The 144,179-nt window shown below is 31.5% G+C and overlaps 6 protein-coding genes and 2 pseudogenes across 12 annotated transcripts; 4 read left to right on the top strand and 4 right to left on the bottom strand.

The window, feature by feature from the left end:
- The first annotated feature begins 10,361 nt into the window (after positions 1 to 10,361).
- LOC132740191 (uncharacterized) lies at positions 10,362 to 16,780 on the top strand. Its single transcript, XM_060728047.1, has 4 exons — positions 10,362 to 10,768; positions 14,838 to 14,999; positions 15,570 to 15,676; positions 16,103 to 16,780. Exons 1-4 carry the CDS (start codon positions 10,486 to 10,488, stop codon positions 16,304 to 16,306), a joined length of 756 nt encoding a protein of 251 aa, XP_060584030.1. The 5' UTR covers positions 10,362 to 10,485; the 3' UTR covers positions 16,307 to 16,780.
- Positions 16,781 to 32,050: 15,270 nt separating this feature from the next.
- LOC132740195 (uncharacterized) lies at positions 32,051 to 32,785 on the bottom strand (annotated as a pseudogene).
- A 6,151-nt stretch (positions 32,786 to 38,936) lies between these two features.
- Positions 38,937 to 40,021, bottom strand: LOC132740190 (probable G-protein coupled receptor 139). The gene has a single exon (XM_060728046.1). The coding sequence runs from the start codon at positions 40,012 to 40,014 to the stop codon at positions 38,968 to 38,970; it is 1,047 nt and encodes a 348-aa protein (XP_060584029.1). The 5' UTR covers positions 40,015 to 40,021; the 3' UTR covers positions 38,937 to 38,967.
- An 11,402-nt stretch (positions 40,022 to 51,423) lies between these two features.
- On the top strand, positions 51,424 to 54,195 carry LOC132740189 (uncharacterized). The gene is made up of 4 exons (XM_060728045.1): positions 51,424 to 51,483; positions 51,814 to 51,957; positions 52,717 to 52,842; positions 53,775 to 54,195. Exons 1-4 carry the CDS (start codon positions 51,435 to 51,437, stop codon positions 53,786 to 53,788), a joined length of 333 nt encoding a protein of 110 aa, XP_060584028.1. The 5' UTR covers positions 51,424 to 51,434; the 3' UTR covers positions 53,789 to 54,195.
- Positions 54,196 to 68,108: 13,913 nt separating this feature from the next.
- LOC132740193 (uncharacterized) lies at positions 68,109 to 71,258 on the top strand. 7 transcript variants are annotated; one of them, XM_060728050.1, is made up of 3 exons: positions 68,110 to 68,251; positions 68,835 to 68,918; positions 70,043 to 71,258. In XM_060728050.1, the coding sequence occupies exon 3, from the start codon at positions 70,043 to 70,045 to the stop codon at positions 70,910 to 70,912; it is 870 nt and encodes a 289-aa protein (XP_060584033.1). In that variant the 5' UTR covers positions 68,110 to 68,251; positions 68,835 to 68,918; the 3' UTR covers positions 70,913 to 71,258. The 7 variants fall into 7 exon arrangements, with proteins under 7 accessions (XP_060584038.1, XP_060584033.1, XP_060584037.1 ...); XM_060728054.1 differs by having other exon boundaries at positions 68,110 to 68,253; positions 68,845 to 68,918; XM_060728052.1 differs by having other exon boundaries at positions 68,110 to 68,331; positions 68,845 to 68,918.
- A 250-nt stretch (positions 71,259 to 71,508) lies between these two features.
- On the top strand, positions 71,509 to 75,060 carry LOC132740192 (uncharacterized; annotated as a pseudogene).
- A 1,634-nt stretch (positions 75,061 to 76,694) lies between these two features.
- On the bottom strand, positions 76,695 to 79,672 carry LOC132740188 (uncharacterized). Its single transcript, XM_060728044.1, has 4 exons — positions 79,094 to 79,672; positions 78,109 to 78,270; positions 77,745 to 77,851; positions 76,695 to 77,247 (listed from the first exon to the last, which is right to left on the bottom strand). The coding sequence occupies exons 1-4, from the start codon at positions 79,308 to 79,310 to the stop codon at positions 77,110 to 77,112; spliced, it is 624 nt and encodes a 207-aa protein (XP_060584027.1). The 5' UTR covers positions 79,311 to 79,672; the 3' UTR covers positions 76,695 to 77,109.
- Positions 79,673 to 86,036: 6,364 nt separating this feature from the next.
- LOC132740187 (uncharacterized) lies at positions 86,037 to 93,197 on the bottom strand. The gene is made up of 4 exons (XM_060728043.1): positions 92,950 to 93,197; positions 88,731 to 88,892; positions 87,003 to 87,109; positions 86,037 to 86,561 (listed from the first exon to the last, which is right to left on the bottom strand). Exons 1-4 carry the CDS (start codon positions 93,044 to 93,046, stop codon positions 86,355 to 86,357), a joined length of 573 nt encoding a protein of 190 aa, XP_060584026.1. The 5' UTR covers positions 93,047 to 93,197; the 3' UTR covers positions 86,037 to 86,354.
- Positions 93,198 to 144,179: the final 50,982 nt, after the last annotated feature.

The following is a 144,179-nucleotide window of genomic DNA, read 5'->3' as shown; positions in this document are numbered from 1 at the left end:
GGTGTTTATGTGTATTTGAGCAGTAAGCGGTGTTAACGCTTGAGGTTTATTAGCTGTGAATGACATTTAATATGACATGGCTCATTATGTCATATCACTGCCCTTGCACGTGAAATTCATGAAAACAAGCATTCAAGCAACTTGTTTTTTTTAAATTGTGTGCTTGTTATAATTATGTTAGAATGTATGTTATATGAAGCAGTATTTTTTGGTTTCATTGCATGGAGGATGTGATGTGATATAAGTACATACTATTACATTAATGTTGATTCTATGCTAATTATTGAGTGAAAATTGTCATGTTTTGAATATATACATACATGCATTCGAATATAGTATTTCCAAAGTATATTCAGTAAGATCTTTCTTAATCTTAGAACGCATTTGTATATACTATATTCAAGGTGAAACCAAAGTAAATGAATTAATAAATATGAGATGAATGATACAAATCATAATATATTGAACTACTTTAAGTGTATGTAGCAACTAGAAAATGTATGACCTGGGCCTTTATTCATATATTGTTTGTTTCATTTATGTCTGCAGGTCTTTCTTCTATTATCATTATTTTCCAATATAATCTTTTTAAAAATATCATGCATGACATAGAGCTTTTAGATTGATTGTCTTCGCCTTCAACTTCAACAAAAGTCCTTAAACATCCATTTTTAAATTTCACTTTTTATAAAGATATGTAACCCTTTGTTTTGCGATTGCAGTGTACGATTTTATTAATGTTCAATGAAACGATATCTTACGTTCAAGCCTTTCCGCCACACACAATGTTTTTAAGATATATGAATTTAACATGAAAAGGTTATGCTCTAGTGGTTGAGATGCGCCAGGTCTTCTTATTCGTTAGTCTATCTGCATAAAATGGTACTCCTAAGCTTGAAAAGGATATATCAAGACAGTCTTGGTAGCTTTCTATGGCATGTTGTTTACGGACTTAACACCATTTATATCAGAACTTGTCAAGAGTTCTGGGCTTACGCAAATATTTTAGTTTCGTTAAGAAACAAAATAAGTAGGTTAAGATTTAAATGTTTTACTTGAATGTATTTATAAAGTATATAGAAATATTACTATTTTAACGGAAAATGAATAAATAAAATATTAATTATTTAATTAAATAAATGAGATCAAAATATGTATACAAAGATGTTTGCAAAAACATCGTAAAGTAAAAGAATTAATCCATTTGCTATTTTAGAGATAAAGTAATAATTCTTTGTCATATTATAAACCAGAAGGAAAATTTTCTATATAATAAATAATTTAACTTTTCTAAACAATTTAGAATTAATGTTGTAAAAGTATTAATTATTAAAATTATTTCATCTTCAAAAATCTAGAGCGCATCTTAAGTTTAAATAGAGCCGAAAACGTCCGTAAGTTCGGAGCAAGAAATTAATGTGTGAAGCCAAGATTACTGGTGAGCAGGTTATATATACTAGCAGAGCTCACAGTGTATGATGTGGGGCTCACAGTTCACATATCTATGATGTGAGACTCACTACCCACTAGTCTGGTATGTGCGGCTAACAACTCACAACTTTGTATTGTGTGCAAAGTGCAAGGTGCGCTTAAAATTAAAAAATGTCAATATCTTGTCAAAAAAAAAATATATTGAAAAAATACACAATTCATACATAAATACTCTTTAACCTCACAAGTGCTCTTTCTAGAGTTAAAAATGTGTTCAAGCTCATCAAGCTTCCTACTCAATCCGTTCAATTTTATTATTTGTCAATTATTATGTAAATAAAATGTTTAGAATAATATATTGTTTAAACTAAACATCTTTTCCTCATACAAATATGCAAATTAAACAATCGTAAATATAATTTTCAAATTGCCCGCCTCAGACGGTTGCTAGTAGCAAACGCTCATAGTCAAAACCAAAATTACGGATCTGTACAATACAGAATGAGGCTAAATGTGAAATATTAAAATGTGTAGGATTTGATAAGTTTCTAGAAAAGTTGTCTTGCAGAAACAATCATAAGCATGGATTAATTTATTATGCAACGTCAATAAACATTTATAAAATCGATTATTCAAGTAACATGGGAAAAGTAAACAAGAAGTAAAAACATATAACACAGCACAGTTTGGGAATGGAAAACATAGAGATTCCAACTTATCTTACAGACCAGCATAAAAATTTGGAACATGATACGTGACATTGATCTGATGTCACGTGAAAATAAACTAAGAACCAGTCAACAAATGTGATATTTCTAGTAAAAGCTTCAAAACAAAAGTAGAATCAATGAATGACAGAAAGTGAAAATGACTGAATGAAGTAAACAGGTACAACTTTCTAGATCATCACAATATTATGTTATTTCAATGCATTGTTGAAAGAACGTCAAAGATAGGTAAAAATTGAAAATGCTGCAGACTCGGTTTGAATAAGCCTGATTATGGCCGGCGACGATAAGCGCAAGCTACCATCCACGCCCCTAAATCCTACTTACGCATGTTTCAATATTTATACATGACAACTGTGAAATATCGAATTAAGAAGCATTCGCAGGATGTGTCCATACGGCTGATAAGATGATAAACTGTACAGAAATTTATAATACAAAATGTGTAAGTCATACGATAAATTTCTATTTTGATTTTAGAAGCATTCTATGCACATCAAGTAAGACTTATTCTGGAAATATGTATTCTATTTGCGAAATTATTCTTTCACAAACGAAAGGTATCAATGAAAGTAGTACCTACTAGTAGCATCTTTTGATTTGATTTTTGTTCGCATGCTGTTTGCTTTCGATAAAAAATAAAGTTAAGAGCTGCTATTAACTATTGGATATTTCACCCCCTTTTGGGTATTTAACCGCATTAAAACTCTTGATCGTTGAATTTATTTACAAATCACTGACTGACGACCTCACTAAAACCGATACATTTACTAAAGTATCCAGATAAGCAACCGATTAAGTTATACCTACCACCAATAGATAAAAGGTGACAATTAAAATGCGGGCTTCGTAGCTGAACACTTATACATAACCGATGATCGCTTACAAAGAAATTCAGAAATAAATCATCAATGACAATCAATCAAAGCTCCGAGTAATTTTAAAATTGAATGACCGTTTTGGAATCGACCGTCTGTATAATGGGGTGTAATTAATTACTTAAAGTATTTATTGTGTATTCTTTTTCAGCCTTTAAACTGATGACAACCGCAATTGTTTCTGTGTATACCAACGCCCGTTTACTCGTTATAGCAGTTATATTTGACTTGTACCAAAATTCATTTTACATGTCTTTGTTGTGCATTTTATTTTGTGTTTTCTATCCCATTGCAGGTAAGTAGACAAATAGATAAATAATAAATACTAAATCATTTTAACGTCAAAATAACCTGCTTGGGGTAAATGAGAAAGAGCTATCTTTTCGTAAATGATGCATAATTATGCTTTTTAGAATATCTGTTGACACTAGGCAAAGAAAAAAAAAATAACAAAAATAATGAAAAATAAAAGTTCTGTGTTTGCTGGCTTAATCACGTACAATATGTACTACATTAAAAGATTGAAGTACTTCCAAACCCTCTAAGGTACAGAATCCAAAACAAGCGTTGGAATTCAGAAGGCTTCAAGTGACTCCTGTACGTGAATTGGGCTTGCGCAGAAAATAATAACTATTTATTATTATTATAGAAATTATCTAATTTTAGATAATGCCTGTTAAATGTTTGTGTGGCGTTCTTTTTCTTGTTGTTAGTTCTAAAAGTAATGTTTTATGTTGGGATAAGCTGTGTTACCTTAATAAGCGAACCATTATTTGATTTATTATTTTCGGTAATACATCATATAACAACATAATTTTGTTGTGTCTGATCAGTTTAGGAACATTATTTTAGCTTTGTATTCATTCAATACATAAAGGATCTGTCAGAAGTTGTCATATAACCTAACATGTTATTAAAAGAGTTAAATAAAGCGTTTTATATTTTAATAATATGAGGTTATTATACATCGTTGAATACAATATCTAATTCGATTTGGAATCTTACACATATGAAATCCTTAATGTTATCACTATTTCAACATGTTTTCTCAGCAACTGGTGCAAAAAGGGTAGGTTTATCAAATAGAGAAAAAACAGAAACCCTAAAGAAAGCCCAACACGGCAAAATTGTAAAATGTTGCAGGCTCGGTTTGATTGAGCCTGTTCATGGACGGCACTTGAAAGTGCAGCTCACCATCCACGCCCCCTAGCACCGGCTGTAAAATGTTGCCCCGTACTTCACACTATTGAGTGTTGAGAATTGAGTACCGCTTTTTAGTACCGCTCAAGCCAGTGGTAGGGAGCGTGAGGGATGTTGCACGTATTCATTATCCCTCATGTACAAACTCAATCAAACCGAGTCTGCAATTCTCTTGTAATTTTAATTTGATTTATGCTTCCGAGGGATAATGAGTATCAAAGACTTTGCTGAAGTACAATAAAAGAAAACTAATTGTCCTTTTTACACCTAAATATTTTAAATCAAAGCACTGAAAGAACTGAAGTATACATTGCTTGATAATATAATCCATTTTTGTCATCAAAGCCATGTTGATTTTAATCACTGACCTCGAAAACAATAGGGGTCATCTTCTGACCAAGGTCAATGTCCCTAACAAGTGACTCACATGCACCAAGGCTTTTTTCTTTCAAAGTTATTAATAAGACAAGGAAGATGTGATGTTCCATATGTGTATTGCTAGGCAAGCTGATAGATGAGCAATAAAGAAATCATTTTTGAAACACCCGTTAAATGGACTGCAGTATAGAATATTGAAACAGTCATATTGTGTTTCCAGTGATGCTATCTAATAAAATACATGATCTGGCTTGAACTCTATACAAAGTCAATTAATTGAATCATCCTACAATACTTAATTACCAAATTATAGTACATCTATGTACTGTACTTTGATGCATTAATACATATATTCTTGTGTGTTGTATTCATCTCTACACATTGATTTTCAAATGCATTACTTTATCGTTTATTAATAAAAATAAAATATATAATCAAAACAATTCAAATGTAAGTTGTAATATTTTCATTATTCAATAATTGTTACATATAGTCTTCATATACAACCTTTCCAAGAAATTCATTTATATTGGACAGCAATTTAAGAAGGGTTTTTTTCCATTATCAGGTAGTGTTACCAACTTCTTAACTTTAGATGAACCATTGAGCTAAACATTTTTTTCTATTTATTGGCTACTGTGACTTACTTCTGATTTTCAACCAAGGTGATCCATGTTCAAACTCGAGCAAAACATGTCACACACATTCCTACGATGTTGTGTGACAATTGGGGCAAAAGTGTGACCAGTAAAGTGTTAACAAACTAAATGACCAGCAGATTATTAACAACTGTAATGTCATCGTCGGATACACATGGTTGATTAACATTTAACATGACATAACTGATAAATGTAAATGGTTCGGCCGTGGGTATCCGACAATGCTAAATGTGGACAGACCACAGTTGACATAAGATTGATGGCCGACATTCAACAATCTAAAACCTCACCCTCAGCCAACCTATAGGTTTCAACACTGAAATAAATAATAAGATACTGCGTAATGATTAAGTAAATTATTGCTTTTCTATATATGTTCTTTACTCTATTGTAACTACGCAAGTTCATATAGCATATAAATATAAAACGACTGCTCGATTAGTTTTACTATAAACAAATAAAAAGTGAAAGTTAATTATTTAAACGATTGAAAAGTCTAATTTTATGGGTGTTTTTATTCATATACCTTTCTTATCGCGAGTCCAATGTGGTTTCCGGCTTTCCCATGTTTTTAATGCTGACTGTTAAATAGCCGAAAAAACACAAGTTTTTCATACTATACTTATTACAAAAAATAACTGACATTTTACAAAGGTATTAAATTTTATGTAATAGTTATTCATTTAAACGGTTGAAAAATGTACTTAGCAGCACTTTTTTTAAATATATCTATTTTATCGCAAGTAAAATGTGTTGTTTGTTTGTTTGTTTTTTTTTGCTTTGAGAACTATGTTTTTGACGCTAGGCAGTAACATAGCCGAAAAACACTTTCATACAATGTTTATTCCAAAAATATTACTGATATTGCTAAGAAATATAATGTTATAATCATTCATTTAAACGGTTGAAAAATTTATTCAATAGTTCCAATTTTAAAAATGTCCATTTCATCGCCAGTAAAATGTGTTTTTTTTTTTTTGGCTTTTCCATGTTTTTGACGCTAGACCGTTACGTAAACGAAACACACTTTCATACTGTATTTATAAAAATAATATCACTGACATTTTCCATTGGTAACAAAAGAAAGTAATAGTTATTCATTTAAATGGTTGAAAAAAATAATACCGGCTCTTGTTTTAATTACGACTATTTTAACGCCCGTAAAAAAATGTGTGTGTTTTTTTTGTTTTGTGTTTTTTGGCTTTTCCATGTTTTTTAAAGCTAGACTGTTACTTTGCCGAAAACACTTTCATATCGCATTAAATACAGAATAGAATCATTCTCTAATTTACACTGGTTGCAAAAAGAAAGTAAATTTTAATCATTTAAAGGATAGAAAAAAGTAGATAATACTAATTTTGTTGGAATTATACCAATTGTATCGCCGTGAAAAGTGTTTTTCGGCTTATCCATATTTTCTAAGATTATCCCTTGAGTTTCCAAAAACATTTTTTATAGTGTGTTCTTTTCGATATAATGCTGACAACTGATAAATTGATTGATCGGAATTGTGAACAACAATTTCTCTGGTGATTAAAATGGAAATTAGCATTTTTTTGCCTGTGACGTGTGTTTTTCGGCTTTTCTATGTGCGACGCAGGATCAGCGAATACATTCATCAGCGTATTTTATGATATTATCGATTTAAAACTGATGTTATTGAACCCATTTCATCAAATAACCATCAAAAATTGTTTATATTGCTGAAGTTAATCACAGCCTAAATATTTTTTTTGTATATTAAGTGTTTTTCGGTATTTTTTGTGTTTTTCATGCACCCATTAATGTAAGAAGATTAAAAAAATTCCTATTTTCTGAACATAATTTAATGTATTTATTTCTTAATGCTTACACTGATTCACAGTTAGTTTCAAATGATTATTTCTTATCGTCGAATCTGGCCACATATGCCTATATTTAGCTCTATACTCTGGCTTAATCGTCAATATCCCAAGTTCGACGAATTGTTATGGGTCGAACGGTCGAGCGGCCGAATCTTTTTTTTTTACCCGTACTGAATCAGGCAATCTTCGCTGAATTTCGAAACACATTTCTTTTAAAAAGTCTAAGGCATACAAAAGTGAAAGGAAAATCATGTGTAAAAAAGGTATTCAAAAGAATAGCTTACGGAATTTCTATTTTTTGAAGCCACGATAATTGCCAGGTTTAAAAAAAAACAACAACAACAAAAACCCCAACATTTTCCGGTATACGCTGGTAAATTTTGTTACGGAGCTCCATACCCATTTTGTAAAACGTTTTAGGGCAATTTTATTGCATAAATGTAAATCGGGAATTTTATTTGATTAAACATCTATCTGAGATGTTTCGTCCCATTTATATAATTCTGACGACCTTACTATATTTACGATGTATTCATTCATGCTAGCAAGCGCATGCGTATATGCGAAGTTTAACGCGTAGGTATAAACTACGATTTTATCAATGAACTGTTATTTTTTGTTTTCTTTAAAGGAATGTAGAGTCTATTATTTCATGAAAATGAACTATTTGGAAATTTCAAAGCATTTAAACAACTTTGCAAACACTATTTTAATGATGTGTAGTCGGAATGTAACGCTACTGCAGAATGAAGAACTAGTTTCTATAGCGGTTTTTATCCGGGAGTGTATGTTGTTCGGTAATGCATTAAACCTGTATCTTTTCTGAGATATAGCTTATAACTCTGTATACATTGAAAGCAATGTATACAAAAATCATACTGTAATCAATGCGTATGCATTTTAAATAAAAAAAAATACAAGTCTATTGTTAAAGATGTTTACCTCTTTCTTTTTTATTCTCATAGATTGATGTAGATACTATTAACGTTGGGGTATCATCCTTTGATTGCACAGTATAATCTTCAATTACATGTTCATAAAATTTCGCTGATTTTTATGCTTCCTATATATCATTTTTTCCTAGATATCTATGAATCACAACAGCAGGTGTTTAGTGCCATGCGGCAGCCGTAAAAAGTTGCCCAGTACTTAATTTCAGTGTTTTTCTGGTCCTTCGGGATCATTGAATCCAGCACTTTAAGTGTCGAAAATTGAGTACCACTAATGCCCAAACACAAATCTAATATCAGAAACTATAATTATTGATACACAGTCCCTTTGTAAATAAAATATGTTTTGACTTCACACAAAGTAGATATGTTTAAAATTCTTCACACGTTTGATGGAAACAATATGAATAATAAGTGCCAAGACCAATTTTACTTGGCCTGTTAGAAAGAACGCAGCTTTATATTCACAGTTAACTTATTGCTTTATTCAAATAGGATATAATCAGTTGAAATTTACAGACTCCAATGAATTTCCATGATTAAAATATTTCACTAAAGGATGAGTATAGTATACATGAATCTGCAACTGTAAAATGTAGCCTATTAAAATATGGATATAAAACTTTCTTTTCTTTACAGTCAATGAAAATCATCATAAATGAATAAAATCATACTTTAAATTAATAACTAAGTTCACTGTATGTATCAACTAGAACATATATGTTTGTTTGTTTGTTTGTTTGTTTCATTTTACGCCTTTCCCTACAGTATTTCAGTCATATATACCATCGTTCCTGGAGAGTTACGACAGTACTAGACTACCTTCCTCAGCGCTAAACTACCAAAGCATCTCCCGGGGATCGAATTCACGCCAGAGAGGTAACTGGATTAGAAGTCATCGACTCTAATCCCTCGACGACGGAGGCGGTTAGAACATATATTTGCTGAGCCCTTATTTATTTGGTTTTGAATTAGACGCATGATTGGAAAGGATATAAAACAAAGGGTAAGACTGACTTTATCACCTATGAAGTTTGTCCAATTTGAAACAAAAAGAATAAATTTAGTTGATACATAAGGGAAAAGCATGGTTTAGTTTGGTTTAAACATATTTATTTAAGCTCGATTGCGGTTCAAGTTTACTCACTTTCAAGTCCGCTTCCTTGAACCTATCAGTACTGGTGTCATATGAAGAAACATGGTCGTGATCCGAGTAGGGCTCGAACCCATGTTCTCTTGGTTGAGAGGCAGGCACCTCAACCATTAGGCCACCGCTCCCTTCAAAAGTATAAGGGAAAAGTATAACGTACAATTTCACATAAACTCTTTTATTTGTTGATAATCTCAGATTATAAGCGTTCGCCTTAAAATACAAATTATTATATAATAACATCTTGACTTTTCTCGGTGATAAAAACATATCATATTAAGAGCTCTATGGTTATGAACGCGTTTACACTCAACAAAACCTCATTAACATTCACTTTTTATAATGATATTTAACTCACTGGTTTGGAATTGCAGCATAAGAGCTTTATAACTAAATGTCCATTTGGATAACATCTGACCATTGCTTTATAATTAAATGACATTGCCATAAAAATATTATGCGTTATGTAAAGCATTTAGATTTTAAATGCTTTCGAAATCAACAAATTCCTTGCAAATCTAATTTAAAAATCCATTCTTGTTTAGAAAAATATTAACCCATTATTTTGGACTGCAGTGTAAGACTTTATTAAATGAAATTATAGCTGACATTCAACCCTATCTGCCGGATACAATTTTTAAGATATATGCAATTTACATAAAAAGTATGTGTTATATTATAACATTAAATGCGTTTCTTTTTACTTTACATAAATATCTCTCACATTTATACGTTACGGGCATACATAGTTATAATACAGATTAAAAAACGGGAAAGTCTCAAGCACAAGAAAGGAAAATTAAAAATGCTGCAGACTCGGTTCGAAAAAGCCTATTTGTGGCCGGTACTTTAACTTTCAATATTTATTTTTTATACGTTAATACATGTATTTATTGCAAACATGTGATGAAAAGTAACGTTTGAAAATCAAACAAAACCAAATTGAAAGCTAACTAAAATAAATCACTTATCCGTCTCATTTTTCAGGTAGTGGTGATAAGAAATAAACATACAAAATAATGTGTATACTAAAGTAATCTAAAATCTTTACAAAATCTGTACTGATAAAAATACTTTGATTATAACTGTGTTATACTTACGTTGAATTTTAATTTTGGATTTAGAAGCATTCTATGCACTGGATGCAAACATGTATTCTATATGAGAAATCAATCTTTTACAAAAGAAGGGTATCAATAAAAGTACTACCTACAAGTTGCATCTTCTCATTTGTTTTTTTTATTTCCATGCTTGAGGGGAAATAAAAATGCTGTCGAAAAGGATAAAGTTCAGAGTTGTGATTGTGTTTGGGATTATATATTTCGTAAGTTTTTGGCTATTAACAATTGGATATTTCACCCCCTATTGGGTACTTATACATCTTGTAGACGGCAAATACGACAATGAATGGTCTCGTACCAATTACCCATTTAATGTTGCGCCTTGGAACAGCTACCTTAACGAAAAATGCTATAGTATTGGAGTAGTGACACGAAGCTGTGATAGTAAAACCTTTGACTGGTTCAAGGAAAATAATATTGACTACACATGTAAGTAAATGTAATGAATGAATGATAACAGCATACAATTTTATATTGTTGCATAAAATTATTCTTTGAATTGAAACTGTGTATTTATTTCATAGTTTGGTGATATAAATAAATTAATAAATAAATAAAAAAGTAAATAAATAATTATTATAAGTAAATAAATAAACCCTTATGCTGTAACAATGTGGAAAAAAACACTAGCCACTTTGTAATGAATACTAAAGCATACAAAATATTTAGAAAATTGTTCAAATATTAATAAAATAAGTATTCCTGTTACAGGAACTTGATCATTCCCTTAAAAAAATCAGGAATGGACATTCGTCATGATTTTTTGTTTTTTTTTGTTTTGGGTTTTACGTCACATCGACACAGTATAGGTCATATCGCGACGTTCCAGCTTTACTGGTGGAGGAAGACCTCAGGTGCCCTTCCGTGCATTATTTCAGGCACGAACGGGCACCTGAGTAGAACCACCGACGTTCCGTAAGCTTCGTCATGATTTGAAATGTGACTATGTACAGAATGAATTCATATATATTTAGAAACTAAACCACGTTTCATCTAGCTCAATGAACGTTATTTGTTCTACACATGTGCCCATTTGTGCCTGGAATAATAAACTGTTGGGGGCGTGAGATTGCCCTGCACCAGTAAAGCTTGAAGGTCGCCATATGGCCTATACTGCAATGGCGCGAAGAAACAAATATAAGTTACCTTTCCGAAGAAATCTTGTTATACTAAGCTAAAACCCAAGGTACACAAATCCATTTGTTATTGATTGGAAGATATTTAGATTTATAATACAGTGAACTGGTTACAAAGTATTTTAAACCGATACCACTTACTGCCAACTTATTTTATTGTCACATCCGTGTTATTTGTGCCGTGTGGCGGCTGTGAAAAGTCTCCCCGTATATTTAATCAATGATGTTATATTTTCGATCCTTGAAGATCGTTCAGCACGACATTATTGTTGTGTATGCATTTTAGATGGTATTTTTAGTTTCTTGTTTTTGGCCTATTTCAACATGGGTGGTTCCAGTATTCCTTCCTGAATACTGTATAATCACCCTTAGGGTATGTTGCCTGCTTTTTAAATTGTTTTTTGACGTCTTGTCTGTGATATGCAGGCTTCATAACCTCAGATCCCCTTTCAAAAGTCCATTTTATTTAGTTCCGCCCATTGTTTTCTCGTTTATGGCACACACATTCTTTTTCTTGGGGACCATACGCCGCTTTTCGTGGAATGACACTACTGTATCGCATTGAAGGTTCCATGATAACCGCCGTATGAACACATCTGCCGATGTTTCTAAATTCAAAATTTCACCATTTATGTGTTTAAATGTTGAATTCTGCTTAAGCCGGTGCTTGGGGGCGTGGACGGTAACTTGCATTTTCCAGTACCGTCCATGAACAGGCTCAATCAATCCGAGCCTGCAACATTTTACAATTTTGCCGTGTTGGGCTTTCTTAGGGATTCCGTTTTCTCTATTTTAGCTGTTTTCTATGTTTCAACGGCTAGTGGGGAAAGATAAGTTGATCGGTGAAAAAATTATCGATTTGGATTTGAAGCACGTTAAAACTTCCGGTCGTTGAATATAATTACAAATCATCGACTGACGATATCGACTGACGATATCGACTGACGATCTCTCTACAATCGATATATTTATTAATGTATCCAGATAAGCAACCGATCAAGTTATACTTACCACAAATAGAAAAATAAAATAACAATTAAAATGCGGGCTTCGTTAGATTTTTAAGTTCTGCGCGTTACGTAGTATAGCCACAGAACGTATGTTGCGACGTTATGTCGCACATAAACTAGTGCACTGATCACTGATGCGTATATCAGTGATCAGTGATTGGTCATGTGGTTTTAAGCGGTAAAAATGCTCGAAAAAAATAAACACAGTTCTACGCTCGGTTTCGGTTGCGAAGGACAATTTTATTCATATTCCAATATTATATTTCAGGCAATTGTTGCATATGGCTTTGCAGTAAGTATTTGGGATAAATCGAAAACATAAGACATAAAACAGATTTTATATAGAAAAATATAAGTTACAGTCATGCAATCATTTATGTTGGTAAAATAATGTAACAAGCTACATGTATATAAGTATATTGTAACTAACCCTGGTATGATAGGAACAGTTTTCCAGAGTCTTTTAACATTCCTTATAATGGGCTGATTGTTTAATCTTTGGTTTTGAACCTGACATCCTCCTTGGTTCATATAGTTTGTAATGATATTCACAATACGATAATATACAAGTGAAATTGTTTATCTTTTTATATGTATACGGTTTGTCATATGCTAATGTATATTTGTATGTATGAAAACGAAGTTTTACAATAGCATGTTCGAGGTATAGTCAAAAAGTTCCCGGACTGGTCTGTTTAAAAAGATTATTGACGTCTGATTGTCTTGAAATTTACCATGAAGGTATTTTTAACTAATTTGAGTATCAACATGTATGAAAAAAATCAATTTAGTAAATATTTGGAAATTATTTTTCACATGAAACACACCCGCAACCCGTGTACGGAGCATTTCAGAATTAATTTGATTTTTCTAGATGGGAATAAAACTCTTTCATGAATGCCTCAAAATACTGGCACCAGAATGTCGTGATTTTTTGTACGTGACGTCAGCTGAAAGTTTCTAGTAAACAACTGCTAAAATCCAGCGTGATCGGATAATGTATCGCCATTTTGTGCACGATTATTCAAGCAACGTGAAAATTTCTATACGAAACAATGTCAACCTCAGAAAAACGTACGGAGCAGCGGGCAGTAATAAAATTCTGTGCGATGTCTGGAATGACTCCGACTCTTACCTGGAAGTTTTTGAATCAGACGGAGGGTGTTCATAATTGTTCTAGGACACTTGTGTTTGACTGGCAAAAGCGTTTTAGGGAGGGTCAGACGGAAATTACTGAAAGTGCACGAAGCGGAAGACCGGGTAACGATCAGCGCTCAATCCAAGATGTGAAGGACGTCATCGCCAAAGATCGGAAACAGATGAAACCAAAGCAACCCGTGTAAACGCTTCCCGAGAATTTTTACGGCGATATGATAGAGACGGCGAACGATTCCTAAGGCGCATTATCACTACGGATGAGACGTGGGTGAACTTTTACGACCCGGAGAGTAAACGAGAGTCGATGGTGTGGAAGCGACCTTCATCACTCCCCCCCCCCCACAGAAGGCGAAAACCTGCAAGTCGGCGGAAAAAAAAATGTATATTTTCTTCATGGATAGCCAGGGTATGCTGTTGCAACATGCGGTGGCAAGATCGGCGACAGTCAACAAAGAGTACTATCAAAAGGTAAGCATTAATTATGTCGCATGAAATGTTTTTTTCTAAATTTCTATGCTTCTTTATATGTAAGGTGAAAAGTAAATAAAATATAACAAATAGTGAAAGAAACTATTATTTTTATAATTTCTTTTTTTTATAATTTGCCGCATTTGTGGTAGTTTCAAATAAAATGAATTTGTTATTAACAGGTTGTGCGGAGGGATCTAACGCACGCTATCAGGAAAAAGCGAACAGGATGCGACATCGAAAATTTTATTTTTCATCAAGATAACGCTCCAGCACACCGCGCAGACGAGATACTCTTTACTATTGACTTCTTAGGATATGAGCGGCTACGTCATATCCCTTATAGCCCCGATCTCGCCCCTTAGATTTTTGTGTTTTCCCTGGACTGAAAGCAGATTTAAGGGGTCGGAGGTTTGATACAGAAGATGAGATCAAATATGCTGTGAGGTCCGCAATAAGAAGTTACACTCCAGAGTGGTATGCAGACATTTACCGGAAGTGGGTACAGCGGCACAAGGTTAAGACAAACACTAATCAATAACCAATCACTATTTAAAAGGAAACAAACAAAATGAAATCACGCATGACAACCAATCAAATCCGCGAGTAAATTTGAAATTGAATGACCAATTTTGGATCGACCGTCTTATTAACTAGGATGTAATGTATTGCTTAGTGTATATTTTAGCGTTTTGTAGCTATGTATTTATTTGTATTCTATTGCAGCCACAGTATTGGGAAACTCCTTTAAACTGATGACAGCCGCAATTGTTGTGGTGTATACCAATGCCAGTTTACTCGTTACAGCAGTTGTATTTGACTTGTTCCAAAATTCATTATACATGTCTTTCTTGTCCATCTCATTTGGGATATTCTATCCCACTGCAGGTAAATAGACAAATAAATATAAATACTAAATCAATTCTAAGTAAGGATAACCTGCCTGGTAAATTTGAAAGAGCATTGTATTCTTAAATGATGTACAATTATTATTTTGAGAATATCTGTTGGCATGAGTAAAAAAAGAAAGATAATTTTATGAAACAATGAAAAATGAATTTGAAGTTCTGTATTTAGGACAGAAGTCGCAATAAAAGTAGATAAGATAAGGATAGAGTTCGTTTACGTTTTGAAAATCAACACAATTCTGACATTTGTCGTTTATATAAAATGTTTGCGAGTTTTAAATGAATGGAATATAATCTTCACTTAAATAAAATATCGTCTGGTTTACTTAGGTTTGACCGTGTTGCCCGCACACACAGAATGTATTAAACCTACTGTTGTTTGCAGTCGTGCCAGCTCAATAATCAAGTTTATTGATACACGAAATGAATTAAGCTTTTCTGATTTGAAAGTAAATGGTCTTTATCAATTTTAATTTTACGAATATTTTTACATTTAAAACAGTAAAACTGTTTTAGATACTTAATCGTTTCAACAATTATTCTGTTTTAGCTATACTTATTCTAGTAGCAACTATCTATGTTGAAAATGCATACAGACAGGATACAGGATATTCTGCAATGTTGTGTACGATAGCCGGATGTCTTATGCTGATATTCGTAAGTTTTGCAAATCATGGTTTTAAATATCAAATCTTAATACATGTATATCAAGTACATGCATGTTCATAGCAAGTGGTATAACAGTAGTACAATTAATTTGAAATAAAATTTGACAACGATTTCATAATGATTTTCAAACAGTTAACAAAATTAGAAAATAATCGTTTTATATTGACTGAGACGCTAGCGAGAACGGCCATATTTGTATGTCATTTTACAAACATATACTCATTAGTATCAACATCTCTTTATACTTAACAGAACACAACTTGATAAAATGTATATATAAACTGTGTATTTTACACAGTTTGTATTTAAAGGAAATATATTTGGTAAAGTGACTTTTAAGATAAACTCGGTTTGAAGTTAAATTGAAAACAATACTTTTCACGTTCTTAATAACTAATTAATATCTCATTCCAGTATGCAGCAATAATTACGTATGATATACACTACATTAAAAGAAGTTATACCAAATCTTCTAAGATCCAGAATCCAAAACAAGCGCTAGAATCAAATGAATTCAGAAGGCATCATGCATCGCAACATGACCAATCTCTTCAGGAAACAAAATTGAAGAATATTGAAGTGAATCCTGTACGCGAATGGGGCCTGCGCAGAGTATAAATACTATAATCATTATTATAGAAATTATCTAATTTAAGATGATGTCTGTGAACTGTTTGTGTAGCGATATCTTTTCTTGATGTTAGTTCTAAAAATAATGTTTTGTGTTAATAAGGCAAGTTTTGGTGTGATATCCCTAAAAGACACGGAATACGTTGATAAGTGATACATTATTTGATGTATTATCTTCCGTGAGACATCGTTTAACAAAATAATGTATTTTTGTGCGTGAAAGGTTAAGTAACATTATTCTAGCTTTATATTCACATTCGTCACATATAGTTTCATCACATAAAATGATATTAAACGAGTTTACAAAATTGTTATATAATGTAATTGATATTGTATTTTTATTGGATAAGTTCACATCAAATAAATCGTAATGACATCTTTATTTAAATGTAGACGTTTCGTTGCGTCTAATTGCGTCAAAAATGTTTTGTTTGAATGGGTTATATGTCACACCGGCACATTATATGGACATACGTCGCGTATGTTCCAGCTTAACTGGTGGAGGAAACCTCAGATGCCCTTCCGTGTATTATTTCAGACACGAACCTTAGTAGGAATCTTAGTAGAATCACCGACATTCCGAAAAGAAAAGCAACAGAAGATTCCGAAAAGAACTTTGACTGCTGAAAACGAAATACGGCACTTTCTGTCTGACCTCAGGAAAAGTTTATACTGCTGCAATTTGTTTCTTTTCGTATTATCTTTCTTTTGAAAGTTTGTTATATTTGCGAATCAGATAGGAATATCCGCCCCTGGACAAAGCTCGTTACTGTCAATGCAGTTTCATTCTAGAATATGTCGAAATGACGTCATTGTAACACATTGTATTTTAATATGACGTAAATATAGAACACGTGACCTATCTAGCACCAAGTCATTCTGACATGGGTAAACCTAACGGAAACAATAACGGTTACCATACAATAACAATAACAGCCGCAATTCAAGCAAATAAAGATGAAGCATGGTGCGTAACGTCATAGCTATATGTATGTAAGATGTATGAGTATCGGAAATGAAAAAAAAATGTAAGAAGTTTTCTGCTTTATGTTACTTGCTTTTATAAATGAAACAAAATAATTAACTGTAATGACGTATACATTCTTATCTTCTTCGGGTAATTATATCTATAAATGAAACAATACAAGTTGTGGACGAGTTTCTTTATTTCAGCCAAACTGGTAATTATTCTCGTAGCTATCTCGAACTACATGTAATAATTGGACTTGGCTAAGCACCAAATGTTTTAGTGTGGATCTTTTAGCTATGATTTGATTTCCATCGTATAAATGATCAATATCATGTTTATCTATTAGATTGAAGGACAAATTTAACATCTGCACGGATATATTCAACTTATTTTACTGTATGCGACAACAATAAAGTAAATGCGGTGACTGAATATTTATAAAACAAATATCGTCTGTTCAATATTTTTTGTTTACAACTTTTAGTTCAAGAAATACTTTTTAAGAATATCAAAATGATACAATTCTATTGTTTTTATCAACATTATGTCATCATTGTAGACCAATCCACTTAAAATGTTAAATAGCCATATATATATATATATATATATATATATATATATATATATATATATATATATATATATATATATATATATATATATATATATATATATATATATATATATATATACAATGATTCACATCTACTTAGTAAATCGTTTTATAATATTAAATCATTTGCGTAAAGAATTGTATTGATATTGTAAAGGAGACTTAACGAGAAAAACTTGCTAAAAAATTTGCTCAAATAAAGAATATGTCTTATTAGTATCCTTGTATTTCCATTTTGTATGCATATTGATCTTTTTCTATGCCACAGCGATTATAGTACGAATAAGTTTATGCTCACATTTTCTTACAAAATTTTTTATTGACACCCATCTTTGTATCGAATTTTTAACTGTCATGAAATAAACATTATTTTATAAGATAGCTACACTTCCGTTATTTACCTCATCGGAATTTATAATCTTTCATAAGAAAAGGATAGTTATGAAAACAAGTTGGTTTCTCAACTTTGAATATAATTATGTTAGATAAATGAAGACTATGGCCCAGTTGTTCAAATATTTTGTTAACTTTAGCAACAAATTAACTTAGCAGTTGTTAATTTTTAGCTTTTTCGCGTTGACTAACAAAATGCAAAAAATTAAGTTGTTCAAAGCCATGTTAAAATTTACGTTAGTTAACGAGGCGTCGCTGTAAAAAAACAATGCTGAAACCTCTATAATATGTTTTATGATTGAGAAAGATATCCCATTTTTGTTAAAATGATAAAAGTAACGGATTGTGAATTAACAGGGGCATAGAAGGGGACAAGCAATTTTCTGTTTCACTAATAGTAAAATTAATTCACCTTTGGAGGTGAATTAATTTTGTTGTTAAATCTTCGTTATAAAGCCGATTTTTTAACTAAAAGATAACTCTATTTTTCTGAACAACTGACTTTTTTAACAAAGATATTTAACACACACAAAAAAAAAAAATAATAACAACACGTTGTTAATTTAACACAACTTTAACGTTAACAATGCTTGAACAACTGGATTGTTTAACAACAAAATTTAACGTAGAATTTAACATATTTTTGTAAATTTAACTATGGTTTCATTATAATTAAATATTAAAGGTTTGAGCAACTGGGCCTATATTTCTTGCCAAATGAACAAGATTTCTTGATTAAAGTTAACATTTTGAATATACGAGCATATAATGATTTAACGTTTAAGGTATTCAACAATATATGCTAAACTTTTCAGGTATTTGAAGTGTGATTCTAGATTGATTCAGCATAGTAATCGCAATTCACATTACACATAATTTCGGGAAAACGTTTTTTTTTATACATTTTATTTGCGCAAATTGTAAGATTTTGTTTATAAGCAAGATGTGGAGTAAAAGTTAATTTCTTTCTATTTTATCATTAAGTTTACACTAAGAAAATCGAAAATGTTCATAATAATGTATTCCTCAATTATAATATGATGGCAAAATCAACAACACGTAAATAGAGATAAATTGTTTGACTTATCACATTTTGTTTTTAATTATGAAAGAAAACCTTAAATACATTGATCTGATGGAATTGTAGGAATTTAATTGAATGTTATTTGACGAGAATAGACACAATCTGTATGACCTTTTACGTTAGTTTTATTCATTATGACTTATAAACAAACAGATGTTGAGACATATTGGGGTAAAATATTGATTCAAGAGGAGAGTGAGAGAGATGCCTCCCACTTCCATTGTTTATTTAGTGATAACGTTAAAAGAACAAAAACAAATTAATGTCAGCCTTCAATCACATTCCTATTTTATATAGATGTAATTTGTTATAATGTTACAACAATATATCAACAATATATCATGTTGTTCAAATGAGAAACAAATAAAGCCCAGACAGCCTTGACTTAATAAAAATAGGAAGTCTATGTAATTTATATATAATGGACACACATTGCGTTGCATTTACGTAAAAATGGCTTGGTATGCACATACATAGCTTATTTGAACAAAGGTAAGAGAAATGTTTGATACCTGATTGTATAAATAAGTGACACTATACATATTAGGATATAAATTGTATATACATACAAAACAAAGAAAAAATTGTTTGAGGGTTTATAAGGTCCCTGATAATTTTTTTAAATATGTGTCTGTATTGTTTATAACTTGTATTTCCTTTTTCTTGTTAATTGTTCTTGTTTAACAAAGAGAAAACTTTTTCAAAAAAAATTTGTTTTACAAATAAAAAACCATGCAATAAAGGGTTTTTCCAAAAATTTGAAAAAAAGGGACAAAAAAATTTTGTTTAAAATTAGGGGGACAATAAAGTTTTTTCAAAATTTCTTTAATATAAATTGCCACAAACTGTGAGCTTCAGCAGTTTTTAGAAAACGTTAGATACGAAACTCTTTGTCTATTTTTGTTAGCAATAAATCATTGTTGGTATTAATATTAGAAATATTATGAAAGTTGCATAGATTTTGCACGAATTCACATTAAAATGAGACTTAGTGTATAACATTTCTTGTAGCAAACATCATTTGATAGTATGATAGACAGTTTTGTTTGTTTTTAAACAATAAATGTTCCTTTCAATAATATTTTAAAATCGCAAATTTGAATAAATATACTTAACTTAATATATTAAAATTGAAACCTTAAATGTTGCACCATGTATTAAAAATCACGAAGCATGATAATTATTAAGGAAATGCAATGATGTATTTAAAGTGCTGGTAGTAGTAATAAAAAAGCTCTTAAGGTTGTTTTCTGACATGAAAATGAATTAATATCATAAGAAAATAAATAAATAAATAAATAAAACATCTGATTGAAACAGTTTTGCTACACAATAAGATACTTGTATGGCTTAACGATTAATCATATGTTTAAAATTTAAGATGTAGTCATGTTACATACATACAAGTTATCGCATATGTCAACAATATCTGTATTTAAAAACATTATTGAAAACTAAAATGTTTCTTAATGATAAACATGTACCATCTTAAAATGGGTACATTGAAATGAACTGGTGCAATTATTTTTGCTGTAAAATATAACTATTTATTGACATAACCTCATATAGTTGGAGTCAGATTTTCTAATACATGTAGTTCATAAATGAATACTTCAAATGTTATACTGTTTATACAGATGAAATTCTAAGCAACATTTAACAAAAAATGCATAACTAGTATATTGAATTCTAGTGCTTATTTATATGTGAATCATAGATAAATACAAAGTTTTCTAGCAATACATTTTAAATATCTATTAATAATCTTTTTGAAGCAACTTTAAAACACTTTGTTTAAAATCATTCTTTTTGTTTTCCTTAGACACTTTTTATAAGATTAAGAGACAAGTCATAAAATATATCATGCAAAATAACAATTACAAACTTAATCTCAGGTTCAAATTTGGTTTAATGACGTTTTGATGATACATTAATTGTGACAAATAACTGTATAGATAAGATATTTTAGTTTTACTGCTTATCTTACTTTGTCACACAATTCTAACATATATATAATAATGTTTCAAACTTCTATATTATTTAGATTATTAATTTTCTAATGGTTCCATTTCTGTACACCTGTGCATCATAACAACCAATCAATAATAAAAATAAGACATTTTCGTGCAGTAAAGATATATAAAAGAGATCTTCTAACATACTAAGATATCATCACACTAAGTTCAGTTTAGTTTGCGCCTGTAATGTGCCAGTATAAGTTAAGTACGCTTGCATGCCCAGTGTAATATATATTTTATTTCATGAAATGTATGCGTCTGCATTTAATGGCATTGTTCATGACATAATGGTTTCACCAAAAATTACAAATGGTAACCTTTAAAGACGTCCAACATTGCAACATGAAACACAAAATTCTTATAATACAGCTTAGTTATGGCAGCGGTAACAACTAACTAGCGTGGACGTCTCTCAAAGCATTCAATTTAGGAACATGAAATATTAAAATAGAAGAAAGTACGATGGAAGAAGTTGGATACGCTGAGTACTTATAAATCGTTGGTGATCACGGAACAATAGATGTGACCTTTACGTGCTATTTACGTGTGGTGCCACATGATTCCAAAATTAATGTGACACATTCCCATAAGAGAAACAACGGCGGAGGTATGCTTCATTGATTTTTGCTAGGGAGTCGACCCTTATGAAATCTTCGTATAATAAACAGATCTCAAAGAGAAAAAGTGCAATATATGCAGATATGGTTTTCATAAGACTGATACGCAAACAAAGAAATAAAATTGTTTCAATTGTTTTCCAATCATGATTCAAATAAAGCATGGTGTATGTACTGGCATACTATCTGTCGGCTTTAGGAAATTTCCAAAATGGCGGTAGGATATTATTAAGAGATATTGTCATCGATTAAATGCGTTGTTTTTCGGCTTCTATGTTATTCTAAATATTCAGTAGCAAAAGTTAAACTAGACAAATACATACATATCAAAATGAGTTAAAAGAATAATCATTGAGGTTTTTAAAAGGTAGCTATATTCGTTTTATTTAGATCACTTCAAACTTACATATGTTACAATTTTTATAACCTTCGTTATCATGAATTTGATCTTGTATCATTGATAGTATTTATAACAGCTGAATGTATGCTAGTTCATAACCTATCGTTTAAAAAATAAAACAAACATTATGTTGATATAAAAATATACCATCTCTATTCTATAACATTTAACGTACATTCTGATTCACTAAAATAATACATGTATATGACATTTAGACATTTATTAATTCGAGCAATTTGATTCTTTCACATTCAAATGTAAAAGTTTATGTGTCTTTAATGATTCTTTACTTGTGTGCCTTCTTGTGTCTTTACGGCATAGCTCAATGCTACCTGTTGCATAGTAAAGAAAGAAGTTTATACTGTGATTTAAGTACATTAACATTTCAGCAATTGAATAAATAAGCATCCTTCTTGTAAGTGTGGTGTCATCAACTACACTGTCAGCAAGCGATGTATGTATCAACACTATAGCCATTGGCAACGTTGTCACAAGAAATACAAAGGATATAACTAACAACATGCACGTAATTTTGTGGCTCATTACACTTCCGGACATTTGTTGTGGATCTTTTGATAAAAGTAAAGAATGTTGCCTTAAATCATTTCGTCTCTTCTTTGCAGTTATAAGATTTTTTATAATTAGGCTATTGAGAATTAATATGATTGCAAATGGTAAGAATGAATAAATAACTGCATCTACACATGGCCAAATAGTATCAACTAGATATACGTAACCACTTTGTGCCTGGCATTTTGAAATTATTGAACTATTATGAGAAAAATGTTGCAGGTTTACAGACCATAGGAAATGGCAATTTACAAGTAAGAAAACGAGAATTAATATAGAAATACATAAACGACAGGTTCGGATATTACATAACCTTGCCTTAAGTGGAAATAGCACAACTACAGTTCTTTCAATAGTCACCGCAACAATAAGCCATACAGACACATCGCTGCAAAAATATCCTAGGAATTTTACAAGTTTGCACAACCCGTTACTAATTTCCTCAATGTTTATCATAAACTGTCCAAGCCATAGTCGAAACAGACCCACATAAAGCACTAGTAAATCCATAACTGCTAAAACTATCAGATAACAGTACGTAGATGTCTTTCGTACATTTTTCTTTATTAAAAAGAAAAACGAAAATATGTTTCCAAAAGTACCAATAATTAAGAGAACTGGTGGCACAACCAAATGTATGTGTTTGTAAATAACATAATCCCGGTACGTCATTAATGTTTCTTCGTATGTTTCCATAGTTATATGCGGTGGTTTCTTTCCGTTCTATTTTTGGCACTATATCAGCTAATTTCTTGTTACTGCATTAACCTATCTTCAATTTTACATAAATCATTTGTTATAACAATTATATCCATCAATCCTTTTATATAACACACAAGAAACTTTCCATTTCAATTTATAAAATATAGATAATTCTAAAACTTTTTTATAAATATCCCGGTTCGAATTCTTTCACATTACTTGTCCATTATTTCACTTTATATACACCATGTTTTCCAAACTAAATAAAAATTAATTCAAAGTAAAGACACTATTACAACATCAAATATTCTGTTGCCGTATACTCCTTTCCAATCCTTGATCGTTTATGTAAAGGTATAAAAACATATGTTAGCTTTATTGGTTTTTGATTTATTGTACCATAATCATGACTGTAAGACGTGCTAACATCTTATCGTCAATACTCACGACAGTGTACAGCTGTAGAAACTAAATATAATAGCTACAACTTGAGTGAGATGGTATTGTCTGCTCTGTACAATAGATATTTTTATTGCTTTAGGTTGACAACAGTTATTTTGACAGGAACACATTGATTACTTATCGAAAAAAAAAACTAATTTAGCTAGATAAGATTAATTCAACCACAATTTACATATACCACTAGTTCCCCCAAAACACTCGAAACAGCTTAAATAAACCTTAATATTATATAGAGGATATTTGTTAAGTTCAGTGTAAGATCGGAATATATTTCACCGAGTGAGCACCAATAGGTATATTTCACGAGTGGCGCAGCCACGAGTGAAATATGAACTTTTGGAGTTCACAAGGTGAAATATATTTCGATCTTACACTAAACTAAACAAATTTTCTTTTTATTATATGCAAAGAAACGTTTTAAAAAGACATTAAACCTAATACTGAATGAAAAGCGCGCCAAATAATAATACAACGTGACGTCATTTTCGACGTCACGTCATTAAGTTGGTACCCAGTTCTGTGCACGCTGGTATTTCACTGAAACAACGTAAGGGGCTTAAATTCAAAACAGTGAAATTATCAAAGTGGTAATTTCACTGTTTCAAACAGTGAAATTACCAGTTTTATATCACTGATATATTTCTATAAACCACCGAAAAGCATGCAATAAATAGTATTACTCGACGTGTGGATTTGACCTATAAAACAGCAAACAATCACAAGAACTCGAAAAGATACAGCATGATGCTGCAAGAATTGTAAGTGGATGCACTAAACTTGTTTCCATATCGGAGCTCTATCACGAAATATGCTGGGAAAGTCTTGCTGAGCGCCGTCGTAAACATAAATTAATTTTATTCTTTAAGATGGTAAATGGGATGTCTCCTGAATATCTGTGTAATCTTGTTCCTAATACAGTAGGTGAAACAAGTCAGTAAAATCTCCGTAACTCAACAAATCTCCAAATTATACCTACAAGAACTTCTCTATACGCTAATTCTTTTGTTCCTTCATCATTAAAAGAATGGAATGAGTTACCACTCAATGTAAGAAATGCAAACTCATTAAACAACTTTAAGTATCTCCTAAATCAGGGAAGTAGCAAAAGCAATTCTTTATTTTATTACGGTGACAGGAAATATCAAATACTTCACACGCGACTCCGGAGAAATTGCAGCTCTCTCAATCAACATTTATTTTTAAAGAATATTGTTTAATCGCCCCTTTGTCAGTGTGGTGAAATTGAGTCAACCTACCACTATTTTTATGAATGTCAAAGATTTGATAACATAAGATGTATTCTGTTTAATACAGTATCAAATATTATAGCTCCTTCATTAGATATCATCTTGTTCGGAACGGAATCCAAATCAATTGTAGCAAGTGAGATTATATTTTCTGCAGTTCATAAATATATCAAACAAAGTAAGAGGTTCGAAACATGATTTATTGAAACATCTTGTACTCATTATCACAGTCGGTTTTTTTTACCATTAAATTTGTATTCTCCAGAACCAGCCAAAGCAAGTCAGTTCTTAATGTGCTAGGATAACGTTATAATTTCAACGAATTCCCCCAATTTATTATATATGTCTGAATATGTATGTATCCTTAAGGTTTTTTTCTCTAACATATGTATATCTAATATATGTATATGAATTCATACACATTGTCTCAGTAGATTGATGCCATCACTTTGTTGTTAATTCAAAATAGAGTCGGAGAAGAACTATGTAAGATTTTATATCTTTCGTTCTAATCCATTTCATCATTGTATATATTGAATGATTGTATATTATGTACTGTGTATAATTCTGAATGAAATATGTTTAAACTAAACAATCACATTCCTCTATATGATATCGTATTGTCATTTTAAAAAATATTCGTAATTTTCCGGTACAAATGTAGTGAGGTATTTGTCTTTATTTTTGGCTACCGGGTAGAATATGGACTGGTTGTTTCAGATGAACATGAATAATATCAATTCTTGTTAAAATTAAAACATACAGCCGGATACACCAGAAACCTTAATGACGCCCAGTATGCCAAAAAAGTAAAGTTCTATGTGTTCTGATGGCATTTAATATGGAACCTGTAAAGTGGCATTTGCTTTCTATCATGTACGTAGTCTGACAATAAATTAACTTAAAAACTTTTTGACTTTACTTTTATATTTTCCCAACTTACATAAACCATTATAAAGGATATACGCAGTAATCAGTTACAAACGATAAGGATGTCTTTTTCATTTCAGATACTTTATGTTTATATGAAAATGTAACACAAAACAGACATAATAACATGTTTTTTTTTCGGAATTTCTGTATTTAACAACTCAGTTAACTGAATGCATCAACTATAAATAGTATATTTATAAATGAATATTTCTTTTCCAAATGTTTCATTTGGAGCTTTTGCAACTTTTAATTCAAGAAATATTTTTAAGAATATTCAAATGAAACATTTCTATTGTTATTTTTTTATCAGCATTTGAGATATTTATGGGAAATGTGCGCATTAATAACCAATTTACTTACATTGCTGAATAGCTTGATATTTACAATGATCCGCATCTTCTTAGCAAAGCTATTTATGATAGTAAATCATTGTCGTTAAGAATTATATTAATATTGTAAAGGACACTTAAAGAGAAGGAAGGGTTGACCTATATTTGATCTGAAAAGTAACAGCTATTCTATTTGCTCATATTACGAATATGTCTTATAATTTAGTATTCTCGAATTTCCATTTTGAAAGGCCATAAAATTTTGCATATTTATCTTTTTCTATGCCACAACGATTATAGTTAGGATAACTTAATGATCACATTTTCTTGCAAATAATGTCATTGACACACATCTAAATTAAATTACTGAGTAGAGTGGCTTTGCAACCCACCTTCGTATTGAGTATTTAACTTTCATGAAATAAACACTGTTTTATTAGATTGCTACATTTTGTTATTTATCTCATCGGAAATTTCTAATATTTCACAAGAACAAGATAATTATGACAACAAGTTGGTTTCCCATCTTTAGATATAATTATGTTAAATGAATGAAGACTATATCTTTTGCTAAATGAAAAAAAAATGATTAAAGGTATCATTTGGAATATACATGTACGAGCTATAATATGATTTTACGTTTAAGGTATTTAACATGATATGCTAAAACGTTTCAGGTATTTGGAATGGGATTCTAAATTGTTTCAGCATATTAATCGCAATTCGCATTACACATAATTTTGAACAAGTTTGATTTTTTGAACTTTTTTTTGAGCAAATGCCGTTGAAAGATTTTGTTTATATAAAATTTAGTTTCTTTTGTCTACGTTTTTTGTCTTTTGTTTATGCTTAGATAATCGTAAATGTCCACTATCTTGTATTCCTTAATAATTATATGACTGCAATATCAACAACACGTAAAACGAGATAAATTGCTTTAGTTATCACATTTTGTAATTTAATTATAAAAGAAAACTTAAAGTACATTTATCTGATGTGGAATTGTAGGTATTTAATTGAATGTTCATTGACGAGAACCGACACAAATCTGTGTGACCTTTTACGTTTTATTGTGTACGCATTCTATTCATTTTAAGACTTAAAAACAAACAATGTTGAGGACATATGGGGCGTAAAAGATTGATTCAAGGAGAAGAGAGAAGAACCCAGAAGAAGGATGGCTCGTCTCCTTCCATAAGTTTATTAAGTGATAAGTTTAAAAAAACAGAACAAAAAACAAATGCTTGTCAGTCTTCAATCAAATTCCTTATCTTCACAAAAAGTAAATTTTTTAAATGTTACAAACAATAAATATCAACACTATATTATGTTGTTAGAATGTCAAACATATTAAAACCAGGACAAGCATTCTCTATGTAAATTTACATATACGTAATTCAACACACACAATTGCATTTCAATTTTGATACGTAAATATGGGTTTCGTAGGGACATTTATCATAGCTTATGTTTTAATTTGGGTAACAAAAAGTTGTTATACATGACATTGTATAAAATTAGTGGCACTATGCATTTTAGGTTTAGAAATTGTATATGCATACTTTACAAAGAAAAAAGATATTTTGAGGGTTATTATGGTCCCCACATATATCATGATTATTTAATGAAATAATATGTCTGCATTGTTTATATAGTTGTATTTCGTATTTTCTTAATTTTACTTGATTCCCAGGAGAAAATTTTGCAGCTATGTTTTTACAAAGTCTAAAAATTTTTCATAAAATGCAATAAACGTTGCAATCGTTTTGATTACGCTTGAGAAAAATATACTTCGAGCGGTTCAAGTGCAATATATGTTTTCCATGTGTTTATAAATTGCCACAAAGTGTAAGCTTTCATCAGGTCTTAGAAATTTTAAGTAACAACTCCTTCTGTCTATTTTTGTTAAAGGCCTCTTGACTACAGTCAAATTTTGCCTTTCTAAACAAAAATAAAAATTGAAATATAATAAAAAATTGCAAAGGTTTCTACACGTATTTTCCCATTTAAATAAAAAGTTTTAACATTTTTTGTATAAACATTTAAATTTTTAATTGATTGAAATTTTATTAATTTTTTTTTTTCCCGCTTTTTTTGAAACCCAAAAAAATTCCTTGTAAATTTCAATAAATAAAAGCAAACCCCAAAAAATTGGATTTAAAAATTTTATGAACTTCCTTGTGTAAATTTTATAATAATTGCAAATTTAAAAATTTGATAAAAATTTTATGAAACCTTTCATGTTGCAAAAATAAAAAAATTTTACGAAGCAAGCGAATTTTTTAAGAAAATGCAATAATTTAAATTTCAAGTGCTGAAAGAAAAGAAGAAAGAAAGAAAGAAATAGTTTTTTCTATTCAACATGATACTTATTTGGCTGCACTCATAATCATATATTTTTAAACTAATGATGTAGTCATGTGACATACAAGTTATCGCATATGTCAACAATATCTGTGATAAACAAAAACATTATTGAAATCTAAAATGTTTTTAAATGATAAACATGTACTATCTTAAAATGTGAACATTGAAATGAACTGATGCAATTATTATTGCTGTAAAATATAACTATTTATTGACATAACCTTATATAGTTGGAGTCAGATTTTCTAATACATATAGTGATATATCCAGAAATTAATACTTCAAATGTTATACTGTTCATGCAGATCAAATTCTAAACAATATTTAACAAAAATTCATAATTAGTATATTAAATTTTGGTGCTTATGTAACCAGAGATTTGAATTGTGAAACATAGATAAATACAAAGTTTTCTAACAATACATTTTAAATATCTATGAATAACCTGTATGAAGCAACTTTAAGACACTTTGTTTTAAGTCGTCCTTTGGCTTTCATTTTACACTTTTTACAACATTAAGACACAGGTAAAATATGTCATGCAAAATAACAATTAAGAAACTTAACCTCAGGTTCAAATTGGGTTTAATGACGTATTGTATTGATAATACATTAATGTTACATTAAGGGTATAGATAAGATATTTTAGTTTTATTGCTTATCTTACTTTGTCACACAATTGTCTCATATATAATAATGTTTTTACCCGGTAAGTACTATTTAGGTATTATATCATACCTAATTATATAATTTAGGTATTATAAAATATATAATAAGTATAATTATTTTGTATTTAAATAATGATTCCATTGTTGTACACCTGTACATCACAACGACCAATCAACAATTACAATAAGGCCTTTGCGCAAAAATAGAAATATAAAAAGATTCTCTAACATACTAAAATATCATCATACTTAGTTTAGTTTAGTTTGATTGCGCATGTAATGTGCTATAACAAGTACGCTTTGCATGTCCAGTGTGAAATATATTTTATTTTATGAAATGTATGTGTCTACATTGAAGTACATTATTCACTACATGAATAGTTTTTACCAGAAATTACAAATGGTAACCCCTAAAGACGCCCGACACTGAAAAATTAAAAAAAAAAGAACCCAACAACATTACAACAAACACATAATTTCTTTGATACAGCTTACTTATGGAAGTGGTAACAGCTAAATACGCTGACGTCCCCTAGCATCCAATTAAAAAGAAACATGACATATATAAGTAGAAGTAAGTACGTCATGTTTTGTGATGACGGAAGATATATGAGGACGGTGAGTTTTATTAATCGTTCATGTCGTTGGGAAATCACGAAACAATAGAAATGACCTTTACGTGCAATCTAATGTGTGGCGTCACATGATTCCAAAATAAAATGTGACAGTGCCCTTAGATAAACAAACAGCGAAATTATGCTCCGTGGAATGTTGTTAGAGGTCCGACCTTATGACACTTGCGTATGATATCATATTTCAAAAACGAAAAAGCAATATATGCTGAGTAAAGTTTTCGTAAGACTGATAGGCAAGCAAAGAAATAAAATTGTTCCAATTGTTTTCCAGTTATTATGCGCTAAAAAGCTTGATATTACATCGTTTGTAATATCTATATTATAATTCAAATAAAGCATGGTGTATGTACTGGCAAATTGTCTGTCGGCTTTTAAAAACATTCCGAAATGGCGGGAGGATATTATTAAGAGATATTGTCATCGACTAAATGTGATTTTTCGGCTTCTATGTGAGTCTAAATATTCTTCAGCAAAAGTTTAAACTGGGCAAAATGCATTCATAAAAGGCAGCTATACTGCCGTTATCTGAATAATTTCAAACTTACGTATGTTATATTTTTATCACCTTCGTTATCATGAATTTGATTCTTGTATTATTGATAGTATTTATAACAGCTGAATGTTTACTAGTCATAACCTATCGTTTGAAATATAAAAAACAAACATTATGTTAATATTAAATTATCTCTTTTACATTTAACTTAAATTATGATTAACTAGAATAATATAATATATTATGACATTTATACTTTAAATTTATTCATTCGAGCAATTTGATTCTTTCCCATTCAAATGTAAAAGTTTTTGTGCCCTTAATGATTCTTTAGATATCTCTTGATTTTTTACTAAAGCGCAGTGGATGGTTAGTAGAAACTAATGTCATCCCCTTACACCAAATTAAAGAACATAAACCATTTAAACAGGGTAAGGTTACTTACATTGAATGTCTATATGTCACTTTAATCAATAACACCACATGATTCCGAAAGAAAAGAGACGTGTTCCCTTAAGGGTAAATAAGGTAGAAGTACGTTAAATGAAATATCTAGATTATCCTAGCCTATAACATCTGGGTATAATTAACAGAAGTCAAAGAAAAAAAAAGCAAAACATGCAAACTTTTCTAAGAATGGTTTTAACAAAAATAGAAAATAATGATTCTTATTGTTATCCTCTCATCATCGTAAAATCGCTTGATATTACAACAGTTGTCATTCATGATTGTTATATTCAAAGGAAGCATGGTGTAATTATGGACAGAACTATTTGTTGGCAACAGTCAACATTACGCGCGGAGAATATCATTGAGAGACACACTTATTGATTAAAACCCTGTTGTTTAGCTTCTTTGCTGTTCTTAATTGTAATTTAACTTAAGAAATGTAAAGAAAACAAGTGCTGAATATTAAGCAATGCAGTTTTACAAGGATATTAAATATTGTTTTTTTTAGTCAAATATACATATGTTACCATTTTTATAACCTTCCTTATCTTGAATCTCATCTTGTGTTATTGATAGTTAATAGCTTAAAGTATACATATTCACATTTATCACACCTTTAATAAAAATGAAAATGAAAATAAATTTTGATACATACAAAATACATAATATTCATTTCATTTAACACATATTTCAATTCATTATGTTATATATGCGAGGAAAGTGACTCTATCGCAGTCAAATGTAAAAATTTCTGTGTCTTTAATGATTCATTTCTTGGTTGTCATCTTGTGTCGTTGCGACAGATCTCAATGCTACCTGTTGCATAGTAAAGAAAGAAGTTTATACTGTGATTTAAGTACATTAACATTTCCGCAATTGAATAAATCAGCAGTCCCTCCTTGTTAAGTGTGGTGTGATCAACTACACTGTCAGCAAGCGATGTATGTATTAACACTATAGCCATTGGCAACGTTGTCACAAGGAATACAAAGGATATAACTAACAACATGCACGTAATTTTGTGGCTCATTTCACTTCAGGACATTTGTTGAAGATCTTTTGATAAAAGTAAAGAATGTTGCCTTAAATCATTTCGTCTCTTCTTTGCAGTTATAAGATTTTTTTATAATTAGGCTATTGAGAATTAATATGATTGCAAATGGTGAAAATAAATAAATAACTGCATCTACCCATGGCCAAATAGTATCAACTAGATATACGTAGCCAATTTGTGCCTGGCATTTTGAAATTATTGAACTATTATGAGAAAAATGTTGCAGATTTACAGACCATAGGAAATGCAAGTTACAAGTAAGAAAACGAGAATTAATATAGAAATACATAAACGAGAGGTTCGGATATTACATAAACTTGCCTTAAGTGGAAATGATAGCACAACTACAGGTCTTTCAATAATCACAGCAACAATAAGCCATACAGACACATCGCTGCAAAAATGTCCTAGGAAATTTACAAGTTTGCACAACCAGTTACTAATTTCCTCAATGTTTATCATAAACTGTTCAAGCCATAGTCATTTGTTGGTTTCATGCTAACATCTTATCGACAATGTAGAAACTAAATATTATAGCTACAATTTAAACGAAAAGGCATTGGCTTCTCTGTACAAAAGGGTTGCTTTATTACTTTAGGTTGACATATGTAATGCTGACAAAAACGAAATTACTATTTATCGAGAAAAACTAATTTAGCTAGATTAGATTAATTCGACCACTATTTACATGTACTACTAGTTCCCCAAAAAACAGCTTTAATAAACCTAACTATGCGGTATTGAACCCCTTGGCTCTATGTATTACGAGACATCAGTGGATTTGACCTATAAAACAGCCAAACATCACATTCCTCTTTATGATATAGTATTGTCATTTTTAAAATTATTCGTAATTTTTCGGTACAAATATAGTGAGGTATTTATCATTTTTTTAGCCATAGGGTAGAATATTGACTGGTTGTTTCAGATGAACATGAATGAAATCAATTCTTGTTATAATTAAAACATACAGCCGGATACACCGGAAACCTTCATGACGCCCAGTATGCCAAAAAAGTAAAGTTCGATGTGTTCTGATGGCATTTAATATGGAACCTGTAAAGTGACACTTGCTTTCTATCATGTACGTAGTCTGACAATAAAGTAACTTAAAAACTTTTTGACTTTACTTTTATATTTTCCCAACTTACATAAATCATTATAAAGGAGATACGCAGTAATCAGTTACAAACGATAAGGATATCTTTTTCATTTCAGATACTTTATGTTTATATGAAAATGTAACACAAAACAGACATAATAACATGTTTCTTTTTCAGAATTTCTGTATTTAACAAGACTCAGTTAACTGAATGCATCAACTATAAATAGTATATTTATAAATGAATATTTCTTTTCCAAATGTTTCACTTGGAGCTTTTGCAACTTTTAATTCAAGAAATATTTTTAAGAATATTCAAATGAAACATTTCTATTGTTAATTTTTTATCAACATTTGAGATATTTATGGGAAATGTGCGCATTAATAACCAATTTACTTACATTGCTGAATAGCTTGATATTTACAATGATCCGCATCTTCTTAGCAAAGCTATTTATGATAGTAAATCATTGTCGTTAAGAATTATATTGATATTGTAAAGGAGACTTAAAGAGAAGGACGAGTTGACCTATATGTGATCTGAAAAGTAACAGCTATTCTATTTGCTCATATTAAGAATATGTCTTATAATTTAGTATTCTCGAATTTCCATTTTGAAAGGCCATAAAATTTTGCATATTTATCTTTTTCTATGCCACAACGATTATAGTTAATGATCACATTTTCTTGCAAATAATATCATTGACACACATCTAAATTAAATTACTGAGTAGAGTGGCTTTGCAATCCCCCTTCGTATTGAGTATTTAATTTTCATGAAATAAACACTGTTTTATTAGATTGCTACATTTTGTTATTTATCTCATCGGAAATTTCTAATATTTCACAAGAACAAGATAATTATGACAACAAGTTGGTTTCCCATCTTTAGATATAATTATGTTAAATGAATGAAGACTATATCTTTTGCTAAATGAAAAAAAATGATTAAAGGTATCATTTGGAATATACATGTACGAGCATAATATAATTTTACGTTTAAGGTATTTAACATGATATGCTAAAACGTTTCAGGTATTTGGAATGGGATTCTAAATTGTTTCAGCATATTAATCGCAATTCGCATTACACATAATTTTGAACAAGTTTGATTTTTTGAACTTTTTTTTTTAGCAAATGCCGTTGAAAGATTTTGTTTAAATAAAATTTAGTTTCTTTTGTCTACGCTTTTTTGTCTTTTGTTTACGCTTAGATAATCGTAAATGTCCACTCTCTTGTATTCCTTAATTATAATATGACTGCAATATCAACAACACGTAAAACGAGATAAATTGCTTTAGTTATCACATTTTGTATTTAATTATAAAAGAAAACTTAAAGTACATTTATCTGATGGAATTGTAGGTATTTAATTGAATGTTCATTGACGAGAACCGACACAATCTGTGTGACCTTTTACGTTTTATTGTGTACGCATTCTATTCATTTAAGACTTATAAACAAACAGATGTTGAGACATATTGGGGATAAAAGATTGATTCAAGGAGAGAGAGAGACAGAGAGAGAGATGGCTCGTCTTCCATAGTTTATTAAGTGATAACGTAAAAAGAACAAAAACAAATGCTTGTCAGTCTTCAATCAAATTCCTATTTTACATAAATGTATTTTATTATAATGTTACAACAATATATCAACAATATATTATGTTGTTATAATGTTAAACATATTAAAACCAGACAGCATTGGCGGATCTATGTAATTTACATATACGTAATTCACACACACAATGCATTGTAATTATACGTAAATAACGGTTTCGTAGGCACATACATAGCTTATGTGAACTTGGTAACAGAAAAGTTTTATACATGACATTGTATAAATTAGTGGCACCATGCATATTAGGTTTAAGAATTGTGTATGCATACACTACAAAGAAAAAATGTTTGAGGGTTGATATGGTCAGCACATATATCATGATTATGTAATGACATAATATCTCTGCATTGTTTATATTAAGTTGTCTTTCTTATTTTCTTAATTTTTCTTGATTCCCAGGAGAAAATTTGCAGCTTTGTTTTTACAAAGTCTAAAAATCATATGCAATAAAAGTTGCAATCGTTTGATTAGGCTGGAAAAAAATATACTTCGAAAGGTTCAGTGCAAGTGTAATAAATTGCCACAAAGTGTAAGTTTCGTCAGGTCTTAGAAATTGTAAGGTAACAAACTCTTACTGTGTCTAGTTTTGTTATGGCCTCTTGACATACAGTCAATTGTTTGCTGCTATTAAAAGTAGAATTAGAAATATAATAAAGATTGCATAGGTTCTGCACGTATATCTATTGAAATAAGAGTATAACATTTCTTGTAGTAAACATCAAGTGATTAAATGATTGAATATATATTGTTTTCTTTTTCAGCTTGTTTTGAAACAATAAATTTTCCTTGTGTAATTTCAATAATAATTGCAACAAAAAATTGGATACAATTATATGAACGTTCCTTGTGTAATTTTGATAATAATTGCAACCAAAAATTGGATAAAATTATATGAACATTACATGTTGCAAAACGTAATATATTCACGAAGCAAGACGATTTTTAAAAAAATGCAATACTTGATTTAAACTGCTGAAAGAAAAAAAGGAAGAAAGAAAGAAATAGTTTTTTCTATACAACATGATACTTATTTGGCTGCACTCATAATAATATATTTATAAATGTATGATGTAGGCATGTGACATACAAGTTATCGCATATGTCAACAATATCTGCGTATAAAAACATAATTGAAATCTAAAATGTTTCTTAATGATAAACTTTTACTATCTTAAAATGGGTACATTTGAATGAACTGATGCAATTATTATTGCTGTAAAAATATAACTATTTATTGACATAACCTTATATAGATGGAGTCAGATTTTCTAATACATATAGTGATATATCCAGAAATGAATACTTCAAATGTTATACTGTTAATGCAGATTAAGTTCTAAACAATATTTAATAAAAATTCATAATTAGTATATTGAATTTTGGTGCTTATGTAACCAGAGATTTGAATTGTGTAACATAGATAAGTACAAAGTTTTCTAACAATAGATTTTAAAAATCTATGAATAACCTTTATGAAGTAACTTTAAGACACTTTGTTTAAATTCGTCCTTTGGCTTTCATTATACATTTTTTGCAACATTAAGACACAGGTCATAAACTGTTTCATGCAAAATAACAATTTACAAACTTAACCTCAGGTTCAAATTGGGTTTAATGACGTATCGTATTGACATTAATACATTAATGTTACATTAATTGTGACAAATAAGGGTATAGATAAGATATTTTAGTTTTATTGCTTATCTTACTTTGTCACACAATTGTTACATATATAATAATGTTTCTAAGTACTATTTAGGTTAATCATTTTGTATTTTAGCTTATGATTCAATACAGTGTTGTGCACCTGTATATCACAACCACCAATCAACAATTACAATAAGGCCTTTGCACAAAAATATAAATATAAAAAGATTCTCTAACATACTAAAATATCATATACTTAGTTAAGGTCAGTTTGATTGCGCCTGTAATGTGTCAGTTCAAGTATGCTTTGCATGTCCAGTGTAAAATATATTTTATTTTTTGAAATGTATGTGTCTACATTGAATTACATTATTCACTACATGATAGTTTTACCAGAAATTACAAATGGTAACCCCTAAAGACGCCCGACACTGAAAAATTAAAAAAAAACACAACATTACAACAACACATAATTTCTTTGATACAGCTTACTTATGGAAGTGGTAACAGCTAAATACGCTGACGTCCCCTAGCATCCAATTAAAGAACATGACATATATAAGTAGAAGTAAGTACGTCATGTTTTGTGATGAAAGAAGATATATGACGGTATAAGGACGGTGAGTATTTATTAATCGTTGGAAATCACGAAACAGTAGAAATGACCGTTACGTGCAATCTAATGTGTGGCGTCACATGATTCCAAAATAAATGTGACAGTGCCCTTAGGATAAACAAACAGCGGAAATATGCTCCTTGGACCGTTGGTAGAGGTCCGACCTTATGGCACTTGCGTATATTAACATATTTCAAAAACGAAAAAGAAATATGCTGAGTATAATTTTCGTAAGACTGGAATAAAATTGTTCTAATTGTTTTCCAGTAATTATCGCTAAAAAGCTTGATATAACATGATTTGTAATATCCAATTATGATTCAAACAAAGCATGGTGTATGTACTGGCATACTGTTTGTCGGCTTTAGACAATTTCCGAAATGGCGGGAGGATCTAAGAGATATTGTCATCGACAAAATGTGTTTTTTCGGCTTCTATGTGAGTCTGAATATTCTTCAGCAAAGTTAAACTAGGCAAATGCATTCATAAAAGACAGCTATATTGCCGATATCTGAATCATTTAAAACTTACATATGTTACATTTTTTATAACCTTCGTTATCATGAATTTGATCTTGTATTATTGATAGTATTTATAACAGCTGAATGTATACTAGTTCTTAACCTATCGTTTGAAATATAAAACAAACATTATGTTGATATTAAACTACATTATCTCTATTACATTTAACATAAATTATGACTCACTTAAATAATATAATATATAAATGACATTAAACTTATTTTATACTTTTACTCATTCGAACAATTCGATTATTTCCCATTCAAATGTAAAAGTTTTTGTGCCTTTAATGATTCTTTAGACATCTCTTGATTACTGACTAAAAGCGGCAGTGGAAGGTTAGTACAAATTAATGTCCTCCCCTGACACCAACTGAAGAAAAATAAACCATTTAAACAGAATAAGGTTACTTACATTGAATGTCTATGTGTCACTTTAATGAATAACACCACATAATTCCATAAGAAAAGAGACGTGTTCCCTCGAGAGAAAATAAGGCGGAAGTACGTTAAATGACATTTTCAGATTATCCTAGCCTATAACATCTGGGTATAATTAACAGAAGTCAAAGAAAAAAAGCAAAACATGCAAACTTTTCTAAGAATGGTTTTAACAAAAATAGAATATAATGATTCTTATTGTAATCCTCTCATCATCGTAAAATCGCTTAATATTACAACAGTTGTCATGCATGATTGTTATGTTCAAAGAAAGCATGGTGTAATAATGGACAGAACTATTTGTTGGCAACAGTCAACATTACGCGCGGAGAATATCATTGAGAGACACACTTATTGATTAAAACCCTGTTGTTTAGCTTCTTTGCTGTTCTTAATTGTAATTTAACTAAAGAAATGTAAAGAAAACAAGTGCTGAATATTAAGCAATGCAGTTTTACAAGGATATTCAATATTGTTTGTTTTGATTAGTCAAATATACATATGTTACCATTTTTATAACCTTCGTTATCTTGAATCTGATCTTGTGTTATTGATAGTTAATAGCTTAAAGTATACATATTAAAATTTATCACATCTTTAATAGAAATAAAAATAAAAATAAAGTTTGATATATACAAAATACATAATATTCATTTCATGTAACACATATTTCAATTCATTACAGTTATGTTTACTGTTACTCATGCGAGGAAAGTGACTCTATCGCATTCAAATGTAAAAGTTTCTGTGTCTTTAATGATTCTTTTCTCGGTTGTCTTCTTGTGTCGTTGCGACAGATCTCAATGCTACCTGTTGCATAGTAAAGAAAGAAGTTTATACTGTGATTTAAGTACATTAACATTTCCGCAATTGAATATATCAAAATCCTCCTTGTAAGTGTGCTGTCATCCACCACACTGTCAGCAAGCGATGTATGTATCAACACTATAGCCATTGGCAACGTTGTCACAAGGAAAACAAAGGATATAACTAACAACATGCACGTAATTTTGTGGCTTGTTTCACTTCCCGCCATTTGTTGTGAATGATTGGATAAAAGTAAAGAATGTTGCCTTAAATCGTTTCGTTTCTTTTTTGCAGTTATAAGATTTCTAATAATAAGGCTATTTAATATAATTATAATTAAAAAAGGTAAAAATGAATAAATTACCGCATCAACCCATGGCCAAATAATGTCAACAATATATATATAGCCAATTTTTGCCTGGCATTTTGAAATAATGGAAGAATTATATGAAAAATGTTGAAGGTTTACAGACCATAAGAAATGGCAATTTACAAGTAAGAAAATGAGCATAAGTATATAAATACATAAACGAGAGGTTCGGGCATTACATAACCTTGCCTTAAGTGGAAATAGCACAACTACAGTTCTTTCAATAGTCACCGCAACAATAAGCCATACAGACACATCGCTGCAAAAATATCCTAGGAATTTCACAAGTTTGCACAACCCGTTACTTATTTCCTCTATGTTTATCATAAATTGTCCAAGCCATAGTCGAAACAGACCCACATAAAGCACTAGTAAATCCATAACTGCTAAAACTATCAGATAACAGTACGTAGATGCCTTTTGTACATTTTTCTTTATTAAAATGAAAAACGAAAATATGTTTCCAAAAGTACCAATAATTAAGAGAACTGGTGGCACAACTGAAAGTATGTGTTTGTAAATAACATAATCCCGGTACATCATTAATGTTTCTTCGTAAGTTTCCATAGTTATATGTGTTGGTTTCTTTCCGTTTTATGTTTGGTACTATATCAGATAATTTCTTGTTACTGCATTAACCTGCCTTCAATTTTACATAATCATTTGTTATAACAATTATATCCATCAGTCCTTTTATATAACACACAAGAAAATTTCCAGTTCAATTTATAAAAAATAGATAATTCTGAAACTTATTAATAATCACCCCGGTTCGAATTCTTTTCCATTATTTCACTTTATATACACCATGTTTTCCAAACTAAATAAAAATTAATTTAAAGTAAAGACACTATCATAACATCAAATATTCTGCTGCTGTATACTCCTTTCTAATCCTTGATCGTTTATGTAAAAGAATTGAAACATATGTTAGCTTTATTGGTTTTTGATTTATTGTACCATAATCATGACTGTAAGACGTGCTAACATCTTATCGTCAATACTCACGACAGGGTTCAGCTGTAGAAACTAAATATAATAGCTACAACTTGAATACGATGGCATTGTCTGCTCCGTACAAAAGAGATGTTTTATTGCTCTAGGTTGACAACAGTTATTTTGACAGCAACACATTGATTACTTATCGACAAAAACTAATTTAGCTAGATTAGATTAATTCGACCAATATTTACATGTACTACTAGTTTCCCAAAACATTTGAAACAGCTTTAATAAACCTTACTGTACTTTATTGAAGTATTGTTTTATATCTTACGGGACATCGGTTTTGGAAGTTACAATATAAAACAGTCATACAGAACATAACTCTATATTATATCGTATTGTCACTATGAACAGTTAATTGTAAATTTTCGTTACAAACTTAATTAGGTACTTTTTTGCTATTTGGCTACCGGGTAGAATGTGGAATGGTTGTTATAGCTGAACAAAAATGAAATAAATTCTTGTGTTGGAAACACTACACTATCAAGTGAGAAAATCGACCGGATATACATTTAAAGAAACCTTAATGACGCCAAATTAAGAAAAATGTAAAGTACGGTGTATTCTGAAGGCAATTCATATGGAACCTTTAAAGTGACATTTGCTTTCCATAATGTACGTAGTCTGATAATAAATTACCTTTAAAAGCTTTTGACTTTACTATTGTACTTCCAAACTTACATTGATCATTATATAGGAGATACCTAGTCATTAGTTACAAGCGATAAAAATGTCAACTTCAGTTCAGGAACTTTAGCTTGTTTTGTATATATGCAAATATTTTACAAAACAAACAAAATAACAAACACTGCTTTTTTAAGACATTATTATATTTTCAATCAATAACATCAATAGACAAGATGCTCTACATAATTTAATAACAATGAATATTGCAACATATGACGAATCAGATAGGAATATCTGCCCCTCGACAAACCTCGTAACTGCCGAAGCAGTTTCATTCTAGAGTGTGCCGAATTGGCGTTATTGTAACACAGTGTGTTTTAATATGACGTAAATATAGAGCACGTGACCTATCTTGCACCAAGTCATTCTGACATGGGTAAGACTAACGGAAACACCAATAATTGTAACCGCCCGCCGCAATTCAACCAAATTAAGATGCAGCATGGTGCGTCACGTCATAGCTATATGTATGTAAGATGTATGTGTGTCGGAAATGAAAAAAAATGTAAGAAGTTTTCCGCTTTATGCTATTTGCTTTTATAAATGAAACAAATAATTAACTGTAATGACGTAGACATTTTTATTTTCTTCGGGTTATTATTTCTATAACTGAAACAATACAAGTTGTTGACAAATTTCTTTATTTCAGCCAAACTGGTAATTATTCTTGTAGCTATCTCGGACTACATGTACTAATTCGTCTTGGCTAATTATAAGCACCAAATGTTTTAGTGTGGATATTTAATCAATATTTGATTTCTGTCGTATAAATGATCAATGTCAATGTCATGTTTAGTCTATTAGATTGAAGGACAAATTTAACCTCTGCAAGGATATATTCAACTTATTTTACTGTATGCGGCAACAATAAAGTATATGCGGTGAACAGATATTGATAAAAAATATCGTCTGTTCAATATTTGTTTTGTTCGCAACTGTTAATTCAAAAATATTTTAAGAATATCAAAATGATACATTTCTATTGTTTTAAAATCATAACAGGAGGTCACTGTTAAAAACTAGGCTTATAACTCTATAATATGTTTTATGTTTGAGAAAGATGTCCCATTTGTGTTAAAATGTTGAAAGTAAATGATTGGAATTAAGTGGGGCATAGCAACGGGACAAGCAATTTTCTGTTCCACTAACAGTAAAATTAATTCACCTTTGGAGGTAAATTAATTTTGTTGTTAAATCTTCGTTAAAGCCGATTTTTTAACGAAAAGACAACGCTTATTTTTTTCTGAACAACAGACTTTAACAAAGATATTTAACAAAAAAATTAACATCACTTTGTTAATTTAACACAACTGTAACGTTAACAATGTTTGATTAACGCAGAATTTAACAATGTTTTGTTAATATGGTTTCGTTGTTATATATTTAACAAAAGTTTTGAGCAATTGGGCCTATATTTCTTGCCAATTGAACAATAATTCTTGGTTAAAAGCATCAATTGAATAAACGAGCATATAATGATTAAACGTTTAAGGTATTCAAAATTATATGCTAAAACGTTTCAGGTATTTGGAGTGTGATTCTAGATTGATTCAGCATATTAATCGCAATTCGCATTACACATAATCTCGAACAAGTTTGATTTTTATACATTTTATTTGCGCAAATTGTAGGACTTTGTTTATAAGCAAGATGTGGTGCAAACGTTAGTTTCTTTTTATTTTATAATTTAGTTTATGCTTACATAATCGAAAATGTTCATTTTTATGTTTTCCTTAATTATAATATGGTTGCAAAATCAACAACACGTAAATAGAGATAAATTGTTTTACTTATCACATTTTGTATTTAATTATAATATAAAACCTAAAATACATTGATCTGATGGAATTATAGGAATTTAATTGAATGTTATTTGTCGAAAATAGACACAATGTGTATGACCTTTTTACGTTTTATCGTCTACGCGTTTACTCGTTATAAACAAACAGACGTTGAAACATATTGGGGGTAAAAGATTGATTCAAGAGGAGAGAGAGAGACGGCTCGTCTTCCCTTGTTTATTTAGTAATAACGTTAAAAGAACATAAACAAATTATTGCCGGTCTTCAATCAAATTCATTTTTGCTATAGGTGTATTTTGTTACCATGTTACAATAATATATCAACAATATATCATGTTGTTCAAGTGAGAAACAAATAAAGATCAGACAGCCTTGACGTAATAAAATAGGAGCTCTATGTAATCTATATATAAGTGACACACATTGCGTTGCATTTACGTAGAAATGACTTCGTATGCACATACATAGCTTATTTGAACATAGGTAAGAGAAATGTTTTATACATAATTGTATAAATAAGTGGTACTATGCATATGAGGTTTATCAATTGTATATACATACACAACAAAGAAAAGATTGTTTGAGGGTTTATAAGGTCCCATGATATTTTTAAGTCTGTATCTGTATTGTTTTTAACTTGTATTGCCTATTTTCTTTACCTTAAGTTAGTGCTTGTTTAACAGGAGAAAAACTTGCAGCTGTTCGTTTATTAAGTCTAAAAACATATGCAATTGTAAACGGGGAACGGTTTATTACTTATTGTAGCGTAATAATATTGCCTAACTTTAAGCAAGAAAAGTGATCGTATAGTGTTTCAAAACTGATTGTAAAGTATCAGTACTAGCATAATGGAAATTAAGATATCAGAATTAAAAAGAAGTATAGTACTTATATAAAGTAAATTTGGTCATCTATTACAATACTATTACGCTGCTAAACAATAAGTATTTGGAATCGTTTGGCACTTTTGCCAACTTAAATTTAGTTAATTGCTATTAACAAGTGTTCTTTAAATGGACACGTTTACGACGTCACTTTATGACGTCAAACTTGAACGAACACTTGGACGTGAAGGTTTGACGTCATAAAAGAGGTGAAGCGCCGTTGTTTTTATTTCTCGGAAGTTTTCCGATTTTCTTTTATTTCCCCTACCTTATTTATTTTATATGTATGCTAATTATGAAATATGATGACTTAAATATTTAATACAATTCATAAAACTTACATTTGCCTTTATTCTCATTTCTTTTGTTTAATTTACACAAACGGTCCTGTGATATGGAACCGAAAGACTGTTCCCCGTTTACACAATAAAGGTTAAAATGTGACGTTAAAATCGTTTGATTAGGCCGGACAAAAATATAGTTCGAAAAATTCGGTACAATATATGTTTTTTCTTTGCCTGTAATTTTAATTGCCACAAAGTGTTAGCTTCATCAGCCCTTAGAAAACTTTAGTTTTATTGCTTATCTTACTTTGTCACACAATTGTAACATATATAATATTTTTTCTAAGTACTGTTTAGGGTAATCATTTTGTATTTTAACTAATTATTCCATTGTTGTACACATATACATCACAACGACCAATCAACAATAATTTACTATAAGGCTTTGCGCAAAAATATAAAATATAAAAAAGATTCTCTAACATACTAAAATATCATCATACTTAGTTGAGTTTAGTTTGATTGCGCATGTAATGTGCTATTACAAGTACGCTTTGCATGTCCAGTGTGAAATATATTTTATTTTATGAAATGTATGTGTCTACATCGAATTACATTATTCACTACATGATAGTTTCACCAAAAATTACAAATGGTATCCCTAAAGACGCCCGACACTGAAAAATTAAAAAGAAACAACACAACAACACATAATTCTTTTGATACAGCTTATTGATGGTAGTTAACAGTAACTACGCTTACGTCCCCTAGCATCCAATTAAAGAACATGACATATATAAGTAGAAGTTAGTACGTCATGTTTTGTGATGAAAGAAGATATATGAGATATATGAGGACGTTGAGTATTTATTAATCGTTGGAAATCACGAAACAATAGAAATGACCGTTACGTGCAATCTAATGTGTGGCGTCACATGATTCCAAAATAAATGTGAGAGTGCCCTTAGAATAAACAAACAGCGGAAATATGCTCCTTGGACTGTTGGTAGAGGTCCGACCTTATGGCACTTGCGTATAATATCATATTTCAAAAACGAAAAAGAAATATGCTGAGCATAGTTTTCGTAAGACTGATACGCAAACAAAGAAATAAAACTGTTCCAATTGTTTTCCAGTTATTATCGCTAAAAAGCTTGATATTACATCATTTGTAATATCCAATTATGATTCAAACAAAGCATGGTGTATGTACTGGCATACTGTCTGTCGGCTTTAAACAATTTCCGAAATGGCGGGAGGATATTATTAAGAGATATTGTCATCGACTAAATGTGATTTTTCGGCTTCTATGTGAGTCTAAATATTCTTCAGCAAAGTTTAACTGGGCAAATGCATTCATAAAAGGCAGCTATACTGCCGTTATCTGAATAATTTCAAACTTACGTATGTTACGTTTTTATAACCTTCGTTATCATGAATTTGATCTTGTATTATTGATAGTATTTATAACAGCTGAATGTATACTAGTTCATAACCTATCGTTTGAAATATAAAACAAACATTATGTTAATATTACATTATCTCTTTTACATTTAACTTAAATTATGATTCACTAGAATAAAATAATATATTATGACATTTATACTTTAAATTTATTCATTCGAGCAATTTGATTCTTTCCCATTTTTTGTGCCCTTAATGATTCTTCAGATATCTCTGGATTATTTACCAAAGCGCAGTGGAAGGTTAGTAGAAACTAATGTCATCCCCTTACACCAAATTAAAGAACATAAACCATTTAAACAGGGTAAGGTTACTTACATTGAATGTCCATGTGTATTTTTAATGAATAACACCACATGGTTCCAAAAGAAAAGAGACACATTTAGAAATGGTTTTATTTTGCAAGCGTTTCAGCGTAAGTATATCGTTTAGCGTATTTCGTTTAGTGTATATCGTTTTGCGTGCGTTTGCGTATTTCGTTTCGTAAAGGGTGCGTATAACGTTCGTTCATAAAGCGTGTAACATGCGTGCGTTTTTTTCCAGAGCGTGCGTATTGCATGTAAACTGAAACGTTCACCCTACACACAACAAAAACCTGAATACAGGTTAAATGTGGTTTCGTACTTGAAGGAAGACATTTTTAATGTGTTTTTTAATTCAAACGTACTTATAAATGATAAATAATGATAAATACAATAATTATTACTTCCGCGGGGTGTATATTTTAAACTATATAATGACGTATATCTAACGATATAATATAGCCCACAGATTTAAAAGTGACATTTTACTAAACTATTTTAGATACTTAAGTACATAGGATGGTTACAGTACAGACGAAAGATCTTAATTTCATGTTATTTTTGTTATTATGAAAATATGAAATATTTAGCTTTGTTATGTTTATTCACTTTCTTATTATATAGAAGATATTTGTTTGTTTATGTGCAAGATGAACTTTTTTTATTTCATCGAATGATTTAATAAAAACAGTATTCTCACGAGTGGCGTAGAAAATTCTTTTTTTTAAAGTCCACGAGATGCAATAAAATTACATCGTACAAAACAAACAAACAAATTTTCTTTTAATTTTATGCTTAAAAACAGGTTTAAATATAATTTCCTCGATATTATCCTTTAATATTAAAATCTGTTTTCTACGGAATGCCGTTACGGCCATCGGATCTGAAACGCGATAGACGACAATACGATGGTGAAAACGCTAAATCACGAAACTACGATGGTGAAAACGCGAAAGTACGATGATGAAAATGCGATAGTACGATGATGAAAACGCGACAGTAGGATACTACGATGATGAAAACGCGATAAACTATCGTGTTTTCACCATCGTACTGTCGCGTTTTCACCATCGTAGTTTCGTGATTTCGCGTTTTCATCATCGTACTGTCGATGAAAACGCGATAGTACGATGATGAAAACGCGATAGTACGATGATGAAAACACGACAGTACAATGGTGAAAACGCGATAGTACGATGATGAAAACACGACAGTACGATGATGAAAACGCGATAGTACGATGGTGAAAACGCGATAGTACGATGATGAAAACACGACAGTACGATGATGAAAACGCGAAATCACGAAACTACGATGGTGAAAACGCGACAGTACGATGGTGAAAACACGACAGTTTATCGCGTTTTCATCATCGTAGTATCGTACTGTCGCGTTTTCATCATCGTACTTTCGCGTTTTCATCATCGTACTTTCGCGTTTTCACCATCGTAGATTCGTGATTTCGCGTTTTCACCATCGTACTATCGACTATCGCGTTTCAGATCAACACATTAATAGGCAATGGCCCTTACGGCATTCCGTAGTTTTCCGCACTGGTAGCCTCAATTTTTTTCCAATTTTGGTTGAATTTCTCATAAATACAAGAAGTTATGAGCTGGAAAATAAGTTCGACAAACAACATTAAATGGCGATGATATTATTGATTATATTCAAACAATATTAATGATCGCTTGTTTTAATAGTAAAAACAAACAATTGTTATAGTAGAAAAAATCTTATGGGGAATTTTTATTAGACCTGGATTTGTGTAAGATAAGCAGCCGCCTTTTCACCGGAGGAATATCATTTCGATATGTTAGTCATATATCTTTATAATTAGAAAGACAATATATTTGAGGATTAATACAGACAATAAATAATTGTCGACAGATGTGTAAAAATTAAAAAAGCGGCTAGGATATTGGAAAACATGAAATTGTTGAAAGGCTGTCTTACAAACGCTGGGGTTTTTACTTATTCTTAAGGTTGACGACTGTCAATGCTTTTCAAGTTTTCAAATTGCATTAGGCAGGTATTGCTCGTAGGATACTTAAATATGCCCAAATGGCATCAAAAGCAGTTTTGCGTGTGGAAGGAATTGTATTTTTTAGGCTGTAAAACGAAACAAAACAATTAAAAATCATATTTGATGATTGGTAATTTGAATGAGTTGAAGTAAGTTAAGTTATTTCTTAATATTACCTTTGAATTCTGAGTTATTTATCAATTTCAACTTTGCTTTTCTCGAAACACCGCTGGCAATGTCAGAATAGTCAGCAAAAATAAAAATGAGGTACCACATGGGGAAAATCTTTGAAATGTGGTTTTGTCACTTAAAACATTGTTAACATTTCACGTGTCAATTCAAACAATAGAAATTACCTTATGTCGTCAAATATACATGACATCGAATTAAGATTTTTAAGAATTATTTTCGCCTATATCTTTTTCAGAATAATCCGCGTATTGTTAGTTATAACGTGTTATACACTTACAACCGCTGTCATCAACGTTTTGAATTTCAATAACAACCAATATTACCCAAGAGATGGTTTTGACAATTATCAACAAGAGAGACATTTTAATAGTGGACACTTTGCAAATCGGTTTCAAGATCCTGTCTGCGGGAGAACTTTGACGAAGTTTGATTGCCAATTGTTTGACCTCGGGTCAAATTTACTGAGCAAATACGAATTTCTTGACGCCGTAAGTATAGTCATTCTTTACATTGATCACGTGAGTTTTTAACCTTGAATATGGAACATATTTCTAAATTTTAAAAAAAAATATACGACTTATTTCTGAGTATTGCATTGTCTTTTATAAAATTGAGTCACTGCATTATCATGAACAAAACAATGTCGCCAACAGCAAATGGCTTTGTCCAAATACTTATATAATGATGGTATTGGCAACATAATAAAAGAAATTACATCAATTAAGGGCGACGATCATTGAAAACCCTGCCACGATTTTGGGGCACCGAACAAGAAAAGGCAAAACAGCGGATCAAGAAAGCTGTCGCTGTAAGTGTAAAATGACACGTATAAAGCCATTTAGAATGAGTAGGTTAATAAACTTAAAAAATAAAATAATGAAACTGATATAATGAAATGTTAAAACTTTAGGTGTTACTGACAGAATAAATTTGAAATAGTTTATCATTAATAAAATATATCTAGATATGAGCCGGTCTTTAAACAATTTACAATATTGTTGTACTATTCATGCAAAACTGATGTATTTATATTATTATATAACTTTTCAGATTTCATCAGAATCTAGATGGTTTAACATATACTCTAGAGAAATTGGAGCTCCCGCTGCTTTTGGAAAATGTTTCTTTAGATATGATTCACCTGTTTCGGATGGAGATTTTGTTCAAAAAGCGCTATGTTTGTAAGATAATTTACTCATATATATAATGAAATTGGATCATAATTATTAAGGAAATATGATACAGTTCGAAGGTAAATATAAACATAATATTTAGGGCAAAATGCCTATTTAGAGTTCATTTAAAGTGTCAAGCCTGTGTCAGAACAACCACAGAACAAATACGATGTACATAAAATAATACATGCTAGTAAAAAACATCACTTTTCAATTAGTGCATTATATAGCCTTATTTATAGATCTTCTAAAACAACGGTACTTTCGCCAATGATTTGTCTTTTTTCTGCAATACCTTAGGATATTCTCATATTACAGTGAAAATGCTCATAAGTTTAGAAACTCTACTGCCGAAGTTATTTTGATTGTTGGTCCATATACCGTCATCGCATTATAAATGTTCATTTAGTTTTAAGCCGATGATATGCAGCCCGGACAGTGTTTATTCCGATTCTTTCATAATCACGGGTGAGGAAGTGTTACACGTGGGATGGAGTTCTTATGATAACTTGTTAAGGAGTTCTTGTGATAACTGTCACGGAGTTCGTCGGAAAACTATTGTATATCCTGGAAAACACGTAACAAAAGTTATCATAAAAACTCCAGGACATATTTTGAGTTATCACAAGAACTCCGGGACATTTGAAAAATCGGGTATAAATTTGTTTGCCGGGACTTTATGTTTGCAATTTTGCGTTTTAATTAGGTATTTATGTAAGGCAAGGATGAAGACTTGAAATAAACAGGCCAATACTTGCGAAACGGCAAATAATTTGAAAACTTTACTCAAAACTACCAGATATTAAGCAAGTTAGAGGCGATGAAAAATGGACTATGAATTAGTTTTTGACACATAATACAATATGTACGGCAAGCTTTTTAAAGATGAAAATTACCATTTTTGACGAGTGTTTTTGCAGTACATGTATATACAATAGGTTTCCGACGAACTCAGTGACAGTTATCACAAGTTATAATAAGAACTCCATCCCTCGTGTAACACTTCCCCCCCCCCCCCCGTGATAATATGGTATTTTTTTGAAATCCTGATTCTAAACAGCCTTCAGTTGATGGCCGGATGTACATACACGGAAGTGTCAGTTAACTTGTGACTATACCGAAAATCATGTACAAGCCTTGCTGATTACTATTGTTAGTGTAAGAATGAATATTCATTCACTCATAATATGTGCATATATATATATATATATATATATATATATATATATATATATATATATATATATATATATGATGTAAAATTAAGAAGTTCACTGAGCATTCACTTTTAATGAACAGGCTCAATCAAACCGAGCCTGCGACATTTTACAATTTTGCCGTGTTGGGCTTTCTTTAAGGATTCTGTTATTCTCTATTTCATTATCACATCCGTGTTATTTATGCCGTGTGGCGGCTGTAAAACGTCTCCCCGTACATTTAATCAATGATGTTATATTTTCGATTCTTGAAGATCGTTCAGCACGACATAATTGGTGTGTATACATGATATGCGGTACTATTAGTGTTTTCTATTCGGTCTTTTTCTATTTGGGTGGTTCCAGTATTCCTACTTGAATACTGTATAATCACCCTTAGGATATGTCGCCTGCTTTTTAAATTTGTCTTTTGACGTCTTATCTGTGATATGCAGGCTTCATAACCTCAGATCCCCCTTCAAAATTCCATTTTATTTAGTTCCGTCCATTGTTTTCTCGTTTAGGGCACAAGCATTCTTTTACTTGGGGACCATACGCCGCTTTTCATGGAATTGTACTACTGTGTCACATTGAAGGTTCCATGATGACCGCCGTATGAACACATCTACGGTTATTTCTACATTCAAAATTTCACCATTTTCTTGTTAAATGTTGAATTCTGCTTAAGCCGGTGCTAGAGGGCGTGGACGGTAATTTGCATTTTCTAGTACCGTCCATGAACAGGCTCAATCAAACCGAGGCTACAACATTTTACAATTTTGCAGTGTTGGGCTTTCTTTAGGGATTCTGTTATTCTCTATTTTAACATACTTATATATAATATATATAATGTTTGTTTGTGTGGTAATGTGGTAGGAAAGAAGCTTTTAACTCATTTTCTATTTTTCATGACAACATTTTGTAATTATTTAGTAACTTGGATAGCAATACCTGTGAAGATTTGTCTTTTATGGTAAGATTAGAGGAGGACGAATGCGGGAGAGTGAAATTGCAAGCAGGTAATTACCCTTATTCCTTCTTACTGTTTTGTAGAAAACAGTATCCAAAATTGCATAACCTTCGTGTGCTGGGAAAAAATATACATAGAGATGAAATGCCAAATTATGATTTTTTTAAAGGCGTAGTTAAAATGTGAAAGATAAAAACGCGAGAAATTGACAGATTTAAGCCTAAACAGTAACCGTTAAGGAAACAAGCAAATAAATTATTTTCCCACAGACAACGCTTTGATGTAACATAAAACCAAACCAAAAAGTGAATAATAAAATATCAAATAAAAAGAAAAAAATAGCCTTGTTGTTCTTTAAATGTCTGTATTTTTTCATTAGTAAATGGTACATTAGAAGAAACATTTTACAGCCAGGATATCAAACAGTACTTATGGATCGAATTTTGCTTCAACAAGGTTGACGGTGACCTGTGTCAGGGAGGACGTTTCATTGACCTTTTCGTGAAGGGAAGTCGACTGATCGGTCAGTCTATAAAATATACTTAACGAAGTTTATCTTCATACGAAATACTTGATTTATCCGTTGCATAATTGGAACTTAAAAACATGACCAAATTTAAGTTATATATTTATAAAATTTTTAAAGTATTATTATAAATGTATACAAAATCAGCTTATATAGATAAATCAAGTAATCATAAAGTGATTGAAAATCTTAATTGCGATAAAACATTCACTTAAAATTCTTGATAAAATTATGCTTTTTCTTCTTTATATATTTTGGTGATAACGAAAAAGTGCAACTTCTCTCAATCTTATTCAATCTGTCTAATTTTAAAAAGTGTATAGGAAGCTATGTATTGAAGCTGCATTCCCTTTTAGGGATCAAGTAAAGTTAGTCCTTTCTTAACAAAGAAATTGTCAATTGTTTTTAATTACACTATATATATATATACTGTGCGGTCCTAGAGTCCTAGAGAATTTCAAAACAAGTCATAACATATCTACATTATGTAAAGTAAAAACATTTGTATTTTATATTTACAAAGAGTTTGTGCAGCAATTATCAATATGTTTTAATATCAGAATTGAGCATAGTATATCTTTTTTAATATTCAATTGACCTTTTCTAAGATAACAGGAAATTAATAAAAGTCAAGACTCTTTCGTACTTTCAACACCCTTTTTCCAAATTTGTTGTGATAAAGATTTTTTTCATGCACTGCATGCGCACAGGGAATTGTTGATTTTTATAATAACTTAATGTATTGTTAAATTACAGACAGAGAAGAAGGTCGTGTTGCTGATCTGACATCTCTCCCCTGGGAACTCATTTCCACCGACCTAAAGAACATCTTTGGTGCAGAGTTTTCAGACCCGGCCACGCGATATGTTTTTATAGGCAAAGGTTAGTGCAACTTAAAAATAAATTGAACGACAATTAACAGTATTTTAAAAACACAAAAACTAAAACCGTTAAAGTCGTTCCCGAGAAATTACGTTTCAATTATATAATAGTAAGGTAAATTTATCTCGTTCCAATGGCATGTATATCATTATTTCTTATAACTATTGATAAAAAAATCATGATTTCTTAGGAACTAGATTATATGTTATGGAAAACAAATGATCAAACTGTTGAAAGGAGGAAAGGAGAAATCTCCCTACCAAGAGATAATTTGTCGCACGTAGCTTTATCTTGAGAAGTAGATAAGTCGTGGGAACGAGGCAATTATGTAGTGGGAAGGAGACATTATTTCATGGCTATAAAAAAAAGAAAGAAAAAAGCGACCGTAATGTTTTCTTGACATTTTATCCAATAAAGCTTATGCAGATATGTTGCATTTATTACGCATGTATTAAAAAGAGCGATGACCATGTTGTAAAGGTGTCTGTTTCCCAAGATTATAGGTCGAAATCTTACTTTGGTCACAAAAATCCTTCGAAAGACATTAGACGCCAGTCAAAGTAGAGTCTAAAGAGCGTGCTCGAGATATTTTCAAATCATCTTTAAGCGCTCGTTAAAATAGATAATATTATTAAGGCGACAGTATGACAACACGATAACCTAGGTATGATGGTAACAGTTCGACGCAATACAATAGTCAGTACTATCACCATCTTACTGTCGCGCTTTTCAATCGATCTAACGTATTGTCATCATCGTGCTTTATGGTTTTATGCTTTTGTTTCTTGGGACGAACTTAATTATTCTAACGGAACAGTGTATCATGAGTCATATCTTAAGATGACATGAAATAAACGAAAACACTTAAATAAACAAAAGACACGTATAATGAACTCATCAAATTTAACGTAGTGTTTGGTTTTACATTACAGACTGTGAGGTATAAAAGCTGGAGATGACATCATACAATATGATAAACAAGATCATCAAGGAAAGGCGGCGTTCAGTGAACGTAGCATGTCATACTAATGCATGTGATATGATCAAAGACAAATTACTTTTAATAATATGATCCAATGTCGTTCCTTGTAATATAGTTTTTCAAAAGTTGTATAATGATAGAAAACAAACTTATGATTGTAACCTATTTACACTTAGGACACAATGTAATTTTTCATCTTATATTCCTTATGATACATGGGGCGTTAACTGGTTTTACGTGACATCAACCACTGATGGTTGGTTATTACGAGACACAGCAGATAAAAACAGCTATCGACAAACTTAGTAATTGTTGATGATTTTTGTTAGAAAGTATTATTGCAAATTAAAACACTTTAATGTTGTGTATTCCCTTCAATGGAAAATCTTAATACTGATGAGCTAGAATTTAGAGATTTGTAAATGTGATTTTCAAGACGAGAATGCTTTTCATTTTTGCACCTTAACAACTTAAAACAGGAAACAAGTCTAAAACACTACAAGCGTCAATTATCACGACAAATAATTATAATTTAGCTTTTAACTATCATTGGAATGATATTGAACAGATATGTGGTATTTTTGTCTTGATGTATATGATGGTCTTGATTTGGTTTTGATCATTTTAAAGGTCACCCAACAAGGAATGTTATTGACGTTACAGACTGTTCATGACAAAGATAGCGTGAAGCTACTGTCTAAGTCCCCTTGGTACAGATAAAGCAAACTGTCTAAGAATACTGACAACGGCTAAGCGTTTATATATTTTGAAATGGAGCCGAACCTATTGTGTAACACTAATTTCATAGGGGGCTACTGCATATTGGTCATCGAAATGAGCATCGGTTAAAAAGATATGTTGGTCTCCGATAAAACACACGCTAATTAGACTCCCATATGATGACGACAATTAAAAGAAATTGAAGGTAACTTTTACAATGTTAAACTATTGTTGTTTAAATGGATTATTTGTTATAAAAAATCGAAATGCTGTTCTTCCCTTATACTTCCCGTTATCAATTCATGTATTGTCGTTCAATGCAGTTTGTTTGTTCTCGTTGGTTGAGGGGTGTCAAACATCTAACACATCGAAAAAGAAAATGACCAAACATAGGCTCAAAACACTATAAAACCACTTGATATTGACCCGTAATAATGTACAGCACACACACGAACCCTTAAAATAAATTTTAACATGTACAAAAGTTGACTTCTGTTTTAATAAATTGAAATGAATTTGAATTAAAATTTGATAAAAGAAGAGTTTTCGTATGCAGTCAATTTTAATATGTTTTATAATGCACATTTAATGTAATGACTATTTGTATTTGTATACAAATGCTTGAAAATATTATACATTGACACAGACATTATCATTTATTTTGTACATAAATCAAGCCTAGCAAAAAAGTTCATAAGTATTCATTTAAATGTATATTATGTTCCTTTCAATCTTACTGTACAATAATATATTAATCTTTTTTGTAGTTAAGTCTTGTTGTGTACTTTAAAGTAACACAATGGACTAGTGCATAGGATAGAATAAAGACAATCTTATCGTAAAAAGGGGATCTTTCATATATCTTTACTTCCTTTTTGTCCATTGCTATAAACACATCATGTGAAAAGATTCAGGAAATGTATGTACCTCGCCAAATGTAAAGACTATCCGTTTATAAAGGAATGCCAAAAAATGTTAGATATAAGTCAGATGAACTCTAAAACAAAATGTAACGATTGCCATGTTTAACATAAATAAATAAATAAACAAATAAAAATAAAATTAAATAAATAAAAAAATAAATAAATGTAAATCATTCTTGTCTTTTCATTTCACTCGCAAAAATAAAAGAACTTTTCAACTTATAAGGTCAAGACTTCCACAAATAGATATTGAACAAATATCAACATATGAATTACAATCTGAATTTTAACAATCTTTCCTTTGTCTGTTGCTGATTTTATTATAAAAACAAGAACTATCGGAGGACAGTAAAGCTCGACTATTCGAAAAACTTGCCACAAGGGTGTTTCATTGAGTATAATAATGCTTACCTATATGAATTCATAAAATTGTCCGAAAAGGTCAAAGGCTTGTTATTAAGATGTTTTATCGACTTAATTTCTGCTTTATTATGATGAATACATAAAATTGTCTCAAGAATGTCTAAGTCAAAAAAGGGGCATAAATATGCAAAAAACCAAATCAGAATAAGGGGACTTGTGCCAATTACGTAAGATAATGACAGAGAACAAGTGTGTGAAGTTTCAATCCATTCCCTTCAGTAGTTATGGAGATACCAGCATACACAAAAACTTAACCAAGAATTTCTAAGTCGAAAAAGGGGCACAAATATGCAAAAAAAAAAGCAAATCAGAATTATGCGACTTGTGTCAAACATGTTAGATAATGTGTGTAAAGTTTCAATCCATTTCCTTCTATAGTTATGGTGATACGTGCTTACACGCACAAACTTAACCACAGGGACTCCGATGCTGACAAATGGGTGGCTGTATTAGCTCGATTATTCTGCGAATAGTCGAGCTAATGAAGCACTCGCAATATTGTTTGGCCACCAAAATATCGGAAGAATTTAATTATCATTAGCAGAACAGGTATTTCTTGAATACTGACTTAAGCGGCACTGAAAGACTTGTACCGGCCATGAACAGGCTCAATGAAACCGAGCCTACATCAAGAATATAAACCATTTAAACAGGATAAGGTTACTTACATTTCATGTCTATGTGACACTTTAATGAATAACTGCACTTAATATCAAACTAAAAGAGACGTGTTCGCTTGAGGGTAAAAAGGCGGAAGTACATTAAATGAAATTTCTAGAGGGTCTAAGTTTATAACACCTGTGCATAATTAAAAGATGTCAATGAAAAAAGCAAAATATGCAAACTATTCTAAGAATGTTTAAGCAAAAATAGAAAATAATGACTCCAATTGTAATTCTTTCATGATCGTAAAATTGCTTGATATTACAATATTTGACATTCCTGATTGTTATATTCAAAGGGAACATGGTGTTATACTAGACAAAACTTTTGTTGGCAACATTCAACATCTGAAACTTCGGTGGGGTGGGGGGGATATCAATGAGAGACATTCTTATTGATTTAGCTTCTTTGTTGTTCTTAATTGTAATTTAACTAACGAAATGTATACATAACTAGTATGGAATAATATGTTATGCAATTTTACAAGGATATTCAATATTGTGTTTGCTAAATTTATCTCAAACATACATATGTTACAATGTTTATAACCTTCGTTATCTTGAATCTGATTTTGTGTTATTGATAGTTAATAGCTTAAAGTATACATGTACTTTTAGAGTTCGGTACATACAAAATAACATGATTTTAAATTATTCTATTACATATTTTAATTAATTACATATACGCATGACAGTCATACTGTTATTTATTCGAGCAATGTGATTCTTTCGCATCCAAATTAAAAAATTTTCGTGTCCTTAATGATTAGTTTCTTGCTTGTCTTCTTGTGTCGTTGCGACAGATCTCAATGTTACCTGTTGCATAGTAAAGAACAAAGTGCATACTGTGATTTAGGTACATTAACATTTTCGCAATTGAATAAATCAGCAACCGCCTTGTAAGTGTGGTATCATCCACCACACTGTCAGCAAGCGATGTATGTATCAACACTATAGCCATTGGCAACATTGTCACAAGGAATAGAAAAGAAATAACTAACAACATGCATGTTATTCTGTGTTTGGTAAATTCACTTCCCGCCATTTGTTGTGTGTCATTTGATAGATTGAAAGAATGTTGCATTAAATAAATTCGTCTGTTCTTTGCAGTTATAAGATTTTTAATAATAAGGCTATTTAATATTATTAGGATAAAAAAGGTAAAAATGAATAAATAACGGCATCTACCCGTGGCCAAAGAATATCTATTAGATATATATAGACAATGCCAAGCATTTTGAAATAACGGAATAATTATAAAAAATATTTTGAAGGTTTACAGACCAAAGGAAATGGCAAGTTACACATAAGAAGACGAGCAGGAATGTGGAAATACATATACAAGAGGTTCGGGCATTACATATCCTTGCCTTAAGTGGAAATAGTACAACTACAGTTCTTTCAATGGTTACCGCAGCAATAACATAGAGATAAAACGGAGTCCCTAAAGAACGCCCAAAACGACAAAATTGAAAATGTTGCAGGCTCAGTTTTATTGAGCCTGTTCATGGACGGTACTGGAAAGTGCAAATTACCGTCCACGACCCCTACCACCGGTTTATGCAGAATTCAAAATTTAAACGCAAAAAAGTAAAATTTTGAAATTAGAAACATCCGCAGATGTGTTCATACGGTGGTCATCATGGAACCTTCAATGTGACACAGTAGTGTCATTCCATGAAAAGCGGCCTATGGTCACCATTTGAAAAAATGCGTGTACCCTTAAGGAGAAAACAATAGGCGAAACTAAATAAAATGTAATTTTGAAAGGGGATCTGAGGTTATGAAGCCTGCATATCACAGATAAGACGTCAAAAGACAAATTTAGAAAGCAGGCAATATATCCTACGGGTGATTATTCAGTATTTAAGTAGGAATACTGGAACCACCCAAGTTGAAAAGGCAAAATAGGAAAAACTTAGAATACCATATATATAACTTGCATACACACCAATATTGTCGTGTTGAACGATCTTCAAGGATCGAAAATATAACATCTTTCATTGTATGTACGGAGTGACTTGTTACAACCTCCACAAGGCACAAATAACACTGATATGGCAATAACATAAAGATAAAACGGAATCCCTAAAGAACGCCAAAAAGGACAAAATTGAAAAGGTTGCATTGCGCCTGTTCATGGGCGGTGCAAGTTACCGTCCACGCCCTCTAGCCATATAGATACATCACTGCAAACGTATTCTAGGAATTTTACAAGTTTGCACAACCAGTTACTTATTTCCTCTATCATAAATTGTCCAAGCCATAGTCAAAAGAGACCCACATAAAACACTAGTAAATCCATAATTGCTAAAACTATCAGATAACAGTACGTAAATGCCTTTTGTTCATTTTTCTTCATAAAAAAGAAAAAGGAAAATATGTTTCCAAAATAACCATCAATTCAGAGAGCTAAATGCAATTATAATTGCTGTAAAATAGAACTATTTATTGACCTCATATAGTTGGAATCAGGTTTTCCAATTACAGTGATATTTCCAGAAATGAATACTTAAAATGTTAAACTAGTTATATTGATGCTTTTCCAAACAATGTCAAAAATACACAATGAATATATTGAATTATGGTGCTCATTTGAATTGTGCAAACAACCAAATATCTTTAGATAATTCCTTTGAAACAACTTTAAGACCCTTTCTTTTAAATCGTCCTTTGGTTTTCTTTATACACTTTTTACAACATTAATACACATATCATGAAGAATACGATGCAAAAAACAAAACAAAACAATTTACAAACTAAACCTCAGGTTCAAAATGGGTTTAATCACGTATCGTATTCATGTTACATTAATGTTACATAAATTGTGGCAAATAAGGGTATAGATATGATATTTTAGTTTGATAACTTATCTTACTTTGTCACACAATTCTAACATATTTAATGTTTCCACGTACAATACTATTTAATTTTATCTTCTTGCATTTTAACTAATGATTCCATTGTTGTACACCTGTACATCACAACCACCAATCAATAATTTAAACAATAAAAGCATTGATGCAAAGCATCAAAGGGCGACGCCAAAAGAATATGATCAAGGTTTGCACCTAAATACTTAACAAAAGATGTGTACTTTATAGCAGTACCATTACATGTGTCCTGGAGGCTAGGACTTAAGTTGAAACTTAAGACTCTGTCTTGCCAAGATGCAAAGACAATAGTCTATTAGTCAATTAATCAATCTTATAAGACTCATGATATAAGAAAGAATTTCCTCAGATTTATTTTACAAGATACAAGGATACCTGAGTCATCAGCATATAATCGGACCTGGGAATAAAAAATATGACCAGATTGATAAAAAAAAACTGTGTTCATAAAACCAAAAAAAAAATGTAAGTAATGACCCCCTTTAAAAATAAACTATTAACTTAAAGTATATTTTTAAGGGGGGTCATTATTTACATTTTTTTTTTGGTTTTTGACACTTTTAAGATGAACACAGGTTTTTTTTATCAATCTGGTCATATGTTTTCTTCCCAGATCTGATACTCTTGCCTGTGCATATAATAAAAGCTTATTGCTTATGGTTGCAGACATGTCATTGACATATATTAGACATAAAAGAGGACCTAAAATGAACATCAGGGGGACACCATAGGTACTCAGTAGTAGAATGAGTACCAGCCACATCCACCAGCTGCTGAGATAAGACTTAAACCATGTAAGAATGTCATTACATATGGCAGATGCTTGAAGTTTCATGAAGAAGAAGAAAAAGAACTTCTTCATGTGCAGTATAGTGTGATCAACTGTATCAATTGCCCTTTGTAGATCTCAAAGTATCATGCAATACTGCCTTTGTCCATTTCAAATTTAATGCAATCTGTTAAATGAATCAAACATGTGTCAGTTGAAAAACCACTTCTAAACCCTGACTGAAACTGCCTGACCATGACTCGAACCCATGACTTTCAGAAGACCAACTGAGCTATCCGGCCGGCTACACATTTTCTCTTTAATAATGAAACAGTTCTAAACCACAACATATTTCCCCACTACAGTAAAAACTCTGAAAACCGGACTTGACCAAAAGTCCGGTTTTCAGAGGATTCCGGTTTTCAGAGATTTTCATACATTTATTGATGATTATGATGTGTTTGAACAATGACTTTGTTGAATCATTTTGTATTAACTTTTCAACCCTTTTGTCTAAGTAATATTTTTATTTTGCAATTACTTTCTTAAGAAATTTTATTATGCAAATTCATGAAATAATTCAGAAAATTTGAAATTAAAGCAACACATTGTCTGAAATATATTATAATATCTTTTTCATTGGCTTTTGAAATATGTAAATAATGGAATTTAGTATTACTGTACAGTAACTATTTTTGCATAAAATTATTTTCCAAACAAGATAACTTCAAGATCAAAATTTTAAACAAAACAGGAATCATTTAACAAAAGTTTCGCCAACTCTTTTCTACATTTTATATTGAGAAAACCTTAAAAACGTTTTGAAAATCGTACCTATACAGGGAAAGACACAAATACGATGAAAATTTAATTGCCAATTTAAGAAATTAACACGCACTGACAAGTGCTTCACACCTGCATAGAATAAAAGGAGGTGACCATTCACTGGTAATTTAACATGTCACCTGTTGAGATTATATTTTGATCTACATTAAAATACACAGAAAGTTGACACTTAAAATTACTGTCCTGTTTTCAGAGGATTTTATATACATGTTTAGCATTAGTAGCTTTAGAAAATCGTCCGGTTTTCGGAATTCAGAGGTTCCGGTATTCAGAGGATTCTTTTCAATGAACTTATAAGGGGAAAATATGGGACTTTTAAAATCATCCGGTTTTCAGAGAATTCCGGTTTTCAGAGGGTACGGTTTTCAGAGTTTTTACTGTATATTGATTTGTGTCCTTGAATTTCTTATGTTTACAGAGCATAATGAATTGAATTCATGCTTATATGCAGTCACAGGATGAGAAAAACGTTCAGCTTGACCAGAACTCGAACCTGTGACCCACAGAATAATGTACCGCAGCTGTAGCGAATAAGCTATCTGGTCGCCCCTAAATAGTGAACAGTTCTAAACCGTGACAGATACTTTTAGATTTTTTTTAATTAACAGATAATTAATTCTTAATTAATAAATAAGAAAAAAAACCTTACATACTCATAGTCTAAATTAAAATAACAATTTATATATCATTGTATAATTATTTTTACTAAAAAGGGATTAGACAGTTATTGGTTGTGCCATTATTTATAACAGGTCAATTTGAAAGTGAACATAACTGTGCTAATACATGTACAATATTTATTTTTTGTACAGATAAAAAACTAACCTTTTTTCTATGATAAGACATTTTATTAAGGCTGATTTGTATTTTGCATCAAGGGCACCGGGCGAAAACATGAAAATGTAACAAACGAACCACTTTGTGGTAGATTGTATTTTCATGTTTTCATCTGGCGCCTGCTTACTTTTTGTACTATGTTGTTTTCATATGGCACAAATCATCCACTATAAAATTTAGTGCACAAATTTATTCAAGGGCAAGTAACAATGTACTCTATGAAAAGTGTGTTGTCAGGTTGACTCAGGAGACCTGGAGGTTGAGACCGGTGTCCCTCCATTACAAAAAGATAAGACAGAAGCTGTCCTTTTCAAACTATGCACATGCTAGAAAAAAAATTAGAATAACTATTCAGAATATGATTTTTTGAGACTTTATTAATTATATTGCTTGATCCAAATTTAAGGACATTTTCAATCAATACATGTATTATCATTTATTGATTGAAAATGTCATTTAACCTTAAATGAAAGTTTCATCCCTTTAACTGTAACTCTTTAAATTCAGAAATATTATAAGTCACATCATATCAATATACTATTTAATACATGACTGTATGCACATAACATTAATAATTCCCAGTTTCTGTTAAATAAATATAAAATCCTAACATTAACATTAACATGCTTTTGATGACCTTACAACTGGTAAATTTTATACAACAAAGATAGTAAGTATTACCTAAGATAGACAGAAAAGATCAAATAATTTAATGAAGTGTTACTTCCCCTTAAAATATAGAAAACCTGAAACCCAAAAGAACACCCTAAACAGCAAAATTATGAAATGTTGCAGGCTCAGTTTTATTAAGCCATGCAAATAAATGGTAAAGTATTCATAAAAAAATAGATGGCCATCGACAGCAGTAATTGCAGAAAATCGGATAGCTTTCAACATCCGGATACTGGTACACTTTGTAAAAACAATCCTTCTGTGCAACAGATAAACGTAATATGGATAAAATCAATAGGATATTCGTTTACAACAGTTCATTTCCTATCCTAATACTCATTTGCATGTGTACTTTCTTCTTGTAGAAAAAATTTGAAAATATATAAATGAATGAATGAATGGATACGGCATCAATGTAGACCACAACGATATTCGAAATCCGGGTTTTAGTAACTAAGGGACAAGCTGTTAAACTGAGCCTGCAATTTCGTGAAAATAATATCACAATGCACATGCTTTTTACATAAAGTTATTAAATACAAATATAACAACATATTTGTTTACTTGATTTTTACGAATCAAAATAAAACTAATTAACACAACATGACATTAACTGCTAATAATAACAGCTCCTTCCATAGGCCAAAATAAAAAGCATTCCATAAGAGACGACGCCGCTCACCGGCGTCGCCAATAAGGCCTGTGTTTGCAGTATAAATATATGAAACAGATCTTCTAACAAGATATCATCATACTAAGTTTAGTTTAGTTTGAATGCCCCTGTAATGTGCCTGTACAAGTACGCTTTGTATGCACAGTGTAAAATAAATTTTATGTAATGAAATATGTGTGTCTGCATTTAATGACATTGTTCATTACATGATAGTTTCAACAACAATTTCATATGGTAACCTTTAAAGACGTCCGACATTGCAACATGAAACACAGAATTATTTTAATACAGCTTATTAATGGCAGTGGAAACAACTAACTACCGTATAAGTCCCCTAGCATCCAATTAAGGAGCATAAAATATTAAAATATAAGAAAGTACGATGAAAGAATATGGATAAATCGTTGGAGATCGCGTAACAATAGATGTGACCATCACGTGCTATTTATGTGTGGTGTCACATGATTCAAAACTAAATGTGACACGTGCCCCTAAGATAAACAACGTCGGACGTATGCTCCATTGATTTTTGTTAGGGGGTCCAACCGTATGAAATCTGCGTATAATATACAGATCTTAAAGAGAAAAAAATGCAATACATGCCAATATAGTTTTCGTAAGACTGATACGCAAACATAGAAGTAAAATTGTTCCTAGTTATCATCGCTAATAAGCTTGCTATTAGTAATAGAAAAAGCATCTGATTTGTACGAGGGGGGCGTAGCCCCCGAGTATAAATCAGATTGCCGAGTGTTTTGATGTTCTTTCTCTTTTGTATCATAGTCAAACATAAAAACACGTTCCCTGTTGTCACAATATGAAACCCCAGAAAAAAGTAACCAATGAACGAGCATCTGAATATGATATTTCTGTCGCTTTCCCTTTCTCTGCCGTCACAATAAGTAAACCCCAGCAAAAATGAGCCAATCAATGGGCATGCTCTGGAGTGCGGGTAACTAATACCTGCACTCCAGTTAACGCACTGTGCATGTATATGTATACGATTTAACTCTGACACATTTTCAACAGAAAGGTCCCAAAACTATGATACAACATCCTTTGTAATATCCAATTATGATTCAAATAAAGCATGGTGTATGTACTGGCATACTGTCTGTCGGCTTTAGGCAATTTCCGAAACGGCGTAAGGATATTATTAAGAGGTATTGTCATCGATTTATTGTGTTTATTTCTTCTGTTTTTATATTAACTTAGTGTTAAAATTGTGTAGCTAGGTTCAAGTAGACAAAGGCATTCATTTCAAAATCTGATTGAGAATTAATGGACGTTTTTTAAATGGCAGCTTTATTGCCTTTATTTGAATCATTCCATATTTACATATGTTACAATTTTTATAAAGTTCATTATCATGAGTTTGATCTTGTATTATTGATAGTTCCTAAAGCAGCTGTATGTATACTAGATCATAACTTATCGTTAAAAAAAAATAGAACAAACATTATGTTGATATAAAATATATTATCTCTATTTCAGTTAACATATTTTGATTCACTAAAATAATATATGACATTCATTCGAGGAATTGATTCTTTCACATTCAAATGTAAAACGTTTTTATGCCCTTGATGATTCTTTAGATATCTCTTGATTACTAACTAAAGCGGCAGTGGAAGGTTAGTACAAACTAATGTCCTCCACTGACACCAAATTAAAGAACATGAACCATTTAAACAGGGTAAGGTTACTTATTTTGAATGTCTATGTGACAATTTAATGAAAAGCACCACATGATTCTAAAATAAAAGAGACGTGTTCCCTTGAGAGGAAAAGGCGGAAGGACGTTAAATGAAATTTCTAGAAGGTCAAAGCTGATAACACCTGCGTATAATTAACAGATGTCAAAGAAAAAAGCAAAACAGGCGAACTATACTAAGAATGGTTTAGCAAAAATAGAAAATAATGGGTCCAATTGTTATCCTCTCATCATCGTAAAATCGCCTGATATAACATCATTTGTCATTCCTGATTGTTTTATTCAAAGAAAGCATGGTGTAATAATGGACAGAACTATTTATTACGAACGGGCTACTTCCTAAACGCCGGGGGAATTACATTGAGATGAATCTTTATAAAATAAAAAAATATATAAGTTAGCTTCTTTGCTGTTCTTTTTTGTAATTTAACTAAAGAAATGTACACATTACAAGTGTTGAATAAAAAGTAATGCCATTTTACAAGGATATTCAATATTGCTTTAATTTTTACAATTTATGTAAAACAAACATATGTAACAAATTTTATAACGTTCATTATCTTGAATTTGATCTTGTGTTAATAGCTTCAAGTACACATGTTCAGATGTATCACACTTTTAATAGAAATGTAAATAAAAATAGATTTCGATATATACAAAATACATAATATTTATTTCATTTAACACATATTTTAATTCCTTACAGTTATGTTTACTGTTATTCGTGCGAGCAAAGTGACTCTATCGCATTCAAACGTAAAAGTTCCTGTGTCTTTAATGATTCTTTTCTTGGTTGTCTTCTTGTGTTGTTGCGACAGATCTCAATGCTGCCTGTTGCATAGTAAAGAAAGAAGTTTATACTGTGATTTAAGTACATAAACATTTCCGCAATTGAATAAATCAGCAACCTCCTTGTAAGTGTGCTGTCATCCACCACACTGTCAGCAAGCGATGTATGTATCAACACTATAGCCATTGGCAACGTTGTCACAAGGAAAACAAAGGATATAACTAACAACATGCACGTAATTTTGTGGCTCGTTTCACTTCCCGCCATTTGTTGTGAATGATTGGATAAAAGTAAAGAATGTTGCCTTAAATCGTTTCGTCTTTTTTTTGCAGTTATAAGATTTCTAATAATAAGGCTATTTAATATCATTATAATTAAAAAAGGTAAAAATGAATAAATTACCGCATCAACCCATGGCCAAATAATGTCTACAATATATATATAGCCAATCTTTGCCTGGCATTTTGAAATAATGGAAGAATTATATGAAAAATGTTGAAGGTTTACAAACCATAAGAAATGGCAATTTACAAGTAAGAAAATGAGCATAAGTATATAAATACATAAACGAGAGGTTCGGGCATTACATAATCTTGCCTTAAGTGGAAATAGCACAACTACAGTTCTTTCAATAGTCACTGCAACAATAAGCCATACAGACACATCGCTGCAAAAATATCCTAGGAATTTTACAAGTTTGCAAAACCCGTTACTTATTTCCTCAATGTTTATCATAAATTGTCCAAGCCATAGTCGAAACAGACCCATAAAGCACTAGTAAATCCATAATTGCTAAAACTATTAGATAACAGTACGTAGATGCCTTTCGTACATTTTTCTTTATTAAAAAGAAAAACGAAAATATGTTTCCAAAAGTACCAACAATTAAAAGAACTGGTGGCACAACTGAAAGTATGTGTTTGTAAATAACATAATCCCGGTACGTCATTAATGTTTCTTCATATGTTTCCATAGTTACAATTGTTGTTTTCTTTCCGTTTTATATTTGGTACTATATCAGATCATTTCTTGTAAATTCACCAATCCGTCTTCAAGTGAAATATAAATAAACAACGTTATTCAATTATTGCAATCCTTCAACAAAATCAGTTAATTATAATATTCATCAATCGTTAGAGTGGATTTATGTAACACACAAGTAAATTGCCATTTTAATTGATAAAAATAGATAAAACTGAAACTTATTAAACATTGCCGTTCACTTCCTTTTACATTACTTTTCCATCATTTAAAATTTCATATATACACAATATTTTAAAAATTAAATGAAAAAGTAAAGACACTATCAAAACATCAAGTATTCTGTTGCTGATATCCTTTCTAATCCTTGATCGTTTATATAAAAGTACTAAAACATATGTTAGCTTTATTGGTTTTTGATTCATTGTACTATAAACATGGCTGTAAGACGTGCTTACATCTTATCGTCAATATTCACGACAACGTTAAAACTAAATATAGCTACAAATGGAATAAAATGGTATTGTCTTCTCCGTACAATAGAGAGTTTTTATTGCTTTAGTTTGACAACAGCTATGTTGAAAGGGACACAATGCTTACTTATCGACAGAAACTAATTTAGCTTGTATTATTGACATGTACTTCTAGTTCCCCAAAACACTTTATAGCTTTAATTAACCTATATATGCGGTTTTGGAGTTTTGCTTTATATTTTACAGGACATCAATTTGGATTTAGCATATTAAACAGTCAAACAGCACATTCTTCTTTATGATATCATATTATCACGATGAGCAGTTAATTGTATTGTTATCGGTACAAAAACGAAACTAGAACTATCACTTAATGTGATTAATACCCCCGCAAGACTTCTTCGGAAATGAGGAAGTTACAAATAACAGAATACTTTGTGAAAGAATTGGAATAGAGTAATGGTTGTGGGCAATTAAAGATAGTTGTGGTTCTAGTATGTTGTATTTCTTTTCACTGTGGTTGACCATTGTATGAAGTTGCATTGAATTCTTAACATAAGTTTTTAAGTAATGCACCGGACAAAGAAAAGGAACAAAGGGCAATAATTCTGCAAATACTGAAGATGGACTTATGGTTATTGTATACTGCACTTTCTATCATTGCGATTGACCATTGTATGAAGTTGTTTTGAATTCCGATCAGCTCTTTTCAAGTTATGCTATGGACAAGGAAAAGTTACAAAGGGCAATAACTCTGCAATTACTTTAGATAGAGTTTTGGTTCTTGTGCACTGCACTTTCCCTTATTGTGCTAGACCATTGTATCAAGCTGTTTTGAATTCTAACAAGTAGTTTTCAAGTTATGCTCCGGTAAAGGAAAAGTAAGAAATGGCAATAATACTGTTTAAGCCCTATATGCTTGAACACGTTACAAGGGGAGTAATTCTTGATGGTTTATTTTTTTACGGTAGATGACGGTTGTACCGGAATTTAGCAGTCTACCTTTCCATTCGCCATCTTGTACAAGGGAAGGTCAAACTTTTGGACAGGGTGTATATTTTTGTAAAATAATCGTGTTTAAATTTAAATGTATCTTGAAATTTTGGTCATAATGGATGGATTAAACATTAGTAAATAAGCAGGAATATTTTTGATATTTATTTACATTGTTTTATATACGGATTGACGCGGATTTTGATATAGTAAATTTATCACATTGTATAGGAAGCAGCCATTATCGGAAAATATTTGCGTCGGTAGTTCTACAAATGTTAGATTTGGATGTTTGATTATATATGTACACTTAAATTGTCTTAAAATTTAATAGGTAATTGGAATTATAAGTGTTTGAGCTAGGCTGATTGGCAATTTTGATCACATTGTTTAAGCAGCCGTTATCGGAAAATGATTTCATCGGTAGTTCTACCAATGTTAGAAGGATGTAAGATTATTTATTTACATTTATTTGTTTGAAAATTTATTGATTGAGCTAGGCTATATGATTATAATATATATCATTAGGTCGAACGCAGGCCTGCTCACTGAAGTAATGTGAAGTGGTGCGAGACCACTAAATTTATTCATGCAAAGATTAGTTTCTTGATCAATCTATTTATTTTTTAATTTTAAACAGTCTTTTACAGTTGAAGCATCCTTTATCTCTGGTTCATCATCCCTGGGTCTGACAGCTTGACAAAAGGATTTTCTTAGGTCGAAGGTGGTATAATATAGATCTATATTATTCTCAAGTATTCAAGATGTCAAATAAACAAGGTTCCTGGCGGTGCCAAGTAGCCCATCAGGGTTTTGATTCTCTGTTGTGGTTATGCACTCTGTCTGTGGTGCCATTTTATTTTCTGCACAAGTTTTTTTTTTCTGCAATTTTCAATTTGCCTGGCAGTAGCTTACAAATTTTGTGGAAAATGCTTTTTGTCTGGTAGAGGTTATAGAAGTATTGAAAATGCTACTGTTCAGTGTTGTATGTTTTTTTTTAATGGCAATGTCATGCATATTTAGATAATATGTAACTTGGCATTTATTTTCATTTCACATTTATATTATGATACATGTCACTGTTGTGTGCAGAATGTATTGAATACCATACATATTTAGAGTTAATATGGTATTTCTTTCAATTTATTTCGTTTTTGAGTGCCTATATAAACAGTTGCCAGTTGGGCGTCTGTTGGTAATTAATTTGATGCAGGTGTTTGACCACTTGTATATTTAGGTACTTATTTCATTTCACATTTATTTTGTATTGATTGCCCATGTAAACAGTTGCCAATTGGGCGTCTGTTGGTAATCTATTTGATGCAGGTGTTTGACCACTTGTATTTCATTTACATTTATTTTGTATTGATTGCCCATGTAAACAGTTGCCAATTGGGCGTCTGTTGGTAATCTATTTGATGCAGGTGTTTGATCACTTGTATTTCATTTTACATTTATTTTGTATTGATTGCCCATGTAAACAGTTGCCAAAAATGGGCGTCTGTTGGTAATCTATTTGATGCAGGTGTTTGACCACTTGTATATTTTGATTATTATTTCAATTCACATTTATTTTGTATTTGATTGCCCATGTAAACAGTTGCCAATTAGGCATCTGTTGGTAATCTATTTGATGCAGGTGCTTGACCACTTGTATACTTTTGAAATGTGGGGTAATTGTGATAGAGTTAATGTCTGATGAATTTTGTTCTCACATAAACAGTCGTTAACTTTGCGTCTGTTGGTAATCTTAATTTGCAGGTGTTGGCCTGCTTGTGTATGTGATTTGCTACAATGTATATATGTATAGTTCAGTTATTTGTTATTAGAACACTATAACCGTTACAGATGCCTAAAGCTAAAAAGAGGAAAGTGGCTTCAGGTGATGATGCGTCAGTCCCTACATCAAGTACATGTAATGTCATCCAGTTATCTGATCAGCAGTTGGACCAAGTGGCAGAAAAAGTTGCTAAAAAAATGCATGTCCCTCAGCAGATACAGCATGGGGCTGAACAAATTGATGACACTATGTCAGGTGAGCCTTCTTTAGAAGACAATCTAGGGGTTCATTTGAGTAATGGGACTAAAACAAAAATTATTAATGGAGAGTTTGTCGAGTTACATACACTTTTACCCTCTAATAAGGACTCGGATGACAAGCAAGTTGTTGTTATTGATGGCAATATTCTAGTAAAAGAGAAAGTGACTAAATCTTCCTTAGATATTCATGCTTGGACAGATGCCTTTTTGATTTATGCTTCCGTCTACAGTTCGGTACATTGCAATGAAAGCCAGGGTCTCTTAAAATACATGTACAATGTTCGTTTGGCAGCTTCAAGAGTCATGGGTAAAGGTTGGCTAAGCTACGATGAACAGTTTAGGCACAAAAAGGCTCGTAACCCATCATTGCCATGGTTTAAAGTTGACCAGGAATTGTGGTTATTGTATGTTTACAATAGTCGTAGCTCCTCTCAAGTTAAAAGTTCTCCTAATCAGATTAAGAAGTGTTATGACTTTAATTTCAAAGGCTTTTGCAATAAAGCACCTTGCAATTATTTTCATTTGTGTATACTCAGTAGCAAATCTCATCCAAGTAAATCTTGTAAATTGAAATTAAACAGACCAAATGTTTCTAGTAGCAGGTCAAGTCCTAATCAAGGAGCTAGAGCAAGTGGAAGTAACAGCTTCGTCCCTTGGCCTGGCAAAGTCGCCAATTAATCTTACGGTTCTACAAGATTTTTTAGCAGAGTATCCAAACAAGACGGATGCTGAACTTTTAAGAAATGGTTTTATGTTTGGTTTTAAACTTATGTATGAGGGGCCCAGAGTTGAGTCCTCTTGTCACAATTTAAAGTCAGTAATTCAAAATCCAAATGAGGCAGTTAATAAGATTATGAAAGAAGTCAGAGCAGGGCGAATAGCGGGCCCTTTTAAAGAGAGGCCTTTAAAAAATCTAAGGTTATCACCAATTGGCCTTGTTCCAAAAAAGAACGGATCATGGCGTTTGATTCATCACTTATCGTTTCCAAAGGGTTCAAGTTTAAATGATTATATAGATGACACATTATGACACAGTTAAGTACACCTCTCTTGATAAAGTCATTGATTCTCTCAGTTTACTAGGATGTAATACATTACTTGGAAAAATTGACATAGAGAATGCATTTAGGATTTTACCTATACATCCTAATGATTTTAGCTTACTAGGCTTTACTCTGAATGGTTTTTATTTTATCGATAAATGTTTACCTATGGGGTGTTCTTTGTCATGTGCTCTATTTGAAAAGTTTGCAAAATTCTTAGAATGGTTAGTAATGGCTAAGGCTCCAAATGGCATAGTCCATTATTATTTGGATGATTTTATTTTCATGGGGAAACCTGACACCAGTGACTGTATGAATCTCATGAATGCATTTTTAGGTATTTGTAAGGCTTTAGGTGTACCTTTAGCTGATGATAAGACAGTTTGGCCAAGCAAAGTTCTCGTGTTTTTGGGTTTTGAGCTAAATTCAATTATGATGCAACTTCGAATACCGCCAGAGAAACTGGTAAAGCTTTCGGAGTTGCTAATCCTATTCCTTAAGAAAAAAAAGACAACATTACAGGAATTTCAATCCCTCATAGGTTTATTAGATTTCTGTGCAAGGGCAATACCTTGCTCTAGGGCATTTAACAGACGTTTCTATGATGCTACATGTGGCATTTTAAAGCCAAACCATCATTTAAGACTTACACACTCAATCAAAGAGGATTTAAAAATGTGGCTTTTCTTCATTGATTTTTTCAATGGGTCTTGCATTTTTCCAGAGTTAAATTGGTCCGATAATTCTGTGTTACAATTATATACAGACAGCTCAGGCACATTAAGTTTAGGTTGTGCCGCAATGTTTGGCAAGCATTGGGTGTTCATGCAATGGCCAAAAAAGTGGTGCAAGTCACCAATCATGGCTGATCTGTCATTTCTAGAATTTGTTCCCATAGCACTTGCCTTTCACATTTGGCTTCCCAATTTTAAGGGTAAGAAAATTATCCTTAACACTGATAATGAAGCTTTAGTTACAATTTTAAACAAAAAATCTTCAAAATCTAAGTATGTTATGTACCTGCTTCGCCCATTTGTTTTAAATATGATGTTGAATAATATCCAAATAAAAGCTGTGCATGTGTCAGGTTTTAATAATGGCATTGCTGACTCTATTTCTCGTAAGCAGTGGGACAGGTTCCGTCGTCTGGCGCCAGATGCAGGTCAGCAAGCCACTTTGGTCCCGGACAGGTTTCGGAATCTGCTCTCTGGGCTGAGGCAGACAAACTATTAGATTCCAGTTTATCTAGCAATACTCACAAGGCATATACAAATGCTATTGAAGTTTTCAATCAATTCAGAACAAGACATCAAATGTTACTAACCTGGCCACCTCCATTGGAGCAAATGATTAGATTTATTGCTTACAATTCTTTGATTGGTCGTGCCCCAAGAACAGTTAGGCAATATGTATCTGGTATCGCATTCCATTGCAAGATAAACAATATTGAAGATATAACTCAAAAGTTTATTGTACGTAAACTTCTTAATGGCCTGGACAAAAGTTCGTCAAGGGTTGATAATAGGCTTCCAATAACTTTTGACTTACTTGGGAAGTTAGTGTCAATTCTACCAGCTATCTGTATTTCCAAATACGAAGAAACGTTGTTCAAATCTATGTTTCTCACAGCTTATTTCGGATTTTTTAGGCTAAGTGAATTAGTTTTGTCAAAATCCCCTGATGTGCAGCATGCTATATCAGTTGACAATGTTTCAATTGTTTCTGACATGTTACAAATTTTTGTACAATCATCTAAAACTGATCAAACAGGAAAAGGTGCGTTAGTACAGATTTCTTCTGTTGGTGGTGAATTTTGTCCAGTTATGGCTGTAAAGCAATTTCAATTAGTTCGTCCATCACTTCCAGGGCCTTTCTATTGCCATTTTTCAGGGCAACCTGTATCACGTTATCAATTTAATGCTGTGCTTAAAAAGGCTGGTACCTTGCACTTTCCAGTACCGTCCATGAACAGACTCAATCAAACCGAGCCTGCAACATTTTCAGTTTTGCCGTGTTGGGCTTTCTTTAGGGATTCTGTATTTATCAATTTTAAGCGCTCTAGGCCTTGCTAAAACAAACATCAAATCTCACTCCTTTAGAATAGGTGCAGCCACTGAAGCTGCTTTAGCGGGTTTGTCAGACACTGAAATAAAGGGTCTTGGTAGGTGGCAATCAAACGCATTTAAGGGTTATATAAGAATACCGGTAAACAAAATTATTTCTCAAAGCTAACTATTTAATTGTCTGTTCACAATTATATTAGTCACAGTAGATTGGTGGCTGCAGGAAATCTAACTTAGATTTTTAAGAATTGCAGTACCTAGGAAGGTCATATGGATTGTTGGTTCATCGATAATCAAGTGGGCTGCCTATCATGCACGGGTTAATCATAAAGGGGGGATCACAATTGGATTTACAACGTCACAATGCCTCGTTATTCTGGCAGGGCAAGGGCGGCATGAGGTTGTATCAGGTTTATAGTTTCAATTTTTAGGCATTTTCTAGTTGGGTGGTTCCAATATTCCTACTTGAATAATGTTGAATCACCCTTAGGATATGTTGCCTGCTTTTTAAATTTGTCTTTTGACGTCTTATCTGTGATACGCAGGCTTCATAACCTCTGATCCCCTTTGAAAATTCCATTTTATTTAGTTCCGCCCATTGTTTTCTCGTTTAGGGCACACGCTTTTCATTACTTGGGGACCATACGCCGCTTTTCATGGAATGGCACAACTGTGTCACATTTAAGGTTCCATGATAACCGCCGTATGAACACATCTGCGGATGTTTACAAATTCAAAATTTTACCATTTCATGTTTAAATGTTGAATTCTGCTTAAGCCGGTGCTAGGGGGCGTGGACGGTAACTTGCATTTTCCAGTACCGTCCATGAACAGGCTCAATCAAACCGAGCCTGCAACATTTTCAATTTTGCCTTGTTGGACTTTCTTTAGGGATTCTGTTTTTATCTATTTTATAATTGTATTCATCATTTATTGAAATTTGAGGACCGACCACATATTTTAATTTTACATTGTGGTGGCAATGATATTGCTCAAGTACCAGTATTACTACTGAGAAGAAAAATTAAAATCCTTAAACATGAAATGCCTGATGTAACTTTTGTATGGTCTCAAATTTTGCCAAGGCAGAAATGGCGCAATGAGATATCCCATCAAGCAATGGAGAAGGCTCGCAAACGCCTTAATAGTTACATAGCCACTAAAGTTATTGCATTAGGTGGTGGCTATATTCGTTACCCCGAAATCACTGAATCCAGTACTGGACTGTTTAGAGATGATGGGGTTCATTTATCTCACATGGGAAATGAATTATTTTTGTATAGGTTACAACAGGCTGTTCAGGCCTTCTTGAAAGACAATGCAAGTGTTTCACCTCTGGTGGGAGAAGATGGCAAATGGCTCAGGAATTAAACATTATTGGGTGGAATTTCAATTTTTCTTTTTTCTGTGGTGGCGATATGGCTGAATTTGATTTAGTCATTATTCAGCCATGTGGCGTTTTTTAGTTTTCGCCACCAGCCTTTTTGTGCTGTATTAAGTAAAAAGGAACTAAGTCAGCATCTGTTCCCAGGGCTTTCTTCGCTCTTTTGTATGTAAAATAATAATTAAGTTTTCATTGAGCCATGGCCGTATTCTCCCATTCATAAAATAAACAAGTATCAAATTTTGATATATTTTTGTGTTTTTTGTTTAGAGTTAGTTCTCCTTGTAATACTGTTTAAGCCCTATATGCTTGAACACGTTACAAGGGGAGTAATTCTTGATGGTTTATTTTTTTACGGTAGATGACGGTTGTACCGGAATTTAGCAGTCTACCTTTCCATTCGCCATCTTGTACAAGGGAAGGTCAAACTTTTGGACAGGGTGTATATTTTTGTAAAATAATCGTGTTTAAGTTTAAATGTATCTTGAAATTTTGGTCACCCACCCTCCACACCCGTGTTTATGCAAAATAATATGTTGAAAATTAACAATGTTTCTGTTTGCTGCTGGTTTTTTGATGTGTTTTTCAGATTGTCAAGGCAAGTCATGGCTCACATATAGTTTGGCAGACTTAATGCTATGGTCAATGCGACTTTGTGTACAGAACAGATTGTTGGTGATGTAACAGCCAATGAGTTGTTAGTTTTTTGTCAAATAGTGAAATGACTTTTTGTTATGATGAGAAAGGATATGAATGGACAATTTTGTGTTACTTAGGACATTTTCCTAATTAAGTTGAATTTTTGCAAGTGGCGTATTTTAGTATTCGCCACCAGCCTTTTTTGTGTTGTTACTGTAATTTAAAAGGAACGAAGTCAGTATCTGTTCCCAGGGCTTTCTTCGCTCTATTGTATGTAAGATAATAATTTAGTCTTCATTGAGCCATGGCCGTATTCTCCCATTCATAAAATAAACAAGTATCAAATTTTGATATATTTTTGTGTTTTTTGTTTAGAGTTAGTTCTCCTTGTAACTCTGTGATTAGTCAAGATGGAGTCATAGTTCTTGTACATTGCACTTCTTCTTAATGTGCTTGATCATTGTATGGAGTTGTATTGATTCCAACTATTAGTTTCCAAGTTATGGTTCGGACAAGGCACATGCAGCAGACTGCTGGACCGACCAACCAACCAACCGACCGACCGACTACCTGGTGACGGCTATATACCCCCACCCACAAACTTCGTTTCGGGGGTATTATTAGGTTAATTATTTTATTTGACTACCGGGTAGAATGTGGGCTGGTTGTTACAGCTGAACAATAATGAAAACAAGTCTTGTGTTGGAAGCATTGCACTATCAAGTTAAATAATCAACCAGATATAAAAGAAAACCTTAATGACGCTCAATTAGGTGGCAAATGTTAAGTTTGATGTATTCAGAAGGCAAATACTATGGAACCTTTAAAGTGACATTCGCTTGCCATAATGTACGTAGTCCGACAATAAATTACCATAAAAAGCTTTTTGACTTTACGTCTGTATCTTCCCAACTTACATAAATCATTATACAGGAGATAGATACTTAGTAATCAGTTTCAAACGACAAAGATGTCAACTATTGTTCAGAGGCTTCAGCTTGTTTTGTATATATGAAAAATATATTACAAAAAAAGACACAATAACAAACAATGCTTTTTTCTGACATTATCATATTTTCAATCATTCACGCAAATTGTCAAGATACTCTACATAATTATAATAATAATGAATATTGCAACATATGACGAATACCAAAAATTAAATCAAAACCCCCAATGAAAAACGTTGACATGAATGTTGCCTTTCGAAAGCACGAATTTATCCTTAAAAAGGCAAATATAGCTTGAGAAATCACTTGTCCGTCTAGTTTTCAAATGTATACATACTGGTAGTTTGCACCATTATACATAAATATTTTAAATTATTAAATTACACTGTCATTGAATTTTATGTCATTGTTTTAGTACAAAAGGTACAGCAATTTACTAAAGGCAAATGTAACATAAATCTACAATATCTCTAGTTTTGCTTTCCAATGTTTAGGTATGTTGGGTATAATTTTGCCCACAGTGAAAAACTATAAACTATTTCCTTAATTCCAAACTCGTCTCAGTCGGACAATTTAAAGCGTTACAAAACCAAATGAATCTTATGGCATACAAAATTAAAATCAGTAGCTTGCACAAATCATTGCTCTTAATGTTGCATTTTATGTTTAAACAAGGAGATAAACCTTCAGCAAAGAGCATATAATATTGACAAATATCGTTCTTTTATAACATTGCTGTTTAAATCATGTTCTTCGCAAACCCCATTCACGACGGACATGATTTACACATTTTTCTTCAGCTAGAGTGGTCATGTATTGAAGCATGATTCCCTCTGGGTTTCCTTGACATTTGCACTTGTTTTCGGGTTTTTACAATAGATGGTGCCGTCATACTCTGAATGTATTGTCTATCATACATGATTAAGCCGGCGTACTGAAATAACATACAATTATTGTACAAGCGAAACGTTTAAAGACGATATTGAACGGAAGATGTCTTAACTAGTTAGCACTAAATTGCATGTTGCTGTATATGCAGTGCTTTTGTGCATATCAGGTTTGTTTCGATTAAAAAAAAGAAGAAAAGAAATTAAATGCTAATACATGATGCACAAATTTAAGTTTATTTAAAACATACGCTACAATTTGAAGCTATCATAACGGTTACTAAAGGCACATGCAGCATTGGAACGATTGCTAAAAGTTATATGAATGATTTAGACATTTTTCAAACTTATCACTACATTTAAAATAAAGGCAAATAATTTTCCTTTGAAATGTTTAGCTGAGAAAATCTATGTTAATTGTTTAAAATCAAACTTCAAATAAATTACAACTACAGTTACAATTTTCGTTACTTGTGTATGTTATGTAACAGTTATGTAAGTATTGTACATAACTGTATCGGAATATATAAATCTTAGTACTAACAACTATCAGCATAAGACTTCCAGCTACTGTACACATAATTGTAGAATAACCTGTGTCATCTGTGCACGTTGCCTCAACGTATATAGTTGCTACGAGGATAAGTATGGCTGAAATAATATATACATGTTTAACCATTTATTTTCTCCGACTACTATTAACATGGATATGCGCAGTAAAAAAAATAGTTTATACTAATTAATTTACCTTAAAATGTTAATATCTTGCATGACGCATGATATATGATTGATACACTATTCGTCGATAACATAAGATAAAACTAATATAAACATTTCATGATATTATAATTATTATTTAAGTGCAAAATATTATTAAAAGTTTTGCATGTATTCATATGTCTGCTTACCGGCAACGGGGTAGAATATCCCAAAGGAGATTGACAATAACGACATATATAACGAATATTCATACAAGTCATATATAAGCGCCGTAATGAGCAAACTGGCATTGGTGAACACGACTACAATTGCAGATGTCATCAGTTTAAAGACGTTTTCCAATATTCTGGCTGCAATGGAATCATAAAGATTTAAGACCATATAGATGCGGGAGCAAGAGTGAATGAATGAGCGAAAAAGTAAAAACGGGCCCCTATTTACATTATTTCGATCTTTATTTCATGCATTTAAATCACTTTTAATATACTTTAAAGACAAATGTATTCTACTTATTGATATGTAATAAGAGATGAACAATTTTAAGTATGTATAGCAGAAAATCTAATACGTTATTTTAAGTATTGATAAAGTATTATTACGAGACACTGCGAATAAAAATGCTTTTCAATTTTAATATAATAGATAAGGTCCATTTTTTCTAATTTATTACACCATTTATAAGGACACGTTGTTATGGACTTAATCAGCAAACATTTATATAGTTTAGTATTGCAATAGATTTTTGAAACATAAAATAAGCTGCTTAAAAATGTGTAGGGTTTTTCGTGTTACATGTTTGCAAGATTTAGAATTGGTTTATATAAGAGTATTCTAACATTTAAAAATCCTATTATAAAAACGCAAATAAATCAGTTCATTTGTATAAATTAAATATAAAACAATGTCAAACTTTGTAATGTTAGAAATATATCTAAATAGTATGGAATGTTATAGTCTATAACTTGACTTCCAATATATCAAGCATTAATGTTAAATAGAATTCATTCTTAATACTTTTAGTCGTTCACATAGTTTACGTAACGGTACCGTTGTTAGATTATGATTTTACGTATTGTACAAAGTGGATAGCTACTTCATTAACATGCTACATCAAAATAAAGAATGATCAACATAAGGTTTCAATAATAACACTAAGTCTAATTGTTCACTTACATTTGTCGTTCAATTCATTTCTCAAGGCCAAATTAAAACTACTAGTATCACAGCTTTGCGTCACTACCCCTATCAAGCATTTGCGCCGATAATTTCTACCGTAATGCACAATTAACCATCCTGGAGTGAAATATCCAATTATTAATAGCCAAAAACTTATAAAATAGATAGTTCCTAAAGAAAAAATAATCCCGAACTTATCATCTTTTGAAAGCATTTTGATCTGATCAAATATCCATAAATTGTTAAATTTCACTGGTGGTTAATACTCAACTAATACCTTTTTATGTGAGATACACTTATTTATTCATTTTTGCTTCTACATGTTTTTATATCATTGTTAAATTCAATTTTATTTATCTTCGTTCAATATCCTACGGTTTAGTGTCAGCATAAAAAGTGTGAAATATTTAAGAATTCAATTGTTATCAGTATTGATTTCAATTAAGATTTTTCAAATAATCTTTGTTTACACAACTGATGTTTTTAAATCTTATTTCTTATCACTACTTTATATAAAACGAACTGTTGATAGGACAACATGTTCCAGTGATTGATAGTTATTAGTTTATAAATAGTCTGGATAAATAAAAACAATCTAAGTCCACTTAATAAAAGACTACCTAAGAATGCTATAGACAAAGTTTGGTGACCATCCATCAATTAGTTCTATAAAATAGACGTTTAAAGGTGTTTCTATTTTTAGCCCTAGAGACCCTTAAAAGAGGCCAATCAAATTAATATGAGCAAACCGGATTGAAGACTACCACAGAATGCTATAGACAATGTTTGGTGATCATCCATCAATTAGTTCTGTAGAAATAGACGTTTAAAGGTATTTCTATTTTAAACTTTAAATTAGCGGCCCCTAAAAGGGACATATTAAATTAATATTAGCAATCTGGATAAAAGACTACCCAAGAAGCACAGACAAAGTTTGGTGATCATACATTAATTAGTTCCGTAGAAGAAGATGTTTATAGGTTTTTCTATTTTATGCCTTAGAGACGCCTAAAAGAGGCCAAACAAATAATATGAGCATACTTGATAAAAGACTACCTAAGAATGCTACATACAAAGTTTGGTGATCATCCATCGAATAGTTATGTAGAAGAAGCTGTCTAAAGGTTTTTCTAATTTTAGCCCTAGAGACCCCTTAAAGGGGCCAATCAAATTAATATGAAAAACTACACCAGAATGCTACAGACAAAGTTTGGTTATCACCCATCAATTAGTTCTTTAGAAGATGTCTAAAGGTTTTTCTATTTTTAGCTTCAGCGGCCCCTAAAAGGGGCAAATCAAATTAATATGATCAAACTTGATTAAAACCTACCCAAGAATGCAACAGACAAAGTTTTGTGATCATCCATCAATTATTTCTGCAGAAGAAGATGTCGAAAGGTTTTTCTATTTTTAGCTCTAGAGACCCCTAAAAAGGGCCAATCAAATTAATATGAGCGAACTTTATAAAAGACCACCTAAGAATGCTACAGACAAAGTTTGGTGATCATCCATCAATTAGTTCTGTAAAATAGACGTTTAAAGGTATTTCTATTTTAAGCTCTAGAGACCCCTAAAAGAGGCCAATCAAATAGAAGATGTCTTAAGTTTTTTTTCTATTTTTAGCCCTTTAGAACTTTATATTTTGTCATATTTGCTTTCAATTTTATAAGAAATGTCCCCTTAATTAATTTATAATAATAATAAAAACCGTGAGCTACATAAATATCTATAAACATCATTCTGAATGTATCGGTAATGTTTTTGTCTATAAAAAGATTGAGGCTATCTTTTTTTAACGACATGTTTAATATTTTATCCCCAATGTTTGTCAATATCAGTCTCTGGTAAATTATCATTAAACAGACAGTCTCTTGGTTTAGTATATTTGATAAATTAAGCTGAACTTGAGAGTGAAAAAATAATGCCAAATGTTAATCTTGTAAAACAAATTGTTTTATCTTGCTATATCCATGTCAGATTATTCAAGGAGAGGAAACGAAATAAAAATCATCCTGATTCGTTTGCTTAAATAACAGTGAATGCGAAAAAGTAAAAAATATGACAGTTAAAATATTAAAACTGATTAAGAACGTATGTAAGTAGATTGACAGTGTGTTCATTAGCTATAAGTGGTTTTCAGTATTTTTATGTATGAAATGTATTTTTATGCTAGAAAGTATCTGCCCCTTTTATTTTGGTTAAAGAATAATTCTTGTTTTAGCTGTTAACCCCCACTACATAACATAGAACCTTTATGATTGAATTCAATTCTATTGCCGCTTAAAAATGCTACACTCATTAAAATCGTGTTTAATGACAACAGTCGCGTACATTAACATATTTTCGTATAAGTTTATATGAATGTATTTTAGTCCGGTTGTTTTAGTAGCTTAAAACCTATTGAAACATTCTCGAATCCGTTCCGGGATCTAACCAATAGTAAGCAGAGTATAAAGTTTCTTGGTCACGGAAACAATGGGTTGTCCTTGACGGGCTTTATGCCCAGGCAGCCAGAACTCCTTAGATTACTAGTCCAATGTGTTCACAACTCGGCCATGGCGCCATTTATGAACGAATTTCTTTGCTATATTTCAAGAGTATGTTAAAATTGAGCATTAATGAATTTTAATAAAATATTAAATATGTTTAAACACATTTACATACGGTTTACAATTAATAATGTTGATATAATTTATCTTGGCATTTAGTCTTATGTCCATTCTCACTAGGTAATAATGCAAAACATTGCACTTTGCCTCAGGTAACAGTATTTTCCTACGGATAATAATTTTAATGTTACTCTTAAACGCACATACTTATTTCATTCCCCGAACAAATATGTTATAAACTGAAAATTTCAACTAAATCTGTAACAAAATTGAACCAAAAAATAACAACTCAACTTTCCTTAACTGACAATTTGTAAGTGCACTTGGGAAGTTATTTTTCTTTTATTCTTTGATGGTATCTATCAGCCATAAAACTAACAATAAGCTGTGTTTCATTTAGAAACCAATACACAAACTTTTTTATACACGTATAATCTTATCCAGAGTATGGCCGCTATTCCATTGGTGTACAATTTCGGTATCCTGTCTATGTCATGTTTCAAGTTACCCTGATCAAATTCGATAAATAATCTTCTGATAATTTAATCGTTTGTTTGTCTTATTTCTGATACATGCTCCCATGCAATAACTTCCGATGAAAACGGATATTTACTTTTTGACTATTTCACCCATAATACAAGACCTGAAAAACATTCTAGGTAACAAACATGTCAACTTAATGCTCTAGTTGTTATAATCAGTCTGGTGATGACTCATCGTAGTAAACTTCGAAACACTAGAGGCTGAATTGAGAAAAAAGTAGCAACCATTTATTATTTTAGAAATTAAACCACGTTGCCAGATTTGATCTGTTAAAAAGAACAGTTTCCTTTACAACTATTAAACTAATTTCTAATCACATGTTACACTTGAATTAGATTTACAGTAAGAATATTTCCCATTGGCCTGTGGAAAATTAACATAGTTAGGGGTAATGATATTGTTTTAACAATAATTGCTCCTTTAATAAAAGGCAAATTCTAACACTATCGGAGATTTTCCTATATAGACAAAGAAGGCCGGAAGCGTACATTATTCTACAACAATGCACTCGCCGTTTTTATTACCGCCCTGTGTATTTTCAAAACGACACATCGACGGTGCCATTTTTGTTTGAAAAATCTGATATATAGAAAACATTTTTTTTCGAATTTTGTTGTGAAAACTATCTAGAATTAACGAAATGGTCTAATTAAGAAAATGAATCACAAAACACCAATATCTATAATTCAGTCGTTAACGATGTACAGTGTTGTTTACGTGACGTCACAATGTAGGGCCAAACAGCACGTGCATAAACAATCAAATCAAAAACGCTGTTTCAATGTTAGAAACGAGTTAATTTTACATTTATTTCACTATAAATACTTTGTATTACGCTTGAAAAAATAGAGTGAAATAAATTAAACAAACACATTTTATCAACGTTTCCTAAATTCGTTATACTCAAAATGTTTCTCCACACGGTAGATTTAAAAACAGGTTTTTTTCAACCCACTGGAACAGCCGTTAAAGAACAAAAACAAATTTAACCACCAAACATAAAGTCCAACTATATAATAATCATTGTATTTTTACTTGACGTGTTAGGATGGATATAGATATTATTTCTTCGTGCATGATAGTATAATAATGCACGTTTTTTCGTTCAAATGCTTGTAATTAATCACCCAGGACTATCGGCCTTCGTGATTATGTTACTACGCATTTGAACTCAAACTGTGCATTATTCTACAACAATGCACTCAGAATTGATATCTATTTCCTAACTAGAACACAGGTGTACAGCGCATAGCCATGTTCTCAGTAAAATTATTAATCCTTTTTCTAAATTGATATAATTATTGTTGAGCTAGACAATATAGAATAAGCTAGACATTCAAACATGGAAAACATAACTAAAAAAAAATACTAAAGTAAGAAATGATACTTTTTAGGTACAAATACGTATATTCAAAACCCTTTTAATCATAATATTGGTTTCAGTTGTAAATATGCCATTGAATTAGCTGTCATTTACTCGACCATGTGGCGATATAATACCATTCAAGTTGTAGGTAACAGAAATTAGTTTTTTTTTAGGATAACAAAAATTACATGAGTATGTATTGATATGAGAAAAGTACTATAAACATGAAATAAAACGAGAAAAATCAATCAATCAATAAAGCTAAAAAATGAGTTATTGACAAGTACGAAGACCCTTGAGGCGAAAACACTTTTCTGGTTATTTCCGGAATATATTGTGGCATGCCACTAATTTGCCCGTCAGACTATATGCTTATATAAACGTTACTGCATTCATCTTAATTAATTATTTGATTGTATTAAGGCGACAACTAATTACCTTTTAATTTACGCTATAATACATTCTAGTTTACAGTAAAACGGAAAGTAGAGTGAAGCATATTTCTTTACTTTAAAGAGAAAGAAGTGAAATGGTAAGCAAATTTCCCAATCTGACAAACGTTCAGATCTGTTTTAGTTATTTCTAGCATGTATATCTGATTGCCACCAGATTTGTTTTCCCTTTATAGCAATCCGGATTTCCAGCTATTTTTAGCCATTAAAACAAACCATTTACACATAGCCATTAGACGAAAGATCAAATATCGTTGTCCGTGGACGTAAAACAAATTGCTTTTTTTTGTTTGAAAAAAAAAGTGTTTGAAATAATTTGAAACAAATAAACTGAAAATAATTGACCCAATTATATAGTGAAAACGCAATGTTTGTTACCAAAATCGTGTAGTATTTGTTTTCCAGCGATTAAAATTAGAAACCGCACTGCCTTTAAAATTGTGAAAGCTTGCCGATGATTGGCTGTTTGAAACGACATGTGAATGTGACAACTTATTGGTGGTCGTCAGATATTAATTGTGTAGCGTAAATAAGGAGCTGATTTTAAACAGATTGAGACATTTTCTGTAGGTCTCCAAATAATGTTCGATTCCAAATCGGTTAGCCGAAGTCCCTGCTCTGAAATTTCTTTTAGCAAACGAAAATCCTTTGTTTCTTCTATTGATCTGCATTATCAATTAGAGCCACCACGCTACAAATTTGACCGTGTGATGACTGCAGTATTTGCTGTTTGTATTCACCTCTTAATTAAGTTAGAAACGATTAAAAACTTTCAAAGCAAATATTAATTATAATTCTTGCAAAAGTGTGGTCCCAATGTACAACATTGTCAAATATGATTAAAATGAATACGCATTTGGTTTAGATTATAAGGTGATGATTCGTTTACCACTGTAAATAAATTGTGATTTTACCGCTTTTAAGGTCGATAAAAATAAATAAATTACAAAAAAACAACAACAGCATAAGAACAAAAATAAAAAGATAAAAAATTATCAAAATAAAAAACTTAGAAATAAACGTTGGTAAACGATGATAAACGTTAAAAATCATTTATTACATTTGTTATCAAACAAACGGAATGCTATATCAAAGGTATGCTACCTCGTAGCATTAAATAATATTACATGTATCTCACTTTAACCCATTACTTCATGAGCACTTTGTGAAAAATGGCTGTTTTCATTGAAAAGTCTCCCGTTACAAGTTCAAATTGCTATAATACTATAAAAACTGCTTCAACACTAATCAAACTTGGCACAAATGTTGACTATACCATTGCCCTTGCAACAACATGCTCAGACTTAAATTTTCTGTTACCATGGCAACGAGGGGACATCTCTAAATTGCCAAAGATCACTATTTTGCCTCGATCTTTTCCATCAAAATTGACTTCAAAGTGCTGTAACTTCTCAATGGATTGAGATAGAGTCAAATCATCGCCAAGAAAATTTTGGACTTGTCAGAGGCTGAAAATGACCCCAGGTCGATCATAAGGTAACGTGTAACCAACGCTGAAAAGCCTTTGACTCTATCTCAATCCCTTGAGAAGTTGCAGCACTTTGAAATAAATTTTGATGGAAAAATCGAGGCAAATAGTGATTTTTGGCAATTTTGAGATGTCCCCTCGTTGCCATGGGAACAGAAAATTTAAGACTGAGCATGTCCGTACAAAGGCAATGGTCCAGTCAACATTTGTGCCAAGTTTGATTAGTATTGAAGCATTTTCATAGTTTCATAGCAGTTTGAACTTGTAACAGGAGGCTTTTCAGTGAAAACGGCCATTTTTCAAAATATGCTCATGTGGGAAAGGGTTAACTAAAAAAATTATAAATGTTACAAAACAACAATTTTTCACCAAAATTAGGTGAAAAACCACATGTTAACATGGAAAAAGTAGATTTTGGGCGATTCCAAAGTGTTTCATCATTTTTTGTTAAAAGGAACAACAAATAACACGCACAACAGAGCTCATCTAACATTCTTCACAAATACGATCTTCAAACACATGAAAAATTTCTTAAGCCACATGATATAGTTCATTTTAATCAACGTCAACAAGTGTACGTACATGTTTTTGTATCGAATGCATATAAGGCTTAAATAATGTTAAATGCGTTCCGTTATATGTTGTAGGAAAACTATTATGTAAAGTGTGTGTTTAGTTTACTGTAAAGTATCGCAGCAGGACATACCAAAGGAGTAGAATAAATAATGAAACAACTGACAGAACAAAACCTTTCGCAATATAAATAATTATCTGGCAAAATTTTGTATAGCTGTAAATACTATGTTCTACTTAAACCCCAATTGCGAAAGGGATTTGTGCAGTTTTTCTTCATGTTTGTTTCGTAAAAAGAATTGCCACGTTTAGATGCATGATTCCTTCTGTGTTCCCATTGTACTTTGGTTTGTTTTGCGTTCTTTACAATTGAGGATGATGCCGTCATACTTCTTTTTATGTATTGCCTATCATACAGGATTAGTCCGACATACTGGAAAAAAAAGATATACAAATGAAACTTGGAAAAAAGTCTTAAAGGAACGCCTGGTGTTTTAAATGAAAAGAGTAGAATATGTTTACGATTTATATACCATTTAATGAAGGTCTGATTCAATAGCTTGTGTTTAAAACGGTACATCATTTACACTGTCCATTTTCCAGAACAATAATTTTCCAAAAAATTAAAGCGTTTTAACGTTTTTTATGGTGGCTGATTTATGCCATTCGTGTTTTCGCCCCACGACCCCGCCAAGTAAAGAAGTGTTATATTTTTGAAAAAATGACACATTTATCCAAATGGAATCTCAAAGCAATTGATATGATTGCTAGAATGATCGTTATTGTCATATACTATATCACGGTTTTCAAAATATTTAGGAAAATATGCATATTTTTTATCTTTGAGCTATGAAATATGAAACATAATACTAACAAATATCAGCATGAAACCTCCAGCTATTGTACACAGAATTGCAGAATACCCTGTGTTCCATTTGTATGCTCTCTCCATGAAAAAAGTGGCTACTATAGTAAGTATTGCTGAAACAGAATATTGCCTAAATAGTTAAACAGTTTATTATCGCCGACATATAATTTTAGGGAAATCATTTTACTACAGTAACTGTAACAGTTTATTTTTCGTCAAAATGTTAAAAAGTGAAACGTGACGGAAATTTTTTGATAAAAAAACAACATAAAAACAAGAGGGCCATGATGGCCCTAAAGTCGCTCACCGGTATATAGGCCCCTGGAGCGGGGCCAGTTTAAACCCCAGGGCTTTTATTTGAACAAACTTGGTAGACACCCATTAGAAGATGTTTCATGCTAAACATCTAAGGTCTAGCTTGTTGGGTTTTTTATAAGAAGATTTTTTCAAGTTTTATCTTTACACATATAGTTAAAAACAATGACACACATGGGGCAGGGCCAGTTTTGACCCCAGGGCTTTTATTTGAACAATATTTGTAGACACTTACTAGACAATGTTTCATGCTTAATATCTGATCTCTAGCTATTCAGGTTTTTTTCAAAGAAGATTTTTAAGTGTTTGCTATACACATAAAAGGAAAATCAATGTCCCCTGGGACGGGCCAATTTTGACCCTAGTGCTTTTATTTGAACAAACTTTGTAGACACTCACTAGAAGATGCTTCGTGCTTAATATCTAAACTATAGCTATTTGAGTTTTTTTCAAAGAAGGTTTTGTAAGTTTTTGTCATACACATATAAGGAAAATGAATGACCCCCGGGGCGGGGTCAATTTTGACCCCAGGGCTTTTATTTGAAAATTTTTGACCCCAGGGCTCTTATTTGAACGAACTTGGTAGACATCCATTAGAACATGTTTCATGCTAAATATCTTAGCTCTAGCTCTTTGCATTCTTTAAGAGAATTTTTTTTAAGTTTTTACTATATGCATATAGGGAAAATCAATGACCCCTTGGAGCGGGGCCAATTTTGACCCCAGGGCTTTTATTTGAACAAACTTGGTAGACACGCATTAGAAGATGTTTCATGCTAAATATCTTAGCTCCAGCTCTTTGGGTTCTTTAAAAGAAGATTTTTTAAGTTTTTACTATAGATATGCATATAGGGAAAATCAATGACCCCCTGGGACGGGGCGAATTTTGACCCCAGGGCTTTTATTTGAACAAACTTGGTAGACATTCACTACAAGATGTTTCATGCCTAATATCTAAGCTCTAGCTCTTTGGGTTTTTAGAAGAAGATATTTAAAGTTTTTTCTTTTGGTTGCCATGGCAACCAGAGTTCTGCATGGAATGCAATTCTTTGAACAACTTTGTTAAAGCTTCACACAAGGAACATCCCTGTGAAGTTTCATTATAATCTGCCTTATGGTTTCAGAGGAGATGTCGTTTTAAAAGTGTGAACGGACAACGGACGACGGACGACAGACGACGGAAAAGAGTGATCCTAATAGCTCACCCTTGGCATATGCTCAGGTGAGCTAACAACAAAAAAGAAGAAAAACCCAACATCAACAAACACACAAACAAACACAATAAAGAGACGTCGATCGAAACTGTTTGAAAGACTCTAACCATACTGAGTTATACACACTGTGAGATATATCATTTTTCACTCTTTACTATAAACAATGATGCTAAATTACTTACATGTATATCCATTGCTTACTTACCTGCAACTGGATAGAATACGCCAAATGAAATGGACAGAAAAGACATGTACAACGTATATTCAAACATGTCAAATATAATCGCTATAATTAGCAAACTGGCATTTGTATACACAACTACAATGGCAGGTGTCAAAAGTTTGAAAGAGTTTCCATTGAATGTGGCTGAAATAAGATGAAAAAATACCGTAAACATTCATCAGTAATAAATTGGTGAAAGTTGAAATCTAGTATACTAAGTAGTTGCTTTCTGGTTGCAATTTATTTGATCTAAGTTGCTAAGATCTAAGATTTGTTAAAGAGCGTACAAATATAAAAGAAACCGATCAAGACATATTACGGAGAAGCATTCAGAGCTGAAGCATTGGAGATGCATTGAAGCAGAATGTTCAGGAAAATTTATCAGTAGAAGATATTTGTTAGACCACCTTACAAATATTCATAAATGTCACCGTTCTGAAGCCAGACGTTGAATGCAACACGTGAAGATATCCATCACTCCTCTAATTATTATGAAGATGTCTCTTCTGACGAAGACATTTGTGATATTCTAGCTGAGAACGAGGAAATGGACGCTGAAAACTATGACGAAGTCATACAAAGTTTCAATATTGGAATGTTTGAAAATAATGAAATTGAATCAATTTCCAATACAATGCCTGATGGCAAAATACAAGTAAATGAGCCAAAGGAATGTAATGAAGAAACAGATATTAATGTGAATGATGAATGTCTATTTTATGCTGATCAAAGTGATTTGAGCTTGATTGAGAATGTCATAGAAAACCATGTGACGGAGATAGACAGTTCCAGCACTGATGAAGTTAGTATGGAATCTAATATTCGAAACACTACACTTAATTACAGTGACGTCAGTGAAAAAGAGACTAGTGATAAATTTGATCAAAACAACAATGTTATTTACGCAATTGATGATGATGATGATTACGAGGATTATGAGGTTGATGATGAGGAGGATTATGATGATGATGATGATGATAGATAAGAAGGATTATGTTGATGATGATGATGCTGATGGTCGTAATGTGAATGTTGTTACGTCAAATTCTGAGGAAAAGATTCTGAAATTGAGAGACGAACGCTCAGGGCTATTGTCGAAGTATGGACAAGGACTGGCTTGTGTATTCAACGTATCGAGGCGATTCTCCCATACTCAAGACCAGCAGATATGAGGATGATTATCATTGCTATGAAATTAAGCAGTAATAAAACAATTTTGACTCGTTATCATTCATTTAACAAACATTAGTTCGCATAAATGTGTATTTGAATCTTAATTTGTTAAAATATTTGTTGCTTGATTTATCTGCATTTAATGATACTTATTGATCAAGGTAGGACATTATCTTGTTTATGCTTTGTGGGGAATGTCGCCAGGATCGCGAAATTATATTCAATCCACAAATTATTATTTTCTCCGGTGACCTCATAATTTTGTTTTACTAATTGTAATGCTCCGGCATAATCTTTACACATTATTGTACATATGTTCTCCGGCGGAGTACTTTGTTTTAATCCGGCGGAGTATTTTGTTATAAATCATGTTTCTTAATTTTCTCGTGATATTTGCTTTGGCGGAATTTTTTTATTGCTATAGATTCAGATTTCAGTGTCAGAGCTTCTCAGGATTTCGAATTATTATGGATAATATTAAGGCTCAAAATTCATATTGTGTTCTTTAGGCTTTAAAATTATACATTGTTAGCAAAAATAAAAGTTTGGAAATTATACTTCAGTGTTTGTGCTCTCTATTTTAAGTCTTTCATGTGATTGGAGTAATCCAAAGAGTAATTAAATTATACTCCACTATACTTAAATTTGATTCTGTTCTATGCGCTGGAGTGATATAAAGGCCCGTTATGCCCCAAAACAATACTCATTTGCTAATCACCTGAATTATACTTCGTCTGTGATTAAGTTTTTTATGGAAGTCAAAATGCTACTTTGTTTACATTTTACCGCCTCCGTGGTCGAGGGGTTGGAGTCGATGATTTCTAATCTAGTAACCTCTCTGGCGTGGGTTCGATCCCTGGGAGATGCTTTGGTAGTTTAGCACGGAGAAAGGTAGTCTAGTACTGGCGTTTCTCTCCAGGAACGATGGTAAGGAAACTACCCGCCTATATGACTGAAATACTGTTGGGAAAAGGCGTAAAATGAAACAAACAAACAAACAAAATTGTTTACATTTTGCTAATTTTGTGACAGCGCTACCTTATTCAGGTAATAAACATAAAATATGCTCTTAAAATATTATTTAGATATTTTAAAGCTCATGTTTGGTAATATTTATTTGTGTCAAAGTTATAATGTGCCTTTAATGTATATCAATGGCATAATGTACATGATGTATCATTCCTACTCTGTGAAAAGAAAGCAAACGTTGAGCAGTTATCTAATTCTCTATTGGTATTGTAATATGGCGTAAACATGACCCTACTGGCCGACTTGTATAAATAGAAAACGTCATAGCACTGGGGTGTGCCGTTAGTGCCATCCCCACATCGCATTTGGAAGTACGATGATTAAAATTAGAAAGTACGATGGTGAAAAGTCGTAATAACGAAACCAAAACGGACGGTGAACAATCGAAAATACGATGCTGAAAAGTCAAAAGCACAATAGTGAAAAGACGAAAGTTCGATATTATATCGAGTTGTCTCTATCGTGGTTTCTTTATTTTGACTTTTAACCACCATACTTACGATTTTTTTTATTTCTTTATTACAACCGTGTTTTCGTTACTTCGATTTTCACTATCGTAATTTCTTGTTTTCGTTGTTTAGACTTATCTATGTGTAGCGTTAGCTCTTACGGGACAACGTAAAGAATGCACGAGCTAAATATTTAGTTTAATACCCTATTCTTCAGATGGACAGGTTGTTGAGGCCTTTATCAGTAAAAACATATCCTACATTTTAAAAATTCGATGTTTTGCAAACAAAGTGTTCGCTGATATGAAATACCATTGATTTTCACTGCGTATCGTAAACAAGTGACATGTCATTGGGAAATTTTCGATAAAATTAGATAATTTGATGCAAAACATTTGTGTAAATGACACGTGCCATTATTATAGATTATTCTTGATCTATAAGACTTTACGCTGCTCTTTACTGATGACCTGATCATAAAATGCACTCCTACACTGTATCCTAAATGCAGTAATATTCAAATTTAAAGTCAGTCCTTAGCATCTGAGCCCGCAAATAGGCAGAATCATTTCGCTTTATCACGAATATAAAAGACATGGTTAAAATCGAGTGAGTGACATATTGTCTATCGGTCGTGACTGATCATTTTATTTACTTGATTTCAGATTGGTTTTATATTTTCTTTAGACTAAACTTTATGTTGCTTGTCTCATCTATTTTCGTCGTCCTGGGGACTTACAAATTTAGTTCATTTGGATGAACCTGAAAGCTGGAAGCCATTTGTATCCAAAATATAAAAACAAAAAAACTTTGGAAAAGAAAAACGGCATGCACAATTATAAAATTATTTGTCCTTCATAAAAAGGTAATATTTATTTGTGTCGGAGTCATAATTTATAATGTATATCAATGGCATAATGTATCATTCCTACCCTGTGAAAAGAAATCAAACTATGTAAAGCAGTTATCTAATTTCCACAAATTGGCGTGGAAGGCAGAATCATTTCCAGAGAGTAAGTTTAAATATGATAAAAGCAATTCAGACACATTTTCGGGTAAGAAGAATAAAAAAGGCCGAGGGACTGTCGGACGATGTTAAAATGCATTATTGCTTTTCTTGCATGTCAGTATACGTCCGACTAAATCGTTGATTTCGCGTTCTGTTATATTTTTGTTTTAATGAAAAGGGGTGTGATAATGATATTTAATTGTTATATTTTGATAATTAAATTACCGTGACCGCCATTGCAGTCAGTCTTTGTACATGGCGAGAAACGCATATTTACAATACCTCCAGCGCTCATGTGATTTAAATATATTTTCCTCCGTTAATGTCCGGATGCGTGTATGGTTTTAATGCAAGGCTACATGTTATCGACCATAAAAGATTGACAAAGGTCACTGATTAAAACGTTTTTTTATCTGTAACCCAATATAAATATGGCGTGATTCGATATTTTTTGTCCAATGTACATGCAAAACATTATCTTTCGGTCTTATTTAATTTATTGTTATTCAACACATCTTTAAGAATTTAATATGTTACCAACCTGGAGCAAAATATCCAACTGTTAACAGCCAAAAACTTATAAAGTAAACAGTTCCCAATGAGAAAATAATCCCGAACCTTGCATCTTTCGACAGCATTATAATGTCTTAAGTTTATTTGTTATTAAACAACAAAACGTGTCAGATTTAGTGTTAGATATCGTAAAGAGGCTAAGATTTAACAGATACCCTTGCGAAAGGATTCAATTCGTCCATCAAATAATGACGTGTGTTTGTTGTCAAATTAGTCATTTATTTTACAAAAACTGATAAGAAGGGAACATATTTCAGTATTAAAGTGTTATCAGTATTGATTTAAAATAAAGGTTTTTAGAACATCTTTGTTTATACAATCGTTATGTTTTTTTTCTTATCACTACTTTACTACATATGTAAACGGTGATGGCAATTTTTTAACTACATTTAAATGATGTAACGCAATTTTCTATTTTTAGAGACACATTATGCCTCAGAAATCCCTATTTTTATTCAGTCTGTAGAAAGTCAAACATGTGTTAAATAAGATTTTAATCATTGATTCAGAGCATGTAAAATGTTTAAGAACAGAAAACGCTATTTTAGGCTAATAATATTTGCGACAATTTACACATTATGTTATACTTTATTGTTTTTAATTGCACAATTCTTTCTTTGTTTGCTTGTTCGTTTGAGTTTAAATGTACAATGACAAATTAATTTTTTTATTAAGAGCCATACACTACATGACAAGTTATGTGTCGCGCCAGCGTAATTCAAAAATACTTGTGTGTGATAAAAACCATGACTATTAAAGTCATTAAAAATTATTAATGCAGCAAGTTGGTAAGTAAGGGTTTTCCATTCGTATTGAGTGTAATAATGTCCAGATAATGATTTTAGTATGTTTCGTTAAAATGTTTTAAGTAGTTACCTTTATCATTTGATGGATGTTTTATAAACAGCCTTCGTAGGCTTTGTGATAACATGTAATTCTTGAATGTTCAAAGATATCCCACAATCGTTTTGTATTGAATAATTATGTAATATCAAAAGGCCGTTTTGTTACGTTTAAACTTATAATTATCATGTATGAAATACAGATTATTCGTTAAACTCTGATAAAGGTTCAAACCCTAAATGCTTGCTAAAGGAGATGAAAATTTTTTAACACGATTGTGTGAATTTTGTTTTAAAAAAAATTGCATAAATATACCAAAATGTGAATATTTGAACTTGTGATATTACAAAGAAAGACATCTATAAGGTATAGCTGACAATTCTCAGCAAAAATTTATGCATGATTCTTATTTTATAATGCAGTCATTTTATAAACATGGAAGACATTGCTCCTTTTTTGTCTATTTACGGAATGTTAAAAAACTGAATAAATCAGTTGAAGCAATACAGCGAATAGGCTCAAAAGTCTATATACATAAATGTTTGCTCTAAATAGGACAACGTGTGTCTGGGATCTTGATTAGAAATGGCAGACGATAAATTAATGATGTTGAAATGAATGAAGAAACCCTACAGACTCGATGGTGATTAATTTGGGGGGGGGGGGGGGCTGTTTCTATTATATATTTGGGAAGGTTGTTTTTATTATTGATCATTATACAGTCGTCAATAAATATTTTGATCAATTTTATGCTCTAAATAATTTCATATAAATGTGCTTTAATCATAAAAAAAAACTTATGTGGTTTTCTACAAAAACCTTTCTTTCAGTTTGCAATCCTTACTTCCACGTTTTTTATTGGTTGAACATGTTTGGAAATTATAAAATATACTGCAAAAAGTAAAGTATTTTTTTCTATTATATATGTATATTTTTTATAGGTGGCAAAGGCATAACAAACCTGTTTGATATAATAATACCGATTAAATAACCATGACGGATTATAAAAAAATTAAACCAGTTGAACGGAAAGCCTGAAATACATCGATAAAACTTCACTTTTGTATAAGGTATAGTAACGACTACTAAAAATGAATTGCATTTGAAAATAAAACATATTTTAAAGAAAAGTCCGCTAAATATAATTACTATGAAGTTTATATATTATATTCATACATATTTGAAGATAATGTTTAAATTTGATAATATTAACAAGAATCATTTGACAGAGAAGTATCGTGTAATCAACACAATAAGACAATACGATTCGTTCTTTAATATCACAATATATCATTGCAAAATACAATGAAAGACGCTTTATCACGAATAAAAAAGACATGGTAAGAATCAAGTGATTGACATATTGTCTTTCGGTCGTGACTGATCATTTTATTTACTCGAGTTTAGTATGCTTTTATGCTTTTCTTTAGACATCACACAATGTTGCTTGTCTCATCTATTTTCGTCGTCCTGGGGACTTACAAATTTAGTTCATTTGGATGAACCTGAAAGCTGGAAGCCATTTTTTTTGTATCCAAAATATTAAAAAACAAACTTTTAAAAGAAAATCGGCATGCATGATTATAAAATATTCATCTGTAAATGAGAAGACAAACAAGCAAAATCTAGTGCAGTATTCAAATTAAATAAATCGGTGTTGTAAACAGTGAGCCAATTCTAACCGACTTTTGTGTTAGTTCATGAGAATTTGAATAACACCTTTCGGAATGTTTTAGTAATTTAGTTTAATGTAGAAGTAAACCAATCCTGTATTGCTATTTTATTAGCATCAACACAGTTTATGTTATATTTGACCGAAGTATGAAGGATGACTTTGGCTAACCTCAAATGCTACAAACCTTAAGCAACACCAGAGGTCAAAACCACTTCACCTGCTGGAGATAAAAGTAGACAAGAAACTAACTCTGTAAATATTGTTTCAAGTATTGTGTGGTGGATAACTTACCTTTTATTATTTCATGTCTGTAGACTAGAAGAAAAACTGGATATCGCCCAAAAACCGTTTAATTGAAAATGTTGCAGGCTTTGTTTAAAACGCTTAATCAAACCAAGCCTGCAACACTTTCAATTTTGCCTTTTCGGGCTGTGTTTAGGGATTCTTATTTTCGCTATTTTATCGCCACGTTGGCGTTATTTGTGTCGTGTGGAGGCTGTAAAAAGTCACCACGTACACTCAATCAGAGATGTTATATTTCCGATACTTAAAGATCGTTCAGCACGACATAATTCTTGTGTATACATGTGATGTGGAGTGGTGCTTTTAGTTTCTTCTTTGCGGCCTTTTACCATTACCAAAATATGCGTGTGTGTGTACATGTGTATGTACCCCATAAAATGTAACCTCTATGCGAGAATATTCCGCATTATTTATCCATGCCCTTTCATATCTCGGGTTACAAAGTTACACAACTAAATTATAATCAAATAATAATCATACTTTAAATTAATTTATGTGCTGTAAAATTTAGAAATTATTGAAGTGAATATGGTTTACCTAAGTATGAGGTCTATTACAAAGTACCATGAATATTTTAAATAAACAAAAAAGTTTTTACTCTTTCCTAGTTACTATAGCGCAAAAGCCCTGAAAATTGATTCGTTGAATGATTTTAGCGTTATTCATTTCTTCTGATGAATGGATGTTGATTTTTTCAAACGGTTGATGACATTACTCAAATTTAAAGACATGTAATAGAAAGAGCACCGAAACACGAGGCTATCTGATTTGTACGAGGGGGCGTAGCCCCCGAGTATAAATCAGATTGCCGAGTGTTTTGGTGTTCTTTCTATTTTGTATCATAGTCAAACATGACAGCACGTTCCCTGTTGTCATAATATTAAACCCTGGAAAAAAATAACCAATGAACGAGCATTTGAATATGATAGTTCTACCCCTTTCCCTTTCTCTGCCGTCAAAATATGTAAACCCCGGCAAAAATGAACCAATCCACGGGCATTATCTGGAGTGCGGGTAACTGATACCTGCACTCCAGTTACCGCACTGTGCATGTATATGTATACGATTTAACTCTGACACTTTTTCAACAGAAAGGTCCCCAAACTATGATACAATTAAACTTAAATACCCTATATCTTTAAAAGAAAATCACTTTTGAAGGTATGGTTTGGAATATTTAATGAAAAAAATGTTGACGTTAACGAATCGTATCTTAAAATGATTTATGTTTTTGTGACTTTTTTAAAATATGCCGCATCTCATCGGAAATTGTGGTTATTTTCAGTCAAACTTCACATTAAGTTAAGCTTGCACAGGGCAACAAATTTGTTAGCATACTCCTATGGATGTTGATGCAAATCAGGTCATCTACAGTTGAAACTATCTCAAAACAACTAAATGTGCTTAACGCCATCCAGTGGGTCAACGCAGCAATGAAAGATGTGAAAAAGAGACTGTTGTGAAGTTCTTTGCTCTAGTGATGTCATAAATGTACACGAGGATGTCGATGTACTAGTTCCTATTGGTGATCTTTGGTGAGTTGCCAGTGAGCGTCTAAACAAATTTGAACCGATGACACGAGAGGTGTACGTCAGTGCTGATGAGGAGGCTCCAGTTCATGAGGATTTGACAGACAATTTGGAGCATGATATGTTAGCTGTTCATAGAGACACTATAAAAGCCACCGTTGAATCCAATGGTGATATATTATGAGATGACCAGGATTATGATAATGCTGAACTGCAATGTCAAATCAAATCAAACCAAGAGGCATTACAACACTTGCAGCAGCTTAAATTATACTGCAGAAGAAACACTAGAAAGAAGAAAGTGATTTCAATGTGTAGGACAAAGCAAGTGACAATTGAGAGTTTTCAAGCAAAAACGAAGTGCTTGTAAACAATGATTTAATGTAGTTCACTAGCTATGTAATGTATCAATGATTTAAACGTTTTAAATGTCATTACATTAATGATTTTATTCTTCACTGTATCAATGGTTAGTATATGTTTATTATTGTCATTGTATTAATAATGTATCACATTATCATTAAAATGATTTTTTAAATAATTATTTAATGTGTTTCGTTTACTCATTTAAGTACAGTTGCCTTCGTGCATTAAACTATAAAATGTATACGTTAAGTAAGTTTGACGTCGCCAGATATTACAACAGCTAATTCACAATTAAGACCAATAGAGAGAATTTACTGTATTAATTGTTTGTGGGTTTCATTAAATGCCGCCTTTCTTTGATGATCTTGTTTATCATATTTTTTACTAAGATGAGTGTTTGTTTGAATGGGGTTTTACGTCACACCGACTCAGTCCCTGCCTTACTGGTGGTGGAAGACCTCATTTGTTCAGGCACGAACGGGCACCTGAGTGGACCACCAACGTTTCGTAAGCTGGCATTTAACACAGCTGAGAAGATTTTGGTCCGACGGAGCTGATTTAATTATATGAGCCAGAAACCAAAACGACGTAGAGTAACGTGTCCACCACAGCCTGATGATCCTCAAACTACAGAAGACAAAATGAAATTTCGTCTAGGTGATTATGTGGCTGTTGCATACTAGGACGCCTGGTATCCGGGTTGTGTTGAAAAACGTTGAAAAAGGTGTAGCCACCATCAACTTCATGGTCGCATGGCTGGAGTGTTTGCTTGGCCAAAGGACATCCAGCAAGTCAATAAATAGAACATTCCATTTGTTAATAAGTTTTTTTTCTATTTTTAGCTCTGGTGACCAACGTTCGAACTCATCCGAGCTATCAACTAGACAAGTATCCTGACCAAGTTGATGATGATTGACACATAAATGTGACAGCTAGTGTGTTAACAAGGCTTTTCTATTTTTTTAGCACCGGTGACGTAGTTTTTCATCCGAGATGACACATGTTCGTACTCATCGGAGCTATCACCTAGACAAACATCCTGACCAAGTTAGATGGTGATTGGGGCAAAAATGTGACCGCTAGAGTGTTAACGAACAAATGTGGACGGACGACAGACATTCAACGATCCTAAAAGCTCACCCTGAGCTAGCTCAGGTGAGCTAAAAAAGAAAAAGCTTGTTAACACTCTGGTGGCTGCAGTTGTCATCCAAATATTCTGTAAATTTGTCAAGAAGGTTGTTTTGATGATTTCTAGGTCAAGTTCGAAGATGGTTCATAACTGGTCAAAACTAGGTGACAGGAGCTGAAAATAGAAAAAGCTTGGTAACACTAGTATCCAAATTTCCTGGGAATCGGTTAGGAAGGTTGTTTTGATGATTTCTAGGTCAAATTTGAATATGGTCACACTGCCCAAATATGGAAAAACCATTTTAACATTTGAACTAGAGGTCACATTTTTGACTCAATTGTCATAAAACTTGGCTTGTCTAAGATGCGGTTGATAGGTCATGGGAGCGATCTAGGGCCATCATGGCCGTCTTGTTTAAAGTATGTAATACATTTGTTTTTTAAAGTATTTTTTCTAGTTCTCTCAATTTACTTGGTATTTGTTCAGTTGTTAATTTCAGTCGTACTTTAGTGTTGCTTTGTTAAATACCATTGGGATGTCCGTGGCCGGGCAGTTAATGTCGTTGACTTCAAACCACTTGCCCCTCACCGCTGTGGGTTCGAATCCCGACAGGGACTTGATTTTTATACTTCACAACAGCAGGTGTCAAGTGCCGTGTGGCAGCTGTAAAAAGTTGCCCCGTACTTCACTTCAGTGTTGTCATATTTTCTGGTCCTTCGGGATCATTGATGCCAGCACTATTGAGAAATTGAGTTCCGCTCAAGCCGGTGCTAGGGGGCGTGAGGGATGTTGCACTTCTTCATTATCCCTCATGTACAGACTCGATCAAACCGAGTCTGCAATTCTCTTGTAATTTTGTTGTGATTAATGCTTTCGAGGGATCACTTTGTTTCCAGATTTGGATTCTTTCATGTGAGCACAGGAACTTGAAATTCTATCAAATAACCAATATTAATGATAATATCCAAATATACCCCCTATATACTATAAATAAACACAAGGAATGAAACGCCTTTTCCCCACCCCAACATAATTTACGCCGAACAAATCAACGGATCAAAATATTCTATCCGGCCATTTCGATAAACAATACATAAATGCATCAAATACCACCGATAACTTTTTAAAATCGCGTAGCTGTGTAGGAATAATTCAATATTTTCTGATTATTTCCCGCGATCTGAGTTTGTCGCCGACTCCATTCCGTGACGTCACTGGATTTTGATTCGAGGAGAATAATATTTATTAAAATTATTTTTAATAAGTTCCAAAAAATAACAGGTATGTATAAAACTTTTATTCAAATTATTCTATGTTAATAGATTTAAACATCTTCATGTAAAACTTTTTTAACAAATTACTTTTATAAATACATTTGAAAGGGAAACCCTAAACAAGAACGGTAAATCTTTGAAATAGTACTTTCGTTTTAAAAAAAATTTGAGTACTCTATTTGATATGGCCCAGCAAATAAATTCAGCCATGTCGTAAGACAGAAATCAGTCATTTGTTCTAGTTTGACAGTATTTTACTTGCAAACTTGTTATTTTTGGAACTTGTTGAAAATAATTTTACTAAATATTATTCTCCTCGAATCAACATCCAGTGACGTCACGAAATGGCGTCGGCGACAAACCCGGATCGTGTGAAATAATCAGAAAATGTTGAATTATTCCTACATAGCTACGCAATTAAAAAAGGTTATCGGTGGTATTTGATGCATTTATGTATTGTTTATCGAAATGGCCAGATAGAATATTTTGATCCGTTGTTTTGTTCGGCGTAAATTATGTTGGGGTGGGGAAAAGGCGTTTCATTCCTTGTGTTTATTTATAGTATATAGGGGGTATATTTGGATATTATCATAAATATTGGTTATTTGATAGAATTTCAAGTTCCTGTGATGTGAGGAAGCTAGCTTACGGAACGTCGGTGGTTCTACTCAGGTGCCCGTTCGTGCCTGAAATAATGCACGGAAGGGCACCCGAGGTCTTTCTCCACCAGTAAAGCTGGAGCGTCGCGATATGACCTACACTGTGTCGATGTGACGTAAAACCCAAAACAAACAAACAAAATACCCTTGTTTTACCGATTCTGTCAAATAGAATTCATGCTATTATTTTTAACAGAATGTTATTATACAATCACGGATATCTAATGTTTCAAAGTGACAAAGCGGAGTGAACATATACAGTATCAATTTGAAACAAAATGACTCCACAACATTGCTGACAAGTTTACTCTGTGTTTGTTATATAGAGTATATTCAATGATAAAAACCAACAAGAGCCATGTCAACATGGCCATCCCCCGCCGAATGTGTTTGCTCATTAGAAGAATGTATATGTAGTAGAGCAGAATAATTCCATTTTAAGAGGTCTTTTGGTAATGAAAACTGATGGCTGAAAATAACAAAGGGCAATAACTGAAAGATAATGCAGGGTAGGTTATCATTCTTGTGTGCTGCATCCCTCCTCAGTAAAATCTATCCACCTATGAAGTTTCAAGTTGATACCTCAAATACTTTTTGAGAAAAAAATTGAATTGAAAAATTAAGTATGAAAAATAACCAAAGGGCAATAACTCAAAAATTATAAAAGGTAGAGTTATCATTCTTGTGCACTGCACACCTCCTGAGTAAGATCTATGCACCTATGAAGTTTCATAATGATATCTCAAAGGCCTTTTGAGTTATGCTCTGGACAAAAATTAATTTTGAAAAATAAAAAAGGGCAATAACTAAACAATTATGCAGGGTAGAGTTATCGTTCTTGTGCACTGCACTCTTCCTCAATGAGTTTCATCCACCTATGAAGTTTCAAGTTGATACCTCAAATACTTTTTGAGATAAGCTCCGGACAAAATAGTATGAAAAAGAACAAAGGGCAATAACTCAAAAATTGTACAGGGAAGAGTTATCATTCTTGTGCACAGCATTCCTCAATAAAATCTATCCACCTATGACATTTCATGTTGACATCTCAAACACTTTTGAGTTATGCTCCACTCGGGTGAAAAATTAGGTATGAAAAATAACAAAGGGCAATAACTCAAAAATTATAAAAGGTAGAGTTATCATTCTTGTGCACTGCACACCTCCTGAGTGAGATCTATGCACCTATGAAGTTTCATGTTGATATCTCAAAGGCTTTTTGAGTTATGCTCTGGACAAAAATTAATTTTGAAAAATAACAAAGGGCAATAACTCAAAAATAATGCAGGGTAGAGTTATCATTCTTGTGCAATGCACTCCTCCTCAATGAGATCCATCCACCTATGAAGTTTCAAGTTGATACCTCAAATACTTTTTGAGATAAGCTCTGGACAAAATAGCATGAAAAAGAACAAAGGGCAATAACTCAAAAATTGTAAAGGGAAGAGTTATCATTCTTGCGCACAACATTCCTCCTCAATAAGATCTATCCAACTATGACATTTCATGTTGATATCTCAAAAACTTTTTGAGTTTTGCTCCACTTAGGTGAAAAATTAAGTATGAAAAATAACAAAGGGCAATAACTCAAAAATTACGAAACTTTCAATACAGTGTTTGAACAGTTTTGTTTGATCGATCGAACAAAATATTTATTTTAAATTTTTCATTTATTTGACCAGTTTTGGAAATGAAAAGCAATTTTGTCCGATCGATCGAACAAAATATATATTTGTTCGATCGATCGAACAAAATGTTAATTTTTTCAGTACAGATTGAGAGAGAAATTTTCAAATACAGTGTTTGAACATTTTTGTTCGATCGATCGAACAAAATGTTTGTTTTAAATTTCATTTGATTCAACAAGTTTTGGTAATGAAAAGAAATTTTGTTAGATCGATCGAACAAAGAAAGTAATAAGAAGGTTGCCCTTTTTGTTCGATCGATCGAACAAAATATATATATATGTTCGATGGATCGAACAAAATGTTTGTTATATGTATTTATTCAATGTTTTATGTCAAATTTTGAATAAAATTGAGTGAAAAAAGAGTCACTTGTTCTTTTTTGTATTCACCATTTGTGAAAAATAACTCCAATATTTACACCTAAAAACCCTATTTTTAGGCTAAAACGAGGGACTGATTGGACAATCCCTTTTTATTTTGGAACGAGATAAAGGTAGAGTTATCATTCTTGTGCACTGCACACCTCCTGAGTGAGATATATGCACCTATGAAGTTTCATGTTGATATCTCATAGGCTTTTGGAGTTATGCTCTGGACAAAAATCAATTTTGAAAAGTAACAAAGGGCAATAACTCAAAAATTATGCAGGGTAGAGTTATCATTCTTGTGCACTGCACTCCTCCTCAATGAGGTCTATCCACCTATGAAGTTTCAAGTTGATAACTCAAATACTTTCAGAGATATGCCCCGAACAAAAATGTCGGACGGACGGAAGAAAGTGCGGACGGTCGGACGGACCGAGACTATTTCTATATCCCCCGCCGCCTTTTCGGCGGGGGATAATTAAACATATAGTCAAATACCCTACCAGGGTATTGTTATTAACTTATTATTTATAATGATTGATCAAATTTTGTTAAAATACTCAAAACTTAAAGGCCATCAGCAAAAATGGATACTCGCATCTGTGTTCATGTGCCGTAAAACCAATTTTGATAATTCACTTTACGCCAGCAAATTCGTATAGTACATCATTTCTTTTCGGAAAAATAGCAAAAAAAGGTGAAGCTTTCAGTTAAAGACCGTGTTTTAAAATGACGGTCGATTTAATCTCGCATTGAAGACAATTTGTTTAGTTGTTTGGTTTTACGACGTACGAACACAATTTAGCTCTTATAATGCCGAAACAAGAATAAGATGGTTCTGGATAACCTCGGGTGTTACAAATTTCTGAATCACCTGACCAGGTAATGCTTAGAACAGCATAGACTTAAGTTATACGTACCTATTAAGTCACATTTTACAATCATATATTATTGATAAGCTATGTCTATAATTCTGCAATTTATGCTGTTGTTAAACTATTATCAACATATTATATTAGAATTTTAACAAATTTGTAATGCGTGTTACTCATTATTTCAAATGATAGATTATTGAACGAAATAAAGCAGATTTGATCATGTGACACATATCATGCGATTTGATGATTCATTTCCCTTAAAAACATAACAAGTATATATATGAATCGCAATCACGCGTTCTTACTGAGATTCAATATTTCTTCCAGAGAGGTAACTGAGTTGTTTGTTCAATGCAAAATATCCATATTTATAGGCTTAGCTAATTATTAAATCATTTATTTGTTTTCTTTTAGTTCCTTATCAGTTACTTATTATGATTTTAGTGGTTAGCCTGCCCATGTTCTGCCTTGTGCCCCGTCCCGTGTTTGTTTGAAGTCCTCCTCGGCTCCTTGCCGCTGGCTCTTGTTGCTGGGGCGGGTGGGGGTTGCGTTTATTAAATGCCGCCTTTTCTTGTTGATCTTGTTTATCATATTTTAGCAGCATACATATCGCCTGAAGGTATTTTGTTTTTTTATTTATTTCATTTTTGTTGGTTGCAAAGGCACAGTCTTAACATATTATTGTCATCCAAATACAGTTTTACATATCTGTGGACATCGTTCAACTACTTGTATATGAGTTTTTTATTGAGCGATATATTATATAGCAAAAATTGTAGCGTATTTTAACCATCCTCTAGTGCCTGGTTTCTGGAACTAGACATTGCTGTAATGCTCTAGTAAGAAAAACTTTGTAAAGACACGAGAAGTCAATCATGGTCCCAAGATTGAGAAACCTCACCCACTAGGCTTAAATGTACATGAACTTTAAAATTCAAAATAAACTATTTAGTATTCGTATTGTAAAGGTTTTTAAAGAAATGCCAATCAATATATATATAAACATACCTATTTTAACCTATATAATAATAATTTGTTTTAATTGTATTGAAATGTATTGAAAGCGCACAGTTGACCTCATGTTTTGTCACAGAATAAACAATTTTTTAATATAAGATTTTCTTCATTGTGCGAGTATTTAATGTGGCTGAATGGTTGTCTTGAAGGATTGAGTTATCAGAAGTGCAGTCATAGTTTATCAATATGTGATTGTTATTATGACTTATTAAGTACGTGTAACTAAATCTATGCATCTCTAAGCATAAGCAGGTGAGGTGGTCCTGCAATTTGTAATACCCATGGTTATCCAGAACCATTCGTCTTGTTTCGGCTTTATAAGAGCTAAATAGTGTTCGTTCGCCGTAAAACCAACCAGCTAAACAAATTAGTCTTTTATCGTATTATTGAATTGACCCGTCATTTTAAATTTAAACTTAAGGCGGAAACAGCCGATATTCTTTAATTGAAGCTTCACCTCTATTTGTTATGTTTCAGAAACTATTTGAACTGGCTGGCATAAATTGAATTATTTCCATACTGCAGTATTGGTTTTACGACACACGAATACAGAGTGCTTCTTTCATGTGTGAGTATCCATTTTGGCTGTTGGGGTGTCTTTAAGGTTTGAGTAATTTAACAAATCTTGATTAACCATTATAAATAACAATTTAATAACAATACCCTGGTAAGGTATTTGATTATTTGTCTAATCATGGGCTATACATTATATAACAGACGCAGAGTAAACGTGTTAGCAATGTTGTGGTGTCCCTTTGTTTCAAATTGATACTACAGATACGAGGCCTTTGATTTTACTTTGTCAGTTGCATTTTTATGTCGCCTCTACGGAGTAGTGGCGACATATAGGGATCACTTCTCCGTCGTCTGTCTGTCCGTCTGTCTGTATGTCCGTCCGTCCGTCATAAAACTTGTCCGGACTACTCCTCATACAACTACTGGTGCAATTTCATCCAAACTTTACAGGAATGATCAGTACCAAGTCTTGTTTTGCATATTGTCAGCATTTTCCGGTTCAATGATTTTTGTCAGAGTTATGGCCCTTTAATAATTTTTAATTTTAAAGTTTGTCCGGACTACTTCTCTTATACCACTAATGCAATTTCAATGAAACTTTGCAGGATTGATCTGTAGCTCAAGTCTTTGCGCATATTGCACAGGTTTTCCGGTTGAATGATTTTTGGCCGAGTTATGGCCCTTTGATAAAAAGGTGTTTTTTTCTGTGTGTTGCCAGATACACAAAAGCTTGTCCGGACTACTCCTCATAAATTACTGGTGCAATTTCATCCAAACTTTACAGGAATTATCAGTACCAAGTCTAGTTGTGCATATTGTCAGCATTTTCTGGTTCAATGATTTTTGTCAGAGTTATGGCCCTTTAATAATTTTTATTTTTAAAGTTTGTCCGGACTACTTCTCTTATACCACTAATGCAATTTCAATGAAAATTTACAGGATTGATCTGTAGCTCAAGTCCTTGCGCATACGGCACGGGTTTTCTGGTTGAATGAATTTTGGCCTTTGATAAAAAGGTGTTTTTTCTGTGTGTTGCCAGATACGCAAAAGCTTGTCCGGACTACTCCTCATAAACTACTGGTGCAATTTTATCCAAACTTTACAGGAATGATCAGTACCAAGTCTAGTTGTGCACTGTCCGTCTGTCTGTCCGTCTGTCACAAAATTTGTCCCAACATGAAATTGGCCATCATGAGGCGACACATGTGATTACTGATCGCTCTTGTCTATACTCAAAACATTATCTGTCAAATTGGAATTATAACAAACTTGCTATCCAACAAATCTTTTTTAGTTTACCAGAGCCGAAGACTCAGGGTGAGCTATTAGTATCAAAGGGGGGATGCTCCGTCGTCCGTCGTCATGCGTCAACAATCGTCTTCTTCTCTGAAACTACTAGCCAGATTTACTTCAAATTTGGTCTATAGCATGCTTGTTACAGACACACTTGAATTTGCTCATGTCATTCCAATTGGCCCCTTTAAGGGGTCAGCAGAGCTAAAAATAGAAACACCTTTAAACATCTTCTACAGAACTAATGGATGGATGATCACCAAACTTTGTATGTAGCATTCGTAGGTAGTCTTTTATCAAGTTTGCTCATATGAATTTGATTGGCCCCTTTTAGGGGCCGCTAAAGCTAAAAATAGAAAAACCTTTAAACGTCTATTTCTACAGAACTAATTGATGGATGATCACCAAACGTTGTCTGTAGCATTCTTGGGTAGTCTTTTCTCAAGTTTGCTAATATTATTTTGTTTGCCCCCTTTTAGGGGTCTCTAGGGCTAAAAATAGAAAAACCTTTAAACATCTTCTCCTACAGAACTAATTGATGGATGATCACCAAACTTTGTCTGTAGCATTTTTGGGTAATCTCTTATCAAGTTTGCTCATATTAATTTTATTACCCCTTTTTAGGGGTCTCTATAGCTAAAAATAGAAATTCAGTTAAATGTCTATTTCTAGAGAACTAATCGATGGATGATCACCAAACTTTGTCTGTAGCATTCTTCGGTAGTGTTTTATCAATTTGCTCATATGAATTGATTGGGGCCCCTTTTAGGGGCCGCTTAAGCTAAAAATAGAAATACCTTTAACTATCTATTTCTACAGAACTAATGGATGGATGATCACCAAACTTTGTCTGAAGCATTGTTGGGTAGTCTTTTATCAAGTTTGCTAATATTATTTTGATTGGCCCCTTTTAGGGGCTGCTAAAATTAAAAATAGATATACATTTAAACGTCTATTGCTACAGAACTAATGGATGGATGATCACCAAACTTTGTCTGTAGCATTATTGGGTAGTCTTTTATTAAGTTTGCTCATATTAATTTGATTGGCCCCTTTTAGGGGCCGCTAAAATTAAAAATAGAAATACGTTTAAACATCTTCTCCAACAGAACTAATAAATGGATAATCACCAAACTTTGTAGCATTTATTAGGTAGTCTTTTCTCAAGTTTGCTCATATTAATTTGATTGGCTCAAATTTAATATCAGAAAATATTGACAATGGATAATTCCAACACTGAAAAGCAGTTGTTTCTGGTGAGCGACTCAGGGCCATCATGGCCCTCTTGTTTTTTACAGACACATTACAATATATCGTTTTAAAATTATATCATAGATATTTCATTGGACGGCTCATTGTATTGCGCTTGTACAGTTATCTTCTATAAATGTACTGTTACAACTGTAAATTGGAAACTTATAACACAATTCCTATGCCTGTCTGATTTTATCAATTTCATCCGTCAAAGGCGTTTGAATTTTTTTTATTGTTTTCTGTGTATTTTGAATGACAGACACACTTATTAGGCAGACACAATTTTATTTAATTCTAAAATGCGTAAACAACGGTGCATAATTTATCAACTACTTTGTTAATTGTCTAACAGAACTCAAACTAAACCATTTGAAGCCCTATTAATCCCCTTTAAACACGGGTTTTCCTAAAAATGCGAATTTATACTGATTAAGCCAGAGACTGCTGGGTTCGAATCCCCTTAGCCACTTTTAAACCTTTCAGATGAGAAATCTGTCCAGGTAACTTACGGTACTGTCTTTGGATTTACTCAGATGCCCGATCGTACTTGATATACAGCTAGGTCTTCAACCATTAACAAAGCTAGACAGTTGCTAAATGCCCATGGTATGTCTTAGAAACCAATCAATATTCTTTTATATAGTAAAAAATATTTCCCAATTTTGGAGTTAAAATATATATCGTCTTTTAGATAATATTATGTAAAATATGATAAAAAAGATCATCAAGGAAAGGCGGCATTCAATAAACGCAACCCACACGACCCAGCAACAAGAACCAGTGGCAAGGAGTAAAGAGGTCCAAAAACAAAAACGGGACAGGGCGAGTCAACTTACTATATTTTGACAACTCGTTGTTCTCTAGGCTGTTTGAGTATGCCGTTTGTGATCCAACAGCGTATTTAAGTGTTAGATAGTAAAAAGTAAATAACATTGCATTATTTGCGATCCAAATTACTATTACTTAAAGAGAGAAAAACGAATTTCTTTAAGAAAATGAAGACAAAACAAAAACATTGAAAATGTTGCAGGCAAGGTTTGATTGAGCATGTTCATGGACTGTACTAGTAGTGCTAAATCGTCATTCAATTCGAATTAGCTGATATGTTCATTTTGACAAAAAACAGCAGGATTATTTTTTCATTTATTATAGACACGAGTGTATCAATAAATTAATTTCGTAAAAGAAACCAGGCAATTGTCTAAACTCTACAACATCGTATCCTGCTTTTGGAATCTAAAATTGAAATGCCTCAACGGGCACACGTATCAATATTGAAGATTTCTTTTATTTTGATAAAAGAATTTATCTTGATAAATTTAGTATTTAGATAGAAAACATGTTAACTGTCTGAAAACTTTTCATTTATGCTATTGAGAATACTTGTTGACTCAAAGGTGCTTAATAGTATCATGATAATACATATTGACATCTACACACTTACACGATGTATTGTTCACCATAATGCAGAGGTTCGGATAAAGCAGAATAACATAATTGCTCGTTTCTTTCCTTAATTTATCAATTTGTAATAGCGGTAAGTACTGGGCTATTCAATTTCAATTCATTCTTATTGCATCAACTAGAACAAAGTATACTTTTTACAAATCAATCACATTAACGTAATTGTTCGATGCGGCAACCAGTAAGTACAACGTTTACAGCTCGACACAAATATTTAAAGAGTTAAAAAATTAACAACGTTACTTGCATTTGATCTTTTTAGAAAATACAAAAGAAAAAATGCAATTAAATAGAGAGAAATAAAGAATCCTTAAAGAAAGCACAATGATTAGTCTTATATCTCTCCATACATTAAATTGATTATATCATAATTTATGGTATTGATTCTCAGTGATGTCAACGATGATTTATTTACAATTGAGTTATGAAAACACCAATTTGTTAAGTGCCTGGTCATTTATTACAATAGTTTTATGCAATATTTGGGTCATGCTGTTGAATATCATCCATATGTTTATGCCTTCATTCATATATCTATGATTTATATTGACCTGGTTATGAATGATTGTCTCTTTTACAATAAGAGACAACCAATTAAAGTTTGTTGTACAAAGCAAAATGCAAAAAATTAGTTACGGGATTGATACAACCTTCATAAATTAATGTTCGTGTAACGTTTATTTATTTGAGAACTGTAAATGAAACATCTGGTAGTATCATTGGACATACAGAAGAAAAAAATGAAAGAGGGAAGATACCTTGAAAGCAATTATAACAAGAAAATATGAATAATATTCCAGATTCAGTTTGATGTAGTCAGGGGGGATAAATTTTCAAAAATTAATATTCTTTATTTCAAGATTCCGAAGGCCTAGAAAAAAAGAAAAAGTGAAATCTAATGTTTTGCATATTAAGTCTTGAATGCTTTGATATTACGAATTTATGCATGTGAACTATTAACTAAAGGCTATCTAATATAAACTGTGAAATAAAAAGCATATTTCCAGGTGCAGCGCAAATTTGAAAGTGTATGATTTTCTCAGAATTATTGTTCAATGATGTAATTATTCCGCTGATATATTCGCAGCGGTGAGAAATTAAAATCAAGAATAGAGCCAGTTGTAATAAATGTTTTGGGAGCCGAGTGAATATGCAGGTGTCATCATACGGGAATGCATTTTACGAACAAAAAAAAACAAGAACAAATTAAAACGTTAAATGAATTTACATAAGTTACTATAAGAAGATAATGCCGTTCAGAAGATAAGAAAGGGAATGCTTTAAAGAAAATTAATGTTGAATTTTAATTAATGCTGTTTACTATTGATTTGATAAATAACTTCTAGTTATTTAAAATTTTAATGTTTAGTTGCATTTTGATTATTACATTTTTGATTTATATTTGATTACAATATTTTAATGTGTCAGTGAATTGTTTGTTATATTTTACTTGTATTGGGTTAGAAATGAATATAAAAACTGGTGAGAACCTCCGTGTTTTAAATTTCAATTCTGATCTCGAGTTGACAAAAAGATTTAAGACGTACAGTAATATGCCTCCGGAATATACGCTGAAGTAGATTTAATTGCATTTCAATCACAATCAGACAAAATTATTCTTCTGAGACCTTAATGACAGAATGATTAAGGCGAATCGTTGGTCAAAGATGATACAACTTTAACTCTTCCCAAGGAAAAGTATTTAAAAACTGTTAAATTCTTCTTCTAGTTTATGTATATTATGGGTAATACTAGAACATTATCGATGTAGCGTATGTTCAGAGAAAAATCACATTCTATAAGGCCTCCAAATTATCGGCAATATATCAACAAGAATAAGTGTAATACAATACAAAATTAATTAAACCATTAGAAAAAATGGCGTGAGCGATAGTTTCGAGAATAATAAATGTTTTCATTGATTATATCTGATAATGGTCAATATGTAATTGGTAAATACCACGCCAAAATGTATTTGATTGTTTTCTCCACCTGCATAGATGCAGCTAAATTCTACAAAAAGATCATCCAATTCAATTTTCTTCTGGTTGAAATATAATCAAATTAATACGTCGCTCAAACGATAACTGAAAATACCCTTGTTCTTTTTAAACAATCATTTACTAAAAATTAATCAACATTTTTAGCTTATAGATTGGCTTTGAAACACAAAGTAAACTAAAATAAAAAATATCTTGGTAATTTTCATCATTTTGTACTTTCATAATTAATGGAGATTTTTTTTATTTGTATTGAAATTAAGAATCTTGTGTACTTCTATGTCAAAACGCCGTGTTCTTTTTTCTTCAAATATTGAATTTATTCATTTTTGAGCACTTGTCTTTTGTATATCACTTTACAGTGCATAAATTAAATTATGGAATATTAAATATTGAAGATTATAATGTCGCTCATGTCATGTACCAATGGGTTACTCGTTTCTATTTTTAATAACTTGATACATCTACTATAACTTTCCTTAATATTTTACAAGAAATCATTGAATTAAGAATTATATCATTCATTAAAGGAACCGTCGTTACCAAATGTATTGCGTTTATTGGATCGTTCACGAATTTATACTTTTTTCAATTAATCGTCTTCAGCAAAATAGAGATTGGTGACAATTATCAAGGAAACTTTGATGTTTTTCATGAAGAGATTGTGTGCCAGGAAACTAAAAAATGTGAATGAATTGCCTTATGCACTAATTTTCGCGGAGAATATAAATATTTTTTCTTCAAAATATCTCCTCTAGTAACTTGGAAACTTATTATAATGGTAAAATATTAAATATTCTGTCCTATTTTGGAAGTTTCACTTAAATTGTAATCAGTGAGATTGCAGTAATCATTTCAATTAGTATATCTGTCTTACATTTATTTTTTGTTTAGTCTTTAAACAAAACCTATTGAATATAAGATGGCAAACATATACCATAAAGTGTGTTTGTTTGTTTGTTTTGGTTTTAATTTACGTCACATCGACACAGTATAGGTCATATCGCGACGTTCCAGCTTTTACTGGTGGAGGAAGACCTCAGGTGCCCTTCCATGCATTATTTCAGGCACGAACGGGCACCTGAGTAGAACCACCGACATTCCGTAAGCTAGCTGGATAGCTTCCTCACATGAAGGAATCCAAAGTCCCTGTCGGGATTCGAACCCACAGCGGTGAGGGGCAAGTGGTTTGAAGTCAACGACCTTAACCACTCGGTCACGGACGACCCTATACCATAAAGATACGATCTACTACATTAACAGTGTAACACAATGATTTACTTTATTCAAATTATCTTGAAATAGGACTTGCAAATGACTGAGAAAGTATTTGTACAAAAACATTATTTGCATAATTCATATATCATGATAACGATCAGTTCCTAAAAAATTGGTCGTCATGTTTATAGGAGGTCAATACCCCATTTGTTGTACAAACAAACATCAATTATTATATACCGTTTGTACTTTATTTATATCAGATTATGTACATTTTCAGTTATTAAAATATTTTTTTTAAACTTTAGTCAAAGTGAAGTCTTTAAATATTTGCCTTTGTTTATATAAAGCATCTGCAGTACTATATATAAATTTGCTTCAGCTCAAAGGCTTCAGCTCATTAGTCTCGTAATTGCTACATCTGCGAAGTTTCTGTAAATGCCAATTGTCAAACAGACAGAAAGGTAAAAAATAAAAACAATTGACATTTTACATTTCTATAATGATACATTTATAATAAGTGTTTATTTTACTTTATTAATCTAAGCTAAATATTGCAGGGTAAGCCCACCCCAAGTGGTAGCTTTATAATATACAATGTAGATAGTATCATTTCCTTCTTTTAGCGATATTACATGTACCAATCCAAATAGCCATATATTGCTTCGTGTAAAACATCACTATTCTGACCTGAAAAAAAAAGTGCAAACGGTATCTATAGATTCCATAGATACATTTATTTATAATTTGTTAGCAATTACAGTCAACTTTTACTACCGAAATGGAACTAAGGTTACATTTAACATCGAAACTAATCCAAATTCTTATTTTGTGTAATTTATTAACATAAAATTATTCCGTTTGTACATCAACAAAATCGTATTCTTAAACAAATAATAATTTGAATCAAGGGTTCAGTAAGATAACTCTTCAAAAGAATTGTTATGTCTGTGTATGCCTTTGAAAAGTGTGAAGTGATTCAACGTACAGAACGTGTAACGACTAAATAAACATAATTATTTCAAGTATTGGTAATGATGTATAAAACTAAAAAAGTTTAAAACGTATTACACGAAGCGCCATTCAGTAAATTCGTTAAGATTAAGTGGATAAGAAATCTATATGTATTTATATAAAATGCAATCTAAATGCAAATCAGTACTGATGCCCTGTAACTCATATTTATCTATGTTGACATTGTACAGTAGGGTGAACGTTTCGGTTGTCAAAAATAGCGTTTTTCGTGCGTCCGTTTTTCGTGTAACGTGCGTGCGTATAGCGTGCAACGTGCGTTTGCTGAAACGCTTTCTCAAGCGTGCATCGTTTTCAAGCGTTTAACGTTTTTCGTTTTCCGTGTATCGTTTTTTCGTTTATCGTGCGTCTGAAAGCGTGCGTTTCTTATTTTAGCGTGCGTCTGCGTTCGTCTAAGCGCTTAAGTACCGTGTTTTGCGTCTGTTACTATTCAGAAGTAAAAGAATATCTTAGATAGATATATTATGTAAATGTCTTGTTTCTTAAACATGTAAGAGATGTTCTGTGTCCCTGTCAAAGAATAGAAATATTATATAAAGAAGTATTATTGTGATGTTTACAATAAAGTTTTAAAAGTTTGTGACCTCGCGGTGAATACTGGTCAGATTTTCTACATGCTTTACGCCGAAGATTAATTAGTTTAAACCTAGTTTACATACGCATATAAGTTACTAATTAATTGCAACATTTTTGATATTAAATTCAGCAAACAGGTGTTTTATATGCGTACCAATATATATTAGATATGAAGTTCGTCAGACATCAAATGATGGTAATCAGACTAGCACCCCACCCCTTTACAAGTTCATCTTCTGACTTTTCATCAAAGACTGTCCGAACCCGATCCGAATCCTATAATTATTTTAGACAGTTCCTCCCTATTTTTCTTGACAGATTTATATTGATATGTAACAGCCTGGCAGGGACTCGAACCCCTGACACTCGGAATACCATTCCGCGGCTCTTGAGTTCCTCCGAGCTATTCGGCCGCTAACACGTTTTACTTGTTAAAATACTGAATCGTTATAAACCTACTGTGTATGCAAATATTTTCTTCGAATTTCCCAGGGTTACTTAGCATTGTGATTTAATTTCTACCTGGGCTATACAAATGTTATATCAGTCACAGAGTGAGAAAAAAAGTGCATCCTGACATGGACTCGAACCCGTGACCCTCTAAATACCGTACCGCGGCTGTACCGACATTTGTTAATAGTTTCATTATTTGTACATGTATAGTGAACATTTTACTAATTATACTTTGTATTATTTCTATATTTTTGTACAAAAAAAAAGCTAGATTTTTTTTTCTAGATAAATTCTATGGTGGCTAAAATATACCATGATGTACTTTTTAGACATGTTATCACAACAGACAGGCTAAGCCACCCTTTACAAAATTCCCCTATCTGTCAGCTCATTATCAAAGCATAGACTACTATTTTTGTATGTGGCCTGGGCTTTTAAAGCCCTTTATTTTGTTTCAAGATCTGTCTGACAGTCATATTGATGTATTGTTATTACTTGTGATATTTAATAAATATATGTTTTTGTTAAATAATGATACCTTGATTAGGGATTTCTATGAATTTCAACCAGTCCAATCAAACAAAGAGAATACAATGATATAGCAATATTCCTATTATGTACAATAAAAAACGGTTACAATTATTATTTTAAGCAATCTTAATAAAATTGTCAATCCTTGTTTCCCATCCAGTTCAGTGTTAACATGTTAAAAGTTAAATGAGCCGCGTCACGACAAAACCAACATAGTGGTATGGCGACCAGCATGGATCCAGACCAGCCTGCATATCCGCGCAATCTGATCAGGATCCATGCTGTTCACTTACAAACCGTATTACAAGTAGAGACACTGTTAGCGAACAGATGCGCAGGCTGGTCTGGATCAATGCTGGTCGCAAACCTATTATGTTGGTTTTATCGTGACCCTGCTCAAATATATCTTAATCTTATATGAGGTCCATATTATAACCCACTTTAATAAACATATATAGCTTTTTTTATTTTTATTCTGTATATTATCTAAAATCACTTTAAAGATTTATCAATCCGTAACCATTACTTAACATAACACCCCTTTAAGATACCCGAGATAAGCCTGTGTCGCCCTTTGCTAACTTAAAAGTATATAACCTATCCATATATAACCATATAATTCTTTGAAGATTTTTCTCAGCTAGGTATGCTGTAGTCCCAAGTCACTTGTTTAACTTCCCTCAAGTAAGTTATAACCTCAAAACTGATAAAATTCTAACTATAATATACTTAAATATCACCTATGTATTTATTTAAATTTACAAAAACCCATTTTGCATACTTATATCTTTTGGGACCTGTACAATTTCAATTGATTGTAATTTTAATTTTCCTACAATATCAATTTTATGCTTCATAGGTACGTCAGTCCATTAAAAAGAGCTTAATACAAGATCCCTATGAAAAGTAATGTAATTGATAACTCAATCCAAATAAACTTTATTAATTAAAAGCTTTAATTAGATGACTTAAAAAAGAAGATTTCAATAATTGTCCATGAAAAATATAAATGTTATAGTAAATTCCATGTGGACCCCAACTATTAAAGAAAGCAGTGCCACATAAAAATGTTGATACACTGGGTAATTTTACCTTAAATTTAACCTCTTAGGAAATGATACAGAATTTTTTTATATAACATAAATCTTTTATATTAATATACAAACATATTTAATTGACTAAAATAAGGTAGTCCTAACAAATTTCATTTCAAAATATGAGAATTATGGCAAATCTCCTAAGATGCCTAAATGTCCTAGAAAATGCACTAAATCACTACAAAATATGAAAATTTTACCTAATTATAATAGCCTTGGAATTTAAACAAAGCTACAAGAGGAACATTAATCTATCATATTAATTAACAAACGTATCTAATTGACTAAAGTAAGGAAGTCCCACCAAATTTCATTACAAAATATAAGAGTTATTGCAAATTTCCTGAGATACCTTACTGTCTTAAGATAGAACACTAATTCACTACAAAATGGGGATTTTTACCTTATTATAACAGCGTAGGACATGAAACAGAATTATAAGTGCAACATAAATCTATTATATTAATTAACAAGCATATCTAATTGATTAAAGTAAGAATATCTCAATAAATTACATTTAATATTAAAAAAATTATGGCTTATTTCCTATTATGTATAACTATACAAGCTTACACACTTATTCATTAAAAATGGGAGTAATATTACCTGATTATAACCTCATGGTAAATGAATCAAAGTTAGTTAAGCAACATAGTATTATTATATTAAGTAAGACCTACATCAAATTGACTTATATAAGAAAATCCCAAAAAATTTCATTGAAAATTAAGAAATAATGGCTAACTTTCTATAATGCCTTATTAATAACTTTACCACACAAAATCATTGAAAATTTGGGTAAGTTTACCTATTTATAACCTTCTGGTCAAGTAAAGCCAAATAATGTTATACTATCAAGTACAACTACATCTAATTGACTAAAATAAGAAAAACCCCATTGAATTTTTATTGACAATGAAGAAAGATAGGGTAAATTTTCTATGATGCCTATTTGTTCAAGCAAATACATTACATCTTTAAAAAATGGGGGTAATTTTACCTTATTATAACCTCCTAGGAAATGAAACTAAGTTAGTAAGGCAACATATTACTATAATATTGAGTAACTATTACATCTGTTTGATTGATATGGAAAAAAAATCCACCAAATTTCATTAAAAAATAAAAAAAAGGTATGGCAAATGTCCTATAATGCAGACACTGAGGTGTTCAGATCCACTCTCAGTAAGGAAGTGTTCCCTTCCCTGTCAGGGGACCATTACTGGCATAGTATATGGAATCACAAAAAGGATACTGTAAAACTGATTTTTTCATTTCTACAGCTAAGAACTGTTCACTATTGACGGGAGGAGTATGCAAGCGGACTGATAGCTTAGCCGGTAGTCAGCTTCGACACTGTATTCAAGGGGTCCCGGGCTCAAGTCCCAGTCAGGCTGCATATTTAAAGTGTGTCTATACACAATGTTTGTATAACGCTAATGATGTCATGTCAATTATATGCACAGATGTGCAATACCATATTTACGGAGTGGCAAAATTGGCACCGGTGTGTGATAAAGCATTATATTATCACACACCAGTGCCAATTTTGCGACTCCGTAAATATGGCATTGTACGGCCGTGCATATATTTTGACGTGACGTCATTAGCGTTATACAAACATAGTGTAAAGCCATGCTAAATGTTAGCGTTAAACTATAGGCGCGTCAAAGAAAAATGACTCTGATTTCACTTTAAACAGTCTTTATTTTTAGTATGTGTTAAATAGAATATTATATTAAATTTTGTGTATGTTCATTACTGAATTTATTGCACTCATTGAATAAAGTAAATATTATGCTCACCAGCTAGAGGTCGCATAATATAATTTTATTCAACTCGTGCAATAAATTCAGCATTGAATTTACACTCATTCAATATCCTCTTTTTAATACATATTAAGCGCACGTCAATAAATTTCAATTTTAAGTGATATGAAAAATAATTTCTGTTGCGCTGTCTTTGTAAATCCAATAACTTTACATCACAAACCGGTTTCCTTATTTTCCTCATTGTTTTACTCTCGACTACTGTTTCAGACCTAAAATAAAAATTGCGTTCTTAATATTTATATATACTCATATATTGTAATGGCCTAGAAATTTTTTACCTTTTTTTGTGATTTCACTGGATTTCAGTAGACTGTTTATTTCTAACTTTCACTTTCGTTTTGAGAAGATTTTACTGGCGACAAGACAAGATTAATCATGCCGGTGTCCTAATGAAACATAACAGGACATCAACTTAAATCTACGTATTGTGCCAGCAATTAAATGCATTCCTGATCCCTTAATGTTATCCATTTCCCTTTAATGTTCTCCGTGGTAGAATCCTGTGTTTTTTATCTGTTTTCGTGACTTCTGTCAAAATAGTTTATTCCTTTATTTTACACTCAAGATTATATAGTTTCGATTGTTTATGATGCAGCCTCACTATTATATATAGATATGCCTCATAAATTCCATCTGAATTTAATTGTTAGCACTGGTATATTTTATAAAAATTTGCAATACATAATTTCAATGTCGGCCATGGACTATTACGTATAGATTACGTAGTGAATGCAAGGGATAGTTCTTTATTTAATTGCGCATAGAAAGGAACACGTTATCCTAACTATTTTACTTTCGATATTAGCGCACGATAGCTTATATATATTTCTAAAAATCATTTGTTGAGGCTGTGACAGAAATTAATTTCGGTGCTACATGTAGGTTGAGTGCATTTCAGTTCTTACATACACTCGTTTAAAATACATTTCTAGCTACCATATAGATCTATATGATAATCAAAATTTATCGCTAATTAAACGATCTACATGTAGCTAAAGTTGTTAAAAACCTAAAATGATTACGATGTTTTAATAAAGGTTTAGAAACGTTTTCATTTTGCGTGCGTTTTAGCGTGCGTATATCGTTTAGCGTATTTCGTTTAGCGTATATCGTTTTGCGTGTGTCTGCGTATTTCGTTTCGTTTTGCGTGCGTATAACGTGCGTTCGTATAGCGTGTAACGTGCGTTCGTATAGCGTGTAACGTGCGTTTTGCGTGTAAACTGACACGTTCACCCTACTGTATCTTACAGATATGATGACCTTACCTCAAAAAATATAGACGCAAATTTGAAAGTTGATGAAATATAGGCATTTGTTAAATAAAACATGATTACTTATTTATTAACCATTGGTTTCATAAATTAGATTGACAGTTTTGTATAAGCCTGAATCAGGCTATAGTTACATGATGTGTAGGGAATCAGTGTTAAAATAGTATAAAGTAACTCGATTTAAATATATTGTTATAATGGTGATACCACCATCAGTTTAAGACTTTATTTAAGACGTCAAGACCTAATGCCATAAAATAGGGCAGGAATTGCATTGTGCAATAAAGAAAATCTTGTTTGCATATCATGCATCAGCTGATGAGTTTGCTTTTATTTTCAGTATTTCTTTTGCGAGCGATTATATTTTGTTAATTTTGCGAATAACATATTTTATAGATATTAAGGAACTCAAAATTAAACAGAACATAAATGAAAATGCATGGAAATCTAAACACTCAATTTAGCTCGAAGTTAAATTTCGCACAATTGCGGCCCTAAAAAATCTTATTTTACAATACATTCTTGACAAAATTGAATGATTAAATAATGTGTTATCTTGCACTCTTACATTATGTAATGTCAAACAAAGATTATTAATAAAACTTAAATTCTCAAGCTAAGATACTGCTGGGTATCGTTATGAGTTTAAACTGGTTAATAGTGCACCAAACCTCACTCTTAGCCCCACCATGCTCATATTAACAAGACAGTGTAAATAAAATGAATCCCCGCGTGAAACTCTAACAGTTGTCACGGTTTTAAAAGGTGAAATAAGTAAAACATCGAAATGTTCATGTAGAAACATACAAAAAAAACCCAATGACAATAACAAAAGTACACAATGTCTTAAGGGAAGGCAGAGCAACAAGAAAATCACCTACAAGGGCCCGACGAAACAAGAAAGAAAACGAACATTAAGGCAATTCAGTCCCAAAAGGGCTTTAAGAACTGTCTATCATAGAGTCTCCCATTTGGTCCGTGAGATGTAATCAAAAGAGAAAAACGTAGAATTCAACTGTAAATGGGTTGAACACTAAGCAAGCGGCATGTCTTAAAATAGTAGGGTCATAACCCCTTTTAATAAAACGTTTAATAATTTTAGTAAAAGCAAGGGGAAAATTACAATGACCGAAGATCTTACGAAGTTTGTAAACAACATCCCCGTAAAAATCAGGCTGGCTAATCCCTTGTCGCAGAAGTGTTTTTAGATCACTATTGAACAAAGTTACGATTATTAAATTTTGTAAAATAGTTACGTAATTTATAATAGCGGTAGCCCTGTTTGAGTAGCTTACTGGTAATGAACCGCGTTATGCCGTCATATTTATTAATTTGAAACACATTGAGTAACAGTGTCCTGTTACAATATTACGTTTAACAACCAGACCATCTTGACAGCAGAGAAAAATGATTGCATTGTCACTTGTATTTTAACGACATGTTAAATAATCAAATCTACTAAAGTATCACAAGTTACCTAAATAATGGTGTACTGATATATTTAAGTCTCCCACGAACTACAATTTATTTGTCTAGAATACATTTAATGTGTTCAATAATGAATATATTGTCTGTTACTTTCGTATATGGGTTGAATCGTTCAAACTAAACATTCAACCATATCAAATCTTCAATCGTCTGGACTTCAGGAAATCGTTTGGCTGGGTCGAGAATCTAGTTTGATGGTGTTTCGACGGGAAAATAAGCAAATCCGAAACACAAAATTTCTTTAAGACAAAAATAATAGAAACCACGTAAACATGCACATGTGTAAATTGTAACAACGACTTAAATGGCATGATTAGAAAAATGTTCAGTTAGCGTAAATCAATGATGGGTTTAAGCATAAAACCAGATTGTGTCATTTCGATTGATTAATTAAAAGAACTTAGGATCTGTTGAATTACTGTAATTCTAGAAACCCTCAGTGAAGATGTATATTATAGAAATATTGAAAAGAATTCTGAAGTACATGCTTTCTTACATGAAAACATTTTATTTTGTAAATTATGACTAATAAACACGGATGAGATTTGATCAACAATATTTGTTCTTAGTCAAAACAAGTTCGTGTTCAAATGACCTTGCATTCATGTATAACAAAAGAACTTACATAACAAACGTTAAACTTGAATTTTGAAATTGTGATATTATATTATAATATATTTTTCAATATTTAAGAATTAAAATAAAGACTCTTAGAAAATCGATAAGTATTGTTATAATCTAAATGTATCTTGTATTTTTTGTGTGTTTTGTAAATCTTATACAGTTAATACACATATACTTTAATGTATAATTTATGTATAAATATTAACTTCTGTTGTTTCTTACTTAAGTTTTTTTCTTATTCATTTAATTGTGTACTTGATTATTTTTATTTCAACTATTGTTACATTTCACATTAAATGTGTCAAGCTTAAATTATAACTAAGATTAAATCTACAGATTAAAACGCAAAATTAATATATCCTGCTTAGAGGTAAATATAAAGTGATGTTAATGGTTCTAGATGATAATACTTTTTATATATGCAGGGATTTTAGGCCCCTTTAAAGGGAAATAAATTATGAGATTTTGCCTCACAGATCCTTTAAATATTATTTTTTTTTTCCTTTTCCCTTTAAAAAGTGTAAATATCTTCCTTTATATTTAATTGTTCATTTTCTTGTATGTAATAACTGGTCAGAAATTCGTGAAGTCATTTTCCATCGGGCCAGAAAAAGACTTATGTTTTTCAAAATTTAAATTTTGGGATTTTTATTTTCGGGGTATGTAGTTACTTTTTTTTCTAATCACTTTTTTCCATTCAATTTTTCACTGAAAAAATCTGTTTTATTTTATTTTAAGCTGTTTTCTCCAAGTAGGGTTTTCTTTTATATTTTGCACATTTTTAATACTTTGCATATTAAATAATCATTGTATTTTATATCATTGTAACTTAAATAACTGAGATCTTGGAATATTTCTTATTGTAGAAGTAAATTAAATTGTCATAAGATAATGTATAAAGTTTAGTTTTTGCTTTATACGAAATGTTAAATCTAAGTTCTTTACTTAATATTAAGAGGATATTTTTTCGTTTGCGTGAAATATGGAATATATTTTCACGAAACATGATAAAATGCCACATATTTTCACGAGCCGGTACGGCGAGTGAAAATATGTGGCATTTTATCATGTTGAGTGAAAATATATACCATATTTCACAAAAAACGAAAAAATAACCTTTTTATTTAATTTCATTATCAAAGAAAATGGTAACGAATCCCCTTGCTTGCTACCAACTGCAATTGTACAGCGCGCAGTAATTTATGCGTAAGCACGCGCTGTTTGGCGCTACATTGTGATGTCATGTAAACAACTCTTTAAACGTCTGTACAGCGTTAATTACTGAATTAAAGATATTGGTGTTCGGATTAATTTTCTTAGTTAGACCATTTTCTATCATGCTAGATAGTTTTCAAAACAATATTCAAGAAAAAGTTGTTTTGTATTTATCAGATTTTTCAAACAAAATGGCGAAAGAAGTCCCTTAAAATAAATATGAGGTTTGACTCCGCCCACTTTCATATTTATATTTCATATTTATTTTTAAAAAATATGAAATATATTTGACTGATATAGCACCATATTTCATGGGTAAAATTAAAAAATAATATATATTAATTTGTAAATAAAATACTATTATTTTAGTTATTAATAAATTGTTCCATAAGTAATATTCTTCACATAATTTATATTGATATAGTTGATTTTATTAAATCATCAGTTTCAATTCAAAGCTATGTAAAAGTTCATTTTATAAGTATCGGTTGATTAGGATTTTTATCATCGACCAAGATCTCGGTATCTTCTTGCATGCAAAGCAAGTTATTGTTAAATTCCCCATATCATGTATTTGTTAATTTAAATATTACAATTACTAAATAATTATTACAATTACTTATTATGAATTGTAATATAATATATTCCATCTTTACTGTCACAGAATAAAGAACTTATGTTTTTCGAAATTTCTCTAGCATATCTCCAAAAAGGGGCGCTTATCGGACCAACTAAACCGTAATCAAAAGATTGAACTCTTTGTTAACAAACAAGTATTTATGCCACCTTTAAATATGATGTATATGCTGAAATACCGAAATAACAAATAATTTTTACAATTATGGTTTATGTATGGCTGAATTGATCAGATAGCCAATTTGTTAAGTACCCCGTGACATTATTGCATTAGTTTTATGTAATGTTTGTCATATTTGTTGATGCCATATATATTTATGATGGTGTATCTTGACCCTTTTATCTATGTTTGATTTGTATATTATATAAAACAACTAGCTTAAGTTCCTGACAAACAATTTGGAAGGTTTACGAGACTGATTTACTCAAACATTTGTGTCAATTTTGTGATTGTTTGTAATAGTTTTGAACTGCGACTTTTGAAAGTAACTTGCATGCAATACATATTAAATCATTTATTTAAATAATGATGACAAACAGTCGCATATCAATTGCAATTACAATTTAAAACATGCACCTTTTTACATTCACATTTGTTTCAATAACATCAGTCAAATATAACACCTTTTTTGTTATGATAATATTGACGGTCAACTGACACATCGAAAACCTTGCATCTAGCTTTTCATAAATGACGTTTAGTCATTCCAGGTGGAATACAAAATATAAACGACAATCAGAACTATTTTGTATAAGTACATAGTGTTCTTCCCATCGAATTACGTCGTGACACAATATAACTCCTATACATAGTCCCTTCCTATTGCAACAACTGTGAATTGGTAAATTATAACACAATTCCTATGCCTGTCTGATTTCATTAATTTGATCCGTCAAGGGCGCTTGAGTTATTTCTGATTGCTTTTTGTGTATCTTGATTGAAATATTGGACAGACGCATTCAAGTTTGTGTTATTTAACAGACGTAAGTACGGGGTTCGCAAAATGTACAATTATTTTCTGAGTGAATAATTAAAGAACGGTAATTATCAATACAGTCTAAACAATTTGGGAGACTTTTTACTCCCCTTTAAATAGAGAAAAACAAAATGTCTTAAAGACTTCCAAAACGAAAAAAAGTAAAAATCTTTCAGACTTGCTTTGATCAAGCTTGATCATGGACGGTAAGTATTAGTAACTGCAAACTACCGTCCACGCCCTTTAGCACCGGCTTCAGCAGAATTCAACATTTAAATTAATTTTGAATTTAGAAACATCCGAAGATGTGATCACACGACGATTATCACGCATTTCGACTTCAATTAAAAATATATGCTATAACGACATTTAAGACATTTTCTCTTGGTTTGATAAAATGATGATTCCTTGTTAAAACAGTTAAGCAGGGCCTTGTTCACACATTTTGATCACAATATATTGATAACACGTGTAAGTCAGTTACAAACATTGTTATATTTTATTTGTCTTAGGTGCTATTGTTGATTCTTTAGTCGATTGGCTCTGTTATCGTTTTTTTAGATAAACCTCTTGTAAATGATTATACTTCGTAGAACATATCTATTAGCCATCATAGTATATATACATGTAAATCATTTGTCTTTCAAAGAAGTAAAAATTCCTGTAACACAGGCGGTCGAAGCTGTAATACTTGCAGTTTCATTCTCTGTTTTATTTATTACCTGATGTGTCAATCTTGGGATGAAGTTAATTCACATTGTCTTTGTCTCCAATAACATTAGCATGGCGTGTATTAAAAAGCAAGAATACACCAATAATATAATTTCAGTATAGTTGGTGATATGTTTTCTTTTTTAAATTAACAAATCAAAAATACTAAATATCCGAAAATGTTAATGATAAACGTGTATGTGCCTTTAAATCGCCATTTAGTACATAGAATAGATAGTATACATGTAGAACATGAAATTGTCTTTAATTAAAAATGAATTGCTGGAGATTTTGACAGTCACCAAGCTTTAATCGAAAAATTGTTTAAGATCTTTTGACCAGAAGGTTAAAAACGCTTAAGCCTTGACGGTGGAGGGGATTGCACTTTTAACATTTTCTCTCATGAAAAATGTCTGTCTACAACTTTCATATATAAGTGTTGTTTCTATTTCTCTTTTTTCTTATTTCTTTAACATGACCTTGTATTGAAACAACCTTGATGATCGAATCGCCAATAAACACATTAAAAATAATGTAAATTTATTGAATATCACGCTAGCCATTAATGATGCTATATATGTTCAGATGACATTGTTATACTTATTCCATTTTGTCATTCGCATAAAAGCCTAGAGCTGGGAGAAATATTTTCATCATTTGCATAACATAAATGAGTTTATTTGCGAATCGGTGATATAATCTATTCAAGCTATTACAAATAGGTTTGACAAATAAAGACATATCATTCATGTTATTGGACATGAACATATTTAGAATAACGAAAATGTATCAGCTTTTTACAAATTATGAACGCAATAAATGATTCGTGTTACTACAGTTAGAGTACACCTGTTTCTCGCTAGAAAAAAATCTTTAAGAACATTTAAGCAAACAATGAGACTTGTTCGACCTCTATGCCAATTCGTTATGACTACATTGTTCATTTTTTTTAAAATTGTTAAATCGTTTTGGTGTTTTGCAGCTTTGGTAAGATAGTTATGATTTCCTGTTAAAAATATCATTTAGACTCTTCAACTTTATTAGTTTATTACTATAACTGCAGACGGAGGCGATCATGAGAAACTTGTTGAATACAATAAAAGATATATTGATAATTAGTGTTAAAATATGAACGTCATGTTTCTGAAAAAGTAATAAAGTCATAAATTCTTAAAAAAAAAGGAAAATATATTACATTTTTTTAAAAAATAAAATTCTGGTTTCTTTTATCAGATATAACAGTAGCAGTGCAAAACTTAAAATCAGAAGTAAAAAATTGATTTTGTTCCTATGATTGAAAGCGCCAACTTATCAAATGCAACTAGGATCTAAATAAGTTCCCACATGCTTTATCAATAATACAACAACTGTGATTTTTGAAATAATAACACAATTCCTATGGCTGTTTTTTTTCCATTTTATCTGCCAAATGCGCTTGAGTTATTTCTGATTACCTGTCTGTGTTTCTTGTTTTATATAACAGACACAAACGATTTGTAAATTTCAAATGCAAGTAGACTGTGCTTTTTAACTGTTTTATATGTTAAGCCCTAAGGTAAAAAAAAATCACCTTTAAGTCGTATCCTCTGCCCTGCACCCATTTAAAGAACATTATAATATATATGTTTCCTCCCGAAGCGCCGTAACAGAATGTATTTGGTAAGATTCTTTGTAGCACTATACTCTTCTCAGTGCAGTTAAACTTTCTATTTCCTTCTGCAGACCTAGCTTTAGATTTTGGAAAATAGAACAAAGCCAAAGTGACTGTAAATTAAGAACACAAGAATACATTTGAAACCATTATCATTTTACTTGTAAATCTGCACTTCTGATTACAAATTAAATGTAGCATGTAATAAGACTATCAAATGTTAAATTTGCATATTTTGGTATCAGGCCTTACTGAAATAGTTGCTGCTCTTAATTGTTAGACCGATTTTTTTATATGAATGGTGCAATATCAGTTATTGTCCTTTTAAACATCCGGAGAATACACTGTATTAAATTTAAATGTATTTATTTACAATCAGACACATTTATCCAACAGAAGCCTCAATGTTAGAATGATTAAGCAAATGTCGGAAATGGAATCAATTGCTCAGAAAAAAATAGTAGCCCATGCCTAATCACTTGTACGCTTAGCTGTCAATAGAGTCTAATAAATGTTTGCATTGGGTAACATTTTCGATATCCATTGAATGATAAGTAAGATTACGTTACAAAAATATATTCCTATTATCAGAAATATTTCCCCCCCCTATAAAATGTATACATTACGTATGTGTAGATGATCTATGATAGAACCCACATCGGTGAAATGTTATTTAACGACCCTAACCACCCGACCTTTAGTATGCATTCTTTTATCAAAGTACTTGATCACTTAGAAACGATTTTTAACCTCGATTTATTACTACAATGACAACATGTCCGACCTCGAGTTATTAAATTATGACAACTTTCATTATTCATAGCTATGATTGCCAAAATATCATTTAGAACATCCATTTATATGCTTCAACTTCAAGTTTATGGCTTTTTAAGACTACAGGCAAAGATTACCGTAAGAGACTTGTACAAAATAAAATATATTTATAAATGACTGATATTAACATAAGGACGACATGTTTCTGAAAATGTAATAAGGCAAGCGATATGGTATTATTCTCATGCAAATGAAAAAAAAACACAACAGTGTTTTGATATAAAAGAAAAGAGTATCGGTTCAGACAATAAATATATTAGCAATAACTGTTACATAATAACAGTACAAAATTTAAAATCGAAAGAAGTAATTTGGATGTCGCTACTATGACGGAATATCAAAACCGTCAAATTATGCAATGCAACAAGAACTGTCATAAATAGCCCCTCAATACTGAATAAGTACATAAACTACTTTGAATTGGTTAATTTTAACATCATTCCTATGCCTGTCTTTTTTAACAAATTGATATGTCATAAGCGCTTGAGTTATTTTCATTATGCTTTTTGAAATAACAGGCACAAACGATTTGTATATTTCCAATACCCATTATAAGTCTTTTACCCATTTCAGCAAAAAAACCTTAATACATTTTGCCTTAAAGAGTCGTTAAAAGTTGCGTATGTTTGGAGACATCGAAGCACTGCGCACTCAAGTGTTATACTTCTTTTGTAAGACGTTGTTTTAAACTTGAGAAAAGAAAAAACACAATACTTTATTCTTGACAATATTCCTTAAGTCATTAACAGTACACTTGTCAATCCATACTACTGATCTTAAATGTATCTTACAAGCATGTGATTTATCGGATTAAGGTAAAGTTTATGAAACTAATTAAAAAGCTACGTATTTTGACTTTGCTAAACTAATTTCTGCCCGGTAAAAATGAACCAATTATGAATCATACAATATCATTTATTAATATCCTTTTGTCGGTGACCATTCACTAAGTTTGACACTGAAACAATAATACTACATACACAAATGACTCTTAGGAAGAGTGTGGAACTATATTGGAATATATATAAAATATAAATTAGTCAATGATGTCGTGTGCTGGAAAATAAAGGAATAAATAGCATTCATTTGCCATAGTAATGCATTTGTTTGTAAAAAATGTAATTAAAAAGAATATGTAAACTAATAATCTGATGATAATCTTCATGATTTATATTTTCGATTTGGTTCTCGATTCGACAGAATAATTAAAGACGTGAAGTAGATTTAATTGCTATTCAATCACAGTAAGACAAATTATTCTACTGAGACTTTAATGACAAAATGATTAATGCAAATCATGTATCATGGGTCTAAAAGTTTAACTGTTGCCAAGGAAAAAAATTTAATAAGTGCCCTATAGTTGTATCAACTGTAAGTTAAACTGTTAAAATAATCTACTTCATGTATATTTGGGTAATACTAGGACATTATCGATGTACAGCGTATGATCAGAGAAAAATCACATTCCATAAGGCCTCCAAATTATCAGAAATATATCACCAAGAGTAAGTGTAATACAGCACAAAATTGCTAACATTAGAAAAATGGCGTGATCGATCGATAGTTTCTAGAATAAAAACTCTTTTCATTGATTATTTCTGATAATGGTCAATAAGTAATTAATTCATACCCAGCAAAAAATGTATTTGATTGTTTTCTTTACCTGAATAGATGCAGTTAAATTTTACAAAAATCATCCATTTAAATTACCTTCTGGTTCTAAAGTCGCTCAAGCGATATCCCTTTTCCTTTTAAACAATCATTGATTTCAATTTTTTATCAAAATTGGCTTGAAAATGGTTTTGAAACACGAGAAGTAAACTAAAATAAAGATTTCTTTTCACCATTTTGTTATTTCATAATTAATGGATCTGTCCACTTCTATGTCAAAATGAATTTATTCATTTTGTAGCACTTGCCTTTTGTATATCTCTTTGAAATGCATAAATGAAATTATGGAAGATTTAATGTTGAAGATTAAAATGTCATTAATGTCATGTACCAATGGGTTACTAGTTTGTAATTTAAATAACATGATACTTTTACTATTTTCTTTAATATGTTACTAGAAGTCATTGAAATAAGAATTATATATAAGGACTCCTCGTTACCAAATGTATTGCGTTTATTGGATCGTTCATGTATTTATACTTTTTAATTCATTATCGTGAGCATGATAGAGAATGGTGACAATTATCAAGAAAACTTTTTTGTAGTTGTTTTTCATTAATATTTTTTGTCAGGAAACCAATCATGTGAATGAATGTTTCCTTAGGCATTTACTTTCCGCGGATAATATCAATATTTACTTCAAAATACCTCCTTAAGTAACATGAAAACTAATAATTATGGTTAAATATTATATATTCTGTCATATATTGGAAATTTCTTCGTCTAAAACATCACTTAAGTGACCTGATAAAAAGGATACAAACAGTATCTATAAATTCTATAGATACGTTTATTTATAATTTGTTAGCAATTTCACATTTTACTTTCAGAACGAAACTAAGGTGAAATTCAATCTCGAAAGTAATGCAAATTCTTATTTTATGTAATTCATTAACATCAAATTCCATTTGTACATCAGCGAATTCGTATTCCTTAACAAATAAGAATTTGAATCAAGGGTTCAGTAAGATAACTCTTTATTTGAATTGTTATGTCTATGTATGTTTTTGGTTTGTTTGTTTGTTTGTTTGCTTGGGTTCCACGTCACACCGACACAGTATAGGTCATTTGGCGACGTTCCAACTTTACTGGTGGAGGAAGACCTCAGGTGCCCTTCCGTGAATTATTTCAGACACGAACGGGCACCTGAGTAGAACCACCGACGTTCCGTAAGCTATCTAGATAGCTTCCTCACATAAAGAATCCAAAGTCCCTGTCGGAGACTCAAACCCCCAGCGGTAAGAGGCAAGTAGTTTGAAGTCAACGACCTTAACCACTCGGCCACGGACGTCCCATGTATGCTTTTTGGAATGTGTGAAGTGATTCCAGGTACCATGCGTGTAACGACTAAATAAACACAATTATTTCAAGTAATGATCTGAAACAAATGATTAATGTGTTTAAATCGTATTAAATGAAGCGCCATTCAGTAAATTCGTTAAGATAAAGTGGATAAGAAATGTTTATGTATTTATATAAAATGCAATCTAAATGCAAATGCAGCATTGATGCCATGTAACTCATTTTTATCTATTCGACATTGTGTCTTACAGATTTGATGACTTAACAAAATATAGACGCCAATTTGACAGTTGATGAGATGTAGGCTTTTGTTGAATAAAACATGATATATTCTTTATTGACCATCGTTTCCGTCAATTAAATTGACAGGTTTGTTATGTTTCGCACTTTTGCGGCCTTATAAAAATCTTTTCTTACAACAGAAATGAATGATTTGATAATGTGTTATCTTGCACTCTTACATTATGAAATGTAAAACAAACATTATAAATTAAACTAAAATTCACGAGCTAAGATACAATTCTGAAAAGTGGTCTTATTGGATATTTAAGCTTTCAATGAAAGCAATAACATTTATGTACTTATAGCTCGTTAAGTCGTCATATTAATTTGAAACACAGTGTCCTGTTACAATATCACGTTTGACAACAAGACCATTTTCTCAGCAGAGCAAAGTAATTGCATTGTCTTATAGATAAATTATGGCACTTGTGTTTTAAAGACATGCTAAATATTTAAATCAATTATAGTAGCACCAGTTCGTCTGTGTTTTGTACCTAAATAATGCTGTACTGATATATTTAAGTCTCCCACGAATTCCAATTTATTTGTCTAGAATGCATTTAATGTGTTCAATATTGAATATATTGTCTGTTTCTTTCGTATATGGACTGAATTGTTCAAAATAAACATTCAACTATATCAAGGAGAAGAATTCTAAAAGACTTGTCTTTCATTGTCATCCATTTCCATTGCGTTAAAATATTTTGTTTGTTATTTATTTGTATATACATTATATATACTTTCGGAAATAAATATGTTTAAACCAACTATATCAAATTTTCAATCGTCTGGACTTCAAGAAATCGTTTCGTTGCGTCGAGAATCTAGTTTGATGGTGTTACGGCTTTCTATTATTCTTCTTTTTATTCAGGGGAAATTACGTCATTGCGATAGACACGGACGAAATAAACCTCATAGTCATGTAACACACCTCACATGACAACTGATAAAATTGCTAATCAGCCATTATAATGTGTGTACATAACAGCATAAATGAACCCAGCAAAACAGATAATACGAACGGTAAAACAGAATTGGTTAAAATTATGCATTTAGTTTAAAAATGAGTGTAATATTCAAATATCAGGATGCTGTTGAATTTATTAGATAAAGAAATATAATTATCAAGAAGGCAATTATTGTTAATACTGAGAAAGTGATACATATGTTTAATATAATAATTTAAGATTTGAAATTCTGAAGAATCTAAATTGAAGTAAGTGTTTAAGAAATATGATGATGAAAATGTCCGATCTATGAACAATATTATTTTATTGTTTCATTGATTTCCTAAATGTGCCGCAACTGATCGGAATACACTCAGTAAATATATATAAAAAAATGAGTCAGGCACTGAATGTTTTTGTTTTGTGTGTTTGTTGTTGTTGTTTTTTAGGACATACATTACCAGAGAAATATTAGTCAGTAAAATGCTGAACTGTTCTGACTTGACATTTAACATGTACTTATTTATGTATTGATATGAAAATTGTTTAAAAATTCGTGACACCAATGTCTTTGAGGATACCATAACATGTATGCCCATGATAATGGAATGCCGTGAATTAGAATAAACTCATGAGCAACAATACAAGTTTCAATACATATCATACTTTGTTAAATGACCTGTTAAAATTTCGCCTGCGTTATTTTACATCGCATGCCTGAATATAATCATTATGCATGTAGAAAATAAACAATTGCACTTAGAAGAGATATTTATAAAATGTTAAATGTCTATAAATGTTTTGAATTTATATTTAAAAAATTCGCCCAACAAACGATAACTTATAAATGGACCGATAATGGGGAAAGTTAATTATGTATATATTGTAGTCCTTTAGCAGATGATCAACATGCTGTATTTAATTTGCAACTAACTTGACTGTAATCAAAAGATTTAACTCTTTGTTAACAAAAAGTATGTATGTCACGTTTAAAAATTATGTACATTCTGTATTGTTTCATAGAAATGTGTTTGCTAACGCTGACAATATTTGTAAAACATGTCTGTTAATGTTAGTTCTTGTGGCACTTTAACCTCTTGATCCCATTCATTTATAAATGTTTTATGTCTTGTTTATATCTATAAATTTACATTTATGCATAGACACAAATAAAATACTATTGAAGTAAACATAACAAAGAATATATCACTTTTAACTTAAAAAGCGAACGAATGACACCACGTACGCTTAAGGTTTTGCTATAATTTATATTCATATGATATATATGATTAACTGTCTTTACCGAAGTGATGTGCTATCAATCGGAAGGCGTATCGTTACCATTATTGCACAATAAAACATAATCAATTTTGTTTATTTAAATCATTTGATAGGGAATCTGAGATCATGCATTTTTCATTGTCTATTACTCACCCAAACCGAATGAGGCCTTGTCAATTGATAAACCGTTTATCATTGTTTTCTGGTTATCTCTCTTTTTCCATATTGTTGGCAGAAAAATGTACCATTTGTTAATGTATAAAATATTGTAATGGCAATCTAGTAATCAATGAATTTCTGTGATATATTTTTATTTTCTGTTTTTACTTCTTTCGTTTCAAGACGAATTAGCACGGACGTTATTTAAGCAATATTGTATTAGTATTAAAATGAAAAATAAAGAAATGTTTTAAAAGTGTATAATATATACTTGTATGGTATTTTTATCGAACAATTTGCATTTCTGATACCGTTTATGAATTTTGAAAACATCGAGCATATCATGTAAGTTAATTTTACAATTATAAATTATTATAAATTATCTGCATTTTCAAGACTTTTTTATTGATGTATATTGTTTCGATGAACAATTCTATCTAAATGCAGGGACCGTCGATTTATCTTACTATTTTATCTTACTTGTTATATGTAGTACAAGTAATTTTATTTAAGGAAACTCTGTGAAAAAAAAAATTACACTGTTTTATTTATAGCTCGACTAAACGAAGTATGTTGAGAGCTGTCCTACTCGCCCCGGCGTCGGCGTCCGCGTCCAGATTTCAGATTAAAGTTTTGGTGCAGTAAAATATTTTTCACTATAACTTTGTCATTTCTTAAGGTATCAACTTCAAACTTCAAATATATGTTCAAATATCATCAATCACATCTTATGTGACAAAGTTCATAACTTTAGCACCAATATTTTCAGATTTATCTCCCCTTGAACTTAGAATTTTCCTTAAAAATACTGTTTTTTACTGTTACTTCTTTATTTCTTAAGGGTTTTACTTCATACTTCAAATATATGACTTTATTATAAACCACATCTTATGTGACAAGGTTCATAACTCAAGCACCAATATTTTTAGATTTATCTCCCCTTGAACTTAGAATTTTCCTTAAAAGATATTTTTTTACTGTTACTTATTTATTTCAAAAGAGATCAACTTCATACTTCAAATATATGTACCTTATCATTAACCACATGTTATGTGACAAGGTTCATAACTCAAGCACCAATATTGCAAGAGTTATCTCCCAATAAACTTAGATTATTTTACTTGAAAATTGTTATTTTTTACTATAACCTTTTTAGTTTGAAAGCTTAAAATACTTATTCCTTATCATCAATTTACAGATTTATTTTTCTTCAAACTTAGGATTTTCTTTAAGAAATATCATCACTTCTTTACTTTTTAAGGAATCTACTTCAAACTTCAAATATCTATTTCTTTTCATTACAGATATGTTGTGTGACAAGGTTCATAACTCTAGGTTGACTATTTCCAGAATAATTCCCCTTGATCTTGGAATTTATGTTAACAATGTTATTTTTTTACTATAACTTAATACATAATTATACATAATTGATTTTTTGTGCCCCCACTATAGGGGGGCGGGGGCATTTAGGCCCACCCTTGTCCGTCCGTTCTCTTTTGTGTCGCACGTAGCTCAAAAAACAATTGACCTAGAGTCATGAAACCTTACATGAATGTTAATCAGCATGTGTAGTTGTGCACCTGGGTATTTTGTGTGGATATATTTAGTATTTTTAGAGTTATTGCCCTTGACTTAATAAAAATTTCAAATTTATGACTTGTGTCGCACGTAACTAAAATGCATTTAACCAAGAGTCATGAAACCTCACAAAAATGTTGCTCAGCATGTGTAGTTCTGCACCTGTGTATTTGTGTGTGGATATATTTAGTATTTTTTTAGAGTTATTGCCCTTGAATTAGTAAAAATTTGCAATTTTCAAATTGTTTCGCTCGTAACTAAAAAAGTTTTTGACATAGAGTCATGAAACCTTACAAGAATGTTGCTCAGTATGTGTGGTTGTGCACCTTTGTATTTTCGTGTGAATATGTTTTATTATGTTTAGAATTATTGCCATTGACTAAGTAAAATTTACAATATTCAAGTTGTGTTGCACGTAACTCAAAAAGTACTTGCCCTGAAGGCCTGAACGTTTTTTAAGAATGTTGGCTAGCATATGTACTTATGCACCTTGGGGTTTTCTTATGGATTTATTCAGTATTTGTAGTATTTGCCCTTTACTTAATGAAAGATTTTTAGTTTTCAACTTGGACATATGTAGCCAAAAAAAAAAATTGATCTAGAGACACAAGATTGACAAATCGGTGGAGTGTGGGGGTACCCGTGTCCTATGGACACATTTCTAGTTTTTCATAGTTTTGTCTTCCTTACTGCGTTCAGTATTTTATTAGTCGAGCTTCGCTGTCTCCAGTGAGAGCTCTTATTTACATCGCGATATTTGTGAATGTCGTATGCCGTTTCTGAAACAAGGTAACTATAAAGTATCAAGACAACAGTTGTCTGCAATTTATCCCTCTGAGAGTATTACTTACATATTGCAGTCTCTATTGAATTCAAATAAATACGCTCCTAACTATCAATGTGTGTGTTATTACATAGAATGTTTATTTTTAGATACTAAACCACTGCCAGTGTACATATCGTCTAGACTCTTAGACATGTGCCATTGTTTAGGGAATTTAGAATACAGAAACAATTACAATGAAAATAATTTGAACATTTTGATACATTTCAGACAGTAAACATGGCAGACAGAATTTAGTGTCGAATAGATGATGCCTTAGTACAACTTATTAAAATTATAATTGGAGAACAATTGAGTTCGTTTGTTTGGTAAATAAACAATCATGGCAGAAGTGCTAATGCCTAATAAACCATAGAATGGTTAACACTTAGAATTATGGTTTATGTACGTTTATGGTTATGATTGATCAGAGAACCAATTTGTTAAGTACCCCGTCAATCAATTATTGCATTAGTTTTATGTAATACATTTTAAATATTGTTTAACAACGTTTTTGTAATGATTATATGAATTATCAACCGATGCATTCACAGCTTTATGCATCACACTTCTCATACACGGCGGATATTCATTGCAGGTGGACAGAAAGAATTACCTTAAAGTTTATATAATGAACTACAATCATATCTATTTTGTACATAGTGTTCTTTTCATTGTATTACATCTTGACACAGTCCAACTTCTAAAAATAGTCCCTTCAGACTGTAACAACTGTGAATTGGGAAATAATTACACAATTCCTATGCCTGTCTTATTTCATTAATTTGATCTGTCAAAGGCGCTTGAGTTATTTCAGATTGCTTTTCCTTGTAGCTTGATTGAAATATTGGCCAGACACATTCAAGTTTGTGTATTTTAACAGACGTAAGTACGGGGGTGCAAAATGTACCATTTTTTCTGACTGAATTAATAAAGAAAGTTAATTACTAGTTCAGTGTAACCAATTGGAGAGACTTATTAATCCCTCTAAAATTAATCGCCGTTTAGTATATGGGATACATAGGATACAATAGGATATTTAATTTACAAAAAATAGCTGGATATATATATACAGTTACAATGCTTTAATCGTAAAGTTCATTGTGTTCTTTTATGCCAAAAATTGAATAACGCTTAAGTCTTGGCTAATTAGACGTAGATGTGGTTGTTGCACTTTTATCATTTTCTTTCATGAACAGAATAAATCACAACGAGTTTGCAATTTTCATATAATAGTGTTGTTTTATTGCTTCAGGGGAATCCCTTTTTTCATTCTTTTACATGATTTTGTATTAAAAAAACCTTGAACATCGAATCGTCAATAAACACATTAAACAAAATGTAAATTTGTAGAATATCACGCTAGCCATTAATGATGCTACATTTTGTGTATATATGTTCAGATAACATTGTTCGACATATTCCATTTTCTATTTACTACTTTGTCATTCATACAAAAGCCTGGAGCGTGGAGAAATATTTTCATCATTTGCATAACAAAAATGAGTTTATTTGAGAATCGGTGATATTATCTAAATAGGTTTGACAAATAAAGACATATCATTCATGTTATTGGACATGAATATATTTAGGATAAGATAACGAGAATGTATCTGCTTTGTACAAATTATAAACGCAAATAATGATTCTTTTACTACAATAACAGTACACCTTTTTCTCGCTAGGTAAAATAATTTCATAGCATTCTTTAAGCACATTTACAATGTTTTGTTGTTTTGCAGCTTTGGTAAGTCAGGTATGATTTCCAGTTAAAAATATAATTAAGACTCTTCAACCTATATTTTATTACTATGACTGCAGACGGAGAAGATCATAAGAAACTTGTTGAATAATATAAAATAAATAGTTATGGTGTTAACATATGAACGTCACGTTTCTTAAAAGTAATTAGGCAAGTCACATATTTTTAAGAAAAGGAAAAACAAATGATTGTGTGCGTGTTTTTTATTTACAAAAAGTCTGGCTTCAGTTATTTGATATAACAGTAACAGTACAAACTTAAAATCAGAATAATTTGATTTTGTGTCTATGTTGGAAATGTGTAACCGTCAAATTATGAAATGCAACAAGGATCAAAAAATAGTTCCTATATGCCTGCCTAATCAATAATACAACAACTGTGATTTTTGAAATTATAACGCAATTCCTATGGCTGTCTTTCTTTTTCAATTTGATCTGTCAAATGCGCTTGAGTTATTTCCGACTGCCTGTCTGTTTTTCTTGTTTTATATAACAGATACAAACGATTTGTATATTCCAAATGTAAATGAAAGAAGATGGTGCTTTTTAATTGTTTTCTAGGTTAATGTAGAGACCAAACACACAGTCTTTTGCACGTATCTTCTACCCTGCACCCATTTAACTATGTACGTTTTTCCCGAAGAGCCGTTGGTAAGATACTTTGTAGCACATTACTCTTCTCAGTGATATCTACCAATGCAGACTTTGGAAAATAGAACAAAGCTACTGTAAATCAAATACAGGATAATACATTTGAAACCATTAGCATTTTACTTGTAAATCCGCACTTCTGATTACAAATAAAATGTAACATGTAATAAGACTGTCAAATGTTAAATTTGTTAAACTGTGTAAGAAGTTGCATATTCTGCCCTCAGGCCATACTGAAATTGTTGCTGCTTTTGACCGATTATTTTATATGAATAATGCAGTATCATTTATTGTCCTTATAAACCTCCGGCGAATACACTGTATCACATTTAAGTGTATTTATTCACAATCAGACACTTTTATTCAACTGAAACCTCAATGTCAGAATGATTAAGGCAAATTGTATATCAGAGGTCTCAAATGTTATCAATTGCTCAGAGAAAAAGATTTAACTAGTAGCCTTTTGCTATATCACTTGTACGCTTAGCTGTCAATAGAGTCTAATACATTCATGCATTGGGTAACTTTTGTACAATATCGATATACATTTTATGATAAGTAAGATTACATTACAAAAATAAACTCCTATTATCAAATATGTTTTTCTTTTCCTCAAATAACTATATTTTATGTGTAAATGATTAATGATTGTGATAAATATTAGAAAACAATGGCATCATCGATAATTTACTAGGATAATAAATCTATTAAATGATTAATAAGACAATGGTCAATAAGTAATATAATAAGGTTCTGCCTACAAAAGTTGGAACATGTATTTGATTATTATTCTTAACCTGAACAGATGCAATTACTTTTTGTAAGTCATTGAATAAAATTTGCTTCTGATTTTCTCATAATCGAATGAATATGACGTTCGTACGATAACAAACATACAAACTCCCTGCTTCGTTTTAAACAATCATTAATTTCCCAATTATATCTAAGTTTTATTCACACTTTTCAATGAGATTTAATATTTTCCTATCACTTTACATAGCTTAATCTTTTAATGTGTATTATCATAAAAATAACGCCTAACGTATTTTTAAGGTCTGTTTTCTAAATTGAATTACCAGAACAGCAGATAAAAGGAATGTACGTGACGAAAATTGAAAATTAAGTGAAATCATATGAGTGTGATAAAGTACAATGTACTGTTTTTTTCCATTTCACACAATTTACTTTTTAAATTCAGTTGTTCAATTCGATAGGGTAATTCTGATGATTCGTTAATCGATTGACCAAGTCTGTCAGATAAAATCATTAGTGTTATTTTTCACAGAAGTCTGGCCCTGAATAATCTGTCACAATTACTGAAATCATTTGGGTATCAAAAATGAAGTGGATATATCGGGGTTAAAATCAAAGGCATCGTAGATACAATATCAATTTGAAACAAAATGGCATCAAAGAAATACTGAAAGGTTTATTTTGTCCTTGTTATTTATTGCATTTTTTATGATAAATTTACATGTTTGTAAATCACACTAGCGTTCATTTATAGAGTAATAGCGAATGAGTAAATCAGATTCTATAACAACTTCAAAAAGTAGTACAGTATTACAATAATAAATAACCGTTGTGTATGATTTTTGATCTAATTTTAATTCTCATTCTACAGTATATTGTACACAGGTTTTAACATTACGTTTATTTCGATGTGTGTAGACACCTAAGCGCCCATTAGCACGAATACACAATCCTGGAGATGGTAACGATTCTATATAAGACGTTTTTGACGGTGTCGCCTGTTAAGAATGACACCGCGATATAGGCAAAGGACTCGTCGTGTTAATGGCGGTCCAGCAACATTAAAACGTAATGCAATTCGTGACGGTATAAGCTAGTATGTTACTAATACGATGCTTGGTAAAGGGGGTATAATACATTCCGAAGTAAAATGCAGCAATATAGTTGAAAAAATATAGCATTACCCATCAATCAAAGGGAAATTGAGTATATTAAGAAGGACTAAAATTCTTTTAGTGTTTAAGTTTTGGTTACTTACTTATCTTCGTTCTTCCTTACTTTACTAAAAATGAGATGCATTGTTCATCCCGTACTTACGCCTGTATTTGAAATACACAAACTAAAATACGTCTGTCTTATATAACACCAAGATACAAAAGGAACCAATCAGAAATAACTCAAGCGTCCATGACTTATCAAATTAATAGAATAAGACAGGCCTAGAAATTGTGTTATCATTTCCCAATTCACAACTGTTGCAGTAGGAAGGGTTTATATATTGCGGATAGACTTATTGAGGCGTACTTGCGCTATGTAGATACAAATGTATCTAGAATATCACTATTTTAAATGTCAGGGTTACACGGCCAGAGTTTTTTAACAGCGTCAACTGGTACAAATGTATATGCTCGTATAAAACAAAACATTTGAAATGAATGTTAAGAATGATTGTTTGTATCTTGTTAAAGCAATCATAATATTTTGCAGGCAATCGCAGAATTATAAAACAAAACAAATTAAATCAAATGGCAAATAAATAATATATCAGCAGTCCGTGTTTTATATTATCGGACAGTTAAAATTACATACACGACTTATAATTTGAAATTATCTCAATGCACATGAATTATGCATTAGGTAAATAACATATATCAGATAAATAGTTATTAAATTAACCTCTTAATGTATTTATATTGTAATAGTCACACTGATATTTGACTGTATGAACTTTATCGTACATTTTGAAAAGTACTTAAAATACAATGCATGCAAGTGATTTATAAAGTCGTAGTTCTTAAATAATAAACAATCACAAAAAGGACACAGTCACATCTTTGTGTCTATAAGTCTCAAAAATCTTTCCAAATTGTTTGCCAATAACCTAATGTAGTTGTTATCTATCACTAATAAAAGGGTCAAGAAACATCATCATAAATATATATGACACCATCCAGTTATGACGATCAGACCTATATATTACATTACACAAATGAAATAACATGACGGGGTACTACATAAGGTGATGTTTGATTAACTAAACCGTGAATAAATCACATCTGTAAGAGTAATTGAACCATTTATTACTTTTAAACAAGTGTTATATTCGTGTCTAATTGTATTAAGGTAATAATTTGAATGTTGTGCTACATATGATCATGAAGACATTTGCATATGTGACATTGTTTATTTACAAAACAATCAAAATCAGTTCATTTTCCTCACATAAATTCTTATATTTCCTTATTTACGATCCGGAAAGAGGGTATTTGTATTTACTTTTAATGTAATACAAACTTTGGTATCTGATTTCTTTAATTTAATTCGATTGTATAGATATTGTAGATTTCCGCATTCAATGTGTTGCATTCGGCATTTGTGTATGTTATTTTTTCCATGTGAAATTTATCATAATGTTAAAAGTTGTTTACTTTGTCTTACATTGTTTATTTATTCAGATTCCCTAAATATTGACATATCTGTAGGAGTCTTAACCAACTTAACCAACAATGTGAAAGTTTAAATAAACATTTTATGTGATAATTGACAGACTGAAATATATTCTACACATATAAAGTCATATGCTTTTATGAATTCAATGGAGACTGAAATATGTAGGATAAACTTTCAGAAGCCAAACATTGCGGACAAACTGCTGTTAATTTAGGTTTACTGAATAGCTCATAGTATTTTTTTTTACGTTATTTGATATCGCAAAAAAATTTAATATTTACATATATCATGCGAGGTAAAAAGAATGACCCCAGATTAGTTGCACAATTCGTTCATTTGTTATTTCCAGCACGTTTACTAAATGATGAGCCGATGCGTTTTGAATATATGAATCAAATGTACATGACATAATTTATTTCAAATCTAGGGTCTTGGTAGTACAGGTTATCCCTAACTGTTAATTAAACGATACGATTCATTAACATATGTACCGTGTATGTCATGAATTCATTTTTGAAAGAATCAAAACTATATGTGTTATCAGCTAGAACAATATATTATAATTTTCAAATATTACTCACAATACTCAACAAAAACAACAACATATGTTTGCCCTTGTTGAAAAGATCATATCATCGATTCGGAAATAAACTCGTGTTTAGTATGCAAATCTATAAAAAATATTTCTCTCAGCCATAGCCTTTCATATGAATGACAAAGTGGCAAAGAGAAATTGGAATAAGTATATCATTTGTCATGTGAACATAAATAACACCATTAACGGCTAGCGTGCTATGTAACATATTTACATCATGTTAAAGTGTTTGTTGACGATTTGCTCATTAAATTTGTTCCAATACTAGGTCATTTAAGACATAGTTCAGATTTTTGCCATGCATACTATTCAAAATTTGCCAAACAATAATACATGCATATTTATGATTCAGACACTTAAGATATTACCGAAATTACATTTCATGTTAATAAAGGGAGGTAATAAGAAATTTATTTTCTATAAAGTCTAAGTCAATTCTTTCAAAAAGAAATGAATGCATATATTTAAATGATTACATATAATGTGGACATTGACAAAATGAAAAATTAATTTGACGATAACACGTTACAATAGTTGAAGCAAGAACATTTATTTAATCAATGAAGGTTTCATCAGTTACATAAATCCGTACGTATTTCTTTGGAAAACAAATTTAACTTGGTTGTCCATTATGATAAACGAGACAACCAGTCATAATAGGGTCAAGATAAATCATTAATATTTGGATGGTATTCAACAAGACGACCTAAATATTGCATAAAAGTAATATAATAAATGATAGGGCACTTAGTGATTGGAATAACCCAAACGAAAAAAAGGGAAGGATTTATCAGTAAAAATTGTTTTCTTTTTAATTCTTATAATTTAGTACGCATGATATAAAATATAACAGCCCGTATCCTTTTTGTCACGTCAAGTCGACTAAAATTGGATAAATTAAGGAAAGACACTAAGATTTTTGTATCAGTCAAAAAATTTAAATTAAACATAGAGTACATGCCCATAATATCTCTTTTTTCCGGACCTCTGCATTGTAGTGAACAATATATTGTGTATGTGTTGAGATTTCTAATGTTTTGTGTTACTGTTTAGCATCTTAAGTTAACAAGTATTCTCAATAACATCAATGACAACTTTACAGACAGGTAACATATTTTCTACTCTAAATAGTTGCCGCACTAAATACTAAACTTGAGATATAAATAATCTTAAACCAATACGTTCATTTCAACGAAGAGTATAGAGTCTAGACCAACTGTCTACTGTTTTTAGGAGTTGAAATGTTAAGTATATATACCGAAGTCTATACACGAATGATAAACCTGATGTTTAATGTCAAAATGAACATAAACATATTATTTTGCATTCAGTAGAGTTTGATCGTTGTAGTTACATATTTTTATACGCCTGGATCGCAGACAGTGTATTGTTTATTTAGTTTAGAGTGCCATCTAACACTCAAACACGCTATTTACTTTAATCATTTTTATTGCATCACAAGCGTGTCAAATATTATACAAATGATGAGTATATGAAAAACAGCAAATGTGTTTGGCAACAAGTTCATTAGATTAAGCCCTTCCTTCCCAGGACGCTGTGTGGCCACATATGTCTTACTCAAACGACACAGACAATAACGCGTTGTCCAAGTAGTTAGCAAAAAATGGTTAAAATTTGATGAAAAACGACAACAAAAAAAGCTAAACATGGTGTGCAAAGAAAACTAATAAACTTCAAAAAATGTTCAAGAAGAGATATTCTATGTTTTACAATTTAAGAGCGAAGAAGTGCTCTTAAAAAGGCGGTGAATCAAATGATGATTTTTCAAATTCTATAAAGGAATGTTGTTCTAAATATCACCGACAGTGTAATATCCATATGACAAATTACTGTCAAATGTTTATGGTGATAGAAGATCTCATGATTCTATGCCTCTCCGTATTTTATTTTTAAGAACAAATTACATTATGTTCCTTATGTTACCGGGATGCATGTATAAAACTTCAAAGTTAAATTAAGTTTACAAGACATTGTTCTTTATCGATCTACTCGAACATATACCCTTCTTAGTATGAATTTAAAATTAACGAAATTGAATGTGTCTGTCTTCAACCAAGATGCACAAAAGCAACCAGAAATAGCTGAAGTGACATTGACAGATCAAATTAATGAAACAAAATAGGCATAGGAATTATGTACAAATTTTCACTTTGACAGTTGTTATAGTAGGAACGAACTATTTATAGAAGTTGAATTGAATAACGGCGTAATGCAATGAGACGAGAAGACTTAATATTATTACTCAAACCATCCCGTTCTTTATGTAGATACATATAGTAATGTTATCTAATATGCCAAAGTAACA

This window comes from Ruditapes philippinarum, unplaced genomic scaffold, assembly GCF_026571515.1.
Source record: "Ruditapes philippinarum isolate M1 unplaced genomic scaffold, ASM2657151v2 ctg4380_1_1_1_1, whole genome shotgun sequence".
NCBI classification, from domain to species: domain Eukaryota; kingdom Metazoa; phylum Mollusca; class Bivalvia; order Venerida; family Veneridae; genus Ruditapes; species Ruditapes philippinarum.
The sequence above is the reverse complement of the archived record's forward strand: the minus strand, read 5'-3'. Positions and strand labels throughout refer to the sequence as shown.

What these genes read in the sequence shown, in the direction of transcription:
- LOC132740189 (XM_060728045.1), top strand. Translation starts at nt 51,435, where the DNA reads ATGGTAAGATTAGAGGAGGACGAATGCGGGAGAGTGAAATTGCAAGCA. An exon ending in GAGAGTGAAATTGCAAGCAG is followed by an intron (nt 51,484 to 51,813) that starts GTAATTACCCTT and finishes TTTTTTCATTAG; the next exon opens with TAAATGGTACATTAGAAGAA. An exon ending in GAAGGGAAGTCGACTGATCG is followed by an intron (nt 51,958 to 52,716) that starts GTCAGTCTATAA and finishes GTTAAATTACAG; the next exon opens with ACAGAGAAGAAGGTCGTGTT.
- LOC132740188 (XM_060728044.1), bottom strand. Translation starts at nt 79,310, where the DNA reads ATGCTTTCAAAAGATGATAAGTTCGGGATTATTTTTTCTTTAGGAACT. An exon ending in GATATTCTACCCCGTTGCCG is followed by an intron (nt 77,852 to 78,108) that starts GTAAGCAGACAT and finishes ATATTATTTCAG; the next exon opens with CCATACTTATCCTCGTAGCA. An exon ending in GAAGTCTTATGCTGATAGTT is followed by an intron (nt 77,248 to 77,744) that starts GTTAGTACTAAG and finishes ATGTTATTTCAG; the next exon opens with TACGCCGGCTTAATCATGTA.
- LOC132740191 (XM_060728047.1), top strand. Translation starts at nt 10,486, where the DNA reads ATGCTGTCGAAAAGGATAAAGTTCAGAGTTGTGATTGTGTTTGGGATT. An exon ending in AAATAATATTGACTACACAT is followed by an intron (nt 10,769 to 14,837) that starts GTAAGTAAATGT and finishes ATTCTATTGCAG; the next exon opens with CCACAGTATTGGGAAACTCC. An exon ending in GATATTCTATCCCACTGCAG is followed by an intron (nt 15,000 to 15,569) that starts GTAAATAGACAA and finishes ATTCTGTTTTAG; the next exon opens with CTATACTTATTCTAGTAGCA.
- LOC132740193 (XM_060728055.1), top strand. Translation starts at nt 70,043, where the DNA reads ATGCCTAAAGCTAAAAAGAGGAAAGTGGCTTCAGGTGATGATGCGTCA.
- LOC132740187 (XM_060728043.1), bottom strand. Translation starts at nt 93,046, where the DNA reads ATGCTGTCGAAAGATGCAAGGTTCGGGATTATTTTCTCATTGGGAACT. An exon ending in CGTATTCTATCCAGTTGCAG is followed by an intron (nt 87,110 to 88,730) that starts GTAAGTAAGCAA and finishes ATTCTGTTTCAG; the next exon opens with CAATACTTACTATAGTAGCC. An exon ending in GAGGTTTCATGCTGATATTT is followed by an intron (nt 86,562 to 87,002) that starts GTTAGTATTATG and finishes TTTTTTTTCCAG; the next exon opens with TATGTCGGACTAATCCTGTA.
- LOC132740190 (XM_060728046.1), bottom strand. Translation starts at nt 40,014, where the DNA reads ATGGAAACTTACGAAGAAACATTAATGATGTACCGGGATTATGTTATT.